The sequence below is a fragment of the Schistocerca piceifrons genome, chromosome 4 (genome assembly GCF_021461385.2).
Source record: "Schistocerca piceifrons isolate TAMUIC-IGC-003096 chromosome 4, iqSchPice1.1, whole genome shotgun sequence".
In the NCBI taxonomy this organism is placed as follows: Eukaryota; Metazoa; Arthropoda; class Insecta; order Orthoptera; family Acrididae; genus Schistocerca; species Schistocerca piceifrons.
The window spans coordinates 225998353-226142531 of NC_060141.1; positions in this window are offsets into that span (position 1 = coordinate 225998353).

Genomic DNA, 144179 nt, shown 5'->3' on the forward strand with positions numbered 1-144179 from the left:
TGTGGATATTATGGGGAAGTATCAAGTCAACCTTCCTTTACTGTAATTAATGTGAAAGTTCTGTGGTCTTCAATATCAGAACTGTGATTTAATGACATCCTTTCCACAAAACATGTGGGTACTGGGAATGTTTTACGTTTTTAAACATATATTTGTACGAAAAGAACTTAAGCAAAATATCTAATAATATATGAAATACACTTCACAACAGTTTAAAAAATTTATTTATTTCTTTACTTAGTTTCTTATCTTAGCAAAGAAGGAAGAAAAAACACACTTTCGTTTGTCTCATTTATTGTGCTGCAGACTGCACGATATCAGAGTTTTCACTCTGCGCAATCGAATAGAACGTGGCAATGCAAATTTCATTTTAAACTTGTTAACTAAGCTTTTTTTCTTCAAGGGAAGGTTACTTTTATTTTATGTTCGAACAAAAGGTGCATTTGCTTGCCGGCCGGTGTAGCCGAGCGTTTCTAGGCGCTTCAGTCCGGTACCTCGCGGCTGCTACGGTCGCAGGTTCGAATCCTGCCTCGGGCATTGATGTATGTGATGTCCTTAGGTTAGTTAGGTTTAAGTAGTTCAAAGTTTTAGGGGACTGATGACCTCAGATATTAAGTCCCATAGTGCTCAGAGCCATTTGAACCATTTGCATTTGCTTGTAGACATAACAGCAGTGTTCACTCAAATGACAACACACCACATCAACTGCCAACAAGACTACTTAAACTTTGTAGTCTGTCTTCTTTGCCCACAGAAACCGCTAAAATGTTATAAGAATAAGTGATAAGCGTCGATCCAGCACACCTCAGTGAAAGTAACTGCAAATATTATATATTCTTTAAATTACAAAGACAGTGTCAAGAATATTCAGACCGTATTTGCGTCCCAGCTAAAATTCCGGCGAAGCGGGAAACAGTGCCTGTCCCGTTTTCTTTACAGGACGAATTCCATCCAGCAGGTGTGCTTCTTCTTTTAACTGGCAACAGAGAAACAGGCGACAATGAAATTAAATTATTCTGTATTGTCGTTCTTGCATAGCGCAGTTACGTCAAGTAAGCCGAGTGTGTTTAAAGGAAGAATCTTCGTGCTCGTGTGCCGTGCTTAAAGTAAAAAGCTTTGTGCTTATGTGCGGTGTAGTACGACTCGAACTGGATACAGTCTTTCTTTCTTTCCTTTTACAATGTTTCTTGTTTTGACTCTAGGTTCACAAATGAATAACAGACAAACGTGCAAAATTAGGCGGTGCAGGATTTCGGAAATTATCCAAAGAAGGGCGAGAACGAGAAGCTTATGTTCTGAAATCGCTTGGCAAAGTAGATAAATTTTTCGTAAAAAATGTTGCTTGCCCGACTTCGAGTTCAAGTAGTACTGATGATATTTCTGGCACTGCACCTGTTGTAAAAGAAGTAAACAGAGACGAAACAAAAGTTAAAAATGAAGGAAAGCAGATTGTTTCCGATTTCAAGTTTCACGAGAAACTAAGTGTCGAGTCGGACATTACAAAAAGAAATAATGTCGCTATTGATGAATGATGTGTCAACAATCGACATTCTCTTACAACGTGGCAATAATCAGAATTGTAACGGTTAATTTTCTAATTCAAGGAGATCAGTAGGCGATAAAACTAGATATTTGAACAAAAATGTATTTTACCATAAAATTTTAAATGGTGATCAGCTTTGTGTGATTTTGTGGTATACTCCTGTAGCACAGGTGCTGTTTTTTATTTCCATGTAAATTGTTCAGAGACAAGGCCGCGATTGCTTCTAATTGTATTGCAGATTGGAAAAATATTTCTAATATTTTATCTCATCATGAGAATTCACTTGAACACAAAAATTCTGAGTTATCACTCTTAATAAGAAAATAGTCACTTGCATCAATAGATAACCATTTCGAGTCATATGTTGAGACAGAAAAAATGTACTGGCACAGTGCGTTGAAAAGGGGGTTTATGGTGGTGAAGATGCTAACGAATCGTTGACCTCCCCTATGTGGACACGTTGAAAGATTCCACTCATTACACAATGATCAGTGTATGATGTCTCTTGATCTTATAGCCGAGTTTGATCCTTGTCTCGCAGAGCACATTGAACGATATGGAAATTAAGGGCAGGGATACACACGTTATCTTTCTTCAACAACCTGTGATGAAATAATAGAACTTCTTTCTGAACGATTAAAAAGAATTATCATAAGTGAAATGAAACAGGCCAAATATTTCTCTATAGTAGTAGATTCTGCTGTGGACATTTCACATATTGATCAATTATCTTTCATATTAAGATATTTGAACGAGAATGGTGAAGCTGTTGAACGTTTCCTTAAGTTTTTACCAAAGCCGGAACACAAGTCCGAAAACTTAGCTGAGGCCGCTCTAAAAGTTCTGTCTACAAATTCCATTGATCTTACTAACTGTAGAGGCTACTCATATATCAACGTAAGAATTATGTCAGGAACGTAGAGTGATCTGCAGGCACACATTAAAGAACGAAATCCGAAACCACAATATGTGTCTTGTGCAGCACATTCTTTGAATTTAGTCGGCACTAGTGTTGCAAGCCGTTGTTGGGAATCAAGTTCATTTTTCAATAGAGAGGGAAACCTACATAATTTTTTCCCTGCTTCTACTCAAAGCTGGGATAAAAGTCTTTCTTTCATGAAACCAGGAAGCAAAACAGTGAAAAGGTTATCACAACCAAATTGTTCAGCAAGAGAGGAAGCGTTTGTGAGTCTATATGAAAATTGGGAGGGCGTCATCAACGGCCTCACACATATTGTCATTATCACGTTTGAAAAACCACTTGTGCGAAATGAGGCTTCAGCTTTATTGAATCAACCCAGCAGACTAGAAACAGTATTCATGATGACAGTTTGGAAGGACATACTCCAGGAATTTAATAATGTGAATCTGGAACTGCAAAGTGTGAATACTGATGCTAAAATAGTGCAAGAATTATATGCATCAGTTGTAGGATTTATTGCATGTTCAACTACTGTGAAAATAAATCCATGGAGATTGTGACTGATGTAGACTATGAATGCACCTGTAAAATATCATGAAAACGCGAACTTTATGATGACGAAGAAGCGAACTCTGAAAAAGTTTTTCTGACTGGAAAGGAAAAGTCTAGAGTCAAAACGTTTCTCCGAGTACTCGACAACTTGTACGCCGAATTAGTGAGGAGAAAGGAAAGCTATAGAACACTGTTGGACTCTTTCACAGTTTTAAGAAACCTTAAGAACGGTTCACCTGACGATATTGCTGAACGTGCAGCAAAACTCCGAGGGTTATATGACACAGATTTAGAGCCTTCCTTCCGTAGTGAATGTGTACATTTCGCAGTCCTTTTGAAGTCTTCCCAGATTAGTGATATACCAGTCGAAATGAGTAAATTTTTACGAAAAGAGAGGTTACACTCCGTGTTTCCAATGTTGACATTGCTCTTAGAATATTTCTATGTATGGCACTTAGAAATTTTTCAGCAAAACGATCGTTATCGGCTCTTAAAAGACTGATATCGTACTTACGTTCTACGATTTCTGAGGAGAGATTGAACGCCTTGTCCATTCTTTACATGGAAGCTGGCCTCCTAACTAATAAGCAGCTGAACTATGAAGATATGATCAACGAGTTTTCTGCCTTCAAAGCCAAATGCAAACTTTGCTAACTGGTGAGTTTATTTATTCATATTAGTTTTAAAAATATAAGATTACAATGTGATTTTTAATAGAATTTAGATCACATTCATTGGATTTACAAACTACGTATTACATGTTTATTTTACAATTGCCGATGGCAGAACGCGGAACTAAATCTCGTTTTTGTGCACACGTGAACGTAGGCGCCCGACAGTACTAAACAATACCCAAATGACCCAGGCCGCTCGGCGCTGTACAGTCACGTCATAATGATACTGTAGTATATTACAACTGATGCCTATTCTTGGCGTCTGCTGAAATCTATAGATATCGAGGAAATATACGTTATCGGAGAGTACGCTCAAATGAAAACGTGTTAATAAATAACGTAGTTCAATTCTGCCGACAAATACGTAAAAGCTTTGCTAATACCGTTAGAAAGAGCTATGGTGAAAGCATTAGCTGCAGTACAAAACTGTTCAGCCCTTGCATGGATTAAAGGTATTGTATAAGGGGGATGAAATGCAAAGCGAAATTAAGGTTGAAGAGGAGCAATATGTGCCGGAAGATGGAAAGGGGTTCACCATCTAGGAAACAGAAGTAGAAAAGGCGCTGAAGGAGATGAAGGGTAGAAAGGCAAGTGGAATTGATGATTTGCCAGCAGAACTGTTGAGAAGTCAAGGAAACAAGGCAAGAAAAGAAATAGTCTACCTCTGTAACGAGATATATGAAAAAGGTGAATGGCCTGAGAACTTCCTTGCAACAGTTATGATACCAACAGAGCGAATGAGAAACACTAAAAGAAGAAGAGCGTCCGACCATCAGTCCAATTTCTCATGCAGCTAAAGTCTTGAAGAGACTGTTGAATAGAAGGCTATATGGCAATATGGATAGAGGGATTGCAGAGGAGCAGTTCGGATTTAGAAGAGGAAAAGGAAAAAGAGATGTTATTCGCGTGTTAAGAACTATAGGGGAAAGATATATGGGAAAAGGTAGAGAAAACTTTGCTGTGTTTATACACTCCTGGAAATGGAAAAAAGAACACATTGACACCGGTGTGTCAGACCCACCATACTTGCTCCGGACACTGCGAGAGGGCTGTACAAGCAATGATCACACGCACGGCACAGCGGACACACCAGGAACCGCGGTGTTGGCCGTCGAATGGCGCTAGCTGCGCAGCATTTGTGCACCGCCGCCGTCAGTGTCAGCCAGTTTGCCGTGGCATACGGAGCTCCATCGCAGTCTTTAACACTGGTAGCATGCCGTGACAGCGTGGACGTGAACCGTATGTGCAGTTGACGGACTTTGAGCGAGGGCGTATAGTGGGCATGCGGGAGGTCGGGTGGACGTACCGCCGAATTGCTCAACACGTGGGGCGTGAGGTCTCCACAGTACATCGATGTTGTCGCCAGTGGTCGGCGGAAGGTGCACGTGCCCGTCGACCTGGGACCGGACCGCAGCGACGCACGGATGCACGCCAAGACCGTAGGATCCTACGCAGTGCCGTAGGGGACCGCACCGCCACTTCCCAGCAAATTAGGGACACTGTTGCTCCTGGGGTATCGGCGAGGACCATTCGCAACCGTCTCCATGAAGCTGGGCTACGGTCCCGCACACCGTTAGGCCGTCTTCCGCTCACGCCCCAACATCGTGCAGCCCGCCTCCAGTGGTGTCGCGACAGGCGTGAATGGAGGGACGAATGGAGACGTGTCGTCTTCAGCGATGAGAGTCGCTTCTGCCTTGGTGCCAATGATGGTCGTATGCGTGTTTGGCGCCGTGCAGGTGAGCGCCACAATCAGGACTGCATACGACCGAGGCACACAGGGCCAACACCCGGCATCATGGTGTGGGGAGCGATCTCCTACACTGGCCGTACACCACTGGTGATCGTCGAGGGGACACTGAATAGTGCACGGTACATCCAAACCGTCATCGAACCCATCGTTCTACCATTCCTAGACCGGCAAGGGAACTTGCTGTTCCAACAGGACAATGCACGTCCGCATGTATCCCGTGCCACCCAACGTGCTCTAGAAGGTGTATGTCAACTACCCTGGCCAGCAAGATCTCCGGATCTGTCCCCCATTGAGCATGTTTGGGACTGGATGAAGCGTCGTCTCACGCGGTCTGCACGTCCAGCACGAACGCTGGTCCAACTGAGGCGCCAGGTGGAAATGGCATGGCAAGCCGTTCCACAGGACTACATCCAGCATCTCTACAATCGTCTCCATGGGAGAATAGCAGCCTGCATTGCTGCGAAAGGTGGATATAGACTGTACTAGTGCCGACATTGTGCATGCTCTGTTGCCTGTGTCTATGTGCCTGTGGTTCTGTCAGTGTGATCATGTGATGTATCTGACCCCAGGAATGTGTCAATAAAGTTTCCCCTTCCTGGGACAGTGAATTCACGGTGTTCTTATTTCAATTTCCAGGAGTGTAGATTTAGAAAAGGCTTTTGATAGAGTTCAGTGGAGCAAGCTGATGGATATTTGGAACATGAAAGGAGTAGATTGGAAAGAGAGGTGACGGATTTAGAATCTATATTTACACCAGAAAGTAAGGATAAGGTTTGGAAATGAAATGTCAGAAGGAGGCAGCATTGGACGAGGTATTAGACAAGGCTATTGCCTTTCCCAACTGTTTTTAGCGCATACCTAGAAGAGATCACAGCCTACTTACATAGAAATTTTAACAAATATGTATTGGCCAGTGCCCAAAACAATTTGCAAAACTTTTTGTGGGGAGCATGAACATTACTGGCTGTGCTGTGTGCAGTCTGTGGCTGGTTGGCATTGTTGTAATATTCGCTATTGTAGTGTTGGGCAGTTGGATGTGAACAGCGCGTAGCGTTGCGCAGTTGGAGGTGAGCCGCCAGCAGTGGTGGATGTGGGGAGAGAAATGGCGGAATTTTGAGAGCGGATGATCTGGACGTGTGTCCATCAGAGACAGTAAATTTGTAATACTGGATGTCATGAACTGCTATATATATTATGACTTTTGAACACTATTAAGGTAAATACATTGTTTGTTCTCTATCAAATTCTTTCATTTGCTAACTATGACCATCAGTAGTAAGTGCCTTCAGTAGTCTGAATCTTTCATTTAGCTGGCAGTAGTGGCGCGCGCTGTATTGCAGTACTTCGAGTAACGAAGAATTTTGTGAGGTAAGTGATTTGTGAAAGGTATAGGTTAATGCTAGTGAGGGCCATTCTTTTGTAGGGTTTATTGAAAGTCAGATTGCGTTGCGCTAAAAATATTGTGTGTCAGTTTAATGTTGATCAGAATAGGTAAAGAGCGAAATGTCTGAGTTCGTTCAGTTCTGCTCAGCTCTTTGAATATCAAATAACGTAAGAGGTTTATCAGCACAGTAATTCACTAATTTTTCTAAGGGGACGTTTCACGCTGACGCGTCCTTCATAACAACGAACAGCAGAGTACGGAAACAGCTCACAGCACTCCCACCCGAAACAGCAATTGTGAAGTGATCGGATAATAGTTATTATTTAAAACATGTTTCTTTTTTGGGGGGCACATTTAATATGGTGTGCCTAGGGGCGTAAAATTTTTAAATCCGTCGCTGACTGAGGTGCCACGTCACATGGAGTACAATCTCGCCACACATTCTGTTACAAACTGTGCAATCGTACCTAAAGACAAGTCTCTCAGTTCCGTCTGCAGATCGTGGTCTAGTGACTAGCGTTGCTGCCTCTGGACCATGACCCGTAGAGGTGGCGCAGTGGCTAGCACAATGGACTCGCATTCGGGTGGACGACGGTTCAATCCCGTGTCAGGCCATCATGATTTAGGTTTTCTGTGATTTCCCTAAATCGCTCCAGGCAAATGCCGGGATGATTCCTTCGAAAGGGCACGGCCGACTTCCTTTCCTAATCCGATGAGATCGATGACCTCGCTGTGTGGTCTCCTCCCCCAAAACAACAACCCATCTCTACCATGGGGTCCCGGGTTCGATTCCCGGCTGACTTGGGGATTTTCTCTTCTCGGGGACTCTGTGTTTGTGTTGTCCTCGTCATTTCATCATCATTCACGGAAATTGCTATATTGCACCCAGTAAAGATTGGGAATTTGTACGGGCATAGAAAACGACATAGTTGATCACCTCACAAACTCAACATTATCATCATCATCTGTCAGTTGTATATGTAGGTTGAAGCCATGAATAACTGACGCACAAGAAGAGTACAATTCAGAGCGTCAACAGAACAGACATGGTATCTATTTCATGGAGCTTTATTTCATTTGGCGAAAATTTCAGGTATTTCAAATATTGTGGAAATAGTGTATCAACAGTTCTGGGGTTCTTGAATGAGTGAAAACAATAAATTTCAGCCCATATGTGTACAAATTAAATCAAATGTTAAGTAATTACATATTATTCCAAGTCAAGAAAACATGCACCATTGAGCGGATAATAATCTGTTAATTGCATTTCTAGATTTCAAGTACAGTGTAGGTATCATTATTGCGGTGAGGTGCTTACCAAATTATGATTATGATGATAAACACACAGTGGTTGACACTTAGATCTGCAATAAATAATTGACGACTGTTTGCTGTATTTTTCTCAACTTTAAATATATACAGTCGCTGAGCACACCTATTCATAACATATTGTTTTTATAATTGGCACACTTCATCAGTTTACATACCTAACGCAAATTACGTACTACAAGCAGGTTCATGTAGTTAGTTAAATATTAATTTGAACATCCAGCGTTTGCCTAAACTACCTCAATACTTTTCTGTTTCGACAAGTGCTAACTGCAGCCTCGCTACAGTAAATGGAACAATCGCATACAGAGCCCGGCTGTGATTAGTAGTACTCTCAGGTTATACAGTTTGTCTGTGAGCTGAGCACGTAAGGCAGCCCTATGTATAGTAGAATCCCATGCGCAAAAATCAGTCCTTAGTCCAAAGGTTAACATGTTAATGGATTCCAGATCACTGCCACGTCAATGACGTTGTACAAAACTTGAGGCAGACGGAGCACAACAACTACCAAACACAAAGCGCCTTTAGTTTATTCTGGCCAGCCTTCTGTACAGACATGGACCACTCAGAGGAACCACTCTGGTCACGTGATGTCACTGACGTAGCTTCCAGATCACGTAAACATTGACGGCATCGTCTCAGCCCAACACTATGTTGAAGATGTCCTGCAAGTTGGCAATATTGGTAATCAGCAAATGTTTACGTCTGTTAGTTGTACACCTTCTTCCGTGCATTATCTACTGTCTCGCTACTGATTGGTGAAGTACAGGGAGGGGCCACTGAAAGTGGCCCGGAGAAGAGAATTCCATGGTACAAAGAAACGCAGGGGAGGAAAGGAAATACAATACGAACATATGTTGATAGTGACCACCATTCATCTCTTGGCACTTTTCGACCCTGGTCAGCAAGATGCTGAATGCGGATCGAAACCTGCCTGATGAGTTTGTTGCAATCTCATCCAAAATCTTCTGCTGCAGCTCTTTAAGACTATGAGCGTTGTTGCGATACACCTTAGACTTCAGGGCTCCCCACCCAACAGGTGACAAGGGTGGCCAGCTAGGGCCGCGACCAGACTGACTTCTGTCGAACGTGAAGATTGTGCAAAGGTGCTCTGAGGTTCATCCAACTGAATGGGAAGTTGCTCTATGCTGTTGGAAGTAACGGTAGGTAAGCGGCTGAGGTTATATGCATATATTCACATCCAGTCGTGTCCACTCGTCTGGGTCTTCTTTATTTGCCCCCGCCGCCCCCCGTAGCACTTCAACTGGTATCAAGAGGCTGAGTGCACTGCGTTCCAGTCCTCTGATCAAAAAAGAAATAAGCCTGGCGGTAATGGGAATTGTATCTATCTCCTCCGCAAGGCATGGAGCCACGCTGACCAGTCAACTCTGAGGCGACCTCCTCCGTATACTTTCGATCCAGTAAAGACATCTGAAATCACCTTTCATGCACACGAATATGGACCACGGGCTCATTAGTAACCGAGATACAGGCACAAGATTACTTAATTATGGCTCTATTCTATTTTTTGCCCATAAAAATGGAAATCTCTATGAGAGAAATTCAGTGCTATAATTCTATAGTAGGTCTAATAACAAACCACGCAGTGTAGATATATCCAGTCCGCGGTCTAGTCACATTAACGTGATCACTGCCTGTATTCGACATCAAGGTGCAATAACCACACACAGAAGGGGAGTGGTAGCCGTGGCAGTAAATGGTATGCAAAGTGTGTAACGTGGGCACGAATATAGTGTCAAAATTGACATAATGCGGCAAAAAGGGCTTTCGAGTCAAGGATGGAAGCATTTGCGAAACGACTAAGTTGGTGAACGGTTCATGGGTCGCAGTCGTTAAGGTATACCGTGCAAGTCGAAATGGCGCTATCCAAAAAGGTCGCCGGGGCAACTCATGTGCCCCACGAGCCATAACATAAACGACGGCTGCAGGGAAGTGTACAGGTAAAAAATAGTCGTGCCACCGTTGAGCAACTGACCGCCCAGACGAACCTAGAGACTACCAAGAATGTCTCGTTAATTGCAGTTCAACGAACGTTGCTCCGTTTGGGGCTCCGCATCAAGCACCTCGGTCATGCACTCATACTGAATACTGTACATCGTCGGCGACGACAGCTGGAAGTTGCAGTTGGACGTCCATTGAGTTGCCGCTGGTGGCCGTTTCAAATGAATCGCGTTTTTTGTTCCATCTGACACATCGGCCGTTCGAGCGTACCACGTGAAAAGTCTGAAAGCAAACACACTGCAACATTTGTCGGAAGTTTCTGGACTGGAGAATGGAGCGTTACGGTCTTGAGAAAGTTTTGTGGCATTCCCTGGTCGATCTCGTCGTTCTGGAAGGCACAATGGATCAACACAAATATGCATATATCCTTGAGGATCATGTCCACCTCCACAATTAGATTATTTCCCGACGTGATGGTCCCTACCAGCAGGACAATGTAACGTCTCACACTGCGCGAGATCCTGCAGGGCCGCTTCCAGCGGGCTGTACGCACGTGGATCCTCAACCGACAAACCAAGCACAGCTGCCCACGACACTGGAGATGGGGTGGCTACACATCCCTCTCGGTATCTTTCAGAACCTTATTCACTCTCTTCCTTTCTCGTCTCCTAGCTTCCCACGTTGTGAAAGGTCGTTAATCAGGCTTTGGATAGATATTCACATTAATGTGACTGGTCAGTGTATAATAATTTTCGTGTTGCTGTCACGGTCATTGAATGGTCAACCAACCGGGAAGTTACGCTACTCTCTAAGGAGATTTCTGCTGCTGAGGCAATAGTGTAAGTAGGCTGTTTGGGTTTTTATGTTGGTAACGCCACGTAGCGCTCTATATGAAAATCACTGACTGTGCTGTGTGAAGTCTGTGGCTGGTTGGTATTGTTGGAACAGTCGCTATTGTAGTGTTGGGTAGTTGGATGTGAACAGCGCGTAGCGTTGCGCAGCTGAAGGTGAGCCGCCAGCAGTGGTGGATGTAGGGGGAGATATGGCAGGGTTTTGAGAGCGGATGATCTGGACGTGTGTCCATCAAATGGCTCTGAGCACTATGGGACTTAACATCTATGGTCATCAGTCCCCTAGAACTTAGAACTACTTAAACCTAACTAACCTAAGGACATCACACAACACCCAGCCATCACGAGGCAGAGAAAATCCCTGACCCCGCCGGGAATCGAACCCGGGAACCCGGGCGTGTGTCCATCACAGAGAGTAAATTTGTAATATTGGATGTCATGAAGTGATGTATATATTATGACTTTTGAACACTATTAAGGTAAATACATTGCTTGTTCTCTATCAAATTCTTTCATTTGCTAACTATGCCCATCAGTAGTTAGTGCCTTCAGTAGTTAGAATCTTTTATTTAACTGGCAGTATTGGCGCTCGCTGTATGCACTAGTTCGAGTAACGAAGATTTTTGTGAGGTAAGTGATTCATGAAAGGTGTAGGTTATTGCTAGTCAGGGCCATTCTTTTGTAGGGATTATTGAAAGTCAGATTGCATTGCGCTAGAAATATAGTGTGTCAGTTTAGTGATGATCAGAATAAGTAAAGAGAGAAATGTCTGAGTACGTTCAGTTTTGCTAGGCTGTTTGAAAATCAAATAACGTAAGGGGTTTACCAGCACAATCATCCATAAATTTTTCTAAGCGGAGGGTTCAATAAGTATGCGATGTTTGCACTATTGTCTTAGGAAGTCTGTTTCGTTGACATAAGAGGTACGTCGTCGCTTTGTGTTGCCCTTCAGAGGGATTAACAGATGAACTGCGAAACCTCTGTCTACGTGGATCAGCTTTTTAACAAATAATGATGCAATTGATTTACAGAGTGTGGCTTGCAAATATCCGTACTGTCGAATCGATAATTATCATGAACAATTTTCAGGAGTAGAGTGTCATTTATTGATGAGGAACTGGCCCACATAAAGCCAATATGAATCAAGAAGAGCAGAACTGCATGCAGAACGGTTTCCAGCTTTATGATGTTCAACGCGTCCCACTTTCGTTAACGTCATCAAAAGACTTCGCGAGTATGGAATGTTTACTGTATTTAAAGTCGTATTTGAACGAAGACTGAAGACTGCTACCAAATTAGTGGCACAAGTAGTGGTTCCTACAGCTGCTGCAAGAAATCATAATCCATGGAGAAGTTTGTGTCAACTAAGGAAGTGTTTCGCCAATTCACAGAAATCAATATCTCATATTCCATGTTTATCTACAGCAACAGTTACTTGCCAGTGATATCCAATGCCGTTTTGAATACTGTCTGAAAACTCTCCTGCAGGCTGATATTTTTGTGAAGAAAATACTGTTTACTAGTGAAGATACATTCATAAATCATGCTAATGTAAATCTGAAAAACCACGAACCATCATTGGTTTTATTACGTTATGAAGCAACGATGATGAAGTGTAAAAGTGTGGAGTGGGATAACCGGACTTCACGTCACGGGCTCTAATTTCACTGATGGTACATTCAGTGGGGAACAAAACGCAATTTACCGTAGGTATTAAAAATACATCTCTGAGAACTCGTCAGATGATGTGCTCCCATCATACTGGATGTCCTGCGTATATTTATTCAGTAGGAAAAGATGAACTGAATTGCTTATTACCAGAATTGTAGGTTGCAAGAAGCAGGTCCACACAGGTGTATTCAGCACACCTGATCTCGTTAGACATCCTTGTCTTCATGTCATGTAAGGCGTGGAGTCTACAAGCAGATTCCAATGACTGTAGAGCACAGGATAGAACGAATTACATTTACGTGTAAGGACATTGTCCATGATATATTGACAGCAGTGAGATTTTTCAGTGATGCGTAATGTAGAAATGTATCATCAGGCAAATTAAAAAGTATTAGTACTATTAACATAGGTTACATTATTCAGTGTTTTGAACTGTAACAATTGTCTTATTTCGCTTTATTTCAATGCAGCGTAAGTGGTCACTGTTAATAAGCGAATTCAATGGTCACTTATCAACAACTTGCGTTTTCTTATAAAACTGTTTGTCAAGATCGTCAACAGTTCTCAACTTGTACATAACTAATTTTAAAAACTAGTAAATTACAACGATTACTCACGATTTTATGGTTCCTACTATATCACTAACGTTCTTACACACATAAACACTCGTTTTTTATAATATTGCACTTCACTGACGCTGGTTATATCTAAGTCTTCATGTTGTGAGAAACGATCTTCATTTATTTTGTTATCTGAGGGTGTAGAAGCGTCTTCTATTCATCCCCCTTTGTTTGTGTGTGCGTGTGTGTGTGTGTGTGTGTGTGTGTGTGTTATGTGTGCGTTTACAGCTTTTTACTAGGGTCAGTGTGTGTGTGTGTGTGTGTGTGTGTGTGTGTGTGTGTGTGTGTGTGTGTGTGTGTACGAGGGAGAAATGTTATGTCCTAAATTTTGTGTGCCTATATTATTATTTTCATAGAACTACCTTACTGTCTAACCGTGGAGGGTGATCCTGAGTGGATATGTTGCCTTTTTATATGATAGAGCTTTTGTTGTGGCTAGAGCAATTGTAATTTATCCACAGAAAGTTTTATTAGTTTATACAACATTTCGTTGATGATGTTTGTTTGGTCATTTATTACGTGTTTCTTGACTTTGATTACAATCTGTATTTGGAAGTTTCCTTGTAGTCGTAGGAGATATTCTTTGTTGCTGAGTCTGATTACTTGATTACTTTCACGTATGTTTCTATTGTAGCTGATTGTAGTGCTCTTTTCAAAGGTATTCTGCTAATGTCGGATGACTGTAGTGTAACTCTATGGGGTTTTATGTACTTCATATTTTGTTTCAATTGTTCTGTTGGTATGTTAATAAGTATGAGGTATCACAACTGTTACACTGGAGTTGTCGAATGACTGTTGCTGTAATTGTGTATTAACATTACAAATGCCGTAGGAAGCAAGAAACTCATGAATAATGATTGCGATGCACTACTGTAGTATTGTAAGACAGGAGAACTGTGTACAATCTTAACAATTAGATTTCTTAGTAAAGCCAAATTCTTACAGTGACCATAGAACAAACTTTGAAATTAAGCGAAACGCTTATGGCCTAAATTAGACCTTTATTACATTTGCAAAAGGCGGAATATAACCTACATTTCTTGTAAAATTGCGTCTGCAGAAATAAGAAAGCCAAAACGAAAAAAGCCACTTTGTATGTTGGTGTATATTGTACCCAGTCAAGCATTTCCTTGAGACCTTCATCTGAAGTACCGGTGTGCAATTATCCACCAGAAGGTCCATAAGACGTTGCAAGGCATCAGTTTAAATAAATGCTGTCAATCGGAATAACCTAGCACTACCGTGTGCCAATGTAACGGAAGTCATTGCGACGAAAATAGAGAAATTATACCATTATATGCAAAGAAAACAAAACATTTGCGGAAAGGGAAACGTGCGAAAAATTTTTACACTTAGCTGACGTAACAAACAACAGCGTCCTGGACTTTAAATATTGTAAAACTTAAAAAACACACATTTAAAGCCACAGAGCAGTTAAAAATCACAAAGTTAAAATAAAAACACTTACAAATCAACAAACGCAATTAAACACGACAAATAAACAGAAACACACACATCAATTCCACCCACGCTTCATAAACCTCACAGACACCAACAGTAATGATGAAGAAAATAAACTACTACAGAAAGTTCAAACATAATGTAATGACAAAGAAATTGTCAGTACATAGAAAAATTATTTATGGAATCTGAAAATATAATATCTTTGGAACAGAGGAAGGACACAAACACCACGAACATATGTCTAACACGGAAATTAACAGCCGGCCGGTGTGGCCGTGCGGTTGTAGGCGCTTCAGTCTGGAACCGCGTGACCGCTACGGTCGCAGGTTCGAATCCTGCCTCGGGCATGGATGTGTGTGATATCCTTAGGTTAGTTAGGTTTAAGTAGTTCTAAGTTCTAGGGGACTGATAACCACAGATGTTAAGTCCCACAATACTCAGAGCCATTTTGTTTTTAATTAACAGGCGGGAAATTAAAAACATCACAGATACAAGATACGAACGCAACGAAACAAGAGAGATAACCACACAATTTAAAACTCTGAGAAGCTTTAGAGAGAAAACGCACAGAGAAAACATAATCATAACCAAGGTGGACAAAGGGGAATACAGCAGTTCGCACACACAGAGGAAAGCAAACACAAGAATTCATTACAAAGTATAGAATCGCGAAACTACAGTTGGATTCAACAAACAGATTCCACAGGAAAATGAAAAACGTACTGAAGACTGTGGAAGACACACTTGATAAGAGACAAAGCTCACACGGAACATACAAAACCTTCGAGTGCAAAACTCTAGAGACAATGAAAAATTAATTGAGAAACACACCTGTGACGGCAGGTGTAAATTACCGAAATGCGCCTAACTATGCCTTTATCAAATGTATGTTTAACACAGCCGTACTACTGTACGAACTGACAGAGACAGTGACAGTGACAGTGACAGTGACAAACAAAAGGAACAAAAAATTATATAAGTCTAATTTTTTCTAGATACAGCTATCTTAATCCATTTTGGAGTAGACATCCTATTCTCCACAATCCAGACCAAAGAAATAATCAAGATTATAAAACAAGACGTAGGTAATTACGATCAGTTACCACAGAAAGACATCTCAGTTACAAGCACTCTCCTACACATTATTACTGACCAAAACTGCTTTAAATTTAAGAGAGAACTCTAGTTACAAGATGTCACTGGCATTCCCCATTTCAAGAAAGCTGGCAGTTATGCCGGTAAAACCTTATAAAAGGAAATTCTTAAAGATATAAAGTAAAACCTTCCAAACAAGTAGTATAAAACGTCACACAAATTTATGGAGACTCAACACCCACCACAGACACACACACTAACAGAACAGCGGGTACACAACAGGGACACATTACTGAAGTAAGCAGCCAAGATGGTAAACAGTCACATATGGAAGCAACACCACAGTACCATATCAATGTAGTTTTAATGATGTTATATGCATAGAAAATATAGGGCATACATCTGTCAAGCACACACACACACACACACACACACACGCACGAACACACACACATGGAGACAGAGGAAGGGAAAGAGAGAGAGAGAGAGAGAGAGAGAGAGAGAGAGAACGGACTAGCACATACTTCCGCAGCCACTGACAAAATAAATGATGATAACGTTTCACAACACCAGAACACACAACATAAACTTCATGTGGTTCCACATGGAAAATTATAAATTTCTAGTGCCAGTGAAGTGTAATGTTCTAAAAATGGAGCACCGATGTGTGGATGGAGATTAGGAATGGAGTAGGAAGTAAAAAATTGTGAATAATGATTGTAATTGAATGCCGTTTAATAGAGGTAATGTAAAACATGAGAACTTTACGATCATCACAAACTGATCCGGAAGTAAAACCAAAACGTTTCAGTGACTACCGAAGAAAATATCAAATAAAGCGAACGCGTATGGTCTACTTAAGACTCCTACTGCAGTTTAGAAAAATGGTATATAATCTACACTATTTGTTAAGTGCGGCAACGGAAAACAGAAGGCCTAAAAACGAAAAAGACATAAAAATTTTAAAAAAGCCTGTGATTTTTGATCATTATCTTTGGTTTCATTTGTTCATATATTACCTTAATTTACGCACTTTCATTTAAAATAATAAATTTAACACTCAATGACTAACAGACTTTCCAATTTTGTTTTTGTTATCATCGGTCTTCCAACTACTTTAATGCAACGATCAATGGATTCCTCTCCTATGTCAGCTTCTTCAGCTAAGTTTTTCTATTACACCCAATGTTGTCATTTATTTGTTGGATATATTTCAGTCCATGTCATCCCCTACAGTTTTTACCGTCTACATGTTTCTCTAGTACCATAGAGTTAGTTCCCTGATATTTAACACATTCGCTACCATACTGTTTCCTCTTCTTGTCAGTGGTTTTCGTATGTGCCCATCGCTGATTCTGTGGCGAAACGCCTCTTATTGGACTACCTAATTTTCAACGTTATTCTGTAGCACCACACATCTCAAACGCCTCGATTCTTTTCTGTTCAGGCTTTGCCACTGTCCATGATTGACTACCATAGAATGCTGTGCTTTGAACTTACATTTCAGAAGTTTCGTTTTCCAATAATTCCTATGTTTGTTACCTGTAGATTTCCTCTAAGCAAGAACGCCTTTTTTGCCATTGCTTATTTGACTTTTTATATCATCCTTCCTCCGTCCGTTATTTTGTTTCCGGTTTACTCTCAATCCGTATTGGGTACTTATTACACTGTTAATTCCATTCAACAAATCTTGTAATAATTCTTCCTTCCACTGCGGATGGCAACGTAACCAACTAATCCTTACACTTATATTTTTTAACCATGAATTCTAATACTACTCTTGATAATTCCACTTATTTCTGTCGTTGCTTTTTATGTATAAATTGATCAGTAGAGGGAAAAAACTGCATCATTTTTACATGCTCTTTTTAATCCTTGCACTTCGTTTTTGTCTTCCACTCTAAATGTTCCCTCTTGGTTCTAGTATATATTAATAAAATCCGTCTTTCCCTGTAGTTTACCACCATTTTCATCAGATTTTCAAACACCTTCCTCCATTTTTGTCGTCTTGCCCTTTCTTCAGATCGACAAATCCTGTTAGCGTGTCTTGATTTTTCATCAGTCTTGTTTCCATTAACAAGCGTAACTCAGTTCCTCTACCATTCCTGAAGCCAAACTAATCGTCACATAAAGGATCCTCAGTTCTTTTTTTCCATTATTCTGGTCAGCAGCTTGGATGCAAGGGCTGTTACTATGACTGTGCGATAGGTCACGCTGTAATCTACCCTTGCTATCTTCGGAATTGTGTGTACGATATTTCTGTGAGAGTCTGATGGTACGTCACCAGTCTTAGAATTCTACACACCAACTTCAATAGTCTTGTTGCCACCTTCTAAAATGATTTCAGATGGAATGTTACCTATCACTTCTGTCTTATTATATCTATAGTCTTCAAGAGCTGTATTAAATTCCGACTTATGTCTTCCACATCGAGTCTATTTCCTTCTTCAATCATGTCGTCAGCCAAGCCTTCCCCCTCATTGAGACGTTCAACGAACTATTTCCACCTATCCGCCTCTCCTCTGCGAGTAGCAGTGGAATTCCCACTGCACTCTTAATGTTATCGGCCTTGCTTTTAATTTCACCTAAGATTGTTTTGACTTTTCTATACCCCGAGTCAGTTCTCCAGGCTACCATATGTTCTCCGATTTCCTCATCTTTTTCCTGCCGCCACTTCGATGTGGCTGCCTTGCATTTGCTATTTATTTTATTCCTAATGGTTTTGTATTGCTGTATTCCTTTCTTTTCCTGAAAGTTTTGGACTTCCCTCTTTGAAAATGTTCAGATGTGTGTGAAACCTTATGGGACTTAACTGCTAAGGTCATCAGTCCCTAAGCTACTTAACCTTAACTACAAACACACACACCCATGCCCGAGGGAGGGCTCGAACCTCCGCCGGGACCAGCCGCACAATTCAAGACTGTAGCGCCTTAGACCGACTTCCTTCTTTCGTCAGTCTGTTAATTTCTTCTGCCAACCTTCTTCACGGTTGTCTTCCTTGTACCTATGTTTGTCTCCCCAGCATCTGTGATCCCCCTTTATACACATAAGCACTCTTCTTCAACTGAAATGCCTACTGAAGTATTCCTTACCGCTGTAACCACATCATCAACCAATTTCAGACACGTCTCATCATTTCTCAATACTGCAGTGTTCCACTTCCTTCCACACTAACCCTTCTGGACGATTATTTTAAACTTTAGTCTACTCTTTATCATTAGTAATTTACGATCAGTGCCTATATCTGTACTTGGGTACGCCCTACAATAGATTACTTGATTTCGGAATCCCTGTCTCACCATTATGTAATCTAGCTGGAATCTTTCCAGGTTTTCGGTTCTTTTCCAAGTATGCCTCTTCTTCTCGTTATTCATGAACAGAGCATTCGCTATTATTAGCTGAAATTTATTGAAGAAAGAAATCAGACTTTATTCTCTCTCATTCTTACTACCTAGACCATACTCTCCCTTAACCCTTTCTTCTATTCCTTCTCTTACAACAGCGTTCTAATCCACCATGAATAGCTCATTTTTACCTCCGTTTACGTACTGAACTGCTCGTTTGATATCCTTATATACCCTCCGTATCTCTTCATCTTCTGCTTGCGCAGCTGGCATGTACATCCGAACTGTCGCATTCGGTGTTGGTTTTGTGTTGATTCTGATGAGAACAATCCTATCGCTGAACTGTTCGCGATAGCCCACTGTCTGCCCTACTTTCTTATTCATAATGAATCCTACTTGTGTTATGCCATTTCCGGCTGCTGCTTATATTACTCTATATTCGTCTGACCAGAAATCCTTATCTTCTTTCCATTTCACTTTACTGACAACACAGTATCTAGATTCAGTTTCTGCATTTCCCTTTTCAGATATTTTAGCATTCGTACTACCTGCAACCATATGACATTCTGTTCTCCGACTCGTATTTTATTTTCCGCGGTTGGTTATTCCATCATTTTATCATGGTCACCTTCCCCTTGGCAGTTTCCTACCTATGGTTTCTACTTACTATGTGAACATTTCCCGTGTTTGAAACCGGGATCCACGATGCATAGATCATTACTCTTAGATGCTATCTGTAGATCACATTCTCTGAAGAGCATCGTGTTGTCTGTTGGATATGTGACTCTTTGTTCAACGTTTTGGTAGGTAAAAAGGATAATTACCTCATCACCATGCTGTAATAATGACTTTCAGAGACATTTTATTTTGTTTCTTACGTAACACGTTGATACCCGTGTTAAGTGTTACGTACAAACATGGCAAGATATCTTAAGCGACAGGAGCAAGTTTCGTTGGAAAGTGCTGTAAACTTCCTAAACTTGCAGGTGGAAGCCATTCAACGGCCACAACAACACCACAGAAATACTAGTACTGCATGTTATTTACTACGGAATTTAGTTTTAGATGTACAAAACAGCTTTGTCACTGAACTTGTCACATCGAAATCTTATTTTCTAGCTGAAAAAGTGTATAGTTGTATTTTTGAGAGAACAAAGTGTCGTGCAAGTAACCCGGTTTTTAATGAAGTTGAGAGAACGTGCTGCTGCTTGTTTCGTGAGACTGTAGGCATTGTCGATGGTGGTGAAAACTATTCAGAGAGGTCGTTAACGCAGAAGTAATTTCAAGTGAGAACGTTAGGTGTCGTTCACCGTATTGTTTAGTTGTGACCCAAGAGTATCCTTGATTGTGGCAGATCAAATACTTCTGACATGTTGTTTTTTAAAAGTATATGCTTGTATAGATGTTCCGAGGTTCTTGTACTCTGTATATTCATAATTACCGCAGAAATAATATGGGGTGCTGGATTTCTCTACTCTCTTTTTCACTACTGTAGATCCACATTATTCTCGTATGTTATCTAATGTCTTATACCTATATTAGATTAGCTCATCGTCTCGGGATTTTCTGACCGGAAAGCAGCAAGGAACTTCCTTGGTCGAGTCACCATCTATTCTCTTGGCTACATGTCCAGGCCATCTCTTAATTTTAAATACAGAATTTTCATTACTCCCCATTGATGCTTACCAGGCAGAAGTAATAGGAGGCAGTTAGAAGCTGCAAAGAACAACGGCACGTTTCATTAAGGGGTTCGTGCATTGAGCATTAGAGAGTTAAAGAGATGCTAGCCTAATTATAGGGAGAGACGATATGACAGAGGCGCTGCGTACTATGAAGAGAGTTCCTGTTGAAATTCAAAGAGCATACATTCTTAGTCGAGTGGGAGTCATATTACTTTCTTCGTCATCGATTCTGCAAAATGAAACGGTGTTAACAATTGGAGACTATAATTGTCATTCGTAGACTTTTCGACTCTAGTTCACATTGCACGAGCTTCATAACTGGAACAGGAAAGGGGGAAACCACAGGAAAACCGTCTGCCACACACCATGATATGGATCTCTGAGTATAGTCGCATAGATGTACATGCCGTTTGGCCTCTGACTGCATTACTTTCCAGCACTGGACAGCAAGCGACTGGACACACTTGACTGTCTCATCCCTACTAATAATCGGGTTGCGAAGTTTTCCTGAAAGCCTGTGCGCTGTTCCACACCGGCCGTAAACAACACAGCGGATGCGGCTTTGCCAGTCGCTGATTTGTGTCACCTGGCCAGGGACCGCTACTCCAGATTGAGGGACGTTGTTCATTCTGAGGGCAGGGTTACGACCAGCTCCAGTGCCGTGTAAAACAAGCGAGTGTGAAACTGGAGGGCCCTCGCGTGTTTCCAGCTGCAGCCTGTGCCACAATAATTAGCTGCTCTGGGCTTTAACCGCGGCCATATAACGCGTTACTGCTGCCAGTCTCGCTTTATAACTTGCGCTCCCAGCCACTGGCCCAGCAGTGTTAGCCGACACGGCTTCTCCATCCGTGTCTCTGTGCACGAAACTTCCACACTGCTACGTCAATAGTGACGTATGAACAAATGGAAGCACACGACAAATTTTTGGGTGTTTTTTTATGTATTCCACTCGAAGTCTGGCCTTCCCACAGTTGATCTACATATCCTTTTGTCTTCTAATTCTCTCTTTATTTCCATCTAACTTCCACTTCCATTAATATCATCTACCATCTTGTATCTTCTCCTCTTGTACCTAACACTTCATTTGCATTCATCGTTAAACACTACCGTCGTGACATGTGACCAAGCTAATTGTTCTTTTTTTACAATAGTCTTCTTCTCTCCCCCCATCTTCCCAACAACTTATTAGTTATTCTCGGTGCCAAACTAATCCTCCTCACCCACTTCTCAAATTCGTCCCCTCACAGCCTCCTCTTTCAACTCCATAGAATGTCCCAATCAGATTTATAGATTCTTCTTCCTATTTAAAGTGTCCTTCGCTATCGCAGTTCGATATTTGGCCTCCTAGTGGCACTTAAAGATTTTCGATTGTTATCTTTCTAGGTGCTTGGAACCTGTCTGGCTGTGATATGCGCTACCTGCATATTAGTTGTTCTATCTCATTAGCCCAACCTCACACACATCTTTTCTCATAATGACCTCCATGCAACATTCTTCAAAGGTCTCATTATGATCTTTTAACATTTGGTTTGCACTACTTTCAGTTTATGTAAGTACACAATAGTATCATTTGAATGACAATGACGATGCCTAATAATTACCAATGAGGATCTCAAACTTTTACATAAAGTCTGCCAAATGCAGGAAAATTATTTATTACGCGAATTCTAATAGTACCGTGAACTTAATGATGTAGACGATTGTAATTTTGATCTCACCAAAATTTATATCCCTCCAGTAAAACTGTCATTTTATTCTTATATCCTTAGTTTCATTTAGTTTTTTTGGGTGTTAGGGGTATCGTATTTGCGACAAGTCGCTACGTTGTGGAATGTGTTACTTAGTTTACAAACAAGATGCATTTCCTGTGTGAAAATATGCCTACATGCTGGATTTTTACGGTACCTGATATTCTTTATCCCAATATGTAACTAAATTTCGTAAATATAACCCAACCATAGGCGTAATATCTACTCAGAACCTCATCAACGGGATAGAAGAACTTGTAAAATGTAAATTATTCTATTATTTTTTTTGACGTTCATTATTTGTTAGCACCTTTAATTCAAAAACAATGTGATCAAATGTTTTTATGACCATATACGTCCCACCTTTCTTTGCATTGCTGAGGCTACGTTATGGATAGTGCAGAGTATTTTTGTTCCTAGTGTCACATTTATGACATCTTATGTTATTTTCAAATTACACGAGAATCCTCCCAACAAACATCACAAGAGTGAAGACGTACTGATAGGCTGTCGTTTGTATACCTGTTTACTTCAACTCCCTTCTATACGAAGTTCTGTAACTGACACCTAGTTATATCCTTATAGTGCATTTCTGAGCAATTACTTTGTGTTCCTATGCGAAATCGTCCGAGGAAATTATTCCACATGAAATCAATGTGTCTATACACATGGACAATCTGAGGAACAGGTAGAGTAGCAATATGCGAGTGTTTGTTAACGACACTGTAGTGAGCGACAAAGTGTCATTGTTGAGTGACTGTAGGAGGATCATGATTACATGAAACATCTATTTGGTGTGATGTATGACAGCTTGTTCTACATGCAGGAAAACGTAAGCTAATACAGCAGTCCTGTAATGTTCAGTTACAATATAGATGGAGTGCTGCTTGACGTATCCACGGCATAAAGCTGAAAGGCATCATGAAATGGAACGACAACGCAAGGTCGTCTGTAGGGGAGGGTGAAGGGTCGATTTCGGTTTATTGGGAGAATTATAGAAAATTGTAGCTCGATTACAAAAGATACCGCGTATAAAACACTTGTTCGATCCACTCTTGAGTACTGTTCCAGTGTTTGGAGCCCCACCAGGTGGGATTAAAGGAAGATAATGAGGGAATCAATAGTGGTGCTGCCAGATTTTCTACAGTTCGTTCGATCAACATGCGAATATAACGAAAATACTAGGTGAAAAATGAAACTCACTCAAGGGGAGTAATCTTATGTAATGTTCACGAAGACATGGTAAGAGAAATCGGGGTTCACTCGGAAGCCGACAGTCGTTTTTCTCTCGCTCCATTTGGGTAAATCAGGGTTCACTCGGAAGCGGACAGTCGTTTTTCTCTGGCTCCATTTGGGTGTATTAGTAAATGTGGTGACTGGTTGTGACAACGGTATTCTCCGCTGCTCACTCTTTGGTGGTTGTACTTCCAGTATGTAGATACAGGTGGATGGAAGCATGAAAAATTTGATTATTTCCTTATGCTTTCATCATCTAAAACAGCAATTACACATAAAATAAATGCTGCAAAACTGTACGAATGACGTTCTGTGTGATTTCCAGTCCAAGTTCCGGTCGATATGCTTTCCCAGGAATTTTGTACAATCGTAAATATTAAAGAAGCGATGGTTTAACACGCGACAAGTCCACCAGCTATTGTTAATTAGTGAAAAGCGGATTTTTACTCTAGAAGACGGGCTGCATCGAGCTACGGTTGTATTTTAATTCAAGACGTAGTTCTTAACCGTTTAAATCAAGTGCAAAGTATGGCATTTGGTTTAAAACATAATATACCCAGCAGAAATTTTGGTGCAATCCGTGATAGCTCCATTTTTTCCAGGCTGCTAATGTAACTTGTTCCTAAAGTCCAAGAAAACCTGTGAGGTCAAGGTAAGAAGTATTTAGGAAGTTCAAAACAATGTATCCGTTGTATACTGCTTACTGTTGTGGCCAATGAATCGTCGTCTCCAAAAGGCCTGTTGTATAGCATCATGTTTTTGAGTGAGCTTGCAGTTCATACGAGATATAACGGACATGGAAGAGAGAGTAGGGGTAAGGGACTACTCTTCTGGATATAGAACGCGGCAGCAGGGCGTAGTGGAAAGAAAAATGGAGTAAGCAAGGTTAGATATGACAAACACAAAAATTATGAGGTTATTTTCCAATCGCTGCCCGCGGCAGGACAGAAATGCCGACGCAGTTTATTTCAAACAATCTTCCGGCTATGGTAAAGAAATAAGCCTGATATTCCAAATGGGTGGACATTCATATTTGTCTACGGATCGCCTTTCGTTACGGAGGAGTATAGTCTTCGGAAACAAAATCATAAAATTTTTAGAAAATGGGGTATGCCCGAAGGCTAGCAATAGGCTGGAATATTTTGAACTACGACCTCTGCCGTCATCTGAATAAGGCAATGGAGAAAGAAGGTAAATAAATCTTAAATGGAAATATTATACCGCTTGAATGATAAATCAAAAAGTTATATGACCTAGGTAAAAAGAGGTGTAGCAACATATCATATACCTGACGCAAATGTCCTCAGTTTGATACATCCTAAAAAATCTAAAAAAGAAAGATGTAGACAGCCTTCCGAAAGAATACTTTTGTGACAACTTGAGTGAAGATGAAAGTCTACAATTTTGTGTTCAACTTCTTCTACTGTTTGAATGTATTGGGCTTGAGGTATTTAGAACATAGTGACTTCTTACATGCCAGTCTGCATGGATTCCGAAGTAAAACATTGGCCGGCCGAAGTGGCCGTGCGGTTAAAGGCGCTGCAGTCTGGAACCGCAAGACCGCTACGGTCGCAGGTTCGAATCTTGCCTCGGGCATGGATGTTTGTGATGTCCTTAGGTTAGTTAGGTTTAACTAGTTCTAAGTTCTAGGGGACTAATGACCTCAGCAGTTGAGTCCCATAGTGCTCAGAGCCATTGAACCATTTTTTTTTTTTAAAACATTGTGAAAAATACTTAAAAGGTAGACAAAAAACCGACGTTTCTGCCGTTTAACCACGGCCTTCCTCAGGGGAGATATATTTTATTGAAATAGGTGCCCCTATTTGTTACAACTATCTGCGTCAGTTCGTTATTTTTGTGATCTCTTTTGGTCCTCGGATATAATAGCCTATTACAGTTTATGCCAAGGGCATCCATCGTCAAACATTTGCATGTTCAATAAAAATCGCTGCCGCTGTTGAAAATCCGTTATTAAAGACACGTCTGGCATCCTAACTTTAAATTACATCATAAGGTGCAAATAGTAAGTGGTCAAGCTACTTTAACAATCCGATCCATTTATTTAAAATTTGATAAATTTCGGCAAAGCGATAGTCATTGATTAAAACGCAGCAGTGAAACTGCGACCTTAGCGGAAGCCACTGTCACTGCCACACGTTGTTTGTATACAATGGATTGTCATTTACGTATAAGTAACAAGAATGGGAGTGGACCAGAATAAAGTAGGTGAGGTTTTTGGGCAACTGAACGTTGGGTTGTGAGCTCACTCGTGATGTCGCGTTTTTCAAATTTTCAGGATAAAGTGCTGCTTGCCAGCGGGATCACCAGTGCGTTGAACCTCCAGCTGAGCTGCCGCTTCTTCTCATTTTCACGAGACCCAGTCGTCATCCAAGAACTTTCCAATGTAACTCTTTCGGGTACAAGGCTCAATCAGCGCTGCATTTCTGAAAATCCGTGTAGCGAACTAAACGAGCAACGGTGTGTGAAGGACTGGTGAGCACCCTCAGTGCTGTCCGTCGGATGCCGTACTTACATAACCGAAGACAAATAGCAGAAAACAAGGAAGAGAAGATGACAATAGTTTAGGGTGGCCTCTCCCACCCAACCCTGTGAAATCTTGGCTGTGACGACAAACTGGTCTGCATTGTAGCGCTCCGTGTAGGGTGGGTCGGGAGGTGATAATTGGTTTGCGAGTTGGTGAAGTTAAGAAGCGCGATTACGAAATAAAAGCAGTGGTAATGGAGTAGCACGGAGGGCAGCCTGATGACTGCGTCTGCACCATATCCAATGGACTTTTATATCATCCCTCTCTCTTCTTTGGCATTAAAATGTTTTGATTGTAATACAATATGTGGTCGGGATTGTTGGGAAAAAGGTGAAGGATACTTAATACAACGTTGGTGTCGCGTACATTCTGCAAGCTTGTAAATGCGGCTTAAGTGTACGTCGACGACAATCAAGGCTGCTACACAGGCACAAATATTAGTAAAAATGGGTACAGTTTTGCCTGTAGTGGGTTAATTACATTATCTAAGCTCAGGACTAGCTCAAAGGTAATCAGAAGTAGAACTATTAATACCACTGCCCGTTATTACATTAACTGTTGTGAAGAGAGAGGCGATATAACCACCTACGTAGCGTAACGATTTTGCTCAAGACAAATAATTTCGTTGATATCACACTGGCTTCATTTTAAGTCAAGCACTTCCTTGACAGAAATAAATTTAATTGAAAACTGAAAGATATCGTGAAACAAACCTAAGCCTTGTTGCCTACTGCTGTTAAATCTACCCATGCAATTCTGTAAAAATTCGGATAAAGTGAACATTGCAAATACTAATCTTTGACAATTATTATCAGTATTCAAAGTATTTATTATGCTACCTTGAGGGTGAAGCGCAATATTTAATATTTAATTAAATTGTAGTAATGGTCGCCTGTGAGCCATTACGACAAAAGAAAGCCATATGGGCAATCTTCAACACAACTCACTCTATATAATAATTTCTCACTTAAACATTTCCTCGGGGAGGGAGAGGTTTTGAATGAGATATACACTTTTTACCACGTATATTATCAGAAAGTAGTACATCCAGTACTTAAAAAAAGTGCGTCAGAACCGCTAAGCGACTTAATTCTTCAACAGCAGAGACGAAACTAGTATTACATCTTTAACCAAGTCGTTTTAACCTTAATGAGATAAGATGATCATGTTTACAGAGAATGTTTTTACATTGTACAGTTACTCTTCGATACCAAAATACATATTTTATTAACGTTTTTAATAGAAACAATCATACTAACGAATTGTAGGTTCTATAGTAGTCTGTCGTATTAGCTAAGACTTTTATCGACGAAATATACTCAGTTTTGTCAGTTTTGTACTTTCTTTGAGCTTTACATTTATAAGTCTGGTAAAGGTTTGGTTTAATTTTTATAGGGTTTTCCAGAAGACGTCACACTTTGTCAGATTTAATTCAGTTTCCTTCATAAAACCAACTGGAAAGAGCGGCAGCCAAATGAAAACGAGATACGTGGAAGAAACTAAGCAAATTATTTGTGATTTCCAATGCATCGTAACTGTGAAAAAAATATCCCAGTGTGTGACGAGACCGTTAGTGCTTTCATGGAATAATGTTTGCAGTCCCCTATATAGCTGTGGTTGAACATCCAGGCGTGCTCAGAGCCATTTGAACCATTTTGAACCTTACTCGCCAGGTGTTGTAAGTCAACCATAATTTTAGCTGGTTAATACGACCCCATCCTGCTTGAAGAACAGTACTTCTCCATTGATTAGCTGATTCGACAGAGCGCTCACCATCTCCGTGCTCGAGAGGTGTGTAATAGCCATAATTAACACACACATCGTCCGCCTCTGTTGCTCAAGGTGGCCCGTGTTCGGTTTCCGGCTGGGAACTGAATGTTTTGTGTCTTCCGTCATTTTTGACACGTAAGTCGCCAAAGTGGCGTTAACTAAAAAGACTTGCAATACGGCGGCCGAACCCCGAAGGGGATATCCTGGCCAATAAATGCCATACGATCATTTCATTTCATTTCAACACGCACATCATTATTGTCCTTGTTGGCGAAGTCACCTGGGAGGCAGGAATCCACACCACTCTCACTCTACATCTAGAAAGATCAGACTTTCTTGGTCCTTTATCACAGACCTGTTACGCTGACGTATCTATGTTCCATTTGCGCATTCGACTACCAACTAGATCCATTACCAAATAACATAAAGCACAAACACCCCTTACTAATGAAACACAAAAGCACCAACAAGGTAAAACAACTATATGAACCTAACATAACAAAGCTACAATATATATTCGACAAGTGTCGTCACCTAGTGACGCGATCTCATTGGGTAAGGTACGTCGCGTGCGTCCTGAGCGCGAGTTTGCGATTCCTTTCTTTTCCTTTTGTCCCATACTCTCTTCACAGGTGGCGACACTGGCACTGGGTGTACAAGCACCCGGAGCAGTTTTCAAAAGTTCTAATGCTTCCACCGTGGCAGTGGTGATCCGCATCATGAACTGCAGCTTAACTTTTACTGGCGATGTCGTTTCTGTGACTTGGTATGACCCTTGATATCGCGTAACAAAATTTTTCGTTTTACTCTTCGCTATATAGGGGCTTGTTAATATTACCCACTGGCCAATCTTATATTACGGCAACTAAACAGTACGCGGTCCCAGTCCCTCTTGTGGTTCGAGTGCCTTAGTATTCGCCTTCTTCATTCCTTTCCACACTGAACGTTTGCGCAATATTTCGTAACGATTTCTCACTTTTGTCTGTTTTGCGTTTAATAATTTCAATACTAATGTCTGCAAAGTATTCTAGCCAGAAAAAGAAGTAACCAGATTTGCAGCAGTCGGATCTAACAAAGCAGTGACTACGCTGGTAGAAGCTTTTGCCTCTTCGGCTGTTTTGTTGTGTAGTAGGATTTTGCCTACTATCAACTGCTTTATTTGTTCCATTACAGCTTGAACGGCTACCTGTGGGGAAACACCGTCCAAATCTGATTCTGTCATTGCGAAAACTTGACGCATCAGAAAATTACAAATAAAATGCACACAAAATAAGGGACGCACAGTCACTAGAGGCACTCAAAAATGTTTTCAACTCTTAACATTGCTGCGCTTAATGACCAAAGCTTCGGCACGTTCCTGTTGTGGTCTTCAGTCAGAAGACTGGTTTCATGCAGCCCTACATGCAACTCCGTCCTGTACCATCCTCTTCATGTCAGAATAACTACTGCAAACTACAATCTACTGAATCTACTAGTGTGTTCATCTCTTGGGCTCCCTCCACGATTTTTACCACCCACGCTTCCCTCCAACACTAAATTGGTGGTCCCTTGATATCTCAGAATGTGTCCAATCAACAGATCTCTTCTTTTGTTCAAGTTTTGCCACAATTCCTTGTCTCTCCAATTCTATTCAGTGTCCCGTCATTAGTTATGTGATCGACCCATCTAATCTTCAGCATTCTTCTGTTGCACCACATTTTGAAAGCTTTTATTCTCTTTTTATTTAAACTGTTCGTTCTCCATGTTTCATATCCATGCCTGCTTACACTGCAGACAAACCCCTTCTGAAAAGGCTTCCTAGCCCTTAAATCTACATTCGATGTTAACAAACATCTCCGGAAATTCTTTTCTTCCCTTTGACACTCTATATTTATACCCTCTATACTACGGCCATCAGCAGATATTTTGCTGCCAAAATAGCAAGACTGATCTACTACTTTAAGTGTCTCGTTTGTTAATTTAATTCCCTTAGCATCACCTGATTTAATTTGACTACATTCCATTATTATTGTTTTTCTTTTGTTGATGGTCATCTTATATCCTCTTTTCAAGACACGATGCATTCCGTTCAGCTGCTGTTACATGTCCTTTGCTGTCTCTGACAAAATTACAATGTCATCGGCAAACCTCAAAGTTTTTATTTCTTCTTCCTGAACTCCAGATATTTCTTTGGTTTCCTTTATAGCTTATTCAGTGTACATACTGAATAACATCGGGAATGAGCTACAACCTTGTCTCACTCCCTTCTCAACCACTGCTTCCGTTTCATGCCCCTCGACTCTTATAACTGCCGTCTCGTTTCTGTACGAGTTGTAAGTAGGGTTTCGCTCCCTGTGTTTTACCCCGGAATTTCAAAGAGAGTTTTCCAGTCAACATTACCAAAAGCTTTCTATAAATTCGCAAATGCTATAGATGTAGGATAGTCATTCCTTAACCCATCCCCTAAGGTAAGTCGTAGGGTCAATGTTGCCTCGCGTGTGCCTTCATTTCTCCAGAATCCAAAAAGACCTTCCTAAAGGTCTCATTCTACCAGCTTTTCCATTCTCCTTTGCAGAATCCGAGTTAGCATTTTGGAGTCGTGTCTTATTAAACTGATTGTTCGGTAATTTTGACACATATCAGCAACTGATTTCTTTCAAATTGAAATTACTACATTCTTCTTGAAGTATGAAGGTATTTCACCTACCCGTCTCTTATGTCTCTCGCAACAGATTGAAGAGTTTTATCATGGCTGGCTCTCCCAAGGCTATCAGTAGTTTTTGTCTACTCCAGGGGCCTTATTTCGACTTAGATATTTCAGAGCTTTGTCAAATTTTTCTCTGGATCCATTTCTCTTTCTATAATATCGTTTTCAATTTCATCTCCGTTGTACAAACCATCTACATACTCCTGGCACCGGTCAGCTTTCCCTTCTTGGCTTAGAATTTGGTTTACCATCTGAATGTGTGTGTGAATTACTAAGGGACGAAACTGCTGATGTCATCGGTCCCTAGACTTACACACTACTTAAACTAACTTATGCTAAGAACAACACATACACCCATGCCCGAGGGAGGACTCGAACCTCCAGCGGGAGGGATCGCGCTATCAGTGACATGGCGCTTGTAACCGCGCGGCCACTGGTTTACCACCTGAGCTCCTGGTATTCATACAGCTGCTTCTCTATTCCTCAAAGGCTTCCGTAATTTTCCTGTAGGGGGTATCTGTCTTCCTCTCTAGAATAATATGCATCTAAATCCTCTAGTCATTCCTGATCAGCAGTTTTGCATTTCCCGTCAATCTTATTTTTTAAACTTTTGTATTTCCTTTCGCCTGCTTCATTTTCTACATTTTTAAATGATCTCCTCTCATCAATTAAATTCAGTGTCTCTTTTGTTATCCTAGGATTGCTACTAGGCATGGTCTTTTTACCTATTTCATCCTCTGCTGCCTTCATTACTTCATCTCTCAAAGTTCCCCTTTCATCTTCTACTCTTTTCCTTTCCTCTGTTCTTGTCAACCGTCATACTACACACGACCAGTAAGATCAAATCTGCTGTCTGTCGTGTCACGAGCTCCACTCAATTGGCGCCTCTTACATTTAGTATGTGCTGATGCTAAGGCCATTACGCTCAGCATGTTCTTATTCGAGATGGTTAATAGTAACCTCTGTGAGCAGTGGCGGCTCGGTTTGCTTGCCTAACTACCTCTGGCACAGGTGTCGATAGTTACCTCCCTTGTTACTAATCTTTGCTTTTCCTGGTTGAGGTGCGCAGGCACGGCGCGGAGGCGGTGGGTGGTGAATGGCACGTGACGTAAGGAGGAGGTCTCGAGCAGCAGTGTCTGGCGGCGGGGTTTGGTTGGGCCAGTTTGGGTTTGACAACGCATGTGCACAGCCGGACCGCCGAGCGACTTGTCGGATGTCGGGCAGCCGCTAAACAAGGTCACGAAACTGGAGCTGTCGTGACGGCGTGACGGGGAGCCTCCTTCTGTTATCTGAAAAGGAGTTAAAAGGATAATTGACGGTGGGGAGAGTGCACCAAACATACTGCCTATTGATGTACCGGCCCTGTGGTTTTATTGTTTAGAAAGAAAATTGGTGCAATATTATTGTGTCTTGTTCAGTGAGTAACATGAATTTGTTTTTTCTGCAGTGTGCCTTGGCTTGAGAGTGGCCAATAGTTGTTAGTGCATCTTCTTTGAAGTCACGTGATTCTGTTAGTTGGTAGACCGCATGTGTGCACCCGCTTGGGGTGCAATGTTATGAATTGAAGTGGAAACACCGGCGAGTGGCACTGTATCAGGTGACAATGTCATGGTACTGTATCAGGTACTGGGTACAGATTTGAAATCGAATTGTGATTTAGCAAAGTGTATGTATTGTAACCTAAGTTGATGTGTTTTAGTCATAACTGAATTACGTAGGGCTACTACTGACTGAAATTTTCTGCGTTGCTTAAGCTCACCTTAACTAGTTTTTCTTAAGGCGTTTTAGCAATACTTATTCATGCCTCAAGTTGTTCAACTGCAACTGCTCTGTACCTGCACCTTGTCAGTTACATGTACTCGCTTGGCATCTGACCTAGACACAGGCGCATGTATTTATTGTGTACGACAGATTCAATTCTAATTGTCTCTTTCAATCTTAGCGAGTTTCTTCTTATCTGATTAAATGACTTGCAAAGGCAGTTTATTTATTTAAGTTTGGTTTTAACGCTTTGTTTTATCTGATGTTACGAGTTGTGTTTATCTTGCTAAAGTGAGTCTCATCATTTGTTAGCGTATATTCTGTTATTGTTTGAGGGTACTGCCTCGCTTGTGACATGTTCACTGTTAATTGAGAAACACGCGAGTCTACCTTGGTGTGTGCAGCAGTGACTTCTGGGCCGCGACCTTGGCGGCATCCTTCCCAACTACCGAGATCTAAGTTACTGCCGCGGGAGCGTTTTGCCCCGTCGTCTGCCATACCTAGCAAAAGCTGAGTAGTTCTCTTGTTCCTTGGAGCTATACCTGGGTTGAGCGACTGCCGCCAGGGTTGTAGGCTGTCTAGTTTTGCGAACTCATGAACTTTTGTAAATTATAATCAAGCTTTAGACCCTCTTACTATTAATAAAATAAGAGTGTTCAAATTTTCAACTAACTTCTCTTGATAAAATCGGATGTGCTTTTTATTTGGTAAATGTAGTTCCCCTTTACTGAACGATTCAAATTTCGTTCTTACGGTCCATAAACTCAGATGCTTTGTGTGTTTTGAGTACAGTTTCCTTTTGCTTATGTTGGTGAAGTTCAGTAGTTTGTCAACTTATATGTCACTACAATTCTGATGGTTTTCATGTTGCTATTAATGAGGTATTTAATTGATCATCTCCCTTGCACGTATTGATATTTTAATCCTTTCTATCCTGGACCTGTTACTTGGGTTTCACTGTGGACCGAGAGAGGTCGACCAGCCTCTCAACTTTCACAAACAACACCTTTATATCTGTATGCGAATATTATCTCCCACCACGTCCGTTCACAAGAACAGACGAAGACCTCGAAAAGAGCAAATCTACTCACCACACTGTGCCGTCGAATCTGCAAACTGGAGCTGGGGACGACGTCGGAGCTGGAGCGTCGCCTCCATCAATGGCAGCAGTTGATATTCAAGGGACGGCTGCTGTCAGTACAATCTTCTGACGCCAGAATGTAGGGATCAGGACGTAACGCCCCAGTGACAGTTGAAATGGGCTGCCCTATCTCGACGTAGGCTGCAGGGGTGCTTGTGTTAATGACTAGAGTCAAACATCCATGTTTAGGAAATTATTTTATTCATGAGAATTACGGAGATAGGATAGTAAATGGAGAGGAGGTCAGCAATAGTTGCTGGAGCATTCCAGTGTCAGCAATTGACCCAAGGCAGGCAGCACAAGCTGGTGTCACTGCAGTCGGAGAACAAGGTAGCGCTTCGTAGTCGATGGAAGACAAACGCCACCCTGACTACTTTTCCTTTTGCGTAGTTGCAGTATACATTTCAGTGAAACAGGCAGCGTGGCATCGTGGCTTGTGGCATGGCTGGAGACGATGTCAGCCGTATGATCTGTTCGCTCTGTTCTGGGCTGGTGGACTTGTAATGCCGGAAATGCATATCCTCCTATTTCCATCTATAGTACTGTAAATTTTTTCCTTATTTTGTTACCTGAATATATGACATTTCTGTGCCTTTATATATTGTAATTGTTTTACTATTTGTATATATATATATATATATATATATATATATATATATATATATATATTTATGCATTTATGTCAATGTATAATTGATTTGTTGTGTAAAGATTATTTGTATTTATACGCTGGGTCTGGCCTAGGGAAAACTATACTATCGAACGAATACATCGATAGGTCGTGTGGAGAACGAAAGTGTTTAGGATCTTTGGTAGTGTTAACTCTGCCGCGTGGAGCGCGGGCAGAGCAGGGGGAGTCTGGCTGGAGTAGCGAGTGGAGCAGGTGTGTTGTGTGACGCTCCCGCGAGTTGCCGCGCTCTCGGGGTTTGGCAGCATGTAATTGCGCTCGACTCGCGATGATAGTTTCTGACACGGTGTCGCGGACGGGAAGCATTAGCTGGCGCACATCAAGAGCCCGTTTCGCCTGGTGACCGTGTCGAGAAGAAGGCGCGCCAACATCCAGCTTCTGCAACAGCGACGGCCGACAATGACTGACTGTCGCCACCTCTTCGATCGACGGCTTCAAACCTTCAATCAACCAACAAGGAAGATTAAAAGCACGTAAAGTTTCAGAACTGTATGGCAGACCTGAGCTTTTCAAATTGTTCCATTTGCCTCGCAAAATTACAGCAACTTAGCATGAACCTTTGTTGCTCATTGTCCCAATTGCATTGCCAAGCGGGGTCCCTTCCTTTTCCGAAATGAACCCGAGTGTCGTTGAAATTCAAACGCCAGCATAATTCCATTTCACTGCTTTAATTTCAAAGTTCAATTTAAGCATTAGCTGGCTACAATAGTTAGATTATACAAGCACAAATTAAGAGTGCGAGTTTTGTTACCGTATTTTAGCTTACCTGTGACTGCAGCTCAGCTTGGTACGTACTAAATTTTACTATTGTTAATTGTTCAGAATCGTTTAATTCAAGTTCAAAGTTAAATCTCTTCTTTCTAAATTGCGTAGATTCAAGTATCTTTAGAAATGATTGTTGAGGTAGTCCAAGACTAACTGTATTTCGATGTGCTTCAGAAAGAAAGCTCACTATTAACTTCAGTCACTAAATTAACTTTCGATTTTCCGGTTTTATTAATTCTTTTGCTAAATTAAGTCAGAGTGTAGCGAAATTTATTACTTCTGACAAACTTTCAGTTTTCACACTACACGTGTCAACCTTCAGTTGCCACGCTTCTAGTGCTAATTATATGTGTAATAACCTTTCTTTTTCAGTTGCTATAGTAATTGTCCTTAGGACTGGCGACCGTGATTTCCCCCAAATCTCAAATATCTAATTACCGCTAGTTAATTGTTAACGTAACGGCCGCACATTTACTTTCTTTATTAACTTTACCCCTTTTCAAAATCAATTTCCACCAGTTTCATTTGCATTTTTCCTTTCATTTAGATGTAACCCTTTCCTCCCTCTTTACCGACAGATTAACTTCGGTGACGATTGCTTTCCCAAATTTCCATTAGGTACACGCGGTTTAATTTTTCACTGTCATTAAGGTCGATAAGTGAGGGGGAGGTTACAGACTGCGTCGGTGAAGCCGGTCCAGGCATAAATCCGCGGCTTTCCCAGGAGATTGTCGTCGCCAGAAGACAGTCACACAGTGAGTAGCTCATCGATTGAAGGCACCAAGTTGACTACACACAGACGTATCTCAGGTAGAGGCCGGCAGCCAATGGTAGTGAAGTCTGCTGACAGCTTCTAGATGCTTCATCTTGAATTTCGAGCAGTCTTATTCTCGTAGTTATCGGCTGGAGTTGACTACATCGTCCGGCACATCGTACACATCCGGAGACTATCGATCATATGCTCATACTGAGACTGATGGTCTAAATTTAGTGAAATATTTGTGAGGCAGTCTGGCTCTCACTTCATCCCAGAAATCGTTTCAGTAGTAGTAGAATTTTTCTTGTCTGCTCAGCTCTTCCTTATGACCTACCAAAGCTGTGAAGTGTCACAATATCGACTCTCAGAGATGCAGATTGTCGTCAGCTGCATCGCCAGCAAATTGAATTAGTGTTCCTGTTCCTGAATATGCACTCTTTTCCAATAACGACTTATCAGAGGGCTAACGGATGTTTCTCCTGTTCTGCTGATTCAACATGGGACAGTTGATTAGACCAGACAGCTCGAATAAAACGTTGAAAACGAAAATGGCAGGGTCATAAAGATTGGCTGATTTTTATTATACTCCAGAGTAAAATTCGAAAGTTATCCAGTCACATAGTTATGAACGAATGGCAGCAACAACTTCACATCTCTGAACTATAGTCGTAGTATACTCTTTTAGTAATGGTGGGATACTTGCTTGTGGTGCAGTTAACCTGTTCTTACTTCATCATGTTCCACAAATGTTATGTCACTATCGTCCACTTTGAAAGTTTGTTAAAATTTAACATTTATTTCCTTTTATTTCCACTGAAAACTATCAGCCTTATACTTTTGCACCTATTAACGCTAAAAAATAATTATGGATGCAAGAAAAAATGTCACATTTTCAGCTAAAATTTCTCGAAACCCGCACTTCGAAAAATTTTATCGTTCACATAACGTCTGGGGAGGCATGTACTTGCTAACCCATCTCTATATTATTATGGTACACAGCATGTGCAGACATCACTAGCAAACAGTTATACTGAGTGGCCAATCGTCATGGGCAATCGTCGCATGTGATGTTGGTCTTCGCCTGCTGCAGCCTACGCTCTAGATTTGTGTCTGTACACTCCCGATAAATATGGCTTCCTTGTGTCCTACATTAAATTGACAGTGATCGGACTTACATACAGTGCGTCGTCGATCGGCCTATATGGCTCGGCAGACGTTCTTCAAATCTTGTGGCCGTAGTGTGCGGTGGTTTGCTCAATATTTAAGATTCACCCTAAATACTAGCGTCCTACCAAACAGAAAGTCTTAATTAAAGTTCTGTACGGTGTAATTCATGCCACGTGCACCTATTATCATCCTACGTTTAGTCGGTGGGCTCGCGACGTGCTGCCTTGTTTACCACATAACTCTCTGCAACGGACTGCTCAGACAGACAACCTGCAAACTTTGACACAATACCATGTATCTAGCCACAATGTTCAGATGTCGTACATAGCACATTTTCCTATGGGTCACCCATTCCCGTGACCTCTGGCCAGACAACCTGCAAACTTTGACACAATACCATGTATCTAGCCACAATGTTCAGATGTCGTACATAGCACATTTTCCTATGGGTCACCCATTCCCGTGACCTCTGGCCACTCTTTCTTCTTTTGTTGGCGATTCTTTTCTTATTATTTATCTGCAAATCGTGCTTTGTTGGTCATTCGGTATACATCGTCCTGTTGTAAGATATTGAACCTATAAAGGAAAGACTTTTCCAGCCACGTCCCTCGCACCTGTGGAAACACTTTCAGCCGTTACTTCTAGAACGTATAAAGACAGAGTCCAGATTAATTAAAATCCACTGATGGATTGAGACCAAAGGAGAAATTACGAGTCCAATGGTCGTGTTCACGGATCAGTAGCTTGTACATTCAGTGATTTCAGAAACTTAAAATGCAAATTTCCCTTGTGAGTTAATTTAGTTCGAGATTCTAGAGTCACTGACGTATTTTTAAAATGAAGGTTTAGTGGTTGATAAGGTCAGAATAAAACAGTAATAGAAGCAAAGCATATCTATGCTACTACAGTGTTTCAAGAAAAGTCGTTCGTTAAAATTGTTACGTAAAACCCCAAAAAGTACTTGACCGATTTACTTCAGATATTTCTCCAATACCACAATGAACATTTTCACGGAAACAAACAATTTATCTCTTAAGTTTATATAGTATGTGAATACCGATATAAATGTAACAAGAATGAGAAATTCTCCTATCAAGACATAAAAAAGCGGTCCTGGGCAGATTTATGAATGTAAAAGACGAGAACTATCTCCTCGACTTATCTGGCACTTTCAGACATATTTCAATCAAAACATATTGGCATATTCGATCTATTTTACTTGTTAGTAGCCATGTCATCTAATATAGTGCGTCGTGTCAAGTAAAGTAACAGGATACATGATGTCAGGCCGTAAATAATGACACATGCCATCAAGTAATTCATCGTGTAATTTGTCATGTGGTGTAGTACGACACAACGAGTCGCTAATTTTAGGATGCATACATCCACACTCTGGATAGTTCCCATTATAGACGCACCCCCATCCCCGATACCTTCTACTGTAGATGCATCCCACCCTCTCGAAGCACATACATTCCTGTATATTTGTGGTTACACACCTCACCATCATGCATCAGAGGGAAAGCTCGGGAGAGAAATCAGCTACCCAACGCAGAAACCAAAAAAGCTGTTTCAGCATCCACTACCCCAGGAACAAATCCACTCCCAGAAATTTTATCCACTCAGGAAAAGTTGTTATCTATTACATGTATGCTTTACTACTGTATGATACTTTATATTGTTTCCTATGGCTGGCGAGTCTTCTGCATTTAACCTATAAATTGTAAGATGCAGGCGTGCCAACACTTGCAGTTAAGAGAGCTTACGGCGCTCGGGAAGGAACATAACTCATACAAAACGTGAATATGTCAAGATATTTTGATTTAAATGACTTTGAAGCTGCAGATAAATCGAAAAGCTAGTTCCCTTACTTCACATCACTAACTCTGCTCAGAACACATTCACCCTTTTTGTGCCACGACAGGAGTATTTTTCATTCTGGTTCCCCACTTTTACTCTACCATAATTTTGTCACTAGACCGACATAGTTTGGTAACCGATGTATTTATGTTGACTCGGGTGAAGACTGAACCAGGGTAGGTATTTTCATTTTCTTTCGAACCATGTTCCTCGAGGTGGGCATCGAAAGACCGGCTCCTCTACAGTTACCTGCCTGGTATGACTGAAGTTGTCCATTATAGCACACTGTGTCCTTAGAGCACACAAGCCTCCCCACCACATCAACGTCATATGCCCGAAGGAGACTTATTGTTTTACTTTTTATTCCTTCTTATTTTTATTTTTATTACATTTATTACTTTGTTATTTTATTTTCAATTATTTAGTTTTGTTAAATTTTTATTGTTTTGTAATTTTCTTGTTTTTTAGTTACGTTTAATTCATATACACATGAGACAGTATATGCAGACATATGAAAATTATGAATAAATACTTAATACAGTGCACAGAATAACAACGAATATAACTAAAATGCCGTGGATATATTGAATATTGTGTGAATTTAATCATAATAATTAATGTAAATAATATATTTTATGTACATAAACTTACAAAACGACCATATTGCATAGATAAACTTGTCTTAAAAGCTTACTGTATCGCAAGCAGAACGATTCTCGCAACAAATAATAAAGTTTTGGAAAGCAAGTATCTTCTTGTTCTCTCTTGTTTTAAAATCTATGCCAGTAGTTATTTAAAGTATGTACTAATAAACACAGAAAATTAAGACGCCACCGCAAGAAAAACTCATGTGAATAGTTTTGGCGCAAAATGTTTTCATAACCAGTCCGAATTAAGTGTGAGTATAATTGACTGATATAAACAGAAGAACTGTGGAACAATGAGTATCCTGTACCAAAATTCAGGAACAGAAGTTCATTTTGTCCGAAAATATTCTATAAGGTAACATAGTACATTCTTAAAAAAAATATTGGCGTAAAACTTGTATGTTGATTAGAAAAAAGATGACATTTTTTCTGACAATTATATCAATTTTCGGGTTAGTTTAACTTTCTGCGTTGCCGTCTATAAAGTCTTCACTGCTCGATCAAACAGTGTACCATTTAGCACAGGGCCGGCGTAATTCTGGTTTGGGACATACATCTTTCTACAAGTCCGAAGATTGTCGATGATTTTAAGTCATTGGTGAATAATATCTCTAAGATATAAGCAACGAAACTATAATCAACTGTAATAACCAGTTTTTAAATATATCCGAATGAAGCGCTTACAATGCAATGCGCTTCGACGAAATACAGTTTCATGTGCAAACGTATGATTTTTCGCACGTAAACTCGAAACGATGACAGATTTTTGCGAATGCTTTTCATAATTACCATAAAAATATATTTTTATTATTATCTGTATCCCTTTAAACAGTCTCAGCAGGTGCGGTTCGCTTACAATTGAATTCTTTGCGCAAAGTTAGACCGTAATATCGTCGGAACAGATAAAGCTTTCACAAAACACCTGAACGACCATTAATGACATATGTTTGTCTTCCATCTCGCAAAATTTGAACCGAGACATAGAAGTGGCGTGCATAAAAAGCTCAGAAGAAACTCGATCGAATGAAGTTAGATTTTTGAAAGCAATATATCAGTTTTATGGTAGAAATGCAGTCTTATTTATTTAATTCCTTTAAATTGTTTCAGCGCGTTCAATTCACGTATGAACGAATTTTAAGCGCTACATTTAGCGAGAATTCAGTCCATCCTATCTTGACAATGCATAAAGATTACTGGATAAAAAGATCTTCGTTTCGGCTTAATCCAATTATCTACCTTTGTGCAACGTTTAACCTATGTGTACAAGTTTAACGTTCAGAAATGGCGCGCTTCAAAAACCTTGAACATAAAATCTAAACGAAGCAAGATTTATATTACAACGGTTAAATCTTATCGTAGACTAAGTCGCGCTACAGCTGTGGACCAAATTTGAACCATCAGTCTTGCTCCAGTCCGGACTTACTAGAGATTGACTGTTTTTACACGTAGAATCCGAGCAAGGGTGACTGATTTTGTACGTAAACTCCGAGCGGGTGCTCATACAGATAGTGCCATTAGCTGAACAGTAATTTCAGCCCAATTAAAATATTTTGCACAGTTTGCCCGAGCGTCAGCTACAGTGAGACAGATGTTCCAATGGCTATAGAAATGGCCGCTGGTCAGGACTAAACTAAAAACATTTCACTACATGTTACGAGTTCAAATAGGACGTGAGCATCAAGAACACTCCCCCAAACCGCGATTCATCACGCGCCTTCTCACACCTATTTGTGACGGCTCTTCTCTGCAGCATCGATAACTAGAGCGGGAAGGCTGCTACCGAAAATCTCGAAAAGTTCCTGGTAGATTGACTTCAAATTTTTTACGATGCTCTACTGATCATCTACACAAGCTATATACGTTTAATATATAAATACAATGACGGAGATATCTTAGCACCAAAAAAGTAATTAACGTAGAACAATGAAATTTCGGGAATACGTTTGTCTAGCTAATATATTTAAGTGATTAACATTGCATGGTCACAGTTTATGTTAGCGCTAACTAAGCCATTGCAAATGTGAATTGCTGGTTCAGTAATAAACGGAGTAGTAGCCAGAATGCTGATTGAAAGCATGCAAATGTGCATGTATTGTGTGATAGAGGTGCCCGGTTTCAATTTGCGGGATTGAATTCCATGCCTGTTTCACTTAGTCGGTTAATACAGGGACGGTTAATGCTATTTGTGGATGACTCTTGATCTGTCATCCGATGATGTACCACATGTGCTCGATTGGAGACAGATCTTTTGATCAGACAGACAAGGCAACATATCGACACTCTGCAAAGCATGTTGGGGTCCAAATGCAGTATGTGGGCGAGCGTCATTCTGTTGGAAAACTGAAATACAACCTGCCGCCAACGAGCTCTCGTTTGACTCCACTCCACGCAAACATCTGTGGTTTGGGGCCACTAAATGAACGCTACAGGGTGCTTGGAGCTATCCTTGGAGCAACCAATTTGAATCAATTCGTGGTGTCATTGTGGTGCCAGCTGATGCTCAAATTGTTGCTGCAGATACAGTACGACACGCAAGATCCATTCGCCGAAGACGGTCTTACCTCTCGCTAGTGCCACGTGGCTGTCTGGAGCCCGGTCTTCTTCGCGCCTGAACATTATCTTGACCACCGCTGCCAACAGTAATTTCTAATGGCTACACTCCTGCCAAGTCGTTTTGCAGTACCGCAGAAGAAATATCCAGTTTCTCGTGAGGTGTTGATAATGGCGTCTTCGTCCCGTCAAAGACATTATTGATCGACATCAGTTCACAAGTCCGATTTCAAAGGTAAGTGATGCTCACGGTAGCTTCAGTGCGTATGTAAAGCAAACCTTATTTCCATGGTAGTCGTAGAGCTACAAACGCCACTCTTTGGGCGACTGGCGGGAAATTTCAATAGACATCATCTTTCAGGTATACAAACACGCCTGGACACATCCGTTATGTCGCACAACTCCTTCTTGGTGTTGCAATTTTCTTCCGGCAGTGTATGTAGGCAAATTTTTACACATGGCTGAGTTTCAGCAACCGTTAGAGATCAGTAAAAGAATCGAGAGCAGCCAACCATGTGTAAGGAAAGGTGGCTTTATTCAAGCTTAGACCATGGTTTCGACGGACGTTTTCTTCAGATATGCATGTAACTTAAGATTTCACATTGGAAAATCGCGAGATAGTGAACGGATCTGATATTTTTCCAATGAAAATATCCTGTCAGCACGAATTATTAAATATGCTGGCTGCTGTGATCAGGGCTCGTCAAGTAAGAACAGTTAAAATTCCGAAATTCAGAAATAAAACCTAACAAATAAATGACAAGTTATATTACGATTTTATTTGAGAATCGCTGATCATAGTAGCCTTCATATTTCATAATGTATACAATGATGTACGCTCACAGCGTAATTTCATTGGCCAAATAATGTCATATCGCTTCATAATTTGGTATTTCTTCAGTGTGAAATTTTAGTTACATGTATTTCTGAAGAAGATGGGCTTACATATGTCGAAACCATGGTCAAAGGTTGAACAAAACAAACTTATGTTGCAACTGGATGGATTTGGTTTTATTTGCTGACATACGCTATGTATTTTTAATACGAGGGGTGGGAATTTAATAGTGGCAGCTCGTACAAAATAGATACGTGTTTCATAGTTTTACTGAGCTTCAAAGTAGTCACCAGCGTTGTGTATAACCCGTTGCCAGCGATGCTGAACTAGTAGGATACTCTTAGCAAAGCCAGTTGTGTTGACAGTTCGAGCGGCGTAGTCTGTTTCCCGACAAATTTGTAGCAGTTCTGAAGCGAATGCCATGAAGTGTTTTCTTCAGTTTAGAAATCGAGTTGAACTCACGAGGGCCTAAGTCATGGGACTGCAGTAGGTGGCATAGCACTTAGCAGGTCCATCAGTCAAACAAATCAGTAAGAGCTTGCACTGTACTAACTTCAACATTGTCCTGCAAAATGATGGTAACGTCCTGCAGAAAGTGTCGTCACTTCTGTCTCTAAGCTGGTCGCAGGTTGTGTTCCAAAAATGAACAGCTCAACTCGATTTCTAAACTGAAAGAAACACTTCACGGCATTCGCTTCAGAACTGCTACAAATTCGTTGGGCAATAGACTGCGCCGCTCAAACTGTTAAGACAACTGGCACTGCTAAGAGGATCCTACGACTTGTACATCGCTAGCAAAGGGTTATACACAACGCTGGTGACTACTTTGAAGGTCAGTAAACCTTGAAACACGGATCTATTTTGTACGAGTGTAAATAAATAGTTGCCACTACTAAAGTTCCAACCGTCTAATACAGGGTGTATCAAAAAGAATCATCCTATTTTTAAAAATCGTAACTACTATGTTATTTGAGATACGAGCCTGTAAAACGTTCTGTTGGTAAGAGCGGACTCTAGAGTTTTACATGGTGTCTGCTAGTTAGCAGCAGTGTGCGTCCGCTTCAGGATTACTGAACGATGGATCAGTCGCACTGGACCAAATCATTCAGCCTTACATTACTTGCATCCAAGGTCGCCGGACCTGACTATATATGACTATTTCTTGTGAGGATCTATAAAAGAATCTGCTATTGTGCTTCCGTTACCAACACCAATGAATGGGCTAATACATCGCATAACAGCAGCTGTTGAAGCTGTAATTCAAGGCGTGCTCGCTGCAGTGTGGGAAAAATCTTAATATCGCATTGACACAGGCCACGCATCTCAAGGGGGCTTGTTAAACACCTATGAAAAGGAATGAAAATTTTTTTTACTTTCTCGTTCATAAAAAAAAAGAATCATTGTATGTGCTTATTAGTTTCAGAGAAACAGACGCGCCATATCGGGTTTTCTCTTTGATACACTCTGTTATAAATACACTAACAGAAATACCTTAACACCAAAAAGTAATTAATGTAGAATAATGAAATTTCGGGATTAAATTTTTTCTGATACATGTAATATATGAAGAGCAAAGTTTTTACCAAAAATCTCGAAAAGTTTTTGACCGATTTCACCCGATACACTTTGTGTTTATATATATATATATATATATATATATATATATATATATATATATATATATATATAAATAATCAATGTAGGGCTGGGGCCCATGAATGTACATATTTGGAAACATTCTAAAACGAAAGCCTATGTGCTTTTCACACAAACTTATGTTTTTTTTAAATGGACCTCCTATATTTTTTCTTCAGAAATCCATAGCATGACAAAGCACATACACAATGGCGTTGATTGCGTTGCAATATTCCCATTACATCCCGAGACATTGAGACGCGAAGTTGACGCTTGAAACACCCGACATGCGCTGCTAGCGCACGTCCTGAGGCTCAGGCGTGAACCCCATGCTGCCCGTAATCGCGATGTGATTGACATGTGTAATCACACATCCATACTCATCAAGAGGTCCGAAATGAATAATACGGTCTGCTACCATCAACTCTCATAAGTACATAATGGTTTCCCTCTTGCACGTCTTACGTATCGCCGGCCTCGGTGGTCTAGCGGTTCAGGCGCTCAGTCCGGAACCGCGCGACTGCTACGGTCGCAGGTTCGAATCCTGCCTCGGGCATAGATGTGTGTGATGTCCTTAGGTTAGTTAGGTTTAAGTAGTTCTAAGTTCTAGGGGACTGTTGACCACCGATGTTAAGTCCCATAGTGCTCAGAGCCATTTTTTTTTTTTACGTATCTACGTACACCATATGAACCAGTACCGATCGGTGTACACCCGTCAGGTTGTCATAATTATCCTGCACACCCAAAATAAGGTTTACCTAATGCGTTATATGAGCCATTGTGCCTGTCGCGCAGGGCCTGGCTCTACCTAGTCAAGTGTCCAACGTAGTTCCCACTACTGCCACAGTTACCACTTCGCCTTGTTTATGATTTGCGACACATGCAAACTCCTGTACTCCACCACCCTCTGAGCATCCCATTTGTTGTTGCTTTGGCTTGCAGTACACCGCATGCCAGTGTAGTCGTGCATCAGAGTAATCTAGTGACGGCACGGAGGTAGTACACATTGTGAATAAACGTTGTGTTGTGGAAGTTATACTGTACAGTATAATGTACACACATGAAGATATGGTATAAATGCTGCTGATCTATGGAGAATGTACGTTGACGGGAAATACGTTATGGCTCTGAGCACTATGGGACTTAACATCTATGGTCATCAGTCCCCTAGAACTTAGAACAACTTAAACCTATCTAACCTAAGGACATCACACACATCCATGCCCGAGGCAGGATTCGAACCTGCGACGAAATACGTTATGAGATTGCTTGTTTGTTGATAGTACTGTTAGCGAACATTATGATTATTAAGTTAATATGTCTGTTTTCTACCCAACTCTGCATACCTGTACTGTACCCTTTGTAGGTGGACGAAATGCTGTTCAGGCAGAACGACTGTACCGAAGACGATTCCCTGACCAGCCATCGCCTTCGCGCCGGATGTTTGGTCGTCTCATATATCGTCTACGTGAAACGGGAAGCTTAAATCCAAGACCTCGACATCGTCCAAGAACACGCACAGATGAACGTGCTGAAGTTGCTGTGTTCGCTACCATAGCTGTGAATCCTCAAATCAGCACACGTCAAATTGAATGTGAAGTTGTTGTGTCGTAATCAAGTGCACAACGTATTCTTAAACGTCGTAGATTTCATCCTTACCATGTTCATTTACACCAGGATCTTCATGGAAATGACTTCCGGAATAGGACAACATTTTGTCGATGGGCTACGCAAAAACTTCTGACTAATCCAATTTTTTTTGCAGATGTTCTCTTTACCGACGAGGCTTCATTCTCCAACAAAGGAATTGTCAATATGAGGAATATGCATTATTGGTCCGCAGACAATCCAAAATGGCTCCGTCAAGTAGAACATCAACGTCCGTGGGAAGTTAATGTTTGGTGTGGGATTATTGGAGATACCATTATCTGACCTTTCTTTATAAATGGCATCCAGGATGGCAGACAATACTCCAGATTTATACGACACAATCTTCCTCTTCTCTTGGACACCGTACTTCTGAACCGGAGAATGGTCATGTGGTATCAGCATGACGGATGCCCTGCACATAACGCCTTACGAGCACGACGACTTCTGAACCGTAAGTTCCCTGGTACATGGCTTGGACGAGGTGGCCCAGTTAGGTGGCCTGCCCGATCTCCGGACCTTACACCGCTGGATTATTTTCTTTGGGGAGCAGTTTACCAACATGAACCAACAACACCAGAGGACATGAAGCAACGCATTATTGATGCTTGTATAGCCATCAAAGAGGAAACAGTAGCACGAAGTAGAGCATCCTTCATCCACAGAGTGACCCTATGTATGCAAGCCAATGGGCATCACTTTGAGCATGAGATGTGAACGCTATGTTTAGTATGTAGTGCTGGTATCACAGTGGAAGTTTCTACAAAGGGCCATTTTACCCAATGATGTTAAGAAACATTTGTTTGCAACAATTTGTCATTTAACACATTACATAAACATGACATTGATAATTATGTGATAATAAAACTAATTGGTTAAACATGTTTACATTCATCTTCTATGTCCTACCTGAACTTCCCAAATAAAAACATTTTTACCTAAACAACGGTAAAACTTTTAGTCCACTTGCTCGTTTCACTAAAACCAACAACATGAATTTTACTATTACTAGTGAATGATTAACTGTCACTTGCGCTAGATCTACCGTAAAGTAAAGTCTTAACGTTCAACGGCATTACCTTTTTAGTAACGGATTAACGATAAGCGAAGTTAACTTTGTGACTAACGTTCCGGTACACAGATATGTTACAGAACCGCATCACCCCTAGCCTATGGGATAAATACCTGCTGGAATGTACGACGTTAATGCAGGATGGCAGCAGACCGTATTATTCTTTTCGGACCTCTTGATAAATATGGAAGTGCGATTACGCGTGTCAATCACATCGCGATTACGGGCAGCATGGGGTTCACGCCTGAGCCTCAGGACGTGCGCTAGCAGCGCATGTCGGGTGTTTAAAGCGTCAACTTCGCGTCTTAATATCTCGGGATGTAATGGGAATATTGCAATGCAATCAACGCCATTGTGTATGTGCTTTGTCATGCTATGGCTTGCTGAAGAAAAAATATAGGAGGTCCATTTAAAAAAAACATAAGTTTGCGTTAAAAAACACATATGCTTTCGTTTTAGAATTTTTCCAAATACGTACATTCATGGGCCCCATCCCTACATTGATACCGGTGAAATTCGTTTTCCAATAGCTGTTATTGTTCCAGAGATATTTTGGGTGGGCAAGATAGCTGGGACACCCTGTGTATATACACTCCTGGAAATGGAAAAAAGAACACATTGACACCGGTGTGTCAGACCCACCATACTTGCCCCGGACACTGCGAGAGGCCTGTACAAGCAATGATCACACGCACGGCACAGCGGACACACCAGGAACCGCAGTGTTGGCCGTCGAATGGCGCTAGCTGCGCAGCATTTGTGCACCGCCGCCGTCAGTGTCAGCCGGTTTGCCGTGGCATACGGAGCTCCATCGCAGTCTTTAACACTGGTAGCATGCCACGACAGCGTGAACGTGAACCGTATGTGCAGTTGACGGACTTTGAGCGAGGGCGTATAGTGGGCATGCGGGAGGCCGGGTGGACGTACCGCCGAATTGCTCAACACGTGGGGCGTGAGGTCTCCACAGTACATCGATGTTGTCGCCAGTGGTCGGTGGAAGGTCCACGTGCCCGTCGACCTGGGACCGGACCGCAGCGACGCACGGATGCACGCCAAGACCGTAGGATCCTACGCAGTGCCGTAGGGGACCGCACCGCCACTTCCCAGCAAATTAGGGACTCTGTTGCTCCTGGGGTATCGGCGAGGACCATTCGCAACCGTCTCCATGAAGCTGGGCTACGGTCCCGCACACCGTTAGGCCGTCTTCCGCTCTCGCCCCAACATCGTGCAGCCCGCCTCCAGTGGTGTCGCGACAGGCGTGAATGGAGGGACGAATGGAGACGTGTCGTCTTCAGCGATGAGAGTCGCTTCTGCCTTGGTGCCAATGATGGTCGTATGCGTGTTTGGCGCCGTGCAGGTGAGCGCCACAATCTGGACTGCATACGACCGAGGCACACAGGGCCAACACCCGGCATCATGGTGTGGGGAGCGATCTCCTACACTGGCCGTACACCACTGGTGATCGTCGAGGGGACACTGAATAGTGCACGGTACATCCAAACCGTCATGGAACCCATCGTTCTACCATTCCTAGACCGGCAAGGGAACTTGCTGTTCCAACAAGACAATGCATGTCCGCATGTATCCCGTGCCACCCAACGTGCTCTAGAAGGTGTAAGTCAACTACCCTGGCCAGCAAGATCTCCGGATCTGTCCCCCATTGAGCATGTTTGGGACTGGATAAAGCGTCGTCTCACGCGGTCTGCACGTCCAGCACGAACGCTGGTCCAACTGAGGCGCCAGTTGGAAATGGCATGGCAAGCCGTTCCACAGGACTACATCCAGCATCTCTACGATCGTCTCCATGGGAGAATAGCAGCCTGCATTGCTGCCAAAGGTGGATATACACTGTACTAGTGCCGACATTGTGCATGCTCTGTTGCCTGTGTCTATGTGCCTGTGGTTCTGTCAGTGTGATCATGTGATGTATCTGACCCCAGGAATGTGTCAATAAAGTTTCCCCTTCCTGGGACAATGAATTCACGGTGCAATTTCCAGGAGTGTATATATATATATATATATATATATATATATATATATATATATGTGTGTGTGTGTGTGTGTGTGTGTGTGTGTGTGTGTGTGTGTGTGTGTGTGTGCTATATAAATGTGATGCTTTCAGTCAGTTTTAACTACGATAGCCAGACATGGATAATATTTTCTCATATATATACTCTGTATCCTTATTATTAACTTCAAACAAAACTATTATACCCAACAATGTGCTCCTTTGTTTTCATCTTTGCTGTCCGTTTTATAGAAAACAGGAAAGGTGTATTTATCAGTCATCGGCTTATTATTGGCATACTACTACGAAAACTGAATTGTCCGAACCCTTGTAATCCTACCCAGTCGCAGACTACAATTAGTCATAGAAGCTATACTATCCTCCAGGTAAAGACGCTGGAGAGGCAACTCTCATATCCCGTAATCCCGTATAACAATGATCCCAATCGATGTACCAAGATATTCATGTTTAGCGTCTTCAGTTCACATTGAAGGTTTCGTTTGCAATAACAACGCACAAGAAACAGAGGGGTAAGAGGACGGGAGCGGGGGGAGGGCGGGAGGTCGAAGGAAATGGGCGTAGAAGAAGGAGTTGGTGGACAGAGAGAGGGGAGAGAAGATAATGCACAGAGAGAGGGAAGGGAGGAGATGGAGGAATAGATGGGCAGAGAGAGCAGGGAGGGAGAGGAGTTTCGGATGTGTATCCAGTTTCCGTACTTATTTAGTAATTATGAGGAATTGCCGGGTTCGATAGTTATTGACAAATGCCAAACTGGCATGGACCGTTAAAAGAAAAGATCCGTTTGTTTCAAATTTTCTTCGTGTCTACATTGAAGCAGAAGAACATGTTTTTTTCTCGGTCCCTCGATTTTGTGCCACAGTTGGACAGTCAATCACCGAAGACAAGCAGCTGGGGAAGTCAGCCTCTCCTGTAGGGCTGGCTGTGTAGACCATGTCATAAGAGGCGCAGACACTCCATGTAAATTAGTAACACCAGCAGAGAGATGTTCTCTAGCGCACTCTTACACAGTACCTCGACTCGTTCTCTTCGCATTCACCATTTGTGAAGTTTGACACTGAAGTCCCCCGTCATCTTAGCTTGCAGCTTGTTGTGACCTTCGTTACCTCGCAGTCAGATAAGGGAGTTTTTACCTCGAACCGTTCTCTTCGTATTCACCATTTGTGAAGATTGACACGGAAGTCGCCCGCCATCTTAGCTTGCAGCATGTTCTGACCTTCATTACCCCGTAGTCAGATGAAGGAATTTTGATCATTTTAACAACTCCGTCACATCGCAAGAAGGTCCACTCGATTATCGCGGGTGCCGTGATTACGCACTCCTGCTGTCTGCACTGCGAAACGACTGCAAACAACACTCTTGAGACAATTTTCGTAAACTTGCCGCACATGTCACAACATGCATCGAGTTTCTATTACTCTCATGACTAACCAATTTCTCCTCTCTTCTTCTGATAGTAATTTTACGCTCTCTTTCTCCACTTAATAGAACTCGAAGGGCTGCAACGAACTTGTTCGTCTATCCCTTCCATTCTTCTTTATATAAATTCTCTTATTCATAGCGAAAAGGCTATTTCCGCTGGTAATCCGGCATTAGGGATTGGTGGTTTTCATACTTTGCAAACGCTGCCTCACATTTTTTTTGTTTTATTGAATCAATAAACCAAAATTTATTGAATTTTTTGCTGTTTGGTATTTGTCTGCAATCTCCACTCCATCCCTAATTTCTCTAACGCTTTCAGGCTGTAATGCTTGCTGTGCGTTCCGATCTCCGTTGTTGCCAGGGAGAACGAAACCGGAAGACCTTCACAGGTCTATCTGAAGACAGAGGGAGGAGTCAGATACCGGTTGGTGCAGCAGGTGTAACTGTAACCTTCACTGATATACGACCAATTTGATTCCGTCAATTGTTTTTAATACAATTTTTAATTTATGTTACTGATTTGCATTTGCCCTTCATTTACGTGTTACAGCCATGGTGGCGATTCATTACACGCCGCTATATTTTTAGTGATTTTGTAATACATTTTTTCTTCATTTCTTTTATTTTTTAAATGTAATTACTCTGCGAAGGATAGCTGGAACTATAGACGTATTGACAGTTAGCACTTAAGGTGGGAAAAAGTGTGTTTCCGAAAGTACACATCAGACTCCTGTTGACTGTGAACATCGAGGACTGTTGGTTGATTTGGAGGAGGGGACCAAACAGCGAGGTCATCACCCCCCTTCGAATTGGTGAAGGATCGGGAAGGAAGTCACCCGTGCCCTTCCAAAGGAACCATCCGGCGTGGATGTGGAGTAGCCGCGACCTAGACTGTTGTGGCTTAAAGCACACACTTCGAAATTGACACGATACTCTGTTACATCAACAGCGACCATGTCAATAATTTCCATCGGCATAGGCCGCCTTCCTCCTCTCGGTGCCAAGTCAAGCTCATCTGCATTTTCGAATTTCATTATCATCAACGTTAAACGATTTAATGACATCGCACGTCTATGATACAGGAAATTCAAGCCCGAAAGAACCTCGGGAAAAGATCTAAATGGAAGGACTGGACTCTAGGGGTTTTCTTTGCAACAACATTCACCGTTTTACCAAAACACGTACACAACTTTATTAAAAATACATGTACAACTTTAATACACCAATAAACAAATTCCGGCAGCCAAAATGAGAGATTGATTAACCGAAATAATTTAAAAGTGCCCTAATAACCATTAGCTTGGCCAAAATTGTTAATAAGGAAAATTTTCAAATCATGTAAACGTTCTAAGGAAATACACTCTGTCCTTCAAGCTAAAGGTTTAAGCATGAATTAGGCTGACGTAGGCTTTCTTCCTCTGCGAGATATAACACAATTTGTTACATAATATTACCGGAAATCCAATGTAAAAGACCACAATAGTACTTTCAGCCACCACTGGTAACCCCTGAGGGTATTTCAAAGGTCAACGCTCCCTTAAAGAGAGAAAAATGGAATTGAAATGGAAACACAGATCAGACAATTAGCCAAGATTTCCAACTACTGTGTAGAGACCGCCAATGAGAAGCATTAGGCTTTCATTAAAGATTGGGGGGCACCGCTTTCCACCGTTACACACAGCAGCTGACACTTGCAACTTGTTGGTTGTCTGTCCGGATATCAATGCGGTGGTGTATCAGCAAATCTCTCCGGAAGGCAGTCGTGCTTGCACAGTCGGCAGCAACGCCCTGTCAGTCCTTTGAATAATGAATACGACAGCAGATTTATTAGATGAAGTACATCACGTGCCCAACTGCGACACTCAATAGGCAGCGTGCACATATTGATTACGAACAATTCCCTAATAGAGCCGCAAGAAACAGAAACACAAGTATCTCAGCTACTGTCTGCCTACATTGACGCTGAAACAAAATTTCGTGCATATTGGTTACGACCGAGCTAACAAGGACATCAAACAAATCGGTGTAAGTACAAGTGTGTCTTCAATTAAGGGGCTAATCACCACAAGACAACTACATCTCTTAAACATTTTTCGCCTAAATGTCACAGCAAAGCACGTTTGTCGATTCGAAATAAATACCTTTTGGAGGTGTTAGGAATTAAAAACAATTTTAAACAGCTCGGAGCCCTGATTAGATGTATATCACAGATTGAAATTCAGTAACGTTTAAATACTCGAGGAGTGGCAAATGTGCCTGTAGCATACAGGTCGTCCCGCTCACGCCTGCGCAAGTGTAGGCAAAGTAACACGTCCAAAACATCAACGGCCGCAACCGCAAGGTAAGCTCCGTAGACAACACTAAGGGATATTGAAACTCAATGACTGGAGAGCCAGAGCATGGAATTTATATCCAATATGACAAGGAGCTGTTTCTTATGTAAAGCAAAAATTCTTTAAGAAGTCAATCAAGCTGCTCACGTATGGGCCTTAAGAAGCAGTAACACGCAAAACACATATTTATGAATATAGCGGTTTGCAAACACCTCACAGCATATCAGAGGTCACTTCCTTTCTCACATAATCTGCAAGTTACAACTCAGGCATAAGCGACCACAAATCATGGAGCACCGTATAATAATCCGGTTTCCAAATAGGAGACATCTTCACATTCAAGTCTGCCCAAGAGCCACCTTCGGGAAACGCAAAAGAAACTAAGGCATTCGCGAGTAAGGAAACGTGCAACAAATCTACGGCAGCAAGATAAAGGCAGCGACCATTTCAATGCACTGCCAGTTCCGCAGCAAAAATCAGCTGCAGTCGCCGTACTGCATGACTGAGCACTCGCCTTCCCGATCTGCCTTATCCGGACTTCACTTCACCGACTGCCGACTACCTTCCTCTCCGTGACTCATCTCTTCGATCGAGAACCACCTACCTTCCTCGTTCAACAGCCAGCAAAAGATTATCCTTTATGCGGATGTCGACTTGGAGCGTGCCCCATGGCCGACTATCCTCAGACGTTTTAGTTGGCCATACTCTTTCACTGCAGCACTGTAATTGCTGACGTTCACATACAACAGTTCCACAGAGCACAATGTGTGTCAACTCAACAGCCATACTGTTCACTCACGTTATGGCTTGTCAAATGACAGAGTTGTAGCGGCATCATAGTATAAAGTAGTTTTAGATGAATTTTCCGTAGTGGGTTGCAGCCGTAGCCCTAAGTTAGGCGCGGTCTTGTCGAAAGTAACTTTATGCACACTAAGTAGCAAAATATGTCCGGCCGATATGGGTGCAAGATTTTCCGACACGGCGTGCTCAGCAGATATGCAATTAACACCATCGAAATGAGCGCACGGGTGCTACACTAATGTTTGTCGGTTGGTGACTTGATGAGGTGCATTCCCAAAACATATGCAGACTGTTGTTTCTGTAGGGTTGGTAACAAGCCTTCGATATGTGCAGAGTGTTGTTAAGCAATTGTTTTGCATTTCTTGCAGCAGGAAGGTGACATGATGTTCTAGCTGGATAATGCTCGTCCACACACTGCCCGTGAGACTGAATGTGCTCTAGAAGAACACGGGTCTGTGTGATGTATTATGTCGGGAGTTGTGAGTAGTGTGGCCAACGGCCTTGCCACAGTGGTAATACCGGTGCCCTTCAGATCACCTAATTTAAGCGTTGTTGGGCTGGGCTAGCACTTGGATGGGTGACCATCCGGTCTGCCGAGCGCAGTTGGCAAGAGGGATGCACTCAGCCCTTGTGAGGCAAACTGAGGAGCTACTCGATTGAACAGTAGCAGCTCCGGTCTCTGAAACTGACATACGGCGGGGAGAGCGGTGTGCTGACCACATGCCCCTCCGTATCCGCATCCAGTGACACCTATGAATTGAGGATGACACGGCGGCCGGTCAGGACCGTTGGGCCTTCATGGCCTGTTCGGAATGAGTTTCTTCGTGAGTAGCGTGACTCGTTGACCAACAACTCTTAAAGAATCTCGTGAACAGGTCGAGCAGGCGTGGCATAACGTATCCCATGATGGTACTCGCCGTCTGGACGATCGACTGGATGCCAGACTCAGCGCCTGCATTGCCGTTTAAGGTGGTTACAATGCGTAATAATATGGGTGTTTCAGTATACATTGATACCTGTTACGTCAGAAACCGTTGAGCAATTTATCTGTAAATGTAATAATTTCAAGTACTCCAAATATACTGCTGCAACAGTAACTCTTGAGTGAAATAGTAAACGCTAGATGGGTGTGCAAATTCCTTTTTCCAGCAGTGTATAACCAACCGGTACTATGCATTCACCGTGCGGTTTAGTCCGCTCTTTTTGCTATTTAGCAACGCAGTTCTTCAATTAATACAGATCAGCTTCTCAAGCTGGATATCATAGACATCCTCCTTTCCAAAGCCCACTACAGGGAATTCTCTTCGTATATTAACTTTCCATAGTGAAGCCAATGAAGAAAGTGGCACAACAAGTGTTACCTTCTTGGTTAAATAGAGAGCTGTACTGCAGAGTGGGTGATTATGCGGTACCTTGTTATGCAGCACATTTTCTTGTCGGACAAACCCCCTACAATGCGCTGTTTTTATCAGTCTGTGCAGACGCCATGGCTGAGACGCGATAATCGCTCAGTACTGGGACGTATCACAGCTGAACCGGGCTGTGTCGCAGTCACTGCTAGTTTTCCGCTCGGCTGGTCCAGGAAATGCTGTCAGCGGCGCAGACGCGTGTGTGGGCGGAATCTGTGAGCGGCTCGACACACGACGCCTAGCAGGTAGGCAGTCGCGGACCTCGCCCCGTGTGACGTGACAGCCTAAGCCTCCCCCCAGGCGGCGCGGCACGACGGAGGCTGGAGGGTTGGGGGAGGTAATCCCGCTCCAGACAGGCAACACTCCCGCCCCCTTCCCCCTCTCCACCCCAGCATACTCCTCCAGGGAACAACTGCGCGATTAAAACTTGTCACTGGCCTTATGAATTATAAACAGGCAGACATTTCAGCGCAAGAAACTGTGGCAACTCCGACAGCCGAATTTGTAAATAAAGGACGTCTCTTAATTCCCCAAACCGAACAATCGTTTAATATTCTGCCACCGTTCTCCAGGTGGTACGTGTCAGATCAACGGTTTTCTCAGAACCGAAAGGACAACAGATAATTTTCCGTTGCCAAAAACTCCAACTTCAGGGCCGAAAAAGGAGATAGTTTTTCTGTGTCGCAATAACGTCAGTGGTGAGGAAAATCCCTCGACATCGCCGAATTTTACGGTACTTCTGTGGCGATGTAACACTCGTAAGATGTCTTTTTCTCCGTTGCTAACTGAATTTCATTTGAAAATGTATTGCCGGGCATAGCATGTGTAACAAAATAGGATCCCATTTGAAATATTTTCTGCTAGAAATGGTCATGTTCCAAGAGAAAAGAAAAAAAAAAGTTTGTGAAATTGATATAAACCGCCGACATAAACGGAGAAACATAATGCACTGCTACACCGGAGTGTCTGTTGCTTCTGAGTTGAAGAAACGAAGGTGTAAATTACAGATGAAAAATTGTCACCAGTAATTAAATAAATTACATCATCATTACGAAAGTAATTACCACTAGTCACAGAAAGGGATCGCTAGCTCACGGAGTGACTCGGAGGTACTGAAACACAGAAAGTCCCAACACGTAAACAAAGCATTCAGGAATCACTTTGCTGTCAAATTCAGACATTAGAAGTGTGATATATTTCTTCTCCATGAACACGACCCTTTTGTGCTGTGGCAGGTGCCAGCTGTCCTAATGATGGCTGCTAGAAGACGCTCATAATTTAAGAAAACACTGCGTAATATTCAAGAAGCACTACCCAAATATAATTTAAAAAAAGTAAATGCGTGGCTAATACCCACGAATACTACGAAAACACATATACCGTCAACGTAAGGTGAAGATAACCTGAAATGGAAAGCATTCGGGAGGACGACGGTTCAATCCTGCGTCCGGCCATCCTGATTTAGGTTTTCCGTGATTTCCCTAAATCGCTTCAGGCAAATGTCGCGATGGTGCCTTTCACAGGGCACGGCCGACTTTCTTCCCCATCTTTTCCTAATCCGACGAGACCGATGACCTCGCTGTTTGGTCTCTCCCCCAAATCAGTCCAATCCAATCCTGAAATGAAAATAATTAATTACTATTTTAAATGTATAAATGAGAAAGAAGTAAACGGAACGACAAATAAATACTCTCTCATGAGATAGCAGCGTTTCAGAAGAGAAAAAGAGTGCTTCCTGTGTTAACGTAATATCCGAAATAGTCGTAAGCATTGAAATAAAGGATATACACATAGTTTGATTTCGACTGTATAGAGTACTGAAGATAAAATGGTTTTATGAAGAAACATTCTAACGTAGAACTAATTTGGTCAGTAGAAATAACAGTGAGGTTCTTATAAAATCTGGTAATCTATTGACGTACTACTGTTGGAAAAAACGAGAATATTTGAGCTAATACTCAACAAATGAAACAAACTCTATGAGAGAAGCATGCGATGGGATGAGGTTCCAAAGTGTTCAGAAATTTCGAGAAGGATATATAAAATGGTGCCTCATTGTCCCGAGCTAGGGGAACTACAAAAAGATCTTCGAAATTCCGGCTACCCCACGGATAAAGTCCAATGGCAAAAACCAAGAGGACCAAGACCAAATCCCGACCGAAAAATCACACCATCCCTCTCAGTGATTCTGAAAAAAATCCCAGTCATCACACCCGAGGAGGAAGTCAAGAATCAAATGATAAAACAAGAACTACATGTGGAGAAAGCATGGCGCATCATCTCCAGGAAATACCAGCAGCCAACCGAGAAGTTTAGGGTCATAACACACGACCAGCAGACCGTCGACCAACTGCTAACAGAAGGCGTCGACATAGATTTCAAAAGAAGAATGGCGGAACCTCCACACGACCCCCCACCCCAACCAGCACAGTGTGGCCGATGCTTATCTTTTGAGCACCCCACCAGAAAATGCACACAGCAACAAGCCAAATGCGCCAGGTGCGGAGGGCAGCACAACCTCTCACAGTGCAACCTGAAGGAGGAAAAATGCGCGAACTGCTCAGGATCGCACTCCGCCCTGTCTTACAAATGCCCCCGCAGACCCAAGGAACCATCCAATCCTGAAGTCCGCGCCCCGATCAAAACAATGGACGGGCCAGAACACCCACCTACAAAAAAAGACGAAAACGGAGAGTCGGTCTCAGCGAGCCACATCGTCTTCAAGAACGACCTGATACGTCTCATAACCACCATCCTGATCGATCTCTTCCAGGACCGTCGCGAGGACGTAAAGAAATCCATCGACCGCGCGTCCAAAATCATCCTTGAGAGGGGGATGATACCAACACAAATCAGGAACACACTACACGTCACCATCACAGAGGCATGGGACCCAGAAAACTACATAGACACAGAACACTCAAGTACAAACACACCTCACCACTCCACCTCATCCCACCCGTCCCCCATCCACCACTCCACTCCACACCATCCACAGCAAGAAAGCAGCGCCGAAAGACAAACACAACAGTAAACACTAACGCGCATGTACACACACACACACACACACACACACACACACACACACACACACACACACACACACACATACCACCACCACCACCACCACCACCACCATGGAAAGCACGGACGACAGAAACCACTTGAAACTTCTCTTTGCAAATGCGCAAGGAATAAAAAATAAACGGACTATCCACACACACACACTTCACCACGAGAAAAGACAAATCACTGCAATACACATCGCTGCAATTGCAGAGACCTGGCTCCGCGACCATGACGAATGCGACTTCACAAAATATAACACCTTCCGCAAAGACAGGCAAGACGGAAGAGGAGGCATTGCAATCTACAGGGTGATTCAAAAAGAATACCACAACTTTAGGAATTTAAAACTCTGCAACGACAAAAGGCAGAGCTAAGCACTATCTGTCGGCGAATTAAGGGAGCTATGAAGTTTCATTTAGTTGTACATTTGTTCGCTTGAGGCGCTGTTGACTAGGCGTCAGCGTCAGTTGATGCTAAGATGGCGACCGCTCAACAGAAAGCTTTTTGTGTTATTGAGTACGGCAGAACTGAATCGACGACAGTTGTTCAGCGTGCATTTCGAACGAAGTATGGTGTTAAACCTCCTGATAGGTGGTGTATTAAACGTTGGGATAAACAGTTTACAGAGAATGGGTGTTTGTGCAAAGGGAAAAGTTCTGGACGGCCGAGAACGAGTGATGAAAATGTAGCACGCATCCAGTAAGCATTTGTTCGCAGCCCAGGAAAATCCACTCGCAGAGCTAGCAGAGAGCTGCAAATTCCACAATCAACTGGATGGAGCGCCACCACATTGGCACTTATCTGTCCGTAACTACCCGAGGTGATGGATCGGCCGCTAGGCAGCCCGTGACAGAGCACTTCATCACTGGCCTCCAAGAAGCCCTGATCTTACCCCCTGCGATTTTTTCTTATGGGGGTATGTTAAGGATATGGTGTTTCGGCCACCTCTCCCAGCCACCATTGATGATTTGAAACGAGAAATAACAGCAGCTATCCAAACTGTTACGCCTGATATGTTACAGAGTGTGTGGAACGAGTTGGAGTATCGGGTTGATATTGCTCGAGTGTCTGGAGGGGGCCATATTGAACATCTCTGAACTTGTTTTTGAGTGAAAAAAAACTTTTTAAATACTCTTTGTAATGATGTATAACAGAAGGTTATATTATGTTTCTTTCATTAAATACACATTTTTAAAGTTGTGGTATTCTTTTTGAATCACCCTGTATATAAACAACTCCATAGCAGTCCAGGAAATTGCGCTCCCACAGGCATTCAACAACACTGAGGCCATAATAATTAAATTCAAAGACAGGGACAGAAGGACTCTCCAAATAGTTTGTATGTATAACCCGCCAGGCACAGCACTGCCAACACAATTCATACAACACATCATGACACAAGACCGCACCATCCTCCTTGCAGACCTAAACGCCAGACATCACCTACTAGGAGACAGACTAGACAATGGAAACGGCCGACTACTATTCGACCTCTTAACTACCGAACCCATACTCAGACTACCAGTTCATGAACCCACTTTCATAGGCTTCCAAGGCACGTCAAACCCAGACCACATCCTCTACAGCCCAGACCTCCACGACACCATTACTGAACCTAAAGTAGGCGACTCCATCTCCCCAGAAGCATTAAATCTCATTAGACAGAAAAAACGACTACAAAGGCAAATGAGACGTGGAGACAACCCAGACCTTAAACGACAGTGGAATAGACTAAATGCTAGGGTGAAGAGAATCATCTCAACACACAAGCAACAGCAATGAGACGACACCTGTGCTCAGTTACACTACAGGCAGGGCAGAAAGTTCTGGAATAGATTCAAGACCCTAATAGGACAACGAAAGACGACTCAATCCACACTACTGGTAAACAACGAGCCAACGACCGACCACAAAGAACAGGCTGAAGCTTTCAAACAAGTGCTGCAAGAAGTTTATTCATTTCCAGCTGACGACAAATTTGACGAACAATTCAGACAACACGTAGCGTCCCAACTACCACGAATCCTAGAAACCCCCACAACCGAAACAGAAGATTAACTAACCCTCACTAAAGACATAACAGAGACTGAAATAGCAGACGCAATATGTACGGGACGAAACTCTGCCCCTGGTGAAAATGGTATCCAACGACTCCACCTCCAAAAAGCTCCCTTACATATCCTCACTCCTCTACTATCCCTCATCTTCAACTTTTGCATGACTCACGAAACTATCCCGACAAATTGGAAAACCAGCAGAACAATAATGATCCCCAAATCCGACAAACCAAGGACTGACCCCCGTTCATATAGACCAATATCGCTACTAGACGTAATAGGAAAGACATATGAACGGATACTGACAGACAGGATACGGAAATACACAGATGACAAAGGACTAATCCCCCCTATACAGGCAGGTTTTCGACAGAAGCACTCCACCAAAGACCCCCTACTGAGACTGACTGACAGCATAGCGAAAGGATTTAACAAAGGACACTGCACGCTCGCTGTACTCCTGGACATCGAGCGCGCCTTTGACAAATTATGGCATAACGGACTACTTTACAAATTAACAGAAATCCCAACGAAAATGACAAGAAATATAAAAGCTTACTTAACCGACAGAACCTGCATAGTACATGTAGAAAAAGAAAAATCCGAAGCCTTTACCCCACAAGCAGGGGTACCCCAAGGCGGAATATTATCGCCCCTGCTTTACACGTTATATGCAGCCGACATACCCACTGTCAGGACACGAATCGAAACCGTAGGACTGTATGCAGACGATAAAACTTACTGGTGCACCGAACTAAGAACAAACTCTGTACAACGAAAGACAAACGACTACCTTACACAGCTAGAGCAATGGATGACCAAGTGGCGAATTCGGCCCAATCCCAACAAAACACAGACAGTTCTTTTCAAACACAGACATCTGACAAAAAAACGACAACAAGACGACAACGACATCCGACTAAGACTATGGAACACGCCACTCACGCTGACCAACTCAGTCAGATACCTTGGAGTATATTTAGACCGACACCTGAACTGGAAAAGCACCTAAATCACCTTCTGAACAAAACACGACTACGACAAAACTTAATAAGACAGGTTCCAGCACGCAGCCACGGCTGCAGCGACGAAACAGCCCTACATACATATAAAACATTTATAAGACCAATACTCGAATACGCAGTCGCCCCACTCGGGGAAAGGAGGTTAATACGCAGCATCACCAAGCTACCCCCTACAACCCCCAGCAACGAAGTATGTACAAGCTCTGGTATAGAACCACTCCAAACCAGAATAGCCAAACTTAGGGCGAGACATGGAAATCACATTATCCACAACAGACCGGACATGGAGGACATTCTCACTATAAACGCAAGAGAAAACAGAAAACCGAAATACAAATACATTCCCCCATCACGCACAATAGCCCAAAACACACCCAAAACATTCCCTGACCTCATCCCAATCCTACTACCCTTAACTGCAGACACAACAACACCAACTCACCCTGACGAAAGAACAACAGAATAACCACAAACACATTCACACCCGCACACAGACACACACACACACACACACACACACACACACACACACACACACACGCAAAACAATCCACCACAGGGAACACAAACAATCCAAACAACACCAAACACCGCTCACCCCCTCTCAGGAAAAAAAAAACCAGGATAAATGATGTACTACATACACCTATTTGTTACATATTTTTCAAATTAAGCTATGGAAAAATAGTATATATAATTATACTTGTAACGCCAGCTACGCTCGGAATCTGTAATACACAACAGAATAATTATATATATATATATATATATATATATATATATATATATATATCAACTTCTCACACCACATAATCAACCACACACATAAACACAAGACATGTATCTAACTCAATCATCCAATAAATTCCCATAATGTTAACATAAATTTACATTCTATATGTCTTTTGTACCCCAATTATTTTGTATTCTATATATCTCTCCTGTTTCATTGCTATAGACATTCTACACTTCATACCCTTGTAGACTCAAATTTTATCATGTTAATATACCTGGTTATTCTATCTTCATTTACCTTCACTTATCTTCATTTCTTGTAAACTTAAATTGTATCATGTTAACACACTTGTTTATGTTGTTTTCATTTTTTTATTTTTTTTCTGTAAATTTAAATTTTATTATGTTTATATACTTGTTTATATTTTCATTTCACTAAAAACCTGCAGTAACAAAATTGTCAACCAACTATAACAATGCACTTGCAGGAAAAATAAATTGTACCAAATAAAAATAGCCATGTAAAAACCCAACGGCTGAAAAGGGACGCCAGCATGCCCTCAAACAGCCCGCCCTCCTCCATCAGAGGAGGGAATGAAAAGTGAAAAAAAAAAAAAAAAAAAAAGATGTAAGGTGATGAGATTTCTCAGAAAAATATGTTTCAGATATAGGAACCTAGAAAGAACGATAACAGTGGAAGACCAAGTATGAATAGCACGGATTAAAAAGAGTCTAATACAAAAATGCGGTCTTTTGTTGAATATGTACATCGAAGAAGCAGAAACGGATAGGTTCAGGAGTGGGATTGACATTCAGGGTGAAAAGATATCAACAAAAAGGTTCGTTGAAGGCATTACTATCGTCATTAAAAGCGAGGAGGTATTACAGGTAATACTGAATGGAATGAACAGTCTAATGAGCTGAGAATGTGGAAGGAGAGTTATGCGAAGAAAGCCGAAAGCGATGAAGAGAAGCAGAAATAAGGCTACTGGGAAAGTTATCATCAAAATTGGGTACTACGGAGTGGAGGCAGTTAACGGATTCTGCTGCCTTGGAAGCACAGTCCTCGAAGTCGTGGTGGAGAAAACACAATGTGTGGCAATGTACAAAGCATGTTACAGCAGAATAAAACCATGCTTCAAACGACGACTCAGAGTAACAAGAACGATCTCTTCGACTCATAGAATTGTTTGTGGGATACAGTCATCCCCCTACAGTACAGGCAATGCACCTTTACACCGGTCCATGCAATGGATTTATAGCCACATATTTAAGAGGATCGTCGCATTTGCTCGAAGCCAGCAACGAGACAGTATTTATTTTCGATACATGGGAGGAGAGAGATATGGTAAAAATCTTATCAATTTCACTATCAGATGAGGTTAGTGGAGCTATTATAGTTAGTAATTTTTCTGTATTGGGTGGTAGAGATTAACGCAGATAGCATATTGGGGTGATAGATGCGAATGGGCACTTTGGAATGCGGATCTTCTTCAGACAGCAATACTTGTATTTGATTTGGGGACACACCACAATGCAGTAGCAAAATCCTTGTACTTCCCCCAGTTTTCATGCTGTCTTTTATACTACCTGATGTTGCTGGCACGGGCTTCGTTTGTCGCTGACCTTACACATCGTACACTTTTGGCGGAGCTACGACTACATGTTCCCATTTCCATGGAATGGTCAAAACACGGTCCTGTCACAGCAACTCAGATAACGCTGTTTCTACACAGGTTGCTCTAACATGATAGATACAGCTCTCTCATACTTCTGCTCAGTTCCTACTTAAATTGGATAGCTCACATGTGCAAAGATGCAGGGATGGTAGCGCAGAATCTGAGGGGCAGCTGCAAGAGTCATAGGGATTCTCTAAGATTTTACTGTACCATATAGGTTAGAGGTATGAGACGTCAGAAGTAAGATTAACTACTGGCTGTAAGGAATTATGCATAGGATACAACGCAGGTATGTGGTTGAATAGAAAGACTTGATTCCAAATCGAAGACCACATTTCTGCCAGAAAGCGTAACACTAGAGATCTGGAAAGCTAGTGTACATTTCTTAAGACCTCAATCAGCACACCGTCTACTGTTTGTGATCCTTCTCAATCAATCATCGCTTATAACCCAGTCGTTATATTGCAGAACCTCTGACATGGCATCGAGACAGCATGCGTTACAAATACCGGAGAAATATCTGGCGGTGTCGGAATTAGGGAGTTGCAAATACCAGTTGTATTCCATGCTCTTTTGCCGTATCACTTTGTAAATTCAGTAATATTATTAAGAGGGCTTACCATCGGCTGTGTGTAACCGCACTGTTTCTCTGATAATATACACTCCTAAGATCACCATATATATTCTGTGTCACGGTATTTGTCTGTAAAAACCTCTTCAATCGGAGTTAATGCCATACCTCGATTTATAAAGCCAATATAGCTTTCAACATGGATACTTTTGTGTACCTGTAGAACCTAGACCACTTATGACATTAACATACAATAATTGTTGCGATCGTGTGTTTTAACATCTGGCAGTTTGTAAGACGATTATGACTCTCTTACTAAGACACAGTGGTACCACTGACGAGAAAAACATAGGAGACATGTCCACCCATCATTGATTTTCAGTCAGTATTATTTCATATCGACAGCAATCAGTTCATGACAAGGTATTATACTTAGGAGTAGAGGATGCATGATAGATTCACCATGAGCATCAGGTTTATGAAGTATGTTTTTGTGTTCTGACCGTGCAACTACAATGACTACGTCCAGTCGTAAGGATGGTATGGATGTGATGTGGAATGCTGTGATAGCAAGAGGATGAGTGTGTAAAGTCATAAGAATAGTCCAGATATTTCTACTTCCGGAGCCACAGCTGTCAAACGGTTCAAATGGCTCTGAGCACTATGCAGCTTAACATCTGAGGTCATCAGTCCCCTAAAACTTAGAACTACTTAAACCTAACTAACCTAAGGACATCACACACATCCATGCCCGAGGCAGGATTCGAACCTGCGGCCGTAGCGGTCACGCGTTTCCAGACTGGAGTGCCTAGAACCGCTCAGTCACACCGGCCGGCCACAGCTGTCAGCAGGGTGTACTTCCAATACTTCGCTCATTGTCGAATGTCTTTCAAGTGAGACAGCAATCGTAGCATTTAATTGTAAGTATGGCGATCAAACATATATGTGGCCGATTTTGTGGGAGGTTCTGTCAATTCATGCACGGCGCGGCGGTGGCAGTGGCCAGTGGCCGGAATGATTCATGTTTCCCACTAACAGCAGGAGCCATCCAAATGGAGAGGCCTGTTGGGATGCAGGAATATAGTTGACTTAATCATGTCGTCCTCTAGACGGACGAATAGCTGACTAATACTTTGTATGTGTTGGACAGCTTTCGTGATTGCGTGGAAATTTGAGGAGATTCAATATGGACATGTGCTCGCACTGGACCATTATTCCCTCTCATGTAAATTGTCCGACCGACTGCTTGTTCACATTTCCTATCTTTATTTGGTTGAGAGAAGATTGATTGTGGTGCGTGTGGAGTGCATCTAGCAGGTGAACCACGGTTGGAGGAACCGCTTGCTCGTTCTCTAGACATGAGAAACACGTTAGTTGAGTATGTAAATTATAAGGATGATCTGGAATTGTTATATCAGCGACATTATTATTCACGAGTGAAAATGTCAGTTTCCTCAATTTTTTTTTCGAGTTTTCACGTAAAGGTCTCCGTGGATGGGCCAGGTTTCTAGTTACTCAATGGCTCACAATGATTTCTTAATCAGGGAAAAATTTTGTGATCTCGGTGGTGGAAGCTATGCATGGAATACATTGACACAAACCCCTACTTGGCAGTCTGAATATATATATATGGTGCAAGTGCGGATGTATCAATTTTTTTTATACACCTACGAGTACTATGCATATGAAAACAAAAAAAATTACGTATGTCTAGTCGTAATGGAAGGATAGATCAGACATGATGAATTGAGATTTCAATGCACTGAGGAGTATGTCCGAATGTAAGTGGTGATAGATTCATTTCGTAAACGGCTGCACAATATAGCAATGCAAGTGTTCAACTGGTCCTGCTATAGTTTACAAACGGGATGGGCAATATAGCTGTAACAATGCGTTCCCTCACCGGCACTTCTAAGTGTACCGTCGTATTTTCCTTGTTGTTGTATCGGTAGTGATGTTGATATCAGTACACCAGTCCACATCGGTGATGAGTTTCCAAGCATTACCTTTGCAGGTGCGGTATTCATTATCACATAGTGCCGGACGCCTGTCCTTGATAACTGTTGTTTGAGAGAATCTTCGCAGGATGCAGCACTTTCCAGAAGCGCTGATTCGAAGACATTGTGCCACGCGGTATGGCCGCGCGGTTTGAGGCACCACGTCACGTGCTGCGCAGTCCCTCCCGCCGGAGGTTCGAGTCCTCCCTCGGGCATGGGTGTGTGTGTTGTTCTTAGCATAAGTTAGTTTAAATATATGTAAGTTTAGGGACCGATGACCTCAGCAGTTTAGTCCCTTAGGAACTGATACAAATCGAAGACTTTGTCAGATAATTTCCTAGGACTGAGGAGAATCGAGACATATAGCCGGTGTGAGTGTAGGCATACCATAATTTTTTCGGGCACAGTACAGATATAAAAGATAACAGCACCGTTCGTGAAAAATATGTATACGAGTATATTGCAATGTAATGTTACTGTGGCTTATGTTGTGGCATGACCAAGGAAAATGAGTGTGTGTATATCGTGAGGGATGTATAGATTCAGTGCATCGATAGCCGCGGGTATATGAGAGAGATTTTTACTTGGACCGTTATGTGCGAAATAGGTACTGAGATTCGCTCCAGAACCACGGTCGTAAAGAGGAGACATATCCAGGACATTGCTCGGTGTCAGACAGCAGCAGCAAGCCTAATATTTAACTGTAGTTACACCAAACTTTTTCGAACAAGATGGAAGGAAGGAATCTACGGAAAGTTCTGAGGAAGCAGGTGTTCAAAGACGAGCTGAAACAGACCATCTATCCCTAGCGATGATGCCGTCACTGATCTGCCACTGTGGCATTAGGACATGTCCAGAACAGTAGCTGTAGAACACCGAAAATTCCAGCTATTTTTCTCTTCTTTACGACTGTGCTTCGAATTCTGTTGGCGCAATTGTTATAATTTTCCCATCTGTGCTTAGACAGGGTTCTCTTTCCAAACAACAAGAATGCTTTGTGATTAACGGTGTGTTTGCGAGTGTGCACAGGCATAATGAGGGATTTTAGCGGTGAGAAAGTTTACCGTTTTTGAGACATATGTTGAAAGCAGGACGTCACGATATCCCAGAAGAGAACACGTAGTGTCTCGTTACGGCCATCAGGAAGAACGCATTCAGTGTTATTCTGAGCTACTTTCGTATACAGGTCCTGTTAGGACAAGAATTTCCATACAGGCAAGCTGAGACATTAGGAAAACTCCTACAAAAGCGACGGTTAACTATTTCTGCAGAACATTACGAATTCCAGGAAGGGACTAATAGTAACGTGCGGGCTGTCCCATTACATCTCTCTCAGCGCTGGACGCGCAGCTCTGCATCATTCCGCCAGAAATCGTGCCTAGATGTACATGCATTTCAACAGGTATTTTTCAGGAGTCATGTATCAAAGGGATGCTGCCGCCTCATCCTTGCGGACCCGAACTGACACCTGTACGTGGTTTGGCAGCTGACAGCTGCGTCGTTCCTTCGCAGGGGCCGCCAGTGCATTCCGTCTCCTGGTAGTGTCTGTGGTAGTGTCCTGTGCGGTCCAGTGGACAGGGGACGGAGGGCAGTGCGTGCTTGGCGATCCAAAGATTTTTAGCTGTGTGTAGTAACGTGTGATGTGTGTTTCATGACGGTATCCTTGCGCAATGTAAATAAAAAAAGAAATGCAATCGATGTAATTACTTCACACAAGACCTGCACCTTTCCAAATAGCAGAGAATGATGAGCAAGAGAGATCCAAGCCACTCAATCTGTTTTATTTAAATAAAAGAACAATATGTCCTTGAATTTCCCTTTTCGAGATTCTTCCTCTCCACCGCAGAGTCGCCAATTTCCAGGTAGAGGAGGAAACGTGGAGAAGTGAGGGGGCGAGGGGGCAGGGACGGGGTGGTGGTGGTGGTGATCGATTTCCTGAAATATTCTTTAAATAAACAAATAAACTATATTCCATACACTGCCTTGAATCCCGTAAATTGTTTAAATAAACAACATACCACATACTGTCTAAATTGTTTCAACAATATACCCTCAATTTCTTGGATAAATTCTTTAACTAAATGAATAAACTATATTCCATACATTGTCATAAATAACTAAACAATATTCTATACATTACATAAATTGTTTAAACAATATTCCATACACTACAATCCAATTCCCTCCAAATGACCGATAAACTGAGTCTTTTTCCTGCCAATTTCCGAGAGGTAGGATGGGAAGGGAGGGGGTTTACCAGGGACAATGTTAATTAATTGATAAATTTAATTAAGTAGTCAGTCAAACTGATAATTGTGAAAGGGTTATGCTAGTAACTCAGACCTAAAAGCGTACCTGTAGGAGCGAGAGGGGAAGCTGTAGGCGTTCTTATTGTGGGTAGTGGCCGATATTAAACATGATTAAAATATATTAATGTGACAGTGACGGCTAACTACCACTTACTACTGAATCAAAAGCGATACTGTAAATAACTTGTATTTATTGTAAATTATCCCACGATAGAAATTAGATTACATTGAACAACTCATGAATGAAAACAAATTAAATAAATTGTACACTGTTCTTAGATATATTACACTGGTAAGATGGGCCCTCAGCTCTTAATGTTAACTTGATACGAAGTTAGTTTTAATTATGCTCCTGGATAAGCAAATGGTAAATGCGATCTGACTGCGTTCCTGCGTTCCTATAATCTCTTTTTTTTCTGAAATAACACGCACTTCGGACACCACCACCAAGAAAGAAACCAAACAACATGCAGAAAGACAAATAACCAATAACGAATCGTAAGCAAAACTGCACGGATGCTCAGTGGATTGCAAGAACACGATCCAACAGCTATTTCTGAACTTTACTGCCGCTGCTGCAAGTTTTACAATACCGTCTACCAGCGTGCTGGATCCGTCGATACTGCTGGGGCGACGACTGCACCTGCGAAGTCGCTGAATTAAGATCAGTCTCTCAAATATCTTGAGCAGAATAAACTACTCAGAGACTGCTAATACCACAAGTCCTATATTTCCTCTAAATGGTATACAACGCTTTCAAGACTGGCTCAACAACCTTTAAGGTGCAGCCCAGTGTGTCTTGTACTAACGTGCAATACCAGTATGATAGCTCTGTGCACTGGTTGACTATGTTCAATGGTGACTGCCAGCCTATAAGGCGCAATCAACTGCAATTACACTAGTAGTCAATTTAATGTCTATCGTGGACGCTGATGTCCTACTGTGGCTGCAGACTCTAGACCATACACAGCGCAGTGGTTAGCACACTGGACTCGCATTCGAGAGGACGACGGCTCAATCCTGCGTCCGGCCATCCTGATTTAGGTTTTCCGTGATTTCCCTAAATCGCTCCAGGCAAATGCTGGGATGGTTCCTCTGAAAGGGCACGGCCGACTTCCTTCCCTGTCCTTCCCTAATCCGATGAGACCGATGACCTCGCTGTTTGGTCTCTTCCCCCAAAAAAACCAAAACCAAACCATACACAGCACAGTATTCAGAATGTAAGTCCCTATCTCAGAGCTACCGAACTTTGCGACTGTCCGCTTTCACGGCACAAGAAGCTTTCCCACCTGTCGCTCTCTGCACGATGCTCATGTGACAATCTTGCCGCCAAACTCTAATCAGCCAATCCCGACGCTACAAAGGCCTCGCACATCTCCCTCGCGGAGTGATATAATTTCTCCACCTATCCAATAATTTCTCTCTCCAAACAGCAGGCGTTAACCCTCAGCGTTTCCCGCACTTTCTTATGAACCGCCCAACCAGAGCTCAGCCCATTTGCCGCTGAAACAGCACGCGACCGGGCGGCGCCAGCGCGTACGTTGGACGCTCTCTGTCTGCTCGACATTTCCCTCTCTCTCTCTCTCTCACCTGGCACCCGGCGGCGTTCGTTTTGATGCTTGCAGGTCAGTGGCCGCATACCCTGGGACCCCCGGGCCCTGCACAATGCTCTTCCGGCGCTCACTGGCCTCCTCCTCCCTGCCTCCACTGGCAAATCCACTTTGCTTACACCTACAGCATGCAACTAAATATTATCATTATCAAAGTCCATATTATTTCAGACATGTGGCTAATCATCACGTATCTCTCTCTCTAATCCACCTAATAAGACTAATTAACCATTGTTTGGGTTTATTTACTCCAAATATGCAGAGTAATCTGCGAAATGAATGTCACAAATGAAAGCCACCTTTCAAAGTTTCCAGAGGGGTGGGAGTGGGGCTGGGGTATCTATGAGTTAAGTGCCTGTCAGTGAAAAGGAGGATCCTTTTAGCAGGGCAATAGGTTAAGTACCTGTCAATCAAAGGAGAACAATAGGTTTGGTACCTGTCAATCAAAGAACAATAGGTTAGACCCTGAGTGCATACCTGCCCCTGATTTAGGCAACCCGCAGTAACAAACTGCGCTGGTGCAATCCTTGTCCATTACTACCAACTATTTCACAGACATGTTTGACTGCACTCGAGATGTAACTCACACAGAACAAATGAGTCAAGTGATTCGCTATATATAAATAACAGAAGCTGAATGTAAAATAAAGGAAAGACTTCCTGTTTTTGTAGAAGCTGACATAAGGACTGGAGCATGTAACTCGCAGCGAGTGTTACAAAAACTAGAAGCTGATGGTTTGGATGTGCTAGAATATCATGGACAGTCTTACGATAACATACCTAATATTGCAAGCGTATATAAAGGAGTCCAATCCAGAATTACCGAAATCAACGACCTAGTCTAGGAAACTCTTTAAATGTTCTGGGCATGCATTGCGCGTCATCACGTTCAGAATCAGTTAGTGAATTTGGGGTTGTACAGAAACTTATTGCTTTTTTGTAAGATCAACCATATGGTGGAAAATAACGCAAAAGTATACAAAAACAACTTAAAAGAAAGTAGCTAAACAAGATGGTCGGCCGAACACCGAACTGTTACAGATCTATTAAATAATTTACCGGAATTTGTCAAAACTATGGAAGAAACAAGAATTCTTTCTTGCCACGGAATTTAAGTACGGAGCTGGTCATCCACTACATGTGATGATAGATTTTAAATTAATCCTCATCTTAACAGTTTGCGCTGGTACTGTTCGAGAGATTAGTAGAGTGAACGTCGATATACAGATAGAGGACATTATCATTTTACGCTATGTGGTGCTAATGGAAGACCTTGTTAAGACCTTGCAAAGAATGACAGAGAATTCAATAGAACAGTAGATTAAAGAAGCTATACCTGTTTCAGAAAAACTGGAAGTCCAGGCTATCCTCAAAAGCAAACAAACTTCCAGAAGAAGAACACAAGGCGACGAGATATGAGATGACAAACCAAGAACAATACACCCGACTAAGTTAAAGATATAAAAGCAGTATTTTAGAAAATTTTAACACAAATTGAAACAAAGGTAGAGAGCGCAAAGAGTCTACACGAAAATTTCGCCTCCCTCAGTGGCGACGCATTTTTAAATATTTAGAGTGAGGATCTGCAGAAAAAAGGAGCCGATCTAGACGAAAATATTCAAAATATTGGAATGCAGGTGATTTTTGACTGAAACTCATCTTATTTAGAAACGTAGTAACCGAAATGAATTAAAAATACAACATCTGTTCAAGTATGACTTGCGAGAAGCCTTTCCTGATATTAGTACAGCTTCAAGGAGACACCACACATCACTGACATCTGCGAGCTGACAGCGAAGCTTCAGCAAACTGAAAATAATTAAAGGATATCTGCGTTCAACATTGAATGAGAAATGTCTGTCTGTCCTCCCTATTCTAGCATTTGAAAACAAAACTGCTTATGGAACCAACTTTGATGAGGTGGCATAGTCTTTCGCAGAAAGGAAAGCACGCCGTGCAAAACTATAGTAAGGTTAGAGAGAAAGAAATGGTGACATTTGAGTTTTGAAGAAATGTGTACTGTCTTGCTTGTCTCTTGTCTTTACTTGTTTTATGTAGGCAATAAAGAGCGCAAATTTTCTGAAAAGTTCTTATTCTCCCGATCAACAATAATTGACTTTTTTTTGGAGGGGGGGGGGGGGAGGTAACAAGTGAAACCGGCCGACTGGGAGCAGGAGAGGCACCACAGGTCAGTTTAATTTCCTCTGTCCTGAATGTAGGTCTTATGGCTTCCATTACAAAATATAGACGTTTGAATTCCACAAAGTGAAATACAGCGATGTGCGATAGAAGAATGCTGCGTGAAGAGGCGTGGCACTGCACTTTTGGCACATTTAAGACCAATTAACATGTCTTACATTCCCCCAAATATGTACCTTTCACACATAAAACTCTTCACAAAGAGTGCGCTGCAAAATGAAAATATCCCCCCCCCCAAGTTTTTGCCCCGGTTCGGACATATATAGATCCGGGACTGCATATCGCGAACAGTGTGTCTTAAATTGACTTCCTGCGCATGATTTGTGTGAGTGAGAACGGGAACTTGACTAGTGTTTGGTGTCATGTGCAGTAAGTGCGGAAATTCGACTGCCTGAGTGCCGCAACCCTGTGTTTTTGAATCACGACGCAGGCCACTGGCTAAAGGGGTGGAATGGTGAGAACGGAAGGCGTGTATCAACCCCCCTTGTAGGCATCCCTCCGAGCTCGTACACCTATTGATGGAGTGGGCTTCACCTGTCCGTCTAATTAACCGGGAGGTGTGCTTCTTCCTAGTACTAGCAAGAAGTTTGCGATCGTGTCCTGATGACCCACTGCCAGGTGCCACAGACGACGACGAATCGTCGTGACTGCGTGTAGAGTCGTCTTCAAAGACAGGCGGGCAAGCAGAGAGCAGACAGGCAGCCAGCAGTGCTGGGACAAGTTTTAATGGGCCGGAACTCCCCCAGTCCCCTCTCTGACCCATCGTCAAAGTTTGCTGCCTCCCCTCCTTCTGCCGAGAGCTGCCTGCTGGCGACAAGACGAGTCGTAAACAGCAGAGAGGCCGGCGGGGCGAGGCGATATCGCTGCTAGGTGCCTCCCCCCCCCCCCTCCCCCATTTCCTCCTCCTCGTAAATACTCACGTAATGCGTTGTGGAACATGATGCAGGTATCATACATGCACATACACTGTACAGTACGAGCGTCTATTACCAGAGGCGATTTCACATAAACAAAGCGACAGACAACTTATTTACTCTGATTCTGGTAAATGGCTTCTCGGTTCAATAAGAAGCCCTGTATGAGTCAGTGAGAAAATGGTTGCACCCTTTAGCACCTCATACTGGTGCACCAATAGCATTTGCTCATAGAACGGTCCAGTAACTGAATATGAATTTGTAAGGTATACTAACTAGTTGTTGCTATCTGTGAATAATTTAGAAGTCTAAAGTAATAATGATTATTACTACACACATGAATTTTACCAACTGTGCTTTGCTATGTTCGTGTTTTCGCCTCAGTAATATCAAAGCAATTTGCTAGTACAGTCTACCTTAAAACTAATGAACTGTTGCATGACTGCATAATTGCAGTTATGTTCTAGGTGTTATTCTCGTTTGTATGATATGTGCCTCAGTAATGTCTCAAGAGGTGGGAAGTCAAGGCAGAACTCTTTTTCTGTGGAGGTACGACGCTAGCAAATAGGAAACAGCCGAGAGTGTACGCTTCGCGCTCGGGTGAGGTTCCTTTAACTGCCTGTTAGATGCAGACAAAAGCAGAGAAGAAGAAGGGAAGGTTACCAAGAACTTTATTGGACAAATAGAGAAAGTGATACCCTGTAAAAAGAAAAAATTAAAGGTAATGAAGATGACAGGTGACAACTTACACATTTTATGACCTATTGTTAAAAATATCTCTGAAATCAGTTACCAGGGCTTCGTGGGTCTACTTGAGGGACCTATGGTATTGCAAAGAAGGTTAAATTCAAAAAATACTTACAATCGCTTACGTTAGTATTCAGTGTTTCTTTAAGTGAAATTAGCGTTAGTGGAGCCTATAGAAGTGCAATGAAAGTGAAGAGTGAGAATGTCGTGCTCTGGACACAGCAGCTACATAGTTTTCAGTTTACTTTACAGAGACGTAAAACTGAAATGACTCACCATCTTCCCTTTATTCTTGTAATGTATTTCGACAAGACAATAAAGCTGTGAAAAATGATATGCTAAATTATCTTTCTGTTTTCTTTCCATTTAAATTTTCCAGACGTGTGTAAAATAAAAAAAAAAGTCGTGTGACTCGGGCCTTCCATCGGGTAGACCGTTCGCCCGGTGCAAGTCTTTCGATTTGACGCCACTTCGGCGACTTGCGCCTCGATGGGGATGAAATGATGATGATTAGGGCAACACAACACCCAGCCCCTGAGCGGAGAAAATCTCCGACCCAGCCAGGAATCGAACCCGGGCCCTTATGATTGACATTCTGTCGCGCTTATCATTTTTTTTATAAAACCTTTATTAAAAAAAACAATGTTACACATTGCAAATACATACTAAGTTATACATACATGAAGTTATTTGAACAAAGCGGTTTGATCATTTCAATTGCGCTGACATTAAGGAAAGACAACAGAAGATTGTGTTACTGACTAAATCACCAGAAAGAATTAAATTAAACATAAATACTTGAGAATGGCGGAAAGGAGATATTTAATAAAGTTGACTAGCCTTCCAACTACACTTTCTGGACATTAATTGAATCTAAGTATTTGAAGTGATCAGATCTATATAATCAGTCTTTCACTGCAAAAATGAACAGGGCAATGTGCCAGCCATTGAATATTACATTTATCGGATAGAATCTTATGGTTTTAACCAATCGATAAGGAGATTTCTATAAAAACTGCCTATTTTCAAATTTCTAGTATAATCCAATAATGCACCTTTCATGATTTGTGTTTGGCACTATTAGACACACAATCTCAATGTCACATAAGTTCTGTACATTAGCTTATAAATTTCAAAAAACTACTCTCTGAAGTAGAGAAAGCACACATCATAAATATACTGTAAAATCTTAAATAGTATCCTTATGGTAACTACAATACATCACTGTCAAAACAGTCTTCTTTTTTATATTAACCAATGCCCACTCTTTCAAATAAAATTTTTAGCATATTACCGAACTTTTTATTGTGATTCGAATAGCTTCTAATTTTGTGGAACTCACACAGCATGTGTACCTAGAACTCTATGATGCTATCGGATCCTAATTTGTTAAGGACGTAGTTAACAAAATTTCCCAGCAACCAGTACACAGCGTTATTTTTTGCTTCTGGGAAATAGCGTGCTTCAGGCCTGTGTATCAATGACAGCGATACATACTCAGGGGATATTCTTGTAATCAGAGCTATTTGCTCCCGGATCCACTTCCAACTATTCATGTGACCACTGCAAGTATATCGATGAATTACTGTGTCAACTAGATGGCACTGTTGACATAAATTTGTTTCACAGAGTCCGATTGCGTGCAGTCTTTCATTGGTGCTAACTATGTTGTTAACTGTCTTGCACCATGACGTTTTTATATTAGACGTGAGCACATTAGAACTAATGTTTTTCCAAATCTCAGTCCACTCAATGTTTGGAAACTGTCGTCCTATTTTGTTTCTTCCTTCGCTTTTCTTTCGTTCCCGCATTATGGCTCTCGATGTTAAGTGTCGGGACTGCCTGAGTTCGACACTGACATAATTAAACTCAACATAGAAAATCCTCACGTGCTGTAAGCGACTGTTGATATTCTGCACGTCAATCGGGGGAAGCAGGCTTGGAGGTTTAATGATCTCGAAAAGTTGGTTGGTTATGCTTTCTCGCGAGTCTCTTATTAAATTAACTTGCCTTTTGATAAAAAGAGCAGACGCTTTATCCGTTATATCAGTTAATCCTAGTCCACCATTTTTAGGATCTAAAGTGGCTACTTTAGCAGGTACTCTGAACACTTCACCTCTCCACAAATATTTTGTGATTTTGGACATTATTCTCCTCGCTATCATTCTCGGTATTGGAAACAGCTGGGCAGTATAATAAGCCTTAGCAAGGATGCATGAGTTGATATACTGTGTTCTTTGAACTTGGTTCATATATCGAGTTAAATTCTCTACAATGGCTCCTTGCACTTTATCTGCTGCAACTTTCCAATTTAAAGCCGTCATTTTCATAGGGCATGCTGTCAGGGTGATCCCAAGTGTTTTATGTTGTCGGACTAATTTTGCCCACTCGACGTTGATATTATCAAAACCTCTGAGATTTAACATCTTACTTTTTTTTCCGTTTGCATTGGCTCCAGATGCTCTACAGTACGAATCAATCACTGTTGCTAGCGTGGTTACCTCGTCATTATTCCTTATAATGTACATCTGCACAAACCTTCCTTACTATTGCCAATCTTTCTCATGTTTGTCATTATTATTAGATTTTTTTTTACTGTTATTATTATTGCTTTCACCATAATCTGTATGTATAGCACCTGATGTAAAAATACTGCCAGCATTTACTTTATTAGGTCTTAGTCATGTTTATCATTATTATTAGATTTTTTGTTTTATTGTTATTATTATTGCTTTTATCATAATATGTATGTATAGCAACTGTTGTAAAAATACTTCCGCATTTACTTTATTAGGTCTTAGTCACTAGTCTTTATTCATATTGTCACTAGAGTAAGCTAATTTTCTCATTTAAACTATGTTAATGATGTTACTCTGATGTGTGAAATGCTGCATGTGTGGAACACTGGTCCGATGTAAGAGAGGGCCTGATGGCCCTAATCTGATCAGGTTAAATAAATAAATAAATATATCGTCAGCATAGGCTCTTATAACTGTTTTGTTTCCTGATAATGTTAAGCCTTTTAATGTAGCATGGACATGTCGGAGGAAAGGTTCCAGCGAAATTGCGAAGAGTGACATGGACAGAGGACTTCCTTGAGGAACACCTCGTTGTATTTGCATCGGCCTGGATTGTTGACAATTCACCGCTATTTTAGCATTTATTCCAGTTGCTATGTTCTTAATCAACTGTATAACCCTATCGTTGAAACCTATTTTCTTCAATGTCTGTAGAAGATATTCATGGTTTACTACATCGAACGCCTTATAAAAATCTAAAAACAATAAAGCACACTTTATGTTTGTTACAGAAGTTATTGCAATGATATCCCTGAATTCCGCTAGATTTTGAAAAATGGTTCTGCCTTGCGCACAGTTCTGGTGTTGACTAATAATTTTATCTGTAAGGCATGAAATTCTCTTGTTTATTATTCTAGCTATTAATTTATAATCAGAATTCAGCAGTGAAATTGGACGAAAATTATTTAAATCTTTGTTTCCATTATTTTTTGGCACCAGAACAATTTTACTCTCCTTAAACTCAGCCGGAATCATTTTACCCTGAATAACCTCATTTACAATGTCCGTGATTTTCGCACCTACTATTGGCCAGTAACGGATGTAAAATTCTGCTGGCAGACCATCCGGTCCTGGGGATTTTTTTGGGGCCAAGGCGCACAGAGTCTCATATACGTCTTCTTCACTGACAACCTCGAGAAAATTTTCGTTGTCATCTTCTGTCAGCTGTGGGGCTAGGATGTCAAGGAATTCTTCCAAGGAAGCATCACTACTTTGATGTACAGAATATAGCTCGCAATAATAGCGATAAATCTCGTCCATGATATCCTGCTGGGTTCTGAGAATCGTGCCGTGTTTTGTTCGAATTTCTTCAATAAAAGTCCTTCTCCCGTTTTTCGTATGCTTCACTAAATGATATAGGGAAGTAGTTTCATCTGATGACACCGAATTTGCCTTCGATTTTATTTTCAACCCTTCCATTTGACTTCTCTTGATATTAAGTAACTTGGCTTTGACTTTTTTATGTCTGCTATCCGAAGTGAGGAACCTGCTGAGACTTGATCATATAGATCTCTCAAAACGGAATAGTAATACTCTATAGTGCATTTCATTTCCCTTGCGCTCTGGGCACTGTATTGAATAAGAACTTTCCTCAACTTTGGCTTTGCCATTTTAACCCACCAGTCAATAGCAGTGGCATATCTACTACGTGCTCGCAGGCATATTGCCCATGTTTCTTTAATCAGATCTTCTAAATCATGATTAACTAACAAGGAAGTGTTCAAATTCCACTGATTCTTGAATCAGCGAACCGGCTGTCTTGTTAGATTTATGCAAGTTAAGACACTTGGATGGTCTGAAAAGTACGTAGGAATGGTTTCTACTTTTGCCACGGAAGTTACAAGATTTTCAGAAATATATAGTCTATCAATCCTGCTACGTGATGTTGCCATGACATAAGTGAACTCAACAATGGAGGGGTATTTGATTTCCCATACATCCTTTAATTCTAAACCAGTAACTAATTGTTTTAGTTCACTTGAAAAACTAAAATTAGTTAACTGATCTTTTCGATTTAAAACACAATTAAAACACCTCCAAGTAATAACTGTCTTGGTGATTTCCTTAACAAGTATATCAAGTCATCTTTGAAGAAACGTGCCCTGTCAGCTCGATGAGAACTTCCTGAAGGGGCGTACAAGTTGATGATAGTCACATCATAGATATTTAGTCCTATTCCCCTTCCGGATTCCAGTCGTTCCACCTCGCTTACTGTAATCCCTTCCCTTACCAAAATAGCTGTTCCAACACTTGTTTCGGGAGACACATTTATGTAACTGACAAAACCGGGAATTACCAAATCCGAAATTAGAACTTCTTGTAACAGGGCAATATCAGTCGCGGATTCGTAGAAAAACTCCTTAAGGGCCGATAATTTCAAACAGGTCGTGATTTTATTTATGTTTATAGTGGTGACAGAATAAGATTGCGTCATTGTGCTGTCACTATGTAGTTGTTTTGTTGAACTAATTTAGTTTACTGTGGTTCAGGGTTCAGTTAAGCTGTAACAGTTTTCTCGGAAGGCTGAACATGGAATAACACTTCAATCAGTTTATTAGTTACTGTCCCGTTTTTTTCTACTTCTGATGTTTTCTCTTGTACTGCAAGCAGACTGATGTCCTGGTAAATTTTCTGATTTTTCCTCGAGTGATTCGTGTACGACCGTTTCGGACTGAACATTATTTGGGCTTGGGTCGCCCCTACTGGATTTTCCCTTCCCTTGGTTACGAGCTACATTCTCATTTGGTTGCGTCGGTATTTTACTTCGCGGCTTATCTGGAGCAGCAGCAGACGCTTTAGCAATTTCGGTTGCCGGCGCCTGCCCTGAGGTGTTGACCGTGATTTCAGTTTGGCCACCACTTCCTCGTTCTTTATTAATTTCTCTCACTTTCTATCAATCCTGCTACGTGATGTTGCCGTGACATAAGTGAACTCAACAATGGAGGGGTATTTGATTTCCCATATATCCTTTAATTCTAAACCAGTAACTAATTGTTTTAGTTCACTTGAAAAACTAAAATTAGGTAACTGATCTTTTCGATTTAAAACACAATTAAAACACCTCCAAGTAATAACTGTCTTGGTGATTTCCTTAACAAGTATATCAAGTCATCTTTGAAGAAACGTGCCCTGTCAGCTCGATGAGAACTTCCTGAAGGGGCGTACAAGTTGATGATAGTCACATCATAGATATTTAGTCCTATTCCCCTTCCAGATTCCAGTCGTTCCACCTCGCTTACTGTAATTCCTTCCCTTACCAAAATAGCTGTTCCAACACTTGTTTCGGGAGACACATTTATGTAACTGACAAAACCGGGAATTACCAAATCCGAAATTAGAACTTCTTGTAACAGGGCAATATCAGTCGCGGATTCGTAGAAAAATTCCTTAAGGGCCGATAATTTCAAACAGGTCGTGATTTTATTTATGTTTATAGTGGTGACAGAATAAGATTGCGTCATTGTGCTGTCACTATGTAGTTGTTTTGTTGAACTAATTTAGTTTACTGTGGTTCAGGGTTCAGTTAAGCTGTAACAGTTTTCTCGGAAGGCTGAACATGGAATAACACTTCAATCAGTTTATTAGTTACTGTCCCGTTTTTTTCTACTTCTGATGTTTTCTCTTGTACTGCAAGCAGACTGATGTCCTGGTAAATTTTCTGATTTTTCCTCGAGTGATTCGTGTACGACCGTTTCGGACTGAACATTATTTGGGCTTGGGTCGCCCCTACTGGATTTTCCCTTCCCTTGGTTACGAGCTACATTCTCATTTGGTTGCGTCGGTATTTTACTTCGCGGCTTATCTGGAGCAGCAGCAGACGCTTTAGCAATTTCGGTTGCCGGCGCCTGCCCTGAGGTGTTGACCGTGATTTCAGTTTGGCCACCACTTCCTCGTTCTTTATTAATTTCACTCACTTTCTGATCGAGGGAAACAAATGGAGACTGCAGTTTTGCATCCTCTCCCCGAATTTGTTTATTAACAGATAGATTCTGATCTTTGCAATCGGCTACTGCACCTGTTGTTTCTTGCAAATTAATGCTGCTTACACCCCTTTCATTTTCTGGTACCGTATGTGTTTTATCTTTCTGTTCATTAGTTTCCATTCGCATTTTGCCTTCAGGTTCCTCTACCTTCTCATCGCACTGTTTTTGCTTGCGAAGTGAGGGAGTGGGACAAGACAGCTCGTCCTTTGAACAACTATCAGTTATCTCCAGAGGTCGTTTTTTCGGTTGCATTTCAGTTTCACGAGTAGTGGCAACGGGGTTTCCTTTTGTTGTTAACGGGGGAAATTGACTGTTATCGTGAAGGGAGACATCAGCTTGTCCCGCTGCGTTAACATCCTCAAGCAGTTGTTCCGAGCTATTCTTTGGTAACAGATCATTTAAGGTAAGCTTCTGACGCTGTATCAAATTACTTTTAAGCACAACAGTTCACCGCGGACATTCCTGTCTGAAGTGGCCGGTTTCGTTACATATATGACATGTAGCTTCCTGACCTGTAAAAACAATTTGTGCCTTATACCCACAAACAGTTATGTGAGACGGAATATTCGTCTTAACGTCCATCTCTACACAGCGGACCCCGTTAAAACACTGCAGTTTAAAGCGAGACGACCATCTTTCATTTGCAATTGATTGAACGTCTCCGTAGTTTAAAAGAGCTTCCTTAATCTTATCATTTTCAATTTCAATGGGGAGATACAAGACACGAACGGTTTTGTAATGAATGTCCGCTCTATAGATGGAAACCTTACTTCTATAACCATTTCTATGCACAAAATCTACTTCATAGCCCCACTTTCGTAACACTTTATCAACAGTCGAAGCACTGATTAACTGGACAAAAACTCAGTATTTTTCCTGATCCAGTTGCCAGGTATGAACGGTTTCAGAATTTAGACCAATTACCTGTGTAATCCAGTCATCTACTTCCAGGGATGTCGGCTGAACAGGACGGGATTCTTTGTCAAAAGCAAATACCAGAGTATTCATTCTGAGGTTTGTAGCCATGGTTAATCCAGCGAATCAATTTCGGTTAAACAACCGAAATTCCAAGTAGCAGCAGCAAGACCAGAAAGAGCGATCAGATCACAAGGAACAGGAACGAACACGTAGATTAACGGACGGACGGCACTCGGTGAAGCACAAGTACAGCGATGTAAACACTGAAGTGCAGCGCAACAGTTAACAGCGGCCACTCGCGAGCGCGGCTGAAACGGAACTGTATCATTCAACTACCGGGGGTGGACGTGTGTAAAATTAACCATGACGAGACAACACTGTCGCCTATCTTGATAAGTATATGTCTATGTGAAGCTACCCCTCGGGTGGGGTAATTTTACACATGATGTATTTTTTTGTTTAAGACATGTCATAAATATGGTTTCCATCCATTTGATGTTGTATTTGTCCTTATGAGTCCTGATAGTACACGTAGACCTTTACCTATCACTTATGTAATTAATGACACTTCATAAAACTAGAGAACGCAGAACTGTATGTAAAGTAACTCTGGCTGATGGTATGAGGAAATTAATCATAAGACATGTCATAAATATGGTTTCCATCCATTTGAGGTTGTATTTGTCCTTATGAGTCCTGATAGTACACGTAGACCTTTACCTATCAGTTATGTAATTAATGACACTTCATAAAACTAGAGAACGCAGAACTGTATGTAAAGTAACTCTGGCTGATGGTATGAGGAAATTAATCATCTATCCTATGGCTGTACCTATGTACTTCTGTGACATCAACTTCTAATTCTTGCTTTTCCTTAGTTGTGTTTTAATGCTATTAACCCTTTGTTAATAACTTTGTCATTTTTTTATATCTTGTAATTTTTTGTACTTTTATTGTAACGATAAACTGAAGCAATTATAAATGTACACACAGACCTCTGAACCAATTGTTATTACTAATTGCTCATGTACTTAAACATTAACTGAAGTGACAGCTCCCGTGATGTAAAGATACTTCTCCTCTTCCTGAATGTGTCAGTTCACTGTCATACTCTTTGGTAATATTTCATCACTCATTTTAACTGTTTTTACCTTATATTTTGTTTTATATGAATAGGACATTACGAGTAGTATGTATTTTAACGTTTCCTTGTAATGTAGAGCAAATTATGTCGTTTCTCAACTCAGACTTCCGTCTGGTGGCACCTACGATAAGCTATTTCGGTAAAACTGGTTACTTTATTCCCGGTTCTTTCTGTACGCTTGTATGTATGCCTGTCTTATCATACTTTTAAATTTTTAAATTTTGTTTTATCAATTACATTTTTAAAATACGGGTTCAAATTGTACCATGGGAGCAATAGAGTGTAACGGTCCTTTACATGGCAATTGTCAGAAAAAATTATCAATTAAGCTTTGTAAACCCGTTCTAATATCAGTTAAGTTGTGTTACTGATGGACTATGCATGTGGCTCAATACTGTGTGTGAAGGCCCTGTTCATGTTGGCATGTGTACTCAGCTGACCGATCGTAGCGCTGAACTTCAAAGCAGAGATGAGAGGTGGTGTCCCAAATATGCTTGTATTACACTGAAGATTACGTCTAAATGTCGCTTTCAGCTGTGTCAGGGTAGGACAAGTGCGGGTTTATAGTCAGTATCATGACAGGTTTCAGGGTCTCATATTCACCGGCGCACCCTCAATCTACGAGAGTCTTAGGTTCTTGTTTCAGACAAAAAGTCGCTGTAATCGTCATATAGTCAAGTTATGATACATATTCAGATAATTCAACGTACACACATGTAGTTTCGCCGGCGTAGAGGCCTTAGCGTGCTGTGCAACGATCCTCCCATTGTATTCGTGCTAGCTGAGAAGTTCAATGTAGCCGTCACTATGGAATGGGCCGATTTTATCGTGAAAATTCGGAGGATTCTGGAGGAAGAGATGTACGGAACATTAATGTTGTGGGTTGGCAGGAGATCCAACACCTGGTTACGAGAGGAAGCGGAAATACACGCGTTTTAGCTCACGCAGGCTGGCGTGAAGTCTGGAACAGGACAAGGAACTTAGAATTTAGAAAAACGGACGTAGCTGGTGGAATACTTAACTTTAATCCATTAATGGTCAACGTCGGTCTTGCCGTTACATAATTCACAATATTAATAGCAACTGATAATAGAGCCTTGCTAAGTCGTAGCAAATGACGTAGCTGAAGGCTATGCTAATTATCGTCTCGGCAAATGAGAGCGTATTTTGTCAGTGAACCATCGCTAGCAAAGTCGGTTGTACAACTGGGGCGAGTGCTATGATGTCTCTCTAGACCTGCCGTGTGGCGGCGCTCGGTCTGCAATCACTGCTAGTGGCGACACGCGGGTCCGACGTATACTAACGGACCGCGGCCGATTTAAAGGCTACCACCTAGCAGGCAAAGCTGGTGTTGACAGTTTAATAAGTCACAGCTGCAAAACACTAACGCGAATTCTTTACAGACGAATGGAAAAACTGGTAGAAGCGGACCTCGAGGAAGATCAGTTTGGATTCCGTAGAAATGTTGGAACACGTGAGGCAATACTTACATTACGACTTATCTTAGAAGAAAGATTAAGAAAAGGCAAACCTACGTTTCTAGCATTTGTAAACTTAGAGAAAGCTTTTGACAATGTTAACTGGAATACTCTCTTTCAAATTCTGAAGGTGGCAGGGGTAAAATACAGGGAGCGTAAGGCTATTTACAATTTGTACAGAAACCAGATGGCAGTTATAAGAGTCGAGGGGCATGAAAGGGAAGCAGTGGCTGGGAAGGGAGTGAGACAGGGTTGTAGCCTCTCCCCAATGTTATTCTATCTGTATATTGAGCAAGCAGTAAAGGAAACAAAAGAAAAATTCGGAGTAGGTATTAAAATTCATGGAGAAGAAATAAAAACTTTGAGGTTCGCCGATGACATTGTAATTCTGTCAGAGACAGCAAAGGACTTGGAAGAGCAGTTGAACGGAATGGACAGTGTCTTGAAAGGAGGATATAAGATGAACATAAACAAAAGCAAAACGAGGATAAGGGAATGTACTCAAATTAAATCGGGTGATGCTGAGGGAATTAGATTAGGAAATGAGACACTTAAAGTAGTAAATGAGTTTTGCTATTTGGGGAGCAAAATAACTGATGATGGTCGAAGTAGAGAGGATATAAAATGTAGACTGGCAATGGCAAGGAAAGCGTTTCTGAAGAAGAGAAATTTGTTAACACTGAGTATAGGTTTAAGTGTCGGGAAGTCATTTCTGAAAATATTTGTATGGAGTGTAGCCATGTATGGAAGTGAAACATGGACTATAAATAGTTTGGACAAGAAGAGAATAGAAGCTTTCGAAATGTGGTGCTACAGAAGAATGCTGAAGATTAGATGGGTAGATCACATAACTAATGAGGAGGTATTGAATAGAATTGGGGAGAGGAGGAGTTTGTGGCACAACTTGACTAAAAGAAGGGACCAGTTGGTAGGACATGTTTTGAGGCATCAAGGGATCACAAATTTAGCATTGGAGGGCAGCGTGGAGGGTAAAAATCGTAGAGGGAGACCAAGAGATGAATACATTAAGCAGATTCAGAAGGATGTAGGTTGCAGTAAGTTCTGGGAGATGAAGAAGCTTGCACAGGATAGAGTAGCATGGAGAGCTGCATCAAGCCAGTCTCAGGACTGAAGACCACAACAACAACAACAACCTAGCAAGTGTGGTGTCTGGCGGTGACACCACAATTAAAAAAGTCCAAACATCCAGAATAATGCTGAAGACGTCGGAGTTTCTCAAGAGGTCTTCATTTTAAGAGAATGTCTTTCAATATCTCCTCCCTCTGGCATCATTATCACCTACACTGTATGACTTCCAAACGTTCGTAAGAGGAATGCACCTGTACATTCCAGTGCGAGCGCCACCACATAACCAAGTAATACAATCGCTCAACATCTTGAGGCGTGTTAGTGGTATAGCATCCAACTTCATCACGTAAACCTGTCAATCTCACCTGACTTACGTACAGGACAGCTCATTGTACGTTGCACACCAGCGTATGAATTCCGAGAACAGATGCACTACGAAAATACTACTATGAGGGAAGTTGTTACACCCACAAATGCATAATGTAAATGCATATTTTACTCCTCGTCAATGACTGAGTAAATGAAAACAGTTAAAGAAGTACTGAGGAGGTTTAAGAACTTCTAGCTTTATGTAATTAAAATAACTGATGAAAACCGTAACGACAAGTAATGGATCATGAGATATTCAAGTTTTAATTTAGCTGAGAGATCTAAATCCATCACTGTCAGAAACCTGTGGGCTCAGCCATAGCTGAAGGGCGTAACAGTGCCTACGGAGAGACTCTAGTCATGGGGGAGCGGGTGAAGCCACGACGTCTGGAAGATTCGAAAACTTGTGGATGGAGATAATTGTGTCCTAAATAAATATACTGCGACGTTAGCAACAGAGGACACCCATTCTTTCCGAATGGTGTGATAAGTCCCGAGTGTCACAAAAAGTCAAAGGTGAAGTAGGGCCTGATAAAGTTACAGATTGTAACAGTCGAGAGAGAGGTAAATTTCTGGCAGATATCATCTAACAAGGGTCTCATTTGGGCATGACAATTGTTAAAAGTGCTGATCGGATGTCATTGTCGCCACTCTTGAGTAGAATAGGGAGGAAGCGTCGTTGTTCAGGACAACGCGGCTGGAGAGCGAACGTATTGTACTGTGGCTCCCCAGTTTTTGAGAAATTTGCTTTGTCTTTGCAATTATTACATAAAAATTTATTTGCAAGTCTAGCTGCATAGGAGGGGATTTTTTTGGTGATGATGAGTATTTTTGATTAGTGGTCAACTCGCAGACGTTGTCAGAAAGCAGGAAGGTTATGCCTGCGCGACACCATTATTGTAAGGCATGTAGGTATGTTGATTGTCGTTACTGTTGCCATGTGTAATGCTTTAGTGCTGTGAATTTATCGTGGCTGATGACCACTTCGTTGCGACAGTGAGAGAATTCCGTGATTTTGTATTTGTGGTGAAATTACCAGCATTTCCTAAACTATCCTGGCCATGTAATAGAAAGACCCATGTGGCAGGCAGTTTTCGGAGTATGCTGGTAGGAGGTCGTTGTTGTGTGTTCTGTTCAAGCAACTTCTCTTGCGTGTCGGCAGTGTCGAGGAGAGAGGCAAACATTACGGTCACGAGCGCCTTGTGGATTCTTACCTAAATAGCTGAAAGTCTTTGCAGTTGCCGTAATGATCGCATTCTCACAGTATTTTAAGCTTTTAGCAAAACTGTCTGTGATTTATTTGCAGGTGTAACAGTTTGTCTCACAAGGCTATTACCGTAGACCATACGTTAGTGTGCAACATGCTGTGAGCTGTCCTGCAGGTAAGCATCATAAAAGAAGCGATTGAAATTAGAATCAGAGACAACATCCTCAGTAAAGACGCCGGTCAGTAGGTAAGCACAGCTTGGAAACCGCCAATCGGAAGGTCAAAGCACAGTGGGCACGCAGAGGAAACATTATTTACATGGCGCTGGGGTGACGTCAGAGAAGACAGCGCGGCTTTGTAAGGACGTTTGCAGCAAGCCTGCCGGTGTGACCGAGCAGTTCTAGGCACTTCAGTTTGGAAACGCTCGCCCGGTACGGTCGCAGGTTCGAATCCTGCCTCGAGCATGGATGTGTGTGGTGTCCTTAGGTTAGTTAGGTGTAAGTAGTTCTAAGTTCTAGAGGACTGATGACATCAGATGTTAAGTCCCATAGTGCTCAGAGCCATGTGAACCATTTGTTAGCAGCAACCAGTAAACAGTTACCGCTTGACAGTGGCCGAGGTGCATGGTGCCGGAAGCTCGTGAATTTTAAACCACTTTACTCGACACGAAGCTCGAGAGAATTTTATCAGTTCATGTCACCACAAAACCATACGATCGTAAACCAAACCGCTGATTGCTGGTTAGTTTCTGGCTCATTCGAGTATGCACAATTTCGTCTTCTTTAAACGTACTCGCAGACGAGCTTGTTTTTGAGTTTTGATGAATTTGACTGGAATTGGCTGAGATGATTTCCACAACTACAAGCTTATGCGAAATCGAATGAATTGCATTAGTCGATATGTGAAAAGATAACTCTGCCGTGTGTTAAGGCACATTAAGACCATCTTCAATCAGGTTGCGCACTCTGTCGGTATATTTTCGAAATGAGCTGTGGTCGATTTCCCTTCAGCGATAGAATCGCTTTGATTTACGTTTTGATTACAGTACTCTGTTCAAACTGTTTGCTTACTTTAATGAATCACGATGAAGTTACTTAATGTGAGGAACAAACACGTTTATAGAAACAAACAATTAATCAGGGAAGGACTACAGAAATAAACGCTCACACACAGTTGTATAGGGTGCTTGAAGAGACCGAGACGTTACTTTCTCGCCTATTTTTTGTATACAGAAAATTATTAAAGATTTTGTTACAACCTGATGCATCTTGAGCGAGACTGTAGAAAGTTAACAGCTAGAGCAGATATTGATGGAGCCTAGTAGGGCGTTAAAAGTATGAGGTAATTTTATGGTCCTTAGCTCGTAGAAATGACCAGTTGGGAGTTTAAAGCAGCGAGCCCGTTCCTCAGTAAATCTTGCTGGACATTCCCACAGCCGTACAGGGCAGACAGTGCAGCTCCTTCTCGAGACAGGTCTCCAGCAGAACAATGCCAAACTACCAGCAGCGGCGCAAACAGAAGGCTGGGCTGGGGCCGACAGACTGAAGAAACAAGTTTACACAGTGGAGTCGTAAACAGGGTATAGTCTGCAAAGCCACAAGTAGTAAAAGTTCACTTGTTTTCGTGTTCACTGATACTGCAAATAGGACTGTAAACCACATCCATCGGCCGCCACAGTTGTATAAGAAACTCTGGCACCTGAGAAACATTTAGAGATAGAATCTTTACTAAACCTCATAGCTAGGACTAACTAGCTCCAAGGCAAAGGCGATTTCGATAAAGACCTTTCAGATTGTACCTGTTCGCTTGTTGGAGTGGGAAGCGACATGACTTCAGAGAACATCATCTTCCCCTCTGCGAAGACATAAAAAAGCCAGCAATAGACAGATTCATTTTTTCCTGAGATGCTGGCTTCTTAACTCTTGCCCTGGTTCGAAATGAGTTTGTGCTGTTGTGTGGGAGGGGAGATTTAGCACCGCTAGAGCCCTGTGATTGGCTCAAGACGAGGTGAAGGTGGTGTCGTTCGTACACGTTTTGGGAAAACGGATTTCTTTTTCTGGAGAGGTGCGAAGCGCTCAGGTGCGGGACTTCAGTCTGGAAGCAACTTCTGGTCAATGCTCTGGCATGCGTGGTTTGTACTTGGGTCCTGTCCTATGACTGACCTCGCTTGTGAGTAGTTTAGCCTGGATAGCCTGTGGTGAAGTTCTTACTGCGGAAGATCTTTTTGACAAACTGTGCCTGGGCAAATATTTTTCGAAGTTGGACCTAGCAGATGGGTACTTGCAAATACCGGTGGACGAAGAATGCCAGCACATTTTGATGGTTAACACGCACCTTGGTTTGTATCAATTCAAACGACTTCCATTCGGGTGTGCATCCGCCTCTGCATTGTTTCAGCAATATCTATATCAGTCCCTACTGCAGCAAACTCTCTGGACGATATTGTGATCTCCGGAAAGACGGAAGAAGAACATTTAGCCAATCTCAGAACATTATTTCAGGTCTTGCGACATAAATGGTCTTCGCTTACGGAAGGACAAATGTGTGTTTTTTGCTGGTGACTTGCCATACCCTGGACATGTACTCAATGCCCAAGGCATACATCCCAGCCCCACGCACCTCCGTGCCATACAAGTCTTGCCTTCACCGCAGAATTTGAAGCCGCTGCAGAGTGTGCTGGGAAAAATCAATTATTATAACAGATATGTGCCGCATGCCACTTCCATGTCAGCTCCGCTTCATCGCTTACGCCGTAAAGGTGTTCCGTTCGTCTGGACGACGGAATGCGAACGCGTCTTTCGCCGGTTGATATCGGCGTTGCTTTCCAGTACTTGCCTTACGCCATTCGATCCCCAGAAGCCCCTTTTGTTGATGATGGATGCATAGGATTTCGGGATCGGTGCTGTGCTTGCACACAAAGATGGCTCGCACGATCGCCCTATTGCCTTTGCGTCCAAATTGCTCTCATTGGCGCAAAGAAAATATTCACTGTTCGAGAAAGAAGCATTGGCTCTCGTATTTGGTGTTACACAGTTTCATGACTTCTTCTAAGGTCGTCACCGTACCATAATCACAGACCACAAACCTTTGACATCGCTTTTTCATCCGAACCCTCAACGTACAGCGCAGTAATTCATTCGCTGGTCTATTTTCCTCTCGCAGTACCGCCATGATATCTTGTATCGGTCCACCGCTATGCACGGAAACGCCGATGCGTTGTCCCGTTTGCCTGTTGCTGAGGATAGGGCATTCGATTCCTCCGAACTTGCTTGCATGTTCATTGATTCGGAAACCGAAGACGTGGTCGAATCGTTTCCGATTCATTTTCGTCGTGTAGCTACAGCCATAACTGCCGACCCTGTACTTGCAACCGTTCTGCGTTTTATTGCTACGCAATGGCCCTTGTCAAAGCCACTGATCGGGGACCAGTCGGTTCGCCGATTTATTGCTCACAAGGAGAGACTTTTTGTTCGACGTGGTGTTTTGCTGTTGCGTTCTGATAATGATCAGTCCAGGGTCGTGGTTCCGCGTTCGTTACAGTCCTCTGTCTTAAAGCTTCTCCATCAAGGACATTGGGGTATAGTGCGAACGAAACAACTTGCTCGTCAGCACTGTACTTGGTTCGGAATCGATGCCGCGATTTCGAATATGTGCTCTTCTTGGATGGTGTGTGCCGAACAACAATCAGCACCACCACGGAAATTCTTATCATGGCCAAAAGCCACTTTCCCTTGGCAACTCTTACACATCGATTTTGCTGGTCCATTCTGGAATGCTCGATGTTTGGTTGTGATAGATTCATTCAGTAATTTTCCTTTTGTTGTCCGGCTGTCTTCCACGACATCATCTGCCACCATCCACGCGTTATCTGCTATCTTTTGCATTGAAGGTCTTCCACAGACAATAGTTTCCGACAATGGCGCACAATTCATGTCCGCAGGATTTCAGTCATTCTGCAAGGTCAGTGGTATTCAACATCTGATGTCCGCGCCGTTTTCACCGCAGTCAAACGGTGCCGCTGAACGATTGGTCCGCACTTTCAAGTCACAGATGTTGAAGTTGGAGGAGTCGCATTCTAAGGAGGACACGTTGTTGTTCTTTTTGTCCTCGTATCGCTATCAGCCCTGAGATGGTCGCTCGCCGGCTGAGTTGCTCCATGGTCGCCATCGTCGAACCTTGATGTCTTTGCTACATCCGCCGCATCAGGTTCCTGTGCAGCGGCAGACACCTGCTTTTGCCCCAGGGGACGTTGTCTACTACCGCCACTATCGAGGTTCACGGCGTTGGCTCAAAGGGCGCATTCTTCGCTGCCTATGTATATGGTTTTGGGGGCCTCTGGTGAGGTGCGCCGGCATCTCAATCAGCTGCGCCTCTGTCGTCGCACGGGATCTGCCGCTCCCCGTCTGCTTTCAGCGACGGTGCCGTCCGGTCAGCACCCTGGGGACCCATCTACTGGCTCGCCTCAGCTCCAGGTGTTACCGACTCTGCCTTCCATTTAGCCCCATGGCGACGCGCCGCCGCAGCCGCCGCCTGTTCTCCCGCCGGCGACGCCCGCAGTGGACGCGTCGCTGCAGTCGTCGGGCGCCTCCCTGAGTCCCGCGCCGCCGATCGCTTCCCGGGACCAGTTGTCCTCCGACATGGAACTCTTGTCCGCTCCAGACCATATGTCGTCTTCGTCCGTCGGGTGCCCCGGTCTGATGGAGGTCGACCCTTCGTCCCCTCCTGTCTCTCTAAGGGCGCATACACCGCATGTTGGCGTGCACCCTGGAGTAGGTTTTCAGGCGTTCCCTAGCTCCCCGCGGTCCGAATGGCTGGGTGCGGGTGGCACAGCCTCGCCTGTTTCCGGGCTCCCCACCTCGTCGCATACGCCAACATGGGGTCCTCCCCAAGGCGGACGGGGCCTTATACCAGAACCGTACGCCGATTTGCGGGGGAGGAATGTGGTGTCACCGCCAGACGTCACACTTGCTAGGTGGTAGCCTTTAAATCGGCCGCGGTCCAGTAGCATACGTCGGACCCACGGGTCGCCACTATCGGTGATTGCAGACCGAGTGCCACCACACGGCAGGTCTAGTCTAGAGAGACTCCCTAGCACTCGCCCCAGTTGTACAGCCGACTTTGCTAGCGATGGTTCACTGTCTACATACGCTCTCATTTGCAGAGACGACAGTTTAGCATAGCCTTCAGCTACGTCATTTGCTACGACCTAACAAGGCGCCATATTCAGTTACTATAATTACTTCATGGATGTATTCTGAACAGATAATTGTGAATCATGTACCGTCAAGTGCGACGTTCATCATTAATGGATTAAAGTTATGTATCAAACTAATTACGTCCACTTTCTGAATTATAATTCCTTGTCATGTTCCAGACCTCACGTCCGTACAGTGCTTCCCTCCTCACGCCAGCCTGCTTGAGCTAAAACGCGTGCATTTCGGCCTCCACTAGTAACACGGCGTTGGCTCTTCTGCCAACACAAATGAGACAAGTGTACAGTGACTTCAATTCGTTGTCAGGAACTAGAAATTAGTAGCTCAAGGGAACGAAATTTAGAGTAGAATCTCTGTGGCATAGGAATGTGTAGTTTTTAAATTCGTCTGGGTCAGAATTACAAGAAGAAAGGAATGCTTGCTGCAGTGTGATGGATGAAATTGAGTTTTGTTAACGATGGATCCACGTCAAATTATTAGCAGTGACCAGGCTGAAATTACAAGGTATTCTCAGGCAAATGTGGTTGCGGACTGGGCAGAAATGTCACTCGTAAAACTTGCAGAGTATGATGGCATGTCTCAGTCAGGTGATGTAAGTCAACGGGAGACTGTGGCAGAACTAAATGTAGGCGCTGCTGGTACGAGACGCATCATCGGTGATACTGGCACACCAGAATCACGAACGAAACGTCACAGAATGATGGAGTCCCGTTCATCTAGTCTGGAAATTGTTAGCGGTGGATCTCAGTCTGAGACTCTCATACAAGTCATGCAGGAGGCAGAGAAGAACATATAAGGGGCAGAAAGGATGAGGCAAGAGACAGAAAGGAAGAGGCCAAAGGGAGAGAAAAAGAAATGAGAGGAAGAGGAAGAAAGACACAAATTAGTCATAACAACCGTCATCGACGCTATGGATGGTACAAGGAAAGAGGTCGCAGGAATTCAAGAATAGGTAGAGAATGTCAAGAAAATGACGGCAGATACGCGTGAGGTCGCGGACCAGGCGAAGTACAATGGCAAAACAGCGCGATTGATAGCGCAAGTGGCACGATAGAATGCATCAGTGGGCAAAGAGCAACTTAAACTGGCAAGAGAGATGTGTAAGTCAAACAAGGCACTAGCAACTCTTCAAAAGCAAGGCAAAAAATGGTTCAAGAACGCTAGAAGAAATGAGTGAGGCTGCGAAGCGAAACGAACAGACAGAAATCAAACAGGCCGAAATCTGTGCGGTTAATGATCAGCAGACCCGAACCACCGTGCAAAAAATGGAGTTGGCTAAGGACGTTCAACATTCACAGGAGCGAGAGGGGGGGGGGGGGGGGGGGGCGCAATTCCATACATAGTCTCGTCCGTCCGGTGTCGGGCAATCGAAAGCATCACAGAAGCGAAGAAAATGTTTAGCGACTCTCCGAACCGCTGTATGAGGACACACCCCCCGCACATGGGCGAATGCAGCAAGAATATGCTCCTGCCGCGGTGTAATAAAAATGGCTCCGTTGGTAAGAGGCAGCATGTCAGAGACCGAGCCTGAAAACAATTGCACACGTCTACGGAGGTCAGAAATGTTATTACGTGAATATGACTACATAAGGAGATACTATAACAGTGCACGAGGATCGTTGGGGGACGGATAGATGGAATCACGCGCTGCAGACGAGACTACAAATTCGTACGTCGGATATATCGAACCTTTCTACAACAAACTTTTCTTGACCATCCAGAACTTTCATGTCAATCAGGAGGCAAACAACTCATTACACCCAAAGACCTCGATGGCACAGTACGGTCACGTGCTACCAGTATCTTGGCCACTGAAGTAAAACCTCCAGTTTATCTGCGGTTTCTTAGAAGAGTCGATTGCAGAACATATGTGCGGAGTTGTGGAGAGTTGTCGCTCCTACCTAGAATTTAAGGACGCATTCCTTAGCACATATTGGTCGCAAAACGCGTAAGAGATGATAAAACAGGAGATCATGTCAGGAAACGACTTAGAAGCGTCAGGATTCCGCAGTCCTGTAAAATTCTCCAAATCTCTGGTCAAGAAGAACCGATTCTTGCATCAATCGTACAGTCCCAAAGAAATTATAAGTCTGATACGTTAAACTATCTTTACTTTACCAGAAACTGCTCATCGGTAGATGCAGAGATTCAATGAAGCTTTCAGGAGAGCATTGTGCGAACTTGAGTACGTGAATGAAATTCACAAACTGCGGGGAAGAAGCAGAAATAATGACCGTAACTGGCTAGATTATCAGGAGAGGAATGAAGATAGACAAAACTGGGGACAAATCGATCAAATTGAAACCATAATTCAAACTTGAATTGGAATGAACAGCCAACATGAGAAAATAGAAGACAAGGAAATTTTAATCATAACAACAACAACTAGAGACGAAACGGAAACTGGAGAAACCAACAGAACTCGAACCAGGCTCAACGGAATTCCAGGCCACAACAGCAACGAAATAGCAGTTCAAACAGTGGTCAAGGTCAATGGAATAACCAACGTAGCGAATATGTGAATGTGATGCCACCTAACCCATTACAGGGGTCATGCAGAGAAGATTCAAGCAGGAATTGACACACCGCCGCTGTGGTCTCAGCTCAAAACAAAGCCGCAGAAACTATCGGATCGACCGATGTTAACCTGTTAGAGTACTAGGATACGAGAGAACTGCAACGGGAAGAGAAGGTGCAGTATGTAAATAGTCTCCATGGATGCACTGTTTTATATAATTCGATGTTTATGTTGTGTTGCTTAGTGTATTTTTTATTTCTTCTATTTCGATCGGTGTGATTTTGTTTGCGTGTTATTTGCAGTAGTCTTCAGCATTAGAAAGTGGTCAAATGAGTTGTGTATTTGTGAAATCTTGATTTCAACATTCCCTGGCAGGTGGCACATTGAATTAAAATTGGTTCAAATGGCTCTGAGCACTATGGGACTTAACATCTATGGTCATCAGTCCCCTATAACTTAGAACTACTTAAACCTAACTAACCTAAGGACAGCACCCAGTCATCACGAGGCAGAGAAAATCCCTGACCCCGGCGGGAATCGAACCCGGGAACCCGGGCGTGGGAAGCGAGAACGCTACCGCACGACCACGAGCTGCAATTAAAATTCCGTTCCATGTTATGTAATCACCAGTTGGAACTATGTAGCACGCCGAACCAGGCACGTTTCAATACTGAGTACCCTAAAACAACTGACTACTGCTATTATTTCTTTGGACCTCACAATTGTCCAGTCTCTGCAACTGAGCATCATACTCCGTCCTAGCATTCTCGTAGAAAAGAATTCACAACTACCATCATGGTCGATGAAATTGTTTCTCTTTACTTTCCTTGGTTTCTTGTAAACTGCCAAAGGGAAGCATGTACGTCACTTCATGCTGTTTCGTGGTGTCGAGACGGTAATTCGTGCAATAGAGCATGTGCGTCTCGATTTTCGGATGTGTGTCGTATGGTGTTAGCGGTCCGCGCTTTGGGTGCGTGTCGTTAAGCTATCGCCTGTCGTGCGATGTAGCCTGTCTCGTGATGGAATTTTATCAGCGCCATGGGCGAAACATTGTGTCTAGGGAAATAGCGCGGACAAGTCCAAGTCACGGTACAGTGGCGAACCCCAGACCCAAAAATAATAAGCAGAAACGATGGACCATGGAAGAGACTTAAAATATATGCCAGACATCGAAAAATAAAAGAGGAGTATACAAGAAATAAAATGCATGAAATTTCGCTTCGGTGGTATTAGCAAAAGCATAGGGTGATACAATAAGTTAGTATTTATTATTAGGAGTAATCTGCGCGTCTGGTGCAGGTACAAGAGTAGCGGCAGCGCAAAATTAGAGTGCATGACTTGAGTGCAACTGACCAAAAACTAACAAAGACATGTGCACACTCAAACAGAGACACCACATAATTTACGTCCATACAATTTTAACATGGCCCTGCAGTCATTAAATTTATTTTTCGATTTGCATCCTCAGTATTCATACAAAAAGGAGAGAAATAAATACTAAGAATAAACATTTCACTCTTCAGTATTTTTTTCTGGAAATTGATAATATTGATATAATGACATATGTGGGAGAAAATAGCACTTGACCACACTTGAAGACTGCGCATACTCCAGAATCAACACGTCACACTTGATGTCACAGCTCACGCCAGCCACCGAGAGAGAACTGTAATGAGTGAGCTGTGGCAGCCTGGGTGTGGGGGACTGGACTGAACCGGTCTGCCAGCTGACGCACATACGTCATGCAACCCGGTCGTCTACTAGTGGAAGCGAAAAATCACATGCCAGCAAAGACAGCAGGACATCAAATCGCACCTGCCGCAACACCCTCGCATCCTATGATCTGCAAGGCTGCTAATCAAGGGGCAATAGAATCGTGTGGCACCACAGTCTACACGCCTGATGAGCATAACCGACTCAGCAGGGTGCCGAGGGTAACGTGTCACATCAACAAGAGGCGAGCTAATCTGATGTCCCGCGCGGGCAGGTGTGCTTTCAAATGCAGAGATGAACGGGAAGAACAGGGCTGTCCCTCGTCCCACTAACAATGAATGGAGCTCTACGCAAGCGGGTGGATTGCACGTCAAATGCAAAGTTGTCATACCAGTCGATGACGGCTAACTGCCGCCTGGCCAGCATGACGGCAAGGGTCCAGCTGCCGTCTAGAGGCTGACCAAGATGCCGGTTGCTGCCCGGTTGTGAGATGCTGCCTTGAGGCGAGAGGGAACGCCAGAGACATCTGCCACAAGTTCTGCCACATCATGCGCTGAGTGAGAGGCCATTCTACTCTGGTGAAAATATCTGTTCTTCAGTCCTACCAGCCACAGTTTGTTTGTGTGAATTAGTGTCATGTTCTCAATTCGTGTAACAATTTCAACCGTAAATTTGTCTTCTCATGACCCTCGTGGAGAGAGCGATAGCATACCTTTCTGTAATGTCATTACGTAATATCAACACCACTCGCCATCAGAATGAAACAATCAAGTAACACTGAGGTCACAACAATAACATGGAAATGCACATATTGTAACACCCCACACGTCTCTTAGCTGGTATTGGTGTGCGTTTACACCAAATAATTGACTAACACATCAACAGAGAGTGCAAAACTGCCACAATATCGGATAACGCAAAAAAGTAATATGGCTCTGTTACTCCTGATTAAACTGATGTGGCAGTGTTGACATTAATTTATTCAGAATTGATCACTTTTAATTAAAAAGGGGTGCACATTGATGTTATATTCAGCTATTGAACACCAGATGCAAATGTTGAACATCAAATTAATTAGGAAAGTGACTTGTGATTTCAACTACTTGATTGAAAACAGATGCAGTCGATTAGTACAAATTTCTTTTAACTCCCGACCTCCATTCATCATATTACAAGACTCTCCTATCAGGCAGTGATAATAAATTGCGTTTGCGTGGAGTAAAGCGCGATAACTCAAAAGTAATTCCTATCGACTGACCCAGGCGTAATGCGAAGTGTGAGAAGAATTCTACAATACATGGCCAATGAAACCCTCTTGCAAACGTTGCCGACGTGATCCAACAAATTAATCAATGGCCGGAGCGGGCACAATATCACCGAATACAGCGTGGCGGAGCGGCGTCGTGGTGTGGACGTCGGCCGACCTCATGGTGCTGCAAGGCTGCGCTCGTCTATTCACTCCTAGCTATCTTGCTCAGTCCACAGCAGAACCCAAAACTTTCTGGCTCCAACCTCAATCGTTCCACTTGCTAAGTCCTAAACTGCAGAGACGCTCACTCTTTCTCAGGCAAGCTGAGTAAAGAACACCACGTCCACACTCTAGGCAAGCTGGGCACAGAAGACCTCTACGGGGACTTCTCCCAGTCTGCTCTTCGCCTCGGTTTCCCCTCAAGCAAAATCGCTTACGCCAATTGCAGCACAAGTCGCATTAATTATGCGTCGCTATCCAGTGGCGACCAATGCCTGCTCTGGAAAGTGAACAAATTCCAACAAAATTTCCCTTCATCTCAACTTCTTCTATTTAGCTCCTCCCAGGCCACCCATCAAGGTTAGCGTCTGCACAAACACCAATTTTTCCGGATTTCTGACTCCCAGGAAAGTACTTCAACTTCCTCGCTCCTACGTTCCCATTGGAGGCCAGCGTATTTCATTCTGTCGCTCTTCACCTGATTTACTTCAGACTCTGTGGACTGTGAATTCAGCGTGAATTTGCTATAGTCACGAACACGAATATTTTGACCTCTGTTGACCACTCCACCATAGCTTTGCATGGGTTTTTCGCATGTTTCCCTGAAAACGGGACGACGGACATTCATCAACAGGCGTCTGCTTCCTGGTACACCAGCTTGGGGTCAGGGTCAATCACCCATGCTGTCACTCATCTTAAGGTGGCTGGACGCCGCGCCACATTACCGCTTTCTGAGAGCTTGAGCCGCCCTAAACTGCCTATTGCCGCTTCCCTTCGCTGTTCCCCAGCTGGCCACGGTCAACTTTAAGTACTTCCCTGGGGTAAACTAGCGTCCAGTAAATTGACTCATTTCAACAAAGTTTTCATGTCGTGTGAATTACTTTAAAATCATCACCCAATATTAATTATTCCAATACGTCCATACTATAATACTATACGCTCTAGAAGATGCATTGTGCCTTGTCAGTCATTTTGTACAGCCCTACTGTTCGCTCAACGTGAGTTAGGTGATCTTTAATGACTTCATGTAAGGGGCATGGTTCTTGCCATCTTACATAGCCCGTCTCTTCAAATCAGTTTTGTAGTACAGGAGATGACTCATATGGTGTTACCCCCTGTGGTCCAAAATTAATATCTCCATAACTGGTATTTTTAATCCGTTCGCATGCGTAGTTACAGGCGACTGATTACCACTGCCTCCTCTCTGATGCAGAATCCCACTCATTCCTAGGGTACCTGCCTTGAGTGACTGGATTTACTGTTAAAGACGTGGTCATTATTTAGTCTAATTTACTTTTATCTCTGCCGATTCCTGAGACAATTATTGCTGAGAGTACTCGAAAGAAAACTACAATTATATTACAAGGACACACGTCGCAAAGGGCAAATACACATGTTTAAGCACCTCTGTGCTTGTCATTTGAATGGCAAGACCCGCAATTATAGCTTAAGGTCTATTCACTCTCAGTTATCCATCCCTACTCGACTTAAATTACTAATAACACACATGAACAATATTCGTGTATCATTTTGTGAAGTTGATAGTGGTTGCTCTCATTCAATTATATGTGAACGCCCATTTGATATTTTATAAATAAAGGTTTTTTTGTGTCTCACTGTCTCTGGACGTTTATATTGTGCATGGTGTGTCATCTTTACACAATTCAACAAAGTCTGGCCCAGTCCAGTGTCTGGGATTGTGTCCACACATGTACCTTTTTTTTATACATATCTATAAAACACAACCAAAATAACAAGAATCACTGCGCATTGAGCAACCACTGTTGTGTATTTCTAACAAGGTATAAGTATGAAACCTTATTCTAACACAAAGGGACGTGGCATGAGAAATGTATGACGTTTTAACAAATGGCACATTTATAACATCATAACCTTCTTATAACATAATTCATAAACAGAACAAATGAGTACTTTACGTTTTTTGGGGTGCATGTTATACATTTGAATCCATTCTGACACACTCACACACACGGCACAAGTTTCTTGCAGGAACGGAAGTGACATTATGTCTGACTAGGAAGTTGAGGGATGGTTAACGGCTGAGAAGAGAGCAATGTCGATTACCGAGATGGCGCCACAGGCACCCGCATCTTCTTGAGGCAGGATGGCTCTCACTTAAGAGCTCTTTGTTGACATCTTGTCCGACAGACACAAGACCCCATCGGTGCATCTATGATCGGTGACCTCTCGCGGCTCAGCCACAGGTCATTGCTCGTTCTATAGACGTTTTAGGGCAAGGGAGGGACCGTGATCGGACAAGAGCCTATTTTTAGCTCAGGCTTTCAAAGTTGGTGTCATTAGGCACAAAACGTCATCTGGGATGTCGCTCCACCTGACGTGGCGAGCAACAAATATAGAAACCTGCTTGGACCTCTTCATTGCTGCCCCAGATCGGTACCTTTTACAGAGACCAGGACCGACCTCTTTGTCGTACACAGAGGTGCTGGATGTCACCTCTCCTTGGCTGCTGAGTTGACCACCGTCCCCGTCGATTCAGGGCGTGGTCTGCCTGCCATCACCATCGTCAGCTGTGTGCTACCCTCATTGCTGTCGTCCTCGTTCCTTGTCAGCTCGTGTGTGGTGTGCCAGGTGTCGTAGCTTTAACTCCCTCTTGCTCAGTTACGCCACCTTAACACACTAAGACAACTAATTTTAGTACATGGAAAGTGCTCATGTTTAACAATCAGTACCATACATTTTTTTTAGACAATGAACTGGTTTCATTAGAAAAGGAATAATTTTACTTGTTCGTAAATGAACTTCATGATCAATTAAAATAGAAATGTAACACAACTTTTTTTATACATAAACATAAAAATGTACAAGACAACTTCCTTCACAGTCGTTCACACACACATACAATCAAGGGATAGGGAGTCAATATTATCTGGACATGATCCCATCACCATTTCTAACTACTAATTCCTACGACTAACACGGTGTTGGCCAACCCGACTACATATCTACTATTTATTACTTATTATCTCTAATCTTGTTTTTTCTTCTGGATTCCCTATGTGGCAGGCGTCCCTCTTATTGTGCCTGCGAACATGTATAAAACACAACAAACTTAGACATGTGTCAGTCTTACCAAGATTTTTGATGGAAGTTTGGATAGCGTCCTTTATCGTGTTCTATTGCGACACTTCTTCTCTCCTCTATTTTCTTCCCGTTTTCTCCTTTTGTCACGAATGGTTTTATAAGGCCTGTGAACATGTTTCGGATTAGCAATGTCACCATGGCACAATACAAATATAGCTCACTGCTCACACTCGCAGTTGTTACACTATCTTGGTATCAACAAGTATTTATGGCGTATTAATGCTGCTGTTTGCTCTTTAGATGATTACATCCGGTTCTTTTTAACATGCACTGGGTGCGCTAATTCACGCAACTGCGCATAGCTGTCCACCTCTTACGTATTCAGGGTCATACGAGATGCGTCGGTGCGTCCTCGTAACGGCCTACGGGACTGGCCACCATAAATATGTTCTCCAATGACGGAGATACAATTACGGGGAACTTTTCTGTAATTTACAGAGTTCCTAATCTCTCTTTTTCTAGGGGTACGCCCAGAAATATTTGTTTTCTATTCTTTAATCGTGTGTTTTTACAAAATAATCTAGTGCACTTCACGTTCACAACCTCGAGAGGCGAGATATCATTATTAATAATAAAAAACGCAAAATATCAGCACATATAAACGACACATTCTACCGCTAAGATCAGTACATATACAAACAAACAAGACACTTTAGAAAAAAATCCTTATTCTAAGCCTATATTTACTACGTCCACGCTATGGTGTAGTAATTCATAATCCTGCCTGTTAATGTGGGATGGACCAGGCTTCGGAGGGCGTACTTCGACCTCTTCCTGGTTGTTATTTTGGTAACCATTATTCCTGTTCCTTCCCGATTGCTGGTTACCGCCCCAAGTCCTTTGTAATTTATTATGTTGCACCGGAGAGTGTCGCTCTTCTTCCGTGTACCTTCTTTTCGAGTTTCCATTACTCTTATCTTGATTGTGGCCGTTGTAGTTCGGCACTGGCCTACTGTCCCACTGTGGTCCATTATTGCGACGGTTGTAATTTTGTTCACGCTGTCGGTGTTTCTCCCGCGCCTGTTCCTCTTGAAATGCGAATTCCAGTTCGCGCAAAATGCCCTTAAATACCTCAGTATCACTACCACAACGCCCGGCAAGTAATTGTTAGTACGAGATGGGAAGTTTCATGTAGCATAACCTGATGATTTCCGCACCGCTGCATGGGTTGTCTAGGTACTGATTCCTTTATGTCTTATTTTCAAAAAATTTGACCGGACTCCGGTACCCTGCCCCTTCCATATCTCTGGAGATCATAATTTCTTATTTGATCTTTTCTTGGGTTTCTTTAGACCAATACTTGCCCAAGATGGCACTTCTGTATTCTTCAAACGAGACGCTCGTCTTCGCTACATTTCTCATGTACTCAGCGGTCGCGCCCTCCACATGGGAGCACACAAAATCCAGCTGGTACATCAATGACCAGTGTGGGGGCAAAGATAACTCGAATTGTCCCATAAACGTTTTTGGATGCAAGCTATTACCTTCGTCCTTGTAGTGATGTAACTTTCGGACTGATATAAAATGCTTGTAGTCAAACCGGTCATCATTCCAGTTATTTCGCCCGTTCTTACGATTCGTATGAACTTCGGGACGTGGACTAATTCGTTCCGACACGCTATCGTCATCACTCCCCTTCTGTATGTTCGACAGATGTTCGGTACATCTGATCAGCCGACAGCAATTGTGCTCACTGGATAGCTGCGCGCTGTCCGTATTTACCTCGGTCGTTGCCTCAGAGCTGTGAATCAAGGCGTGGCTCCCGTCGCTTATAGTGTCAACTTTGTCACACCGTGAAGCGGTTATCTGTGTTCCGGCAAGTGACGGTTCAGTCGACGCAGTAATTACACCCTTCTTCTTTCCTAATGTCTCTGTAATGAGACGTTTTATCTCGTCCTCTAAATTTCTTTTTAATATCGCCACCTCCTCTTTCAACATCTCGTTAGGCCGTATGTCCGGTTGCTCTTGTTGCTTTTCTTCAACACATTTTATCCGGCTTTGTAGCCTTGATAACATGACCTTTCCTACTTTAGCCGTGCCTTGCGTGGAGTCCCGAGTTTCTCTCGCTATTTTCCTTGCACCTTTCGCAATTAATTTGGCTTCAATTGCCGTTCGTTTGATGATGGCAATCTCTTTCTCTATTTTGACCCCGAGATTCTTTACCTCCTCTTTTACTTGCTCCGAATTCGCCTTTTTAATTTCGGCAGTAAGGTTGGCGCTCTGCTCTAAGTTCACCGTTTGCATCTGTTGCAACACGTCCGTAATATTTTTGAGAGTATCCGCATTTTGATCCTCGTTCTTTTGTGGTTGAAAATGCGACTCTTCTCCTCTGTTCTGAGGAACCCTTCGATATCTAGACAAGTACCGTCTCCGCGGATCACTTCTCAATGAATCGTTTGATAATGGTCGGACACCGTTTTGTTCCAACACACTCTGGCTTCTTAGGCTGGACCTTCCATACTTATGGATTACTCCTGTACTCCCTGCGTCCCCCGAGCCCTCAGTATCACTGCCTGAATCAACGTCTTTGCTATTCAGAGGGCTAAACCAGTCGTGAGACGCTGTTTCAGTAAGTTGCAGCTCGCGTTCGTCACGCTCATAGGTAGAGCTTTCCCTACTATCACCCATGTTCTCTCGAGTACAGTCTGATTATATTTTGCCGTTGTCTTGGCTTTTCCCCTCGTTATCATTTGCACTTTTATGTTACACGAAAACTCAAAACCCAGGTACCCCTTACATTCAATAATTAGATAACACAAAACATACATCAGGACACAAATTGATACACTGGGTGTGAGCAATGACCCGACAAACAGTTCATAAAGAATTCCCCCAAAAAGGCTAGTACCAATGATTGCGTTCTGTGTGCTCAGCATCGGCTGATTACGGCACTGCACATCATAAGTACTCCAACAACTCACAAATACAATGCAGAGGCACCTATAAATGTCATTTTGAAAGGGCAGCACATGAAGAAGACAATGAAACTTATTGTAACTAATGCTACCCGTTTTTTCAATTAAAAATGGATAAGCAATGGAACACTAGGAAAAATTTCCCTTTTTAAGACTACTTCCTAGCAAATCCTGAAGTATCGTGTCCTGGCTTGGGTCAGCCATATGTAACATCCCACCCGTCACTTGGCTGGTATTGGCGTGTGTTCACACCAACTAATTGACCAACTCCTCATCAGAGAGTGCAAATCTGCCACAATATCGGATAACGCAAAAAAGTAATATGGCCCTGTGACTCCTGATTAAACTGATGTGGCAGTGTTGACATTAATTTATTCAGAATTAATCACTTTTAATTAAAAAGGGGTGCACATTGATGTTATATTCAGCTATTGAACACCAGATGCAAATGTTGAACATCAAATTAATTAAGAAAGTGACTTGGGATTTCAACTACTTGATTGATAACAGATGCAGTCGATTAGCACAAATTTATTTTAACTCCCGACCTTCAATCATCAGATTACAAGACGCTTCTAGCAGGCAGTGGTAATAAATTGCGTTTGCGTGGAGTAAAGCGCGATAACTCAAAAGTAATTCCTATCGACTGACCCAGGCGTAATGCGAAGTGCGAGAAGAATTCTACAACACATGGCCAATGAAACCCTCATGCAAACGTTGCTGACGTGATCCAACAAATTAATCAGTTGTCGGAGCGGGCACAATATCACCGAATACAGCGTGGCGGAGCGGCGTCGTAGTGTGGACGTCGGCCGACCTCATGGTGCTGCAAGGCTGCGCTCGTCTATTCACTCCTAGCTATCTTGGTCAGTCCATAGCTTAATCCAAAACTTTCTGGCTCCCAGCTCAATCGTTCCACTTGCTAAGTCCTAAACTGCAGAGATGCTCACTCTTTCTCAGGCAAGCTGAGTAAAGAACACCATGTCCACACTCTAGGCAAGCTGGGAACAGAAGACCTCTACAGGGACTTCTCCCAGTCTGCTCTTTGCCTCGGTTTCCCCTCAAGCAAAATCGCTTACGCCATTTGCAGCACAAGTCGCATTAATTATGTGTCGCTACCCAGTGCCGACCAACGCCTGCTCTGGAAAGTGAACAAATTCCAACAAAATTTCCCTTCATCTCAACTTCTTCTATTTAGCTCCTCCCAGGCCTCCCATCAAGGTTAGCGTCTGCACAAACACCAATTTTTCCGGAATTCTGACTCCCAGGAGAGTACTTCAAATTCCTCGGTCCTATGTTCCCATCGGAGGCCAGCATATTTCATTCTGTCGCTCTTCACATGATTTACTTCAGACTCTGTGGACTGTGAATTCAGTGTGAATTTTCTATAGTCACGAACATGAATATTTTGACCTCTGTTGACCACTCCAGCATAGCTTTGCATGGCTTTCTCGCATGTTTCCCTGAAAACGGGACGACGGACATTTATCAACAGGCGTACAATTTCTCCACCTGCTTCCTGGTACACCAGCATGGGGTCAGGGTCAGCCACACATGCTGTCAGTCATCTTAAGGTGGCTGGACGCCACGCCACGTTCCCACTTTCTCAGAGCTTGAGCCGCCCTAAGCTGCCTATTGTCGCTTCCCTTCGCTGTTCCCCAGCTGGCCACGGTCAACTGTAAATACTTCCCTGAGGTAAACTAGTGTCCAGTAAATCGACTCATTTCCACAAAGTTTTCATTCCGTGTGAACTACTTTAAAACCATCACCCGACATTAATTATTCCAATAAATACATACTATACCCTCTAGAAGATGCATTGTGCCTTGTCAGTCATTTTGTTCACCCCTACTGTTCGCTCAACGTGAGATAGGTGATCTTTAATGACTTCATGTAAGGGGTATGGTTCTGGCCATCTTACAATATACAATAATTAAATGTGACTATTATTTCTAGATGCAAGAAATGCGAATCTACTATACCCTGTGCACTGCATTAAACATGGGAAAAAGAAACTTCAGTAGGCAATATAGTATACTATCTGACGGTCACAGAACTTGTCACCAATCCAAAATTCGCTGGAAGGAAAGTGAAATAGAATGACTACGCTAGGCAGTACGATCTGATGGTCACAGAAGGTGTCATCAGTCCGAGATCCGGGCAGGATCGCCTTGATGAAAGTTAACACTGTTGGGACTTTCTAAAGGAATTGATATTGCATGCAAATTTTTGGTGTTCTAACATCATTTGTTTATTCTATAAATTACACACATAAATTATGCTAAGCATGTTATTGATTTAATACTGTAAACATCTAAGAATTGGTGTAAGAGTACAATGGATAAGGATCCTGGGTGGCAGATATCAGTCACGTTCTCTGGACCTAAAAATGTGAATAACGCAACCTTATTTGATCTGACGCTGAGCAGACTTATATTGGTTAAATCTATTGTATTTTCACTACGTAGGTGCAGCTGAGAGCAAGTGGCGATTAAGTTCTGTATGCCATGACAATGCCCGTGCGGCAGTACATTACCCTGTTTGCTTTGTGCGGTGATGTAACTTGCAACTGGTGAGATGGGTGCGGAGGAGATGAGATCTGAGGCAGCACCACAGAATCGATCGCGGCTACGAATGAAATACAAAAATCTCACGGTCTAGTGATTAAACAAACGGATCGCAATTTACTCACAACCAGAGCGCTGAAGTCACAGTTGATTTAAGTGTGTGACACATCCATTCACTGGTCATACCAAGGACCATTTACACTCACTTACACGACAAAGCGCACAAGGATATCAAACGTCACCACTGGTAAACCGAAAACGAATAAGAAATAGCTTGAGAACATTTGAACTCACACTGTTGGTACAGTGAGAACTTCATCTCAGGCTCACAGGCTCATCAGTCTAAACTACTTGCAAGTGAAGTCAGTGTCAGGATATGTCCCAAACAGCAACTACACATGTCAGAACATCAACCAGAAGACTCCTTCCAGACCAACCTCGAGCACCCGACTGCCTCGTACCATTCCAGAAAAAAAAATTCCGTATTTCCGCAAAATGTTAGGTCAACACTACCTCCACCACATCTTGAGCCAATCATAGGGCTCTCCCGTCCCACATGACACCACAAACCCTTGTCAAACCAGGGCAAGAGTTAAGAAACTTGCGTATCTGGAAAAAAAAGAAACCGCAAATTACTGACTTTTTTTAAAGATTTCGAGGAGGGGGAAGATGATTTTGTCCGAATTGGTGTAACATTCCACATCAACAACCAAACAGAGACAATCTTAAAGATCTTTATGTAAATCGCCTGTCCCTTGGAGCTTGTGCGTCCTAGGTATGAGGTGTAATAAAAATTATATCCCTAAACAATTCTCAGAGGCCGGAGTTTCTTATACAACAGAGGTGGCTGATGAAAGTGGTTAACAGGCCTATTTGCAGTATCAGCGAACACGAAAACTGAATTGTTACTATGTGTGGCTTTGTAAACGATTCCAGGTTTATGACTCCACTGTGGAGACACGATCCTTCAGTTCATCGCTCCCAGCTCTGCCTCCCGCTGGTGCCCCTGCACATAGCTCAGCATTGTTTTGCTGGAGACCTGTCTCGACGAGGGGCTGCCCTGTCTGCCCTGTACGGCTTTGGGTCTATTCGGTAAGATTTGCTGAGGGATGGGATCGCTGAAAATTGTTTCCAACTCACAACATGCAATTTATAGGAGCTAATAACCGTAAAAATAGTTCATGTTTTTAGCGCCCTACCAGCCTCCATCAACAGCTTCTCAGGTCATTAACTTTCTAGAGACTCGCTCAAGGTGCTGCAGACTAATAAAATCTTTAATAATTTTCTGTATGCGGAAAATAGGTGAGAGAATAACTTGTCCTCTCTCAAGGTCTTCTGTTATATGGTCTGCAAATGTCTAGCCCAAGCAATTGAAATGGCTTTGATGCCTCTGCTAACCTCTCTGTACAGCGGTCCACCAACCATCTAATCCAAAATATAGCCAACTACTTCATCAGAAGTGTCTGCTGGCGGAACTGTGTCCCTATATTTTAGGTAAACCACTTGCCTTAGGGTGTCCATCCACTTAACTCCTATTGTTTAGTTGACTATATATGCATTTGTGTTGGCGAAGGAACCATTGCCTCAAGGTGGTCAGCTACCATGGCGAGCTCATGCCACACTGGAAGGGTGGTAACCTGCAAAGAAGGGTGACGTGGCAGGAGCTGGCCATCTGAAAAAGCAATCTGGAACGTTTACCAGAATTTCGTTGTTATACCAGAGGGGCGCTGTCTTTCAGAGAAATATGTTTAACAGATTGTGAGAACCATTCTCTTCTTACCGTCTGTCTATCTGTGACTGATTTCCACAGACTACAGACAGGATACAGTGCCACCAGGAAGATGTCTTTGTGGATAATCGGCTGCAAGACAGAACAGGCCTCTACCCCTACCTATGTTGTGGAGAGGGATGGAGAGAGGGAGGTACGGCTGGAGAGTGGAAGGAAGGTATGACTGCCTCCAAGTTGGTTGGTTCATGAGTGTCCATTGAGGAGAACACACGTTCAATTACTGCCCCGTCTGCAGTCTTTCGGGACGACGATTTTCCCAAGTTCATGTGTTGCATTATGACCTATTAATTACAAGTGTTGGCTTTTCCACAACAATTTCGAAGTGTAATTAGAACAGTGACTATATCTCACACCACTTGTATTAGTACGTATTGGCTTCGATTGGGGGATGGGACTCGGATCCATGTGTAGCTGAGAAAAACACATGAAGTTATCCGTGGTAGGAGTGGGCGTTGTTGGGGTTATTAATTGATCAATGAAATTAATTTTCATGTCAGTTTGATATCAAATGTGCCCCAGCACTGCCAGTACTCCAGTACTTATGAGTCCCAGAGCTCGATACAGAAAAGTAAAACACACAACGCAAAAGTTCTCTAACCAACACAGAAGCACATTTTGCGAAAATGCAACATGTCTCGGTTGATGTGTGAGCGGACGTGTGTGACTTAGTAAAGCCCCAGAGTTCGACTATGCCCAAAATTTACTTTATAGCCCTTGGAGAGCCATGAACACCTTACGATTGCAAATGAATACATGTCATACCCATCTATGGAAATGGAAACTGCAAATGATCTAACAGAACTTCTTCTCCTTCATCTTCATCTTCTTCTTCGCTTCCAGGTTTAAGAAATACGCCTGCTCCGACTTCACACTTCCAAGACCACATTTTTCTCCATGTTCCGTCTCTTTTTGTAATGCCTTGACGTCTTGTACATGTTTACTGTGACTATAATTCTGTTTCCGTCCATACATTAAGATGTTGGTCAATTTCTCAGTATATTCTTCCTGTTTATCGTTTAACACAAACATTTATATATCTTTTCGTATTCCCTTTCCTTGAAGCATTGTTCATTGAGCAATCTTTGACCACTCTAAAAAATTTAATTTTAGCCGGTTGGATGCTGATTTCGTCTTCACTTTTTTCTATCCAAGATTCGCTACCATAGAGCAAGAAAGACACGCCCATTGTTCCATCAAACTTTGTTTTGTGAGTATCCTCATCCTGTTCCCTAAGGTTTTATTTCAAATTTGTTGATTTCATTCTGTACATCATTTTCGCTATTTAAATTGATAGCTCGCTCTAGTATCTAAAACAGGAGACTTGTTCCAGCATCTTGTCTTCAGTAACAATTTTTGACTGTTTGGGTGTGTCCCGTACTGTGCCATATTCTTAGTTTTAATGGTAGATATTTTCAGAGTGCAGCATTCTCTTAGTAGTTCATATATTCTACAAAACGAATATTGCAATTTTGCTACGTTATTCTTTATTAAGGTAGATCGTCTGCATGTAGCATAACGTCCTGATCATACTTTCTTTTCCGTTGTATACCTTCATGTACTTCATTCTTCTGTTTTCATATCAAGTACATGATATAGATTTTGGTTACAAGTTACACCATTGCCTGACTCCTTGGTTTACTATTTATCTCTTCTGCCTTCGAGCTACTTCTGTTTATGATTATTTTCCAAGTTCGATAGAAGTCCTTGATTTTCGGTATAAGTTGTATGGCATAAACTCTTTGAGCCGTAATTGTTCGCTATCTGTCTCTAATGATCGAATCAAAATGTTTCTGTACTGACTTCGCGTTATATTCTACAAGGTCTTTTAATGTTTAAAATATGCTTCTTAATTCCTCTTTCTTCTTTCCCAAGGAAAATATCTTCTGTTGCTCTGGAGCGAGTGTCAGATGTTTTTGAGTCTATTTTACAAACAGCATTAAAAAGAGTCATAGCTGTATAGCTGCCACATATGCTTCTTAAGCCACTTTTAAAAATGAAAATCACCTCTGCAGCCTTCCTCAACTGGGACTTCAAATCTTCGCCAGTATTAACTGAAAGCGTAAAAGATTTAATTCACACGTCGTTCCGCCGTGAGTTATATAATTACTCCGTCTGACCCGCCCGTTTTACGATATTTTAGGCTTTTCAAAACCTGTTGGATGTCATCTAATGTCATTGAGTAAATTAACTTAATGTATTATTATTTGATGCAGTAGTTCCATTATACCACAATTACTTGTTGTGTTTCATCCATTGATGTTTATTGATTACATTAATTCTAGTGTGGTCTCTTTCCGATTGATTTAAGTTTTCAGTATTTCATACTAAAAAGTCTGCGTTCCATGTTCGTCATATTCAGTGTTTGTAATCAATATATGACAAGAGTCTTGGTTTGATTTCCTTATTACTTGATTAGCGTGATTTCGCTTATTTATGTACTGCTGCTTTGCTTCTTCTTTTCTGTTTTCAGCAGGAGCTCATATGACTATAGTTTTTCTTTCACTGCCTCCTGTTTCCCAGAGTTCCATATCCTCAAGCCCTGCTTCCGACTGCTTCGAGTGCTGCTTCATGTTATCCCACTCAGTCCTTATATTATCATGTATCGGAGTTCTTAATAGATACTATTGTAGTCTATATTAGTAAAGTTATCTGATACTTTCGTCCTGTAATAAGTGTACTTTGACTACATCATCTGAAGAAGTGGGTTCCGTTTCACCGAATTTCTCCCGTTTAGTTTTCAGTGTTGTTGTTCCTTCTACGAGGAATTTATCTGAATATATATATATATATATATATATATATATATATATATATATATATATATATATATATTCTTTTCACTGTAGTCTCTTCTATCATGTTCTTGATTTCTCGGTCCTGGATTTACAGTCATGTACTATATTTTGAAATTTAAGCCTCCAACTGACCACGTGTAGTTATGTATAAACTATTTCCTGACAAATGAGGTGCATACTTTTAATCGATCATACATCACAAACTCCCTTAGTGATTGTCCTTTATTATTATCTTGTGTTGCCCAAAAGTGATACCTATAGCCGGCATAGATCGGCTACCAAAGCTTTCATTTAGACCCTCAAATATCTTAACACGATATTTCTTTTTCTAACTTCTTTCTACAGGAAAACGTGCAATTTATCTCTACTTCCACCTAAGACCGACAGCTATCCTCCCTCTATTTTAAATTTGCATGTGGCAGTTCTTCATCACTCTTTCTCGTCATCAGTCTGCTGATTGGTTTGTCGCAGGCTTGCCACGAATTCCTCTCCTGAGCCTATCTTTCCGTGTCAGAGCAACAATTGCAACATACGTCCTCTTATTATTTGCTGGAATTATTCTCATATCTGGTTTTCTCTACTGTTTTTACTCGCTACAGCGCCCTTTCATACCATGGTAGTTATCCCTTGATGTCTTAGCGGATATGCTATCAGCCTGATCGTTTTTCATGTCAAGGTTTCATACATATTCCTTTTCTCGACGATTTTGCAGGGAACATCCTAAATTTTACATATCATTCCACCTAATTCTCAACATTCATCTGTATCACAACATGCTTCGATTCTCTTCTGTTCCGATTTACCCACAGTTCATGTTCCACTTTCGTACAATTCTGTGTTCCAACAAACATTCTCAAAAATTCCGTACTCAAACTGAGGCCAGTATAGTAGACTTCCCTTGGCCAGGAGTGTCCTTTCTGCTAGAGCTAGTCGGCTTCTTACGTCCTCCTTTCTCCGTCCATCATGGGTTGTTTTGCTGCCTAGGTAACACAGTTCCGTAACTTCATCTACTTTTTCATCACCAGCTCTGATGTTAGGTTTCTCACTGTTCTCATTTCTGCTAGATTCATCTTTCTTCGATTTACTCTCAATCCAAGTACTATACTCATGAGGCCGTTCTTTCCATACAGCAGATAATGTAATTCTTCTTCACATTCATTGAGTATTCAATGTCATCCGCCAATCTTATCACCGACATCTTTTCGCCTTGAATTTTAATTCCAATCTTGAACTTCATTTTTGTTTCCGTCATTGCTTCTTCAATATATAGACTGAACACCAGGGGTGAAGGCTGCGTCCCTGTCGTACATACTTTTTAACGCGAGCACCTCGATCTTGGTTTCCCACTCTTATTGTGCTCTGTTTATTTTTCAACAAGTTGTATATTAGCATTCTTTTTCTAAAGCTTACGACATTTTTCCTAAAATGTCGAGCTACTTGCACCATTTGACATTGTAGAACGCTTTCCTCAGGTTGGCAATTTCTATGAAAGTGTCTTTTTTTCTTCTCAGACTTCCTTCATTTATCACCCACAACGCCTGAAATGCCTGTGTGGTGTCTTTACCTTTCCTTCATCTTGATACTTCATTCTATTCTCCCGCATATTATTCTAGTCAGCAACATGGACGCAGGAGCTGATAGGGAGGCTGTGTGATAATTCTCAGAACTGTGTGGATGAGGTTTACACCAAAGTCGTCAGTCTCATGCATTCGATACATCAAAATCAATAATCGTTTTGTTGCCACATCCCCCAACTATTTTAGAAATTCTGATAAAATGTTATCGGTACCAACCGCTTTATTGGATTTTCTGTCGTCGAAAGCTGTTCCTTATCTTGATTCTAACACTGGATCCAATATCCCTTCGTTGTCGACTCTTGTTTCTTTTTCTATCAAGGCATAAGACAAATCGTCCCCTTCATAGATGCCTTCAGTCCACTCTTTTCATTTATCCGCTCTCTGCTCTTCTTTAACAGTGGAATTACGACTGAATTCTTAATGTCATCAGCTTGGCTTTTAATTTCAACGAAGGTTGATTGACACTTCCATATGGTGGGTCATACCTTACAACAGTTTTCTCTTCTTCGATTTCATCACATTTTTCATGTACCCATTTCGCCTTTGCTTCTCTTCACTTGCTGTATGGTATTACTAAGTGACTTGTGTTTCTGTATTCCTTGATTTATTTGAAAGTTTTCGTACTTCTTTCTTTCTTCGCTGCTACAGTCGATGTATCTAAGTACTTCTTTCGAGCTTCTGTAATACCTGTTTTTAGAATTCCTCTTCAACTTAAATGCCTAGTGATCTGACCATTATCACCTGAGAGAACTTCAAGCGTATCTCTTCATTCTTTAATACTTCTACATCCGACTTCTTTGCGCATTGACTCATCATTGTCTAGGCTCTTAAACTTCAGCCCACCCTTCATCATTACTACTTTGTGATCTGAGTCTTTATCTGTTCCTGGGAATGCCGTACAGTCCAACATCTTATTACGGAATTTCGGCCTGACCATAATGTAATCAAACTGGAATCTTCCCGTATTTCCTAGTATAAGGTATTCTCCTGTGGTTCTTGAACGGACTATTAGCTATGACTAGCTGAAATTAACTCAGAATGCGGTTAGATTTTCTTCCGTCTGATAACTATTACCTAGCCCATATTGTCCCGTTACTCTTTCTTTCATTTCCTCCTCTACAACCAAGCTTCAGTGCTCCGTTACTATTAGATTTTCATCTCCTTTCGCGTACTAAATTACCCGTTCATATACTTTCTCTGCCTCTTTATCTTCCGATTACGACGTCCTAACGTATACTCGTACTGTTGTTATCGCTGTAGCCTTGCTGTCGATTGTGATGAGAACATCCCTACCACTGAACTGTTCACAGTAACACATTCTCTGACCTACCTCCCTATTCATAACAAATCCTACTCCCGTTATACCATTTTCTGCTGCTTTTATGTTACCCTATATTCGTCTGACCAAAAGTCACTGTCTTCTTTGTAATTCACTTCACGGACCATCCCACTATATCTAGATTTAGCTTCTGTGTTTCCTGTTCATATTTTCTAGCATCCTTACCAAGTTATAACCTCTGACAATCCATGCCCCGACTCGTAGAACGATGCCCCTTCGTCAGTGATTCAGTCCTTTGCTCATGGCCATCTCCCTCTTGGCAGTCCCCTCCCGGAGATCTGATTGTTGGACTATTCCTGAATCTTTTTCCAACGGAGAGATCATCACGACATTTTTTCAGTTACAGGCAACAAGTCTTGTGTGTCATTAATGCAGTGGTTTCCATTACCCTCTGCTTCCTCGTACCATTGAACATTACTTTCATTTAAACGGCTATAACATATTATCTTATTTTTCCATTTATTATTTAGTAAAATTGTTACGACACAGCAGGATGTTCTATTTTGATGAACACTGCTGTGATTCATCTCGTAATCTAGTTTCGATGAAAGGCTTTTTTTGTTTCTGTAAGACTACTACATCAATTTTGGCTTCTTTCATTGTTTTGTTCAGTTCAAATTGTTTATTGCCACATCTCTTACATTACAAGTTCCTCTTTTTCCTCGATCCAGAATCCCAAGTGGTTTATCCTTAATTTCGCGTCAGGTTGTTTGCCGATTGATCCATCCGACAGTTTTTACCGTACCGTGAAGATTTCGAGTGTTACATAGCTCCATGGAATACAGCACTAGACTGTCGTCTAGGAAGCACAATGGAGGGATTGCCTCTCCACAGCCTTCAGATCTGCTGACAATTATATTATCCCTGATCCGAGGGATGCCTCTTCTGCTGGTACACGGTTTCTGCAATCCATCGTTGAGATATTCACCCACTTATCCTGGGGTGGGATCTCTATATTTTTGTCCCGTGGAGGGAGGGAAACAAACGTCCTATATTATCAACTGCGTTCAAATATTATGACGAACGTGGAACAAAATGGCCACCTCCAATGATGTCAGAGTGTGTTCCATAAATATCGATGAGGCTAAACTCAAGTCACACTCTTCACACGTAATGTTCTTAGTCCGATGAATACAGGAAGTCAAGTAAATTAAGATTTCAAGACTTCACGAAAGCTTTGTATTACATACCACCCAGACATCCAAACAAAAATGTTCCTGAGGAGTACTTAAACTGGTTTGCGACTTGATAGATAGTTCTGCGACAGGTAGAACTCAGCACGATATCCAAGATGAAATGTACAGACATTCACATAATATCTGGTGTGCGTCAGAGGACTGTAAAGATACCACTATAGTCCCGTTACACAAATATGGTTCAAATGGTTCTGAGCACTATGGGACTTAACTTCTGAGGTCATCAGTCCCCTAGAACTTAGAATTACTTAAACCTAACTAACCTAAGGACTTCACACACACCAATGCTCGTGGCGGGATTAGAACCTGCGACCGTAGCGGTCGCGCGGTTCCAAACTGTAGTGCCTCGAACCGCTCGGCCACCTCGGCCGCCCCCGTTACACATTAATGACCTGATCGATAATAATAGCTGCTGTCTGAGGCTTTTCACGGATGATGCAGTCACCTGTGACGAATTTATAGCCTCCAAAAACTGCAGTTAGAGCTCTGCAAAATACCCGTCTGGTAGAGAGCCTGACAACTGGCAGTTAACGTAAGGAAATGCAAGTACGAAACGCAAAATTGTGATATGCTTAAAGAACAAGAAAAATAATTTATACGTAGAGAGAACAGTGTCATACAAATATTTCCCAGAAAGAATTTGTAGATATACGGAACGGAAGAAACAGATAGACTTAATTGTAAGGAAGACAAGTGACTGACTGCGATTCGTGGCATCGATCATGTGAAACTGTAGTTTAGCTACAGAACAAATAGTTTCATAGTATGAGTCATACTTGAATACTGCTCCAGTGAATGCGAATCTTATCATGTTGGACCAATAGGAGACACTGAGAATATACAAAAAAAAAAGGTGCTGACAATGGACACAGACGTGTATCACTAGTGGGAGAGTGTAAAAGAGATGTTGAAAATCGGATCTGGCAGATACTCTACGAAAGTTGTACATCATTCATCTAGCGAGAACCTGCCTTGGAAACGTCAAGAGTCGTCTTTCGGAAGAGAAAGTAGAAATGCTCTTCAGTCTCTTAGTTATTTTTAGTTATTTTATCCTGTTGGGATCGTGTGGGTAAAATCACACAAATAACATCACGCAGCAAGGAGTACGATGGGTCACTATCACCTTGCTGTAACTTTTGAAGGGACGGAGAGAACGCTGTATGTGAAATACAATAAAAAGTATGCTGTACCTTCCACTTCAGTTGTTGGTAGAATTTGACTCGACGATTTTCCATTGCCTTGTCGGTTGTGAGAGCGGTTACGCCTCGATGTCTCTGCTGGCAGTGAAGCGATGCGTTGTTTTGCCGACATTGGGACTGGAACCCACAGCCCGCTGGTCGCGAGACAAGAGCGGAGGCAATGGCAGCTAGGGAGGGAGGGTGTTCTGTCCAGTCAGCCAGCGTTAGCCGTTAATCACGGCGGCCAACCTGTCGTCCGGGGGTAAACTAATTAAACGCCGCAGCCGACGCCAGACGACGCAATTTGGTGGTCACCTCGTCCCGTCAGACTGTCTGGCAAATCCCACCTGCAGAGCGGGACACTACTTCATCTAATTCAACACTGGCTCTATGTCGTCCTTGCTAACAGATTACCTTAAATATGAACAATAATTCACAGATAAAAGCATAGAAGAAAGCTAGAGTAAATGCAATACCAACTTTTATATGACACAAAATTCAAGTTCCACATGTTGTTGGGCGCGATCTGATAATTGGTAATAATTAAGACTTGTTGCAGCCACGATCGCATGTTGAAGAAGATCCGAAAAGGACGGCACGACTCTGTCGAAATCGGTTATTGAGGAAATAAAAATTCTTCAAACACGCGATCTTCGCTGCAGAAACTATCCAGCATGAAACATGATTCCCACTATCTACTATTGTACCACGGAACACATTCAGGATTTTTCCATCTAGCGGACCTGTAATACAAGTTTAATATATCTTCTTACTCCACTTTGAAATGATAACAGCCATTTTATTTTGAACTTCCAAATAGCGTTACGAAAATGTTTTGTTTTTCCAAATGTGACATATGGCTATGTACGTAGGAACAAATATTCACTTCACATTTAAAAGTACTGCAATAGATAAAACACTGCTGTATTTAATGGTTCATTTTTACGTCATTAACCTACTACTCACTGATATTCACTGAGTCAATTTCAGTTAAGAAGAAATGTAATTAAAAATGAATTATAAGTTACTGACAGTTAGAAATAGAAGCTACTAGCAACCAACATAACTTTCCATTTTCAATCCAGGGAAAACCGTCCACATGTTGTGTTGAAAATACATAGAATATTAGCTGAAACTCAGAAACCGAAGAATTAATAAACTCTCCAAATAGCTTTCATGCGTTACTCATTGCATAAATTCGTAGATATAGCTCAGTATCTGGCAATGCCCATGTGTCTATTTGTTCCAGTTCTATTAGTCCATCTGCCCCGTCCTGTCAATTTCCCCCTTCCCTCTCCCAGTACAACTGTTACGCCCTACCTTCTGATCATATGCCCTCCCCCATTTCGCTGACCAAACACACCCTGTTCCTCCTCTCTCTGTCCATCTCCTCCTATCTCTCTGTCCATCTTCTTCTCTCTTTTAATCTCCTCCTCCCTTCTCTCTCTCTCTCTCTCCATCTGCTCTTTCTCCGTCAATTTCCTCCTTACTACCTCCAAGACCATCCTCCCTTCCCTCTGTCCATCACTTCAACCCCCCCCCCCCCTAACCTGCTCTACCTCAAACTCTCACCTCCCTCTGCCCCATCCCTACTCTTTCCCTTATCTGTCAATCTCCCCCTTCATCACCATCTGTCTACCTCGTCCTCTTCCCAATCACTGGCTGTCTTCACTCTCTCTCTTCCCACCTCCTCCTTCCAAATATACATATCCACCTCCTCCTTCCCCCACACTACCTGTCGTTCTTTTACTCTCCCCTTCTCTCTCTACGTTATCATGCCTACTGCGATTGGAGTTTGCTGGTTCCTACCGCCATAGTATTTGTTTCCAAGTAATATGTGTACCAAGTTTGGATCAAATCGATCCAGAGGCTTACAAAAAGCTTGTTACCCATTACTTTTCCCATATACGCATTGGTCACATATATTTCACATATAAATAACATAGTTCATATATGTTTGTACACGTTCACCCTAAGACAAAAAAAAAAGGTAGCAGCATGAGAGAATCATCAGAATGGGACAGAAATCGGTAGATGTGAAGTACATGCGCAGACAAGCTAATGAGTACAATTTAAAAACAACTGGATGACATATTCAAGAGAAAGAGCTTCGCAAATTGCCCAAGTCAGTAATGTGTTTGTCTACCTCTGGCCATTTTGAAAGCAGCTACTTGGTATCGATTGAGAGAGTTGTTAAACGTTCTCCTGAGGAACATCATGCCATATTCTGCACAGTTCTGTTCAATCGTCAAAATCTCTAACTGGTTGGATGGCTCTGCCCATAACGCTTCAAACTTTTTAAATTGGGGAGAGATCCGGAGACCTTGATGGCCAATGCGGGGTCTGGAAAGCATGAAGAAAAGCAATAGATCTCTCGCCAAATGCGAGTGGGCATTATCTTGCCTACATTTAAGCCGAGGGTGCTTTACCATGGCCGCGCGGTGTAGCCACTCGGTCAGATGCGTCTTCTCACGGACCGCACAGCTGCCCCCGTCGGAGGTTCGAGTCCTCCCTCGGGCATGGGTGCGTGTGTCGTCCTTAGCGTGAGTTAGTTTAAGTTAAATGAAGTAGTGTGTAAGCTTAGGGACCGATGACCTTAGAGTCTGGTCCCTTAAGACTTTACCACAAATTTACATTTTGCTTTACCATGAAGGAAAACAAAACAACAAAATGGGGCGTAGAATATCGCCGACGTACGGTTCTGAAATAAGGGTGCCACGGATGACAACCAAAGGTGTCCTGCTACATAATGAAATGGCCGTATTGCCGTCGACAGCCAGGCTGGTACCTCAACGCCGTCCAGGGCGTCTCGAGACACGTCTTCGCTTCTCATTGGGGCTCATTTGGAAGCGGGACTCGACACTGAAGATAATTCTACTGGCCAATGTGATTCCAGGCCGATGACGCCGTGGACAACGATGAGATACCAATCTGACTCTCGCCCGCCAAACGGCCACACATCCGCGAATAAATGTTCGAAGTGCCATTTCATTTGACAGTGAGACTCTTAGTCTAGGGATAGCGTCTTTGATTAGTAATCGAAACGTCCTTGGTGCCGGGTTCGAAACCACCCACCGCCTAAATTACGATTAACGATCAGCATTGGCGGACGAAAACTTCTGCTATGAGAAGACACTCTCAGTCTGCCAACGGCTTTGTCGAAACGGGCAGAGAAGCTGACAGAGGTTCATGGCACCTTCTTGTTCTTGGTGTGTGAAACTGCCCCTAACACTGTAGTATCCAGCAATAATCAACTGCATTGGGATGCAGAGAGCAATGGAAATCACTGCATTAAAGACACATAACGTTTATCCACAAGACGTGTATTCTCTCATTGGGAATAGTGTCACGATGATCTCTCCATTGGCAAATGATTCCGGAACAGTCCCCCCATTCGGATCTACAGGAGGAACTGCCAAGCTGGAGGTGACCATGAGAAAAGACTGAATAATCAACGAAAGGATAACGTTCTACGAGTCAAGGAGTGGAATGTCAGTAACCTGAACGTCGTGGGGATGCTAGAAAACCTGAAAACGGAAATGCAAAGTCTCAATCTATGCATAGTAAGGGTCATTGAAGGAAAATGGAAAGAATACAAGAGTTTCTGGTCAGATGAGTACAGGGTAACATCAACAGTAGCAGAATATTGTATAGCGAGAGTAGGATTCGTTATGAATTGGAAGGTAGGCCGGAGAGAGTATGTTACTGTGAACGGCTCAGTGATAGCGTTGTTTTTAACAGAATCGACAACAAACGAACACCGACAAAGATGGCTCAGGTACACATGCCGACGTTGCAAGCTGGAGAAGAAGAAGAGGCAACGAAAACATACGAGGCTATTGCAAGGGTAATACTGTGCGTAAGGGGAGATGAAATTCTAATGGTCATGGGGGACTGGAATGCAGTTGTAGGGGAAGGAGTAGAAGAAACGGTTACAGGAGATTCTGAGCTTGGAAAAAGGAATGAGACACGAGAAATACTGACTGAGTTCTGTCACAAATTTGAGCTAGTAATAGCGAATGCTCTCTTCAAGAATCACAAGAGAAGGGGGTATATCGGGAAAGGCCGGGTAATACGGAAAGATTTCAGATAGGTTACATCATGGTCAGGCAGAGATGAGATCACAGCCTAGTAATGATGAAGAATAGGGTCCAGCTTAATATTTTAGTCACGGAGGATCAATACGCAAAGAAGAGGGATACAGCAGTACTAAGCAATGACGAAATACGCTTGAAGTTCTCTAAGTCTATAGATACAGCAATGAGGAATAGCTTAGTAGCCAGTACAGGTGAAGAGGAATCGACATCTCTAAAAAGGGCGGTAACTGAAGCTGGAAAGAAAAACATAGGTCGAAAGAGGGTAGCTGCGAAGAAACCCTGGGTAACGGAAGAAATGATTCAGTTGATCGATGAAAGAAGGAAATAGAAAATTGTTCAGGGGAACTCAGGAATAGAGAGGAATGAAATGAAGAGTGCATGGAAGATAAGAGGAAATGGCTACATGAAAAATGAGAAGAAATCGAAATATAAATGTTTGTCGGATGATCTGACTCAGCATGTAGGAAAGTTAAAATAACCTTCTGTGAAATTATAAGCAATGATGGTAAAATGAAGAGTGCAAAGAGAATTACACTGTCAAATGGAGAGAAAAGAGCGTATGGGTGGAAACAATACATTGAAAGCCTATAAGGGAAAGTTTTGTCTGATGTGACGGGAGAAGAAACAGGAGTCAATACATAAGAGGTAGGGGATCCAGTATTGGAACCAGAATTTAAGAGAGCTTAGGAGGACGTACTATCAAATAAGGCAGAAGGGGTAGCTAACACGCATTGAGAGTAAATCGGAGGAAGACGAAAGGAAGAAGTAGCACAACTGAGAACAGCGAGAAATTTTACGTCAGCATTGATGGTCACGAAGTAGAAGAAGTTAAGGAATTCTGCTACCTAGGCAGCAAAACAGCAAATGACGGATAGAGCGAGAAGGACATCAGAAGCAAAGTGGCAGAAAGGGAATTCCTGACGAAGAGAAGTCAACTAGTACCAATCATAGGCCTTAATTTAAGGAAGAAATTTCTGACAATGTGCGTTTGGTGCACAACACTGTATGGTAAAGAAACATGAACTGTTGGAAAACCGGAACAGAGAAGAATCGAAGCAATTGAGCAGTGATGCTATACATGATTGTCGAAAATTAGATGAACTGATAAGGCAAGGAACGAGGAGAATCGGAGAGGAAACGAATATGTGGAAAATACTGATATGTAGAAGGGACAGGATGATAGGGCTCTGTTAAGACATCAGGGAATGACTTCCATTGCACTAAACGGAGATGTAGAGTACAAAGACTGTAGAGGAAACCAGAGATTGGAATACATTGAGCAAATAGCTGAGGACGTATGTTGCAAGTAGCAAGTACTACTTCGAGATGGAGAGGTTGGCACAGGAGACGAGTTCGTGACGGACCGCATCAAACCATTCAGAAGCCTGATTACTCAAAAAAAAATTAAAAAAAAATGTCGGACCCCTTTGTTAGTGATCCGCAGCACTCTCGTATAAGAGCAGTGCGTTGACGTATCATACACCCCGTTTTGTTGCTCTTCGTGGCAAGCCATCCTGGACTTAGATTTCAGCAAGATAATGCTCGCCCGCGTGTGGCTAGAGTTTCTATTGCTTGTCATCATTCTTACTGAACCCTACATTGGCCATCAAGGTCGCAATATCTTTCTCCAATTGCGAACTTTTGGAACAGTAACTCCATCCAACTCGGAATTTCGACGATCTAATACACAAACTGAATAGAATTTGTCGTTATATCACTCTGTAGGACATCCAACAACTCTGTGAATCAGTTCCAAGCTTAACAGCTGCTTGCGTAAGGGCAAGAGGTGGACCAACACGTCACTGACTTGTTTAATTTGTGACCTTCTTTCTTTCGAATAAATCACCGAATTTTTCTGAACCCTTAGTCTTTTGTTTGTCTTTTGATTGTCTGTTCAATGTTTACAACGCCACATGTCTTCAATCACATTTTGTACAATAATGTAATTTTGAAGGTCCATTCAGTATTGCAGGTGGATACTGTCTTCCAAATGCGTCGCGAGTACAGTTAGCAGCAAAAAAGGAATACATGAAACGTTGTGTCTTGTGCGACAATTTTACCGTAAGAAAATGTGGAAACTGATGATCTCGTTATTGGGTGCCCATACATACCAAAAACAAGTAAAACATAAAGCGAAAATGTAGTGAGCAATAAAGTTTTCGTCCTTTGAACATATTGCGCCGACTCTCAGTGAGAAGTTTAGTATGGATTTGATATTATGTGAAAAGTTGGTCGAAAGTCACTTTCTAATTCTTAAGTAGTGGATTACTGCAGGCATTCAGTCTCTGAATATAAGCTACCGTTAGTCATCAGGGTCGCTCTTCGCTTCCTAGCTAAATTAAGCATTAATTGTCAGGTATATGTAGATATGCTCTTACAGGGCAGGTATATTTCTAACGGTTGCGGTTTGGCAGAGTAACCTTTGATATGTAATTTGCACTGAAGACTTCCCTCCGCCTTTTTCCAGGATTTCGCTGCATTATGCAGACCCTTTCAATGCCTTGGCGATCTCTTCCTTCTGGATTAGATCTCTTACAATTTCGACATTTATCTGATACTTGTAACAGCACATGCAAGTTACGTCATTGGCTTAATGGACACACTCATTAAAAGTGCTGTACCTTTGCTGTAATTGTTTCCTGCCTGGACAGAAGTGACAGCTGGTTTCCAACAACGAAAACGAGCACATGCAGTACTACGACATAGCATTAATTATTATGATAACTATCAGGTGCAGGCAGTAAGCTTTCTGGTTTTGATTTTGACATTTTCCCGTTATGTGCTAGCTTTCCGACAGGCTACAGCCGCCTCTTGAAATTAGGGTAATTGTAGAACTTATTGAAAGCTGTAAGTACAGTTCAATGTAAGATATTGTTTTTGTGTGTCAGTAAGCCAAATTTATAACTGTCCTAGGTTCGATCAGTTTCTCTGTAGGCTGCGCATGAACGTGGCCTGTGAAGACGAAATTCGCCAATAGTGCAGAATAGAATAAATTTTACTCTTGTCAACAACAGCAGAGGTGGAAAACTTCCACATGTCTTGTAGTATAAATATGTGCATATAAATTGTACGTAACAGACTCGTATCATGACAAGACACTTTACCAGACAAATTTCCCGCACGCAGATTACTTGCACTATCGAATATTGTTACCGAGACAGAAAGACTACGCTTGTGTTGTATGTGAGATGGGTACTATCCCATTCTCTCTGACACGTTGCATAGTACGTAGTACAAACTTATAATGAGCGATGGATTGGTACAGGTGGTCCACTGGCTTTGCCTCCTCGTTTACGATACTTTTATTTTTCAATGGGGATATTTAACGTCATCGTTGTATTCCGTACGTACTGACAACTTGCGCACCTTACGGAGTTTTGTGCTCCTCATATGGGAACAATTTAAAGTGCAGCCAGGTTTTTTCATACTAATTTCCTTGAAAGTAAAACCAGAGAATATGTAAGGGTGAATGGCAACCACATAGAGAAGAACCTCCTGTAGTATCAACAGACACAGTCAGTGGTTTCTCTGTACTATTTCAACGCAATTACTGTCGACGACAGTGCTGCTAAAGCAGAGTTACTAAACACAACCTTCCCTGACTCCTCCACCAAAGAAAACTAAGCAAATATTCTAGAATTCGAATAAAGTACAGCTGTCAGCAAGAGTAACTTAGGAGCTGATATTCTGGGAGTAGTGAAGAAACTTAAATCACTGAATAAAGACAAGTCTTCTGGTCCAGACTGTACAACAATTATGTTCCTTTCAGAGTCAGCTGATGCAATAGCTCCATACTTAAAAATCATATACAACCCCTAGCTCGGTGAAATATCCGTACCCAAACACTGTAGAGTTGTGCAGGTCACACAAATCTTCAAGAAAGGCAACAGCTGTAACTAACTAAATTACACGCCCATGTCATTAATGTTAAATGCAACAGGATTCAGGAACATTATTGTATTCGAACATTATGAATTACCTCAAAGACAACGTTCTGCTGACATAAAGTCAACGCGGGTTTAGAAAACCTAGATCTTGTGGAACACAACTAGCTCTTTAATCACACGAAGTGCTGAGTGTTATCGGCAAAGGATTTAAAATTGGTTCCGTATTTCTAGACTTACAGAAGGATTGTGTCACCGTACCTCACAAGCGGCTTGTAATTAAGTTGTGTGCTTGTGGAATATCGTCTCAGTGTAGTAGGCCCTCGGCTGCTCATGATATAAACGATTTAGGATACAATCTCAGCAGTCGTCTTTGGTTGTTGGAGACGATGCTTTGTTTATCGTCTAGCAGAGTTATGAGAAGATAAAAACCGACTGCAGAACGATTCACATAATCTATCTATATGGCGCAAAAATTGACAAAGACCCTAAATAACGAAAAGTGTGATATAATCCACATGAATGCTCCTGTAAGAGGAACCCGTGAATTTCAGTTATATCAGTCAAATCTGAAAGCCGTAAATTCAACTAAATACCTAGGAACTACAATCACTAACAACTGAAATTGAATACTTAGAAAATTTTGAGGGGAATGCCAACCAAACAAAACGTTTTAGCAGCAGAACTTTTAGAAGATGCAAGAGGTCTACTAAAACTGGCTACACTACGCTTTTCCGTTTTGTTTTGGAGTATTGGTGCGTGGTGTCGGATCCTTACCAGACAGGTTTCACGGAGTGCATCGAGAAAGTTCACAGAACTGGAGCACGTTTTGTTTTATCAAGAAATACGGGAGAGAATGTCACGGACATAATACAGGATTTGGGGTGGACATCATTAAAACAAAGGTGTTTCTCGCTGCAGCGGGATCTTCTCAAGGAATTTCAATCACCAACTTTCTTCTCCAAATGTGAAAATATTTTGTTGAGCCGACCTACACATGGAGAAACGATACGCATAATAAAATAAGGGAAATCAGAGCACACATGGAGAGATGTAGCTGTTCGTTTCTGCGCGCGCTGTTCGAGACTGGAGCAATACAGGGTTATTGTGAAGGTGTTCGATGAACCCACTACCGGGCACTTCAGTGTGATTTGCAGAGTAGTCATGCATTGTAGATGTAGATACGATTATCATAAAAAAGAAATGCTCACAAGGCAACAAGCTTTTTTTCCTAGCAGATGTGTATAGGAATTTCTTCTAGTGTTTACCAGTACCAGCTGCTGTAACAATATGCTACACGTTTCTCAACTGTTCAGTACGATGTTGATACTTTTATAACTCGACGCAAGATATCAGAAGATATCTTGTGTACTGTAACTGAGCCCTCCAGCCCTGTTCCACTCGCGAATAGCTTGTGGGAAGAATGATTGTTGGTAAGCCTCTGTATTGGCTCTAACTTTTCGAATTTCCTCCTCGTGATCATTACACGAGACGTATGTGGGGTGGGTGTGGGGTAGGGGAGGTCAGAAATATGATGTCCGATTCTTCGCGGAAAGGGCTCTCTCGAAATTTCAGTAGTAAATCTCCCCTTGACACAATGCCTCTGTTTTAACGTTTGCCAATGGAGTTTGTTCAGCATCTCTGTAAAGCTCTACCGCCACCTAAAGGGTCCCGTGTGGAAACGTGCCGCTCTTCGTTGGATCTTCCCTATCTCTTCTATCATTCTTATCTGATAGGGATCCCAGATAGTTGAACAACCTCAAGAATCGGTAGAAAAAGTGCTTTGTAAGCCGCTTTTTTCATGGATGAATTATATTTCCATGAGATTCTGCCCATGAATCTGAGTCTGGCATCTGCTTTTCCCACTGTTTGTTTTATATCGTCATTCCTCTTAAGGTTGTCTGGATAGTTACGCCTAGATGGTTTACGGTGTATATTGTTTCCAGCAGTTTCTCGTCAATAGTGTAGCTGTACAGTAGTGCATATCCTTTCCTACGAATGCGGAGTATGTTACATTTATTTACGTTCAGCGTCAACTACCAGAGAATGTACTATTCATCAATTCTTTGGAGGTCGTTCTGCAAGTGGTAGCTATCTTCCGACGTTGCTACTTTGCTGTAGACAACCGCATCACATGCCCACAACCTTTCTATTAGGTCATTTATAAATATTATAAACAGCAACAGTCCTAACACAGTGCCTCGTGGTACTCCGGAAATTTTCTTTACATCTGTCAATCTTGCTCCGTTAAGAGCCATGTGTTGAGTTCTGTCTTCAAGGAATTCCTGAGCCCAGTTGCAAATCTGCTCCGATATTCAACAAGCTCGTGGTTTTTTCCCTAAACGGTGGTGAGGGACGTTGTCAAATGACTTCCTGAAGTCAAGGAACACGGCATGAACTTGAGCTCCGTTGCCTACGGCGCTATGGATCTCATGGATTAACAGAGCGAGCTGTGTTTCGAACGGTCTCTCTTTGCAGAATTCACTTTCATTTTTATAGAGGAGTCTTTATTCTCCAAAAACGTCGTAATTCTTGGGCGTAGAATATGTTCCACAGTTCTGCAACATATTTAACTCAACTTTATGGGTCTACAATTGTGTGCATATATCCTACGTCCTTTCTTAAAAACGGCAATGCCATTTCGCTTTCTTCTAGGTGCTAGGTACCCTTCGTTTCTCAAGTGATCTACGATAAGTTATTGCTAGAACGGGAGCAAGTTCTTTCGTATAATATTTGCAGAATCTTGTAGGTATCTCACATTTTCCTTACGCCTTCCCACGACTATGCGACACAAGTCGTTTTCCTAATCCGCGAATCTCAATATCCGCCGTTTCGAGATTCCTGCGACGATTGAAAGGAGGGATTCCGTTACTATGATCCGTGGTGAAACAGTTTCGGTACCAGTATGGTCACTGAGTGAATGAATAGATGGTTTTCATTCACTTACCGATTTTACAGACGACCAATACGTATTATGGTTTTAACACAGATCGTTTGACAAAGTTTTGCTTTCAACGTCACTGAACTCTTCTCCCATTGCTCTCCTTATTCTCATTTTCGCTTCGTCCAGCTTTTGTTTGTCAGCTAGGTTTTTACTTCTCTTGAATCTGCGATGAAGTTCTCTGTTTAAATAGCAGTTTACGCGGCAGTTTTCTAACATGGATGTTAAACCGTAATATCTCTTTCCCATCCCTGAAGACCTTACGAGGGACATACTTGTCTATGGCATATTGCACGATGGCTTTTAATTTTCTCCAATTGTTCTTCACTTCTTCGTCCTCATCACTGAATATTTTATGGTGACTGTTCAGATACTCTGAAATTTGTATACTGTTTCTCTTATCAAGCAAAAATATCTTCATACCTTCCTTTACATTCTTTCTAAGATTCCTTGTCAAAGATGCTGTCAGAGCCCTTTGATCACTGATACCTTCCTTTACGCTAACTGATTCGATAGGTTCACGTCTGTTGGTTACCAGGAAGTCCAAGGCGTTACCCTCAACAGTCGGTTCTCTAATTAACTGCTCAAAGTAATTCTCGGACAATACATAGAGAACAATGTCACACGGTTTCCTGTCTCTGGTACCAGTTTTGATGGTATGACACTCCCAATCTATACCTGGCAAGTTGGAGTCATCCCCTACTACAGTGGCATGATCAGGAAAATTATTAACTATATTGTGCAAATTCTGTGTGAAGTGTTGTATCACTAGAGCTCCTGACCGAGGCGATCTATGAAAGCGTCCGATTACCACTTTTGACCGATCTCTGATACTTAACTTCACCCAGATTAATTCACAATGGGAATTCGTGATAACCTTTCTAGATTTTATCGAATTCCTTGCTGCAATAAACACGCCGCCAGCACTGGTGAAATACCTATACTTAAGATAAATATTCCAATCTGAAATTAGGAATTCGTTGTTATTAACGTCAGGTTTCAATCTACTCCCTGTTCCTAATACTATCTGTGCATGACAAACTTCAGTGAGCGATACTAATTCTGGCACCTTTCCTTCAATATCCTACAGTTCACTAAAACCATATTAAACTTCTCGATCTCTGATCTGCGAGGACGAACATTCTCTGGGACATGGTGGCTAATATATCAGGCAAGTCGTCTTTGATGCAAATCGTCTTTCTCCAACTTAAAAATGTCCCATGTGCACCCCACACGTACTATACGTTTATTCAAATAACCATACACAAATTTGTTGGTGAATAGTGGCCGTATATTGGTTGTTAGCTCGTCACAATACTGATGCAAGAGACTACAGAGTAATTTATTTGCAGTGCAAGCAGAACATTCGCTGACAGTAGCAAGTGCCGACTAAATGGTTGGAACTGAGAAGTCAAACCTGCTTTATTTACTTTTTCGCCATATCCGGAGCTGTAGCTAAAGGTGGTCAAAACATCTTTACACACAACAGCGCTGCATTCTCACGTTAGTGAAATGACAATATTTTGTAGATAAGAGTAGCGGATAAATCATAAAATAAACGTATGGAATGATGAGATTATAGGATGGGATTCTAAAGTTGTGTACATGTGAAGAAATCTTGGTTTAGGCACCCTTTTCTCGTGATATTCGATAAATGATTTATAACTAATTGTTTATTTGATTATCATAATAGAGACTTGTTCACTTCATATCCGGCACCAGGAGCTTCACAACGGAATTTCGCATGCATAAATTGTGCATCTGCATCATTAGTCATGGATCTCATAACAACTTTGGTTTCAAATGTTAACAAACTCATTAACAATAATTTTATAAACACTGTAAAAATGTCAGTAGGCTTTTCTATCTTCTATTAGACGCTGTTTTAGATTTTACTTACTGTACATCTACGATTATATCTACATACATACTTCGGAAGCCAACATATGGTGCGAGGCAGAGTATATGTTGCACCACTATTAGTCATTTACCTTCCTGTTCCACTCGTAAATAGAGCAGGGGAAAACGATTGTCTACAAGTCTCCATACGAGGTCTGACACCTCTTATGTTCGTTGTACTGATGCAAAATGTACCTTCAGCTCCCAATTCCAGTGCTCCAGATTTTTTCAGCAACGTCCCTCGAAAAGAAATGCCTCTTCTATGCCCTCCCATTTGTATTCCCGAAGAATTTACGAAATACTTGCATCTTGATCGAACGAATCGATAACTAATCTAGCTGTCCGCACCTGAATTGTTTCGATATCTTCCAATCCGACCTGACGGGGATTCGAAAGATTACTCAAAATGGCTCGCACTAGTGTTTTACATGCTGTCTCCTTAACAGATCAACCACGCTTTTCTAAAACTCTCCCAATGAACCGAAGTTCACCGTTCGCCTCACGCACTGCAACCCTTAAATTCTAGTTGCCTTTCATTGGGCTTCTTAACAGTATGTCTTGATATTTAATCAATCTGACTGTGTCATCCACACTAACCTACATTTTTCTACATTTAGAACTGCACTGAAGGGCCAAAGAAACTGATAGACATGTCTAATAACGTGTAGGCCCACGCGAGAACGCAGGGTGCCGCGACACGATGTGTCATGGACTCGAATAAGGTCTCAAGTAGTACTGGAAGGAACTGACACCATGGATCCTGCAGGGCTGTCCACAAATCCGTAAGAGTACGAAAGGGTGGAGATCTCTTCTGAACAGCAAATTGCAAGGCATCCCAGATATGCTCAGTCATGGTCATGTCTGTGAAGTTTGGTGGCGAGCGGAAGTGTTTAAACTCAGAAGAGTGTTCCTGGAGCAACTCTGTAGCTATTCTGGACGTTTCGGGTGTCACATTGTCCTGCCGGAATTGACCAAGTCCGTCCGAATGCACAATGGACATGAATGGATGCAGCTGATCAGACAGGACGCTTACGTACGTGTCTCCTGTCAGAGTCGTATCTAGACGTATTAGGGGTCCCACCCGTATCACTCCAACTGCACATGCTCCACACCATTACAGAGTCTCCACCAGCTTGTGCAGTCCGATGGTGACATGCAGGGACCATCGGCTGGATACAAGTTTAGACGCGACTCGTCCGACCGCGCAACATGCTTGCAGCTATCAACAATCCAATGTCGGTGTTGATGGGCCCAGGCGAGGCGTAAAGCTTTGTGTCGTGCAGTTATGAAGGGTGTGATGAGCGGCAGCTAGCTCTAAATGTGGAAATATGTAAGTTAATGAGAATGAGTGGGAAGACCAAACCTGTAATGTTCGGATCAGTGTTACTAGTATCCTGTTTGACACACTCACGCCGTTTAAATATCTGGGGGTAACGTTGAAAATCGATATTAAATGGAACGAGTATGTGAGAGCTGTAGTAGGGAAGGCGAATGGCCAACTTCAATTTATTGGGAGAATAGTGGCTTACCTGTAATGGAGGCCGCAGGTAGGACGCCGGTGCGACCGGTTCTTGAGTAATGCTCGAGGGTTTTGGATCAGTACCAGGCTATACTGAAGGAAGACTTAGAAGGAATTCAGAGGCTGGGTGCTAGATTTGTTACGAGTGGGTCTAACAATACGTAAGTGTTACACAGATGCTTCGGGAACTTAAGTGGGAATCCCTTAAAAGAAAGCCAAGTTCTTCTTAAGAAAAAGTTTTGAGAAAATGTAGAGAACTGGCATTTGACAATGACTGCAGAACGATTCTACTGCCGCCAATTACACAGCACATAAGGACTACGGAGATTAGATACGAGAAATTAGCGATCATACGGAGGCATATAGATAATCGTTTATCCCTCACTCTGTTTGCGAGTGGAACAGGAAAGGAAATGAATAGCAGTGGACAGTGATCCTTCGTAAGGTGGCTTGCGGAGTATCTCTGCAGATGTAGATGAAAACTGTTCTTCGTTTTTTCTCCTCAAACCCGTACAAACGTAGTTTTTCCTCGCACATCTTAATTTTGTAGTGGGTAATGTGCATTTAAACAAGTGATAACTCACGTACCCACAGATGCCTGCGCATTACCGCATTTTTGCGGGTGCAATGTTGTCATATAACGTGACATATTACTGGTTTCGTAAATGATTGCAGACCGTCAGCGACTCCATACGATTCAATGCTAAATAACATGGAAAGGGCGCCACGTATCTAATTTTTTCTTATCAGTTGTTTCCCAGCACAACCTCCCCTGCAACACACTAATCTAAAATAATTATTCAATAAGATCATCAAATTAATTAAAGTTTTCTTCCGTGGGTTTGAAATGCACAGTTACGAATTAAACTAATGCACGACCGTGTTATTATTCTATGTTACACAGACATCAGGCAGCAACTTGCATACACAATCGCACGCTTGTTCTCATATCTGTTATTCTTACGGCTCAGTAGATGTTTTCTTGTTTCCCTCCGATCAGTTTTCTACCGATATATTTAATGATATTCCCTAAGGACCAGAATGAACTCCCACCATAAATTTCTTTGTGAGTCCTATGTATTCTTATCCTGTGTAGAGTTTACTTGTGCCAAAAGCAGTCTAAATTTTAGCTTCATGGCTGTTGTCACATTACAAAAGCTGCCTCGATATTTTCGATGCGTTTCAGGTCAGTAAAAGGAGTTTGGATACAGTTGCAGGATCTATGTTACTCATTTGTAGCCCTTCCCCCTATTTCTGAAACACGGGTTGCAGGTTGCGAGCCTCGATGATATGCTGTCAAGGTGGCCGATCTGTAAAATTTTGAAAAGGTGTGATAGAGCTTCAAGTACGCTTCTTATCATCGGCAGTAATGAACCGTAAAATTGCTATATCAACTTAAATAATTTTATGTAACGATCGTACCCCACTTTTTCATTTATTAAACAGGTCGCTAGTGGTGACGAAGCAAAGCCACAAATCTTTCAAGGGCTTCACAGGGATGGAGCACGCACAAATTCAAAAGGTTCCGAGTTTCTTGTGCGACAGTTACGTCTAAGGTTACGAAGATTCAGTGGCCGTCAGATACACGCTTTATTCACTGCAAAATAACAGGTTTCGCAGAGTGCAGTTTCCATGACGCTCTACTGTCAGCATGCGAGCAGTGAGACATTTGTTTTGACGTTTTGTCAAACGGCTTTTGAAACATTTGAGTTATCTTACGCGAAGTAACGGAACTCCTTCCAAAGAGACCATGAAGGCCCAACGGTACCGACCGGCCGCCATGTCATCCTCACACTGCTGGATGTGGATATGGAGGGGCATGTGGTCAGCATACCGCTCTCCCGGCCGTATGTCAGCTTCCGAGATAGGAGCCGCTACTTCTCAGTCAAGTAGCTCCTCAGTTTGCCTCACATGGGCTGAGTGCATTCCGCTTACCAACAGCGCTCGGTAGACTGGATGATAACTCATCCAAGTGCTAGCCCAGACCAACAGCGCCTAACTTTGGCGATGTGACGGGAACCGGTGTTATCACTGCGGCAAGGCCGTTGGCATCTTACGCGAAGTCAGAAGTTAAAATATGTTAATACAGACAACTAATATCTAACACACAACACTATCTTTCCTTACGCGAATTCATTAAAACTTCTCTATTGAATTATCACCCACTCTCCACGTATGACGCCTACTCGATATCTGGGCCCAGCTCATTGATTCAAAGACCGGCTATTATTGACTGAAATGGCTGAGAGTACATTAAATTCAATATTCTCTTTAATAATATTATGGTACTCCAAGGTTTCATTACTTTTGTAGTGCGTTTCTTCTCAAATCAACCAAGTTGAATAACCATATTAATTTGTATGCACCAAAGCCGGTGCGCTGAACCATGTAGCAAAATGGCCTTCAACTCTTTTGTTTTCTCTCTCTATTGCCAACACTATTCATTCTGACACATTGTGATTTCCTCTAATTTCATTTCTAGTGCCAATTCTTTATCTCCAGTTATCACAAACACGTAACAATTTGTTGTATATCTTCGAATTTCCGTCTTTCGCAACAATTAATGGTCGTTATTGCTACCTGTAGTATTGTATAAATTGTTCCATAATATCCTAACATCCTATACCTTCTTCTACTCAGTGATTTGCAAATGTCCCTTTACTCACTGATTCTACAGAAAACCTCTTTTTTTGCTGTCTTATCACTGCACTTAGCTTTAATTATTCTTATGTACCACATGTCGACCGCTTAGATTTTCTACAAGTCCGATCTTCGCACACTCAGTGATACACATCCAAGCAGTGCTGTACACCAGACGATTCACATCCATATGATGCAATGCTCTACATCGGTCACCTAAGAAATTTCCTTCTTAAATGAACTCTTATGTTGGACCGCTACAGATATCTTTCTCGCAAGAAGTATAGTCTTTGGCGATGCTAATTTGCATTTAGACTCATTGCATGGTCCTCAAACTATATTTTGCTTACAAGGGAGCAGAAGTAATTCGTTTCGATGTTTATGCAGTTACCAGATTTCAGTGTCAAGGCTTTCGATAATATCAGCTCATGCTCCTTATTTCCATAGTTCTTGGGTTTAATCTCAACAGGTACTTTGTGTTCAGTGGAATGTTCATGCCATTTAACAGGTCATGTTATTGTCACCTCCTCAGGAAAAATAATATAATTTTACCGTTAATACTCTTTTGCCTTTAGGATGAATTATCAGTAAACGGAGCCAGCTTTTAATTCGCATAGTTGACACTCTTACAATAAAGTCACTATCCACTGTGCTATAAGTTACTGTCTCAACTGTAAAGGGAGCTTCAAGTGACAGAGAGAGTAGACATCAGGTCCACATGCGATGCTTATTATGTGTCTTATGTCTCTGTATTCACTTGGTCTAATATTATTATTAAATTGCAATATTGAGTCTCCTGGTATTTTATCGATTTTTATGGCCCTCTAGAAAAAGCGAACAATGAATAATCAAGTTATTTCTTCGAAGTTTTTAATATTACGAAAACACCTCAAAATATGAAAAAAGTGATTAATGTCAACATCCAGATGTTGAAATATCGGTCCCTTTGAAAGGCTGAACCGATTTTACAAGCTATTTTATACGTGAATTGCAGATAGAAATGCGGGTTTGATTGTAAGTTAAATGTGGGACCACTATAATACTTTTGTGATTGTGTCTGGAGTTACTGCATTCACTCTATTTCCATGCAGTGCTGCAGTTCATACAGTTGCTGGTTTTGTATCCCGCCTGGGAGGCGGCGCGTGGGTAAGAAACAGGAACAGGAAAAGGTACTAATCTCTTGATACTGCAGATACAGTTAAGGCACCTTTACTAGTGAATAAACATATGCAAACATATTACATAACTTTCAAGGTGGTGCGATGCTGAAGCGAAGTGTCCTGGCTGGCTGCACCTGATGAAATGGGCTGAAGCAGTCGCGGAGAAGAAACTATTCCGTGGCATCGTTGCTGTCGATACCACAGCTGGGAATGAAGCCACACACACGGAGATTTTCGAAAACTCCCACATAACAGAAAGAAATCATGTACCCAGAGCTCAGGCTACTTTGGTGGACGATGATGCAACAAACGGTCTGTCGAAGAAAATCACGCTGCATGATTGTACTCATAGCTGAATTGCATGTGATTCAACAGAGAATGCAATAGTCTTCTGATGGCGTGTTACCACAGTAGTGACTAGAAGTACTTTGAGTGATGAGGGAGGGATATGGGTGTGCCAGAGAAATGATAAGTGTAATCTTCTCAATTTTTGTTGAGGAATTGCAACCATTACTGTGTACAATCTGACACAGTGTGTGACAATCTGAGCAGTTCTCTTAGGTTGTTCGCAGATGATGCTGTAATTTACCGTCTAGTAAGGTCATCCGAAGACCAGTAACAGTTGCAAAGCGATTTAGAAAAGATTGCTGTATGGTGTGGCAGGTGGCAGTTGACTCTAAATAACGAAAAGTGTGAGGTGATCCACTGAGTTCCAAAAGAAATCTGTTGGAATTCGATTACTCGATAAATAGTACAATTCTCAAGGCTGTCAATTCAACTAAGTACCAGGGTGTTAAAATTATGAACAATTTCAGTTGGAAAGACCACATAGATAATATTGTGGGGAAGGCGAGCCAAAGGTTGCGTTTCATTGGCAGGACACTTAAAAGATGCAACAAGTCCAGTAAAGAGACAGCTTACACTACACTCGTTCATCCTCTGTTAGAATATTGCTGCGCGGTGTGGGATCCTTACCAGGTGGGATTGACGGAGGACATCGAAAGGGTGCAAAAAAGGGCAGCTCGTTTTGTATTATCACGTAATAGGGGAGACAGTGTGGCAGATATGATACGCGAGTTGGGATGGAAGTCATTAAAGCAAAGACGTTTTTCGTCGCAGTGAGATCTATTTACGAAATTTCAGTCACCAACTTTCTCTTCCGAATGCGAATATATTTTGTTGAGCCCAACCTACATAGGTAGGAATGATCATCAAAATTAAATAAGAGAAATCAGAGCTCGAACAGAAAGGTTTAGGTGTTCGTTTTTACCACGTGCTGTTCGAGAGTGGAATGGTAGAGAGATAGTATGATTGTGGTTCGATGAACCCTCTGCCAAGCACTTAAATGTGAATTGCAGAGTAGTCATGTAGATGTAGATGTAGTTGCATCACGAGAAATGGTTAATCTGTGTTTATTTCCTGATGGTGTTTTATTAAATGGGCCTAAAATTCCAATCCAAGCGTTTCAAAAAATTTAGATGCTTCCAGTAAACGTTGTACTGCAATTGTTTGGTGTTTAAGATCAGCTCAATACGCACAAGGTACACAGTTCCTGATATACTGCTCAACATTTCGTTTCTCGTTCTCCACCAAAATTTGACAGTTTATCTATCAGCTGCTCTTTGCCTATAATCGCCTGAAAGCATGTGATCTCGTGCTTGTGCCAAGACTTTATTCTGGATAGCTGCAAGCACTACCACTCGTCAGGGGCACTTTATTGTTCTGCACAGCAGTTTATCGTGCATCACGAACTGAGGTGGTTCCTAGAATTCTTGACAGCATCAGTAGTTTGAGCCTATCGTCATTCTGCAACGCTCAGGCCCAATATTCGCAGAAGTGCAACTTTTCTGCTTAAACTGTCGGAGACAGCATAGCTTTTTCGTTGTTCGTGTGGCACTTCGTGATCAAATGGACACAAACGGAGTGCCACCTCATTAATCTGCTGCAAGGTTTCTTCAATCCTAATATAATTTAAGAGCAACGTGATCTGTCACTACCTTAAACTCTTGGCCATTTGAATAAAAATTTTCAAATGTGTGTGAATTCCTAAGGGACCAAATGGCTTAGGTCATCTGTCCCTAGACTTACACACTACTTAAACTAATTTATGCTAAGAACAACACACACAGCCATGCCAGAGGCAGCACTGGAACCTCCGCCGGGAGTGGCCGCGCAATCCGCAACATGACACCACAAACAGGGCGGCCACTCCGCTCGGTGCCATTTAAATAACAGAGAAGTATATGAACCATAGTTCACTGTTAGCTTCTCCTTTTCAGTCATGGTATAATTTTTCTCTACTTTGTTCAATAGTTGGGATACATACGCTACAGGACACTTTGTACCATCTATATTCTGTCCTGAAACATCCAAGAGTAATGTAACTTGCATCATAAAACAGAGTAAATTCTTTTACAAAATCTGTGAGTATAAAAATGGATTCGATGTCAATGCTCATTTTAAGGCATGGAACACTGTGTGACATTCGGTAGACCATTCAAATCTATTTCCTTTCCATAAGAAATGTATTCAAGGTCAGCAAAGTCCTTTATTAAATGATGATAATAATTGCAGTAGCAACCGTTTAACTGTCTTCGACAGTGGAAAATTCTGAACTGCTGAGACCAAATGTGGATCTGTTCTGTTACCTTCCTTGCTACTTTTATGCTCAAGATAATTTATTTCCGTTGCTGCCATGTGACAATTACCGATGCTTAGTGTTAGACATGCTGTTCCCAGTCTTTCGAACACATTTGGCAACTGCCGTACATCCTCCTCCATGTCTTCAGAAAACATATAGATTGATATTGTTTTTGTTTCAATCCTCCAAGTATACCATCTAATTGTTTCTGGAAGGTGGCGGATGCATTCCTGAGTCTGAATGGCATTCGACGTTATCGGAAATGACCTCCCGGAACGAAAAACGCTGTCTTTGGTCGAGCCTCTGTCGCTGCTCCTATTTGATGTTAATTTTTCTCTAAATCCATTGTGGAGAAATAGTTACACTGATCTAATGTACCTTGGACCTTGCCGATGGTGGGGAGGCTTGCGTGCCTCAACGATACCGATAGCCGTACCGTAGGTGCAACCACAACGGACGGGTATCTGTTGAGAAGCCAGACAAATGTGGGGTTCCTGAAAAGGAGCAACAGCCTTTTCAGTAGTTGCAGGGGCAACAGTCTGGATGATTGGCTGATCTGGCCCTGTAACACTAACCAAAACGGCCTTCCTGTGCTGGTTTTGCCAACGGCTGAAAGCAAGGGGAAACTACAGCCGTAATTTTTCCCGAGGGCATGCAGCTTTACTGTAGCATGGAGAGCTGCATCAGACCAGTCTCAGGACTGAATACCACAACAACAACAACAACAACGATCTAAGTTGTCAAGAGCCTATGTGATGTTTAGCGCTGGATATACATCAGTGTTCTTTCATGCACTGACATATTGGTAGACACAGAAAATCTTTAATTTTAGAACCGTTTGCTGCCATTTTTTGGGCCAAAGTTACAGGTCCTCCCTCCCCCCACAGGAACAACAAAACTCCCAGCTAGCTGCTAGTAGATTAATTCTTGCTTTATAAAACCTCCTGGCAAATTCAAACTGTGTGCCAGACCGAGACTCGAAATTTGGGCCTTTGCCTTCCACAGGCAAGTGCTCTACGAACTATGCTACCCAAGCACGATTCACGACCTGTCATGAGTTGTGTTTGGGTACCTCAGTGAGTAGAGCACTTGCCCACGAAAGGCAAAGTTACCGATCTCCAGTTTCGTTGCGGCACACAGTTTTAATCTGCCAGGATGTTTCATATTAGCACACTCTTTGCTGCAGACTGAAAATTCATTCCAGAAACATTACCCCGGCTGTGGCCAAGCCATGTCTCTGCTAAATCCTTTCTTCCAGGACTACCAGTCATGCACGTTTCTCAGGAGAACTTCTGTGAAGTTAGGAAGGTACAAGACGAGGTACTGTCTGAAGTAAAGCTGTGAGGATGGATCGTGAGTCATTTCCGGGTAGCTCAGTTTGTAGAGTACTTTCCCACAAAAGGCAAATTTACTGAGTTCGAGTCTCCGTCCAGTTCGCTGCAGAGAGAAATTTCGTTCTTCCATTATCAAGTGCATACACTTCAGAACTCAAATTCGGTTCCAGTACGTTGGAGCATTGTTACCTGCTGGTATTCTGTGTTGCTTGAGTGGCGTTGCTGGTAACGGACCACTCGGATTAAACAAATCCATGAACTGCAGTAACAAAGCTTCCATTGCTTCCGTGTCTTTCACTGTAAATGTTTCACTTTCTCACGAAAGTTCAGTCATACACTCCAAAAGGTCACCTTTTGCATGATGTTTAGCAAGAAAGTCGAGTCCCAGGTTCCTTCAATAACCCTCATTGACACGTAGCAATACTTCTACATGCTCTTGAAGACACTTATTGCCCACGTTAAAACTGAACAGCGATGTTCTCAATGACCTCACACTATTATCACATACTGCACGTAAACTATACCGACGAGAACGCAGTCTCTTTCTGCCCAAGAGATCCATACGGACTGTTGACAAATGAGCCTCTGTGTCGACCACGTAATTTATGTTCCGTACCAGTTACTTTACCAAGCAAACAACACTCCGTCTCTGCATATTTTTCTTCAGTATCATGTTCTAATGGAATGTCGTCCAACGGATGAGGCACCTCCGTTCCTGTTTAACGACCGATTATTAGGTCGCTGCTTATCCCATGCTTTCTTCCGACAATCGGGGGCTTTATGGCCCACCTCTCTACGTACATAACATTTAGACGGACATCATTGTTTCCTAATATGGCCCAGGCAACCACATCTAAAACAGCTTCAGAAGAAATAAACACTGCGATCACTCTGTCTTCGTGTGCCAATTGCGTGACAATCCTAATTGCAAAAGGTATGTCACTTGCATCCTGACCATCCTTGAAATATCAGCAAAAAAAAAGAAAAGAAAAAAAAACTATCAGAATCGCATCCAGAGCCCTTAACTGCATCGGACAGAATCACTCCATCGGCGTCCTCAGACTGTGTTAGTTCATGTGTTTGCCAGTCGAGTTTCCTAATCCTGTCAGAGGAGGTTTCCACTGATTCGCTGTGATTTTGCGATACTCCATTGAGTTTTTCCCTAAAATATCTCAAGCTGGTCTGCTTCCGATAGTGCTGTGTTGGACCGGTAACCAGTTCAGTAAACGTTTGAGCTTTACTGAGGGGCTCGTGGAAAATAACGCACATTTTCACGTCACCCACTAACCTTAATGGAACCATTTTCTATGACGTTTCTTCCGACTGTTTTCCAATTTGGTTGCACCCTTTATGTCACTAATAAAAATATACACATCGTCGGTTGCTTTCCCGGAAAACTGCGTTATGAGGTTAGCTGCTGCGGGGTCGATAGAATGGGCAGGTGCAATCTATACAGTTTTCTTTATCCTGGACCAAGGAGTCCTTGTCCCCATCGGCTTCCCATTGCTCTATTCTCCTATGCAATGTCCATTGTTGATGCTAATGTTTCTGCCGTTTCTGTAAATTCCATCTGCTGTTATACCGGAAAAGAATGAAATTACACACACAATAAGAAAAAGATAGAAATTAATCTGTACTTAATCTTTACGCCGTATCATAGCCCAACGAGATTCTGTGCACTGCTGCACTTCGTGATCAACACGTGTACTACTGGTAACCTACACAGCTTAAACACATGGCAAGTACTGCACAGATAAATTACAGTACAAACACCTCACCGGCTGCACGTAAACTTCTGTAGTGTTCCCACGGAACTGAGACAAGGCTGTAGGTTTCTGCGGTCGAAAAAACGACATTTTAACATACTATGAAGGTCCCTGTGACTCAACATGGTCCTGCAAAACTACAGAACAAGAAAGCATACAAATATTAGTCACTCACCATACTGAATTGTTACACATTTCATTTCATAGCTGTCGGCCTTGAGTTGGGTAGACAGTCAGCTGCTGCTGTCCTGCTAGTGTGTGGGGCACGAGGTGTAGACATCTCTACCACTCTCAACCACTTGCTGACACCAGATACGGCGGTCCGGTCCCTGACTCCAACTGTCGTCAGGAGAGAGACGGACAGCATGCGGTGGTAAAGTCCTAGTTACGCTCGAGAGTATCAAGAAAACATCATTTCAAAAACACATTTATTAGGCAGTAATACACGATTGTCTTACAAAGCGCTGCACCTCAGCTGGGCTGGCTGCATAGCACCTCGTTAGCGGCGGGAGATCGGCTTGCGCTTGTCTTGCAGTATTGCCGGCGCAGAGAAGTACCTGGTGGTGTCTGCATCACGGGTGGTCGTCGACCGCAGAACCTAGCAGCCACCAGCTCTGCAAATCGATCTCCATAGTGCTCTCATGGACGTGGAAGATTTGCACTCATGAGTCTCGCCGCAGGTGTAACTAAAGTATTAGCTGGCTCGCTGGAGGCCGCTCTCTCAGCTCCGTGTAGGAGACAGGAGCCAGCAGCAGTGGTGTCTGCCGCAGGAATGGAATGAACAACTGCAGTGTGCACACACTCCAAGGTAGATGATGGACTGAATCTAGGTTACTCAGGGCAAGCCTCCTGTAGACTCACAATGTGATGATGGTCTCTGCACCCTATCATTGTGGCCTCGGAAGTTGATAGCACAGCTAGCAGGGGCAGCGTCCTTCCAGCCGGACTCGTGGTTCCAAAGGCAATCGGACAGTGCTATGCGTATTGAGGGTCGACCTCCATAGCCTCCCCTCCTGCAGGATAGCTGCAGCTGACACAACGGGTAAGACTATGCAATTGGCAGTCGCCAATCCGCTCTCAGCATCAGACATTTGTAAGGAAGGTGGGGTATTTACTTTGTTGCTTCCCATTTGCTCAGCAGCGGTGGGGATGGCAATGACATGTGTTTCCGCGCTGTCAGCTCTCCTAGTGATTTCAGACTTTCGCGGCTTCACATTTCGGAGGCTCTTTCCTGCTGGTTCGACACGTGAATACTGAAAGTTGCTTTGTACCTAGCCTTCCGTAGGAAGCTCTGCTTTGTAACTGGTATAACAGTATCTGACGGGTTCCGTGATGTTATTATGCATTTCCTGCTGACTTCACGCTCAGTCATTCCCCTATGTTGTGATACCTTCCATGTTTGCTATAATTCGCTCAGCATTTTCCATAGCTGGCCGTCTACTGTTGACTGACACGGGCAGTTCGGTTTCCGTGACTTGCCACGGTAGAATCCGCACGAACTTTTAGTATCTGTTGGGGATACTATCCTAGGGCGTAAAAGGTGCATCGTTTTCGAGATATTTAGTGGTCTCGAGTTAAAACACACTGTATTTTCATTTTCATATAGTGTGCACTGTACAAAAATCAAATACTTGTCTGTAGTAGACCTTTGGTAGGAATGAAGTAGATGGAAAAAGGAAACGAACCGCAGGAGATGTCTTAAGATAGAACAATGAACAAGAGCTTCATGAGGATCGCAAAACACGGTATACATATTACAGTAAATGTACTTGTACACTATATGATCAAAAGTATCCGGACACCCCCAAAAACATACGTTTTTCATATTAGGTGCATTGTGCTGCCACCTACGGCCAAGTACTCCATATCAGCGACCTCAGTAGTCATTGGACATCGTCTGTACGCGAGATTTCCACACTCCTAAACATCCGTAGGTTAACTGTTTCTGATGTGATTTTGAAGTGGAAACGTGAAGGGACACATACAGCACAAAATCGACGTCGTTTTTTGACTGACAGAGACCGCCGACAGTTGAAGAGGATCGTAATCTGTAATTGGCAGATATCTATCCAGATCATCAAGCAGGAATTCCAAACTGCTCAGGATCCACTGCAAGGACTATGATAGTTAGGCGGGAGGTGAGGAAACTTGGATTCCATGGTCGAGCCACTGCTTATGAGCCATTCATCACGCTGGTAAATACCGAACGACGCCTCGCTTGGTGTAAGGAGCGTAAATACTGCACGATTGAACAGTGGAAAAAAGTTGTGTGGAGTGACAAATCACGGTACACAATGAGGTGATCCGATGGCAGGGTGTGGGTATGGAGAACGCCCGGTGATCGTCATCTGCCAGCGTGTGTACCGTGGTGTTACGGTGAGGTCGTGCTTTTCATGGAGGGGGCTTGCACCCCCTGTTGTTTTTCGTGGTACTATCACAGCACCGGCCTACATTGATGTTTTAAGCACCTTGTTTTCCAACTGTTGAATACAGGGATGGCGATTGCATCACGGTCGAGCACCTGTTCGTAATGCAGGCCTGTGGCGGAGTGGTTACGCTACAATAACATCCCTGTAATGGACTGGCCTGCACAGAGTCCTGACCAGAGTCCTACACCTTTGGAATATTTTGGGACGCCGACATCGTGCCAGGCCTCACCGACTGACAACGATACCTCTTCTCAGTGCAGCACTCCGTGAAGAATGGGTTGCCATTCCCCAAGAAACCTTCCAGCACCTGACTAAAAGTATGCCTCAGAGATTGGAAGCTGTCTTCAAGGCTAAGGGTGTCCCAACACCATATTAATTCTGGCATTGCCGATGGAGGGTGCCGCGAACTTGTAAGTCTTTTTTAGCCAGGTGTACGCATACCTTTGATCACATAGTCATAGTGTATGTCTGCACCAATAAGACAACTCTGAAACTAAAAGGACAACTATTAATCTCGATTTTAGGTATACAAAATGTCTCTTAACTTCTCTAATGCAGTAAGTCCACCGCGGCTTTGGTGTCTCATGAACTGGGTCAACAACCGCGTGCTTGTGCAGGCGTGGCGGAATGTCGAGCAGCCGGTGTGGGAGTCACTCCGTGGAGACCAGAGGGTTAGAGGGGTGACGGCAGGCGGGGTGGGAGACGGCAGAATGTGCCGGCCACTTGCACCGGGTGCCCGCTTTGTCCCCGTAAAGTAAAGTGTCTGCCGGCTGCCGCTATAAAAACAGCTGCCTCTGCGCCGCTCAGCTCGTAAAGCGGAGAGAGCAGCCGGCAGGGCCTCCCACACCACTGCCTCTACCTGCGGTGATTCTGACACCTCTGCTGCTGCGCCTGTCAGTGTAACCTAATAGGCGTACCGTGGCACAAGTTCACAAACGGGAGATATCGACATAACTGTCCTGATAATCAGACACAATTAACTCTTCAAAGAGAATACATGACCATTCCCTGAAGGACTTCCACTTGTATCTTGAAATGAATACTCAACGGAAATAGCTCCTTTCCTAGAACACATTTATCGAGAATGAACTGCGCAGCGGGTAGTGACGGGTGTCTGGGGAAGAGCACCCGTCTCTCCTGTACAAAAAGTGTATAATGGATCAGATACACAGATTTACAGATCAATGGTGCTGACGTACGTCTGTTGCACTGGCCTAGAACATATTCTCAGCTCAGTTATTATGACGTTAGCAGAGGAAGACAAACTGCAATCAAAGAATTAACACTGATATACGAAAAGCAGCTCGAGTCACAGCATTTTGCAAACAAGTTAAGTAGGTGGACAAGTGGATTCCGTATTCCTACTGTGCGACTGTTGTAGCGCCACTATCGTACACCTGGTGAAATGTACTTGACGTTGCGCCACATAGTCGACTGTAAACAATGGTATGATCG